The sequence below is a fragment of the Schistocerca piceifrons genome, chromosome 4, assembly GCF_021461385.2.
Source record: "Schistocerca piceifrons isolate TAMUIC-IGC-003096 chromosome 4, iqSchPice1.1, whole genome shotgun sequence".
Lineage (NCBI taxonomy): Eukaryota > Metazoa > Arthropoda > Insecta > Orthoptera > Acrididae > Schistocerca > Schistocerca piceifrons.
Genome location: NC_060141.1, coordinates 811207238 through 811351416, shown reverse-complemented (window position 1 = coordinate 811351416; position 144179 = coordinate 811207238). Strand labels below are relative to the sequence as shown.

At 42.1% G+C, this 144179-nt stretch overlaps 1 protein-coding gene across 1 annotated transcript; it reads right to left on the bottom strand.

Annotated features, from left to right (window-relative positions):
* Nucleotides 1-84283: 84283 nt before the first annotated feature.
* Nucleotides 84284-136581, bottom strand: LOC124796216 (hyphally regulated cell wall protein 3-like). The gene is made up of 4 exons (XM_047260306.1): nt 136450-136581; nt 123002-123157; nt 92332-92907; nt 84284-84358 (listed from the first exon to the last, which is right to left on the bottom strand). The coding sequence occupies exons 1-4, from the start codon at nt 136579-136581 to the stop codon at nt 84284-84286; spliced, it is 939 nt and encodes a 312-aa protein (XP_047116262.1).
* Between the last annotated feature and the right edge of the window lie 7598 nt (nt 136582-144179).

Here is a 144179-nt window from a genome sequence, read left to right as displayed (position 1 = left end):
GAGCCCGTTATTCATGGAGTGCTGCACTGAGGAGAGGCATCGATGTCGATCGGTGAGGCCTGGCACGAAGTCGGCGTTCCAAAATATCCCAAAGGTTTCTATAGGATTCAGGTCAGGACTCTCGGCAGAACAGTCCATTACAGGGACGTTGTTGTCGTGTAACCACTGTGCCACAGGCCGTGGCTTATGAACAAGTGCTAGATCAAGTTGAAATACGCACTCACCATCCCCAAACTGCTCTTCAACAGTGGGAAGCAACAAGGTGCTTGAAACATCAATGTAGGCCTGTCCAGTGATAGTGGTACGCGAAACAAGGCGTGCACGCCCTCTCCATGAAATACACGACCACACCATAACAACACAGCCTCCGAATTTTACAGTTGGCATTAAACACGCTGGAAGATGATGTTCACTGGGCATTCGCCATACCAGCACCCTGCCATCGGATCGCCACATTGTGTACCGTGACTCATCACTCATCACATCGTTTTCCCACTGTTCAATCGTCCAATTTTTACTCCCTTTACACCAAGTGAGGTGTCGTTTGGCATTTACCGGCGTGATGTGTGGCTTTTGAGCAGCTGTTAAACCATGAAATCCAAGTTTTCTCAACTCCTGTCTGTCATAGTACTTGCATTGGATCCTGACGCATTTTGGAATTCTAGTGCGATGGTCTGGATAGATGTCTGCCTGTTACACATTACGACCCACTTCAATTGTTGGTGGTGTCTGTCAGTCAGGCGAGGTCGGCCTGTGCGCTTTTGTGCTGTACGTGTCCCTTCCCATTTCTACTTTACTGTTACATCGTAAACAGTGGACCTAGGGATGTGTATGAGTCTGGAAATCTCGTGTACACACGTGGCACCCAATCGCCTGACCATGTTCGAAGTCCGTGAGTTCCGTGGAGCGCCCCATTCTGCTCTCTCACTATGTCTAATGGCTACTGAGATAGGTGATATGGCGTACCTGGCAGTAGGTTGCAGCACAACGCACCTAATATGAAAAAATACGTTTCTGGGGTTGGCCGGATGCTTTTGATCACATGGTGTAGTAAATAGACGCATTGTGTGTACATCAAATACATACCATTGTAAATAAAAATGAAAAATATTAATAAGCAAAAGACAGTAAAAATGTATTATAAAAACAAAATTGTTTATAATCTGTTGGTTAGTTTGTTGTAGGGACTATAATAGTTACATCCAAACCCTGCCGCTAGATAATTATTAGTTGCAGCAAACATGAGTTTCTTCCCAGTAATGCTCAGACTTCGAATGGAAAAGCCTACACAGTCGACTTAGTTATTAAGGGTTATAATGAGGGGGAGGGTGGGAGGGGGACGAATGTGAGCTCGGATCTTATTGGTCCAGCTTGGTTTCCTACTATTTTATTGTGCTCCAATTGGCTGAGAGACGTGGAGTAGTTACGTGCGAGTTTTAAGAATATATCAAATAACCTTCATCGAGTTACGTCATGATCTTGAATATAACTCGTACAATTGCCTAAGGAGTGCGGTTAGTTCCCCTGGATGACCTTGATAAAATGCCAGTGGTTTCCTGTGAGAAGGGGAGTTATCTTGAATATAAATTGGCGAAGTGGGTAATCTGACGCTGGATGTTCAATAAGTGGTAAGATTATCTTCCCTGAAACATGCATTGCTATACTGTTGCCCTTTAAATCGCGTCCCCTTAGATCCTGTTCTCTGTAGATGCCTGTCCCATTAAATCTGGAACATACGCTGCTATCCTGTCCCCAGACAAAGCTTATTTCACTCACATGTGACACTTTTTGGGGATAGAATTTTCAGTATCATTAGTGCATAACATTTTTGTAATTAAATGATGACTCAAGGAACCAGATTCCTGTGTACTGTAGCATAATTTTTACACGTCAGTAAATAGTTCATTAATTGTAACAAAAGTTCCACCTCATTTTGCACTGAAGTTATATTTTATGGTGGTTTTCGTTTTGAAATGAGTTTTCCTCCGGTATTAAGATGAGCAATAAAAGGAAATGCATATTAACATTTTGAGGACTGAGCAGCTAGGGTTTAGTTCAAACGACGGATCCTGTGATATTTCAGTTTCTTGACTTTGTAAGAGGGCGCTTTGCCTGTGAAATCCTGCAAATTTCAGATATTTTAGAAATGAAGTCCTGTTTTATTAGCACCAGGGATATTCTTAGTGTTGTGGTTAATTATGTTTCTGACATTACTAGTAAATTACATTATTACGTTGTACAATGTGTGCTTATTCATTTCTTACAGTTCCATACACATAAAAGGTCGAGAAGACAAACGATGTTACCCTTGGAGTTAGCAGAGGAGGTAAGTGTTTTTGTAGATTATTCAGTCACTCTCGGGGGGGGGGGGGGGATATTTAACAACTAAAATATGCAGCATTGATATTGCTCAATGAAACTAACTGAAAATGTAATTTTACATTGAAGATTGGTTACATTTACCTCATTGTGTAGAATTTCCAAAGGTTTTGGAAAATGAATCTGTATATCACAATCTTCAAAATAGTGCATGGCATCTTCTCTCGCCTTTGTGGAACATCATTACTTTGTATTTAAGTTTTTAGTGAGTGTATTTCTTTTACATGGTTAATTTCTTGGAAAATGTACTTCTGTATTTTCTTCATAATTGCTAGGAAATCGTATCATATTGCTCAAAAGTGTAAGTTGTCTCACATTTTTTCACTTGACCTTCTTTGTCAATGAGTTACGTTGAAAAATGAAAAACATAGTGGTAGGACACACAGATGTTAAAGGTATTTTCGGTGTCTTTTATGTATGCTCTGTTATCTACAATACTTATAAAAGCAATAATACTTGACAGTATTTATAGGTTGCTAATATTTTATCTTATTGTCGATGTACACACATAAAAAAGTTCTGCATCACCGCAGTTCCCAGAACTCCTGGAATTAGACGTTGACTGTGGATGTTGTATTACAGACAGTCTGACTGTTCAGGGATATCACTAAAGCCACCCAAAGATGTAAAGAACCATGCATGAGCAACACCTGTTACACAGAGGGGGCCCGACAACCGATCAATTCTTGTCATTCCACCAGGAAGGAGGTACATGTTGTGTGTAGGTCAGCCATGTCCAGACAGTCAATACCGCGCTTTGGTCACTTCCACATTGTTACTTTGTGCCAGGAAGGGCTCTCAACAAGGGAAGTGTCCAGGCGTCTCAGAATGAACCAAAGCAATGTTGTTTGGGCATGGACGAGATCAAGAGAGAGAGAGAGAGAGAGAGAGAGAGAGAGAGAGACAAGAACTGTCGATGACATGCCTCGATCAGGCCGCCCAAGGGCAGAGGATGACCGCTACCTACGGATTATGGCTCGGAGGAACCCTGAGAGCAACGCCATGTTCAGTAATGCTTTTTGTGCAGCCACAGGACATCGTGTTAAGACTCAAACTGTGTCCAGTAGGCTGCATGATGCGCAACTTCACTCCCAAAGTCCATGGCTAGGTCCATCTATGCAACCACACCATGCAGTGCGGTACAGATGGGCCCAACAACATGCAGAATGGACTGCTCAGGATTGGCATCACGTTCTCTTCACTCATAAGTGTCCCATATGCCTTAGAGACAATCGTTGGAGACCTGTTTGTAGGCAACCCGGTCAGGCTGAACGCCTTAGACTCACTGCCAAGGCAGTGCAGCAAGGTGGCGGCTCCCTGCTGTTTTGGGGTGGCGTTATGTGGGGCCAACGTACGCCGCTGGTGGTCATGGAAGGCACTGCAATGACTGTACAATACGTGAATGCCATCCTCCGACCGACAGTGCAACCATATCTGCAGCATATTGCCAAGGCGGTCGTCTTCATGGACGACAATGCGCGCCCCCATCGTGCACGTCTTGTGAATGACTTCCTTCAGGATAACGACATCGCTCGACTAGAGTGGCAGCATATTTTCCAGAAATGAACCCTATCCAACATGACTGGGATAGATTCAAAAGGGCTGTTTATGGACGACGTGACCCACCAACCACTCTGAGGGATCTACGCCAAATCGCCATTGAGGAATGGGACGATCTGGACCAACAGTGCTGTGATAAAGTTGTGGATAGTATGACACGACGAATGCAGGCATGAATCAGTGCAAGAGGACGTGCTATTAGGTATTCGAGGTACCAGTGTGCACAGCAATCTGAACTACCACCTCTGAAGGTCTCGCTGTATGGCGGTACAACATGCTATGTGTAGTTTTCATGAGCAATAAAATGGGGGAATGATGTTTATGTTGATCTCTCTTCCAATTTTTTGTACATGTTCTGGAACTCTAGGAACCAAGGTGGTGCAAATCTATTTTGATGTGTGTACTTAGTTCTTGTTCATTAAACACGTTTTCCATATTTGGTCTCCCCCCCCCCCCTCCCTGAGGCTTGGGGTTCTACCATAAGTTCATGCATGGCTTACACAGGACCCATAGTTATACCAGCCCTATCTTCCTTACCGCTCTGCATTTATCCTCGTTTCCTCCCTGTCGTAACTCCTCCCACTCTGGCCCCTCTGGCCCCCCCTTAGTTTTCATACCTACAGTATGTTGACCTGGCCAGCCATCTGGTTTTCTGTGTTCCTTCCAGTTTTGTTGCCATTGCTTTTTCTTTTTGATCCTTCCTTGTTTAGTGTTTCTGGTCCCTCTTTGGAGTTTGACCTCCACTTATAAATTTTCTCTCTGTAGCGTGAGATAAACCATTTGGGGAATAACTCCCTACTAGTACCTATGGCGTCGATACCTCTCCCCCTTCCTTCCCTGGGGATGGCATTCGCTCGTTCAACTCTCCCATTGGGCGTCTTCCACCCTCTGCCATTTCGTATTGGCCATACTAGGTTGACCAGTAGTTTTTTACCCAGCAGTGAGCCCAACTCCCAGTCCTCCTAACCTTGTAGTTGCGGACCCCCCCCCCACCACCGTGATCCATATTTTGCTGGATTGCCCCTGCGTTTCGGCCCTTCTTACTACATATCCCCTCCAACCTTCCTTGTCCTGCGTGTTAGCAGATGATCCTCATATGGTAACATCTGTCCTCGGTTTTCTTCGCGAAAATGGTCTCTTCCGGTGTTCAAATCATCGAATATTCGTCTGGAACTGGAGGCCATTAGTTAGCGTTCATATTGCTTATGGAGCCGTTGGCCTTGTCTCCACAGTGGTCGGGTTCTTCTCCCCTTTTTCCCCTGCATTTTGCCTGGTTTCTCTGCCATTTTGATTCCCCTTTTTTGATCTTCTCGTGGTGTTACCCACATTGTCACGATCATGGTATTGCACATGCTACGGTATTCTGTATGGTATGGTGTGGTGTATGATATGGTATGAATGGTGGAGCTGATGCCCCAAAGCGCATTGCGTATCTGTGACGGTCCTGCTCTCTCTGTTTGCGCCCACCCCATCCTGATCTTTCCTCTCCCTGCTGCCCTTTCATACCTTTAACCTCTTTCTTTGCCCATTTCACCTTCCCCTTGACTGACTGACTGTCCTTTGTGTTGTCTCTCTCTGTTTCTGCCACCTTAGATCTCAGGACTGATGACGTTGCTTTTTGGTCCCCTCCTGCCACCCCAGCCCATTCCCAATCAACCAACGAAACAACCAACATTCTTGATCTGCCCTTTACACTCCTTGATGTCGCAGTTTCGCTGTTTTGAACAAATATCTTCCGGTACTGTTTCCTTAAAATTGAGTAATTTACTGTTACTAACTTTATGGTTAAGGCTGTGAGATCTACGTTTTGTGAAAACTGCCTGCATGTTAATTCCACTACATAGGCTGACTAACAGCTACAGAATATGGAAGTGGAAAACCGATCTACTGTAGAAATACAGTAGATTCTGTACTACCGCATAGCAGTGTTACTTCCTATACCAGAAATGTGTCTGTATAAATGGCGCAAGTTGAATACTTATTTAGTTTTTCTTTCCTTTTCCATATTGATTTTATTACGTTTTTGTACTAGGAAAAAGCTTCAGCGTATCCCATAAATACTTGTCTCTGAACGTACAATAGCAAAAAATGTACGCTAGACTTTTATACTGTCAAACCCTATCTTGGAACCTTTCTCCTAGATAAGTCAGTACTTATCATTAAGTTCCTTCTTTTGAAGAATTTACGTAGCAACATTATAACAGAACTCGCTCTGTCCATTCTTCATTGAATTTTGATTCTGTTGCTTACTTTTCTAAAATCTTGTCTTGGCTGCAAACAAACACCTACACTAGTCACACACGTCAGTAAATATTGTATTTATATTACATGTGCCCAGTACTTTGCAACCTCCAAGGTGCTTGGAGTGGCTTGCAGGAGATCAATCTTCGTGCAGGATGTAGGGCACAAAAGGCACTGGAGCATGTGGCTTGTGGTTTGTTCTTGTCCACAATCACAGGACGTATCTTCTGTTATGAAGCCCCATCTCTTCAGGTTGTCTCTGGATCGTCTGATTCCTGACTGTAAACTTTTTAAAGATTTCCATACCAGCCAGCTCTTGTTGCGTCCAGGTGGTAGTTCTTCAGCTTCTGGCGTCTGCAGGTGAGGCGTCGACTTCTTCCATAACACCAGCCTTGCCTTCTCTGGTGAAATGGTTAGCTTCTCGGATGTTCTCTGGAAGCTCTTTCCTCTGGAAGCTCTTTCTCGATCTCAGCCGTTGCTGTGGTGGATTATGTCCGTGCAGTGGATGGGCACTGTCCTGTTCCACTTCCAGTCTCTCCTTGTTAGCAACCACTGTTCTGTGTACCCATGGTGGCGCTATTCCAGCCAGGCAGTAGAGCATATCAGTTTAGGCAGGTCTTAAGCAACCTGTGATCAACCTGCAGGTTTCGTTGAGAGCAATGTCTACTTGTCTGGCATGAGATGACCTGTACCAGACTGGAGAAGCATATTCAGCAGTAGAACAGCACAGTGCCATTGCAGAACAGCGAATAGTTTGTGGATGTGATTCCCACTGTGTCCCCGCTAGTTTGCGAATTAGGTTGTTTCGAGCGGAGATTTTAATTTTAGTGTTCTTGCAGTGAGTTTTGAATGTCAGAGATCTATCGAGAGTGACTCCCAAGTATTTAGGTACATGATGATGATGATGATGATGATGATGATGTAGTTGGATGCCTGACCATGCAATATGTAGCTCACGATTAGCTTCTCTGTTTTTTAAATGAAAGGCACACACTTGTGTCTTCGAAGGGTTTGGTCTGAGTTGGTTTCGTTTGTAATAGTTTCACAATGTTCTAAGTGCTGTTGTCAGGTTTCTTTCCACTCTTCCAAAGCATGAGCTCTGTGTAGCAAGGACTAGGTCATCTGCATATAAGAATCTCTTTGTGCCTGGGGTCAATGGCTGGTCGTTGGTATAAATGTTGAAGAGAAGTAGAGCCAAGACGCTTCCCTGAGGTAGGCCATTTTTCTGCGCTCTCCAGCGACTGTGTTGTCCTTGAAATTCAACAAAAAAACCTGCGATTTTGGAGGAGGGTGCTGAGTAGTCTAACGAGGTGGGCGCTCTTGATCATATTGTATAATTTTGCATGGAGTAACCGATGATGGACAGTATCATACGCTGCTGTGAGATCCACGAAGACCACATCAGTTACTTGACGGGTTTCAAAGCCATTCCCTATAAACTGAGTCAGATTCAAAAGTTGCCCTGTGCAGCTTCTGTTTGGTCGAAATTCTCCTTGTTCAGGTATGAGAATAGGGTCTATTACTGGTAGGATTCTATTCAGAATCATACGTTTGAACAGTTTATAAGGGTGACACAAAAGGCTAACTGTTCTGAAATTCTTGGGATGATTTGCTTCCTTTCCACGTTTCAGAAGAGCTATCACCCTGCTCTTTCGCCAGATCTTTGGTATATGGCACTGGTTCATGCAGTTGTTGAAAAGCTGCAGGATTCACGTTCTTGTTTCTGGACCGAAAATCTTGAGTTGCTCCATACGGAAGTCATCTAGACAGGATGCTTTACCAATTTTGCTCTCCTTAATAGCCTTGTTTAATTCAGATATCTGGAATGGGAGAGTCAGATTCCTCGTTTGTTCTTGGACCTCTTGCTGTACTTTCGGAACTTTGATTCTATGGCTTCCTTTCCCATTCATGAGCAGTTGGTTTGCTATCTGATCTGCAGTAATGCTGCAGTGTGATGTGGATCTGGTTGGGCCATTATTGAGGCGTCTCAATAATCTCCACGCTTTATGACTGTTTCTGATGAGATCAAGTTCTTCCGTCGTTTTAACCCAAGAATCCCTTTTGGATTCTTTCAGAGATGCAATAAGTTTCTTCCCAGCCAGTAGCATTGTCTCGTCGAATGGATCTTCTTAGAATAGCACCTTATACTCTGTAAATTGGGCAGTGAGTTCTGAAGTTAGACCAGGAATGTATGATGTTCGACAACCCCAAGGAATTGCAATTCTGGAGCACCTCCTTACAGCCCTCACAAAAGTGTCATATGAGTCAGGTGAAGGTTCAGTATTGGGAATTGCAGCGTCCAGCGTTTCTGTAAACTTCGGCCAGTTGGCTTTCCTGAAGTTTAACCTCCTTCTGAACGGAACTGTCTGTGGTCTAACTACTGCGTAGATTTCGCACATGATCGGTCTGTGCTGTGTATTTGGAGTAGGATTGCAGACAGGTTTATGCACTGTTGTGAGATGTTCTCGCTGCAAAATATCAGATTGGGGTTGTATCTGCTTTTCCATCTGCCACTTATGAAAGATGCAGGTTGCTTAGGGTCATGTATAAGGCTCAGATGGTTGCCTTCCGCCCATTATTGTAATACCATTCTCATCATCATGCTCATAGCCCCCACGTGGTGCTGTGACAGTTGAAGTCACCAGTCACTATTTGCGTGTGTTGACTATAAAAGTTATCTGCTAGATTGATTTTGAGATCAACGTCCGGTGGTTTGTATGAGGATGTGACTGTACAGCCTTTGATTTCCAAAGTTTCGACTACTTCTCATAGTGCCTGAAAATGTGAAATATTTCCCACGTCTTCAACAGCAGCATTCCAATTCACACCCGACCTAAGCAGTATCGGCATCCTTCCCTATTTGAACACAACACCCTACTCCTTGCTACACATCACGTATCAATAGAACATACATAGATGTGAGACCTGTCCCGTGTATCCTACCACTGTCACCTATTTTTGTCTCATCGTGGGTATCTCCTACAGTGTCAGAGGCAGGGCCACCCTTGAACGTGGCCACACAGTTTACTGACTCGGCTCCAACCATTGTGCCGCACCCCCCAGTGGGGCTTGCCACTTTTTGGCGGGTTCGTGCTCGGCTACCATGGGGCCCCAGCCTTTGCAGCATTTTCTCCCTTCTGTGCTGCATGTATGTCTTCTCGCTATTCTTTTTCCCCTCCCTTGCGGAACATGTCTGGGGTATTACTGGGAATGTTCCACATTATCTGTTCGTTCCCTTTTCCTTTCTTTGTTTACCTTCTCCTCTCGTTCCTCCGCTTGGGTGTTCGAGGGTCCTCGTTTTCTTCTTCCTCCCTGTGCACTCCCGAAGGCTGGCTCACGCGTCTGATATGTAACAGATGAGTGGGTAACGCGTAATTTTCAGCCCCGTGTCGGCAGGTAGAGTTGGCACGTACCCCATGGTACAGGCCAGGCCCAGAGAGGGATGATTGCCTGAGCTGCAACCTTCCCAAATTGCCGTATGATTCCTCCATCAGGTGTTGGGGAGGTGCGAACAGTCACCTAGGGCAGGTGCCCCGATTTGTGAAGGAGCGTGCCACCGGAGATGCTGGCAATCTTGGGGGATTTTCTCGCTGTGGACAAATCATCTTCACAGTCGACGTCTATGAAACGTAAACGGTATGAGGCTAACGATTCAAAATCCCTTCCAGCTGCACCACGGTTCCTCATGGTCTCTTATACTGAAGACAGTCAGTCCTTCGCCGTGGTAAATCCGTTTATTGTTCAGAAAGGTGTTGATGCAATTTTGAGCCCTGCTGCTTCTGATTCTCAATCGCAACAACCGCTTACCACCTCACTTCTCCACAGCAACCCTGTTTGTGTCGAGGCCCTTGGACCTCTGAATTCTTCCTGTGGCTTTAATTACACTAGGCTGCATGACTGTTTAACTGAGGCTGAAATCCAATCTTATCTCTCTGATCAGCGTGTCATTTCCATCCATCGAGTTATAAAAATGGTAGACTCCTCTCTAATGCCCAACTGCACTATTTTTATCACTTTTGATATAGTGGTACTTCTGTCCAAGATCAAAGCAGGCTATGAAATTATAACAATTAGACAGTACATTTCGAACCTGATGTGCTGCTACCAGTGTCTTCGTTTTAACCACACTAGAACCTAATGTCGACACCCAGCCAAGTGTGTAATCTGTTGTAGGGATGTGCATGAGGGCAATCGTCTGCCTCCTCCTCCCCGCTGTATCAAGTGCAATGGCGGCCGTGCCGCCGCCTCTCTGTATTTTCCTGTGTTCCTTGATGCGTGGGCTGCCCAAGAGATCTGTGTAAGGGAAAAAGTACCTTACCCAGTCACTCGCAAGTTATTGGTTAGTCGCAAATACTGTGCTCTCCCGTCTGGTACCTATAGTTCTGTTCTTAGTACGTCTAGATTCATGAAGGACATGCCCACACAGACATGCGACCTCAAATTCAGCTCTGAGGTTGTGAAATAGCCCAGCGTCACGGTAGCATCGCCATCCCCCCGTTCAGATGTGCAACAAGACATCAAACTTTCAGCTCAAGGGGCGAAGCCACCAGTTACACAACTGGTAGGCCAGAAAGGGCAGGAGTAGTACTCCCATGGAGACTTCCTACATCCATCCAGCCAAACAACACCCAACTGTCCCTTTGCTAACCAGAAAGGCTTGAAGTAGTCCACCAAAGGCAAACGATCTTCCACTCCGCCAACTCTGCGATCCTCTTCGACAGTATTGCTATGTGACACCTTAGCCTGGCTGGCCTGAGTGTTGCCTGTGCGCACCACCAACCGTTTTTCTGCGTTGGACTCCATAGACCGACAGCACAAGCAAGCCAATGCTTCTGTGCACCCCATGGAGCGGGATCCTCCTGCATTTGTGCCCTGAAACAGTGACTCTTCGCAGGCTGACACTCGGCAGCCACCGAGGTGACACTCCATCTCGTCCACATCGTGACTCTCCTCCACTCGAACGTTCGTGGCCTTCGGTCCCAAAAAGAGGATTTACGGCAGCTTTTAGCATCGCAGCATCCCCTTGTACGCTTTGTACGCTGCCTTCAGCACACGAAATCGCACTCTCTCGACCACTTGAAGCTTTGATATTCCTTCCTGGGTCGTTTTGACCTTCCCCCTGGGGTCGGCAATCCATCTCATTGGGCTGTCATGCTGCTCGTAGGGGATGACGTTCGTAGTCTACCCATCTTCAAGCTGTTGCAATTCCCCTTTATCTTCCTCACCTGACTTTTTCCCCCTGTAACGTTTACATCCCTTAGTCGTTTGATGTCACCAGGGCAAACTTCCTTCAGCTTATTGGGCAACTACCTCCTACATTTCTGCTACTCGGCGACTTTAATGAACACCATCCCCTTTGTGGTTCTCCCAGAACGTGTCGGAGAGGTTCCCTCTTGACTGACCTTCTTAACCAACTCTACCTCTTCTGCCTTAACAGTGGAGCACCCACATTCCTTTCTGGCTCCTCCCACACATATTCTCATATGGACCTATACTTCTGCACTTTCCAGCTCTCCCATCGTCTTGTGTGGTCCACTCTTTGTAACACCTACTAGAGCATCCATTTCCCATGTGCTATCAGTCTGCTGACTCCTACCTGACCTGTGTGCACACCGAAATGACATCTTACTAGGCCTGACTGGCGGCTTTACTCCTCCCTGGCGACCTCCAAAGAACAGTATTTCCCCAGCTGTGATGACGAGGTGGAATATCTCACAAATGTTATCCTTACTGCTGCAGAACATTCCATTCCTCGCAATTACTCTTCACCACGTCGTGTCCCAGTCCCTTAGTGGACTGAGGCATGCCGCGGCGCAATTCGCGCACGGAGATGTTCTCTCCACGCTTTTACTGCCATCCTATGATGACAAACTGCATTCATTAAAATCAGATGCGTGCAAAGTGTCGTCGCGTGTTTCGGGAAAGCAAAAAAGCTAGCTGGATTGCATTCATTAGTTCTTTTAACGGTCCCACCTCTTCTTCTGTCATGTGGACCAACTTCAAACGACTGTCTGGGACCAAGATCCATTTGCCAATTTCTAGCTTGAAAGTAGCAGACGATATCATCGTGGACCCTACTGCTATCTCAAATACTTTGGGTCGCCATTTTGCCGACCTTTTGAGCTCTTACCACTATCACTTTGCCTTCCTCCACCAGAAATGAGCGAAGGAGGCTCTGGCGATACCTTTCCCTTCTCAGAATAGTGAGTGCTACAATGCCGCCTTTACTATAAGGGAGCAAGATCGTGCTCTCAGCTCATCCCGATCCTCCGCCCCAGGGCCAGTGTTGTGCAAATTCAGATCTTGCAGCACCTCTCTCTTGTAGGCAGGCGTTTCCTACTTAACATGTACAACCGCATCTGAGCAGAGGGCACATTTCCTAGCCATTGCCATTAAGCCACTGTCACCCTCATACCTAAGACCAGTAAGGATAAAAACCTTCCCTCTAGCTTACGCCCCATTTCTCCCACTGACAATATTTGCAAGGTGACGTATGAATCACGCCTGGCTCGAGTGTCATTATTTACTAACGACTGCACAGTGTGGATTTAGAGTGTGGCGTTCTGCAGTTGACCATCTCGTTAGTTTGTCCGCCCGTGTCATGAATGGTTTTCTGCGGAAATCCCAGACTTTGGCCGTGTTTTTCGATTTGGAGAAGGCCTACGACACCTGCTGGAGAACTCTTTACATGTGGGGCTTCCGTGGCTGCCTGCCCCGTTTCCGGCGGGAATTTTTAGAAGGCAGAGTTTTCAAGGTGCATGTGGGTTCTGCCTTGTAGGACACCTTTATCCAGGAAGACGGTGTGCCTCAGGGTTCTCTCCTGAGCATCATCCTATTAGCTATCGCCATTTACCCTATAATGGCCTGTGGCCCACCAGACATCTTCGGCTCCCTCTTTGCCTTCTATTCCAGTTCTCACGGACCTGTCACTGAGCGGCGTCATCGACGACGTCTCGATCGTCTGTACTCCTGGAGCACTTACAATAGTTTTAGTTTTTCCACTGACAAACCCGTCGGTATGAATTTCTGGCGGCGCAAATGGTTTCTCCTACCATCTTTACATTTTGGGCATGTTGCCCTTCCGTTAGTTGAAACTACGAAATTCATGATGCTCATGCTCGCTAGGAAACTCTTGGTCCTCTCATGTGTCTTACTTGGCAGCCAGTCTTACGCGGTTCCTCAATGTCCTACGTGTCCTCAAAGGTACCTCTCCTGGCATGCTGATCGAACCTCCGTTTGTAGCGATCCATTTTCCATCCGAAACTCGACTGTGGGTGCTTTGTTTTTGCATCTGCACGTCCAGCCGCTTACGCCATCTCAACACATCCGCCATCATGTTATCCATTTGCCCACTGGCGCCTTTTACACTACCCCAAGTGAGAGCCTGTATGCTGAAGCTGCTGAACTACCACTGTCCTACCGTCATGACTTTCTCCTCAGGCATGCTGTTTGTCTGCCATGCGTGGCCACCAATGCTATTCTACTTCGATCGCCAGTACGGGGCACATCCCTCTTCCCTGTTACCTCCTGGAGTCCGTTTCCGGCGCTTGCTTCGGCAGCTTAATTTCAAACTACCTGCAACTTCCCCAGTGGGTGTGAATGCTTCGCCAATTTCGCTTCGTGAAGTGGCCCTTGTTAACCTCGGCCTTCATTGACTTCGTAAGGACACTACTCCAGCCTTACTCTGTCGCCTTCAGTTTCGTTAGTTTCGCACGGAATTTCGCGGTAGTACATTTGTGTACACTGATGGCTCTGACTGACTGTAGGGTCAGATGTGCCTTCGTCATTGGCACTCACGTCTTTAGTTGTCGGTTTCCGACACACTGCTCAGTATTTACAGGCGAGCTCTTCGCCTTGTATCAGGCCACAGAGCACATCTGGCGTCACAGACTATTAAATTGTCGTGCTCACACACACTAGGCGCCCTTCAAAGTCTCTGTGCGTTTTACACCGCCCATCCCTTAGTGCAACTTTATCACTCGTGTTGGAGCCACTGTGAATTTTGTGGATTCCTGGTCATGTCGGTCTGCCAGGAAACGAGGCTGCTGACGCTGCTGCAAAAGCTGCAGTCCTCTTACCTCAGCCCACTAGTTTCTATAATCCCTCCAGTGATCACAGTGTTGCTGTCCATCAGGAGGTAGCGTCCCTTCGGCATCGCCATTGGTCATTCCTTAAAGGAATAAGCTCAAGATTATTAAGCTTCTCCCAGTGGCATGGGCGACCTCCTCTCGGCTCTGCCGCCTGGAGGAAGTCATTTTAACTCGGTTGCGTATTGGGCACTGTCTTTTTAGCCATCGTCATTTTATAAGTGGCGCTCCCCCACTACTTGTTACACCGCGCCCAAATTTTAACTGTTCGCTTCCTCCATGCTGAAAGTCCATTTCTTAACCGTTTATGTTCCCACTTGCCGTCTGATTTATCGACCGTTTTAGCAATTGACGCGTGGGCTGTGGACCGCGATTTACTTTCTGTCCGTGAAAGCGATATGACGAAAGGCATTTAATTTTTAGTTTTGGACCTCCGTTTTGTATGGTGACTTTAGTAGCTCCTTCTCCACGTCCCTGTTTTTCACTGTCTTCTATTATGTCAATTGGGATTGACATTTAGTCATTTTTAACACCTCTGTCTTCGTGTTCTATAGTTTTGACGTGTGCGTATATGACCCCGGTTGTTTTTGCGCCCAAAAACTAGACACTGTACCGCATTCTACGTGAGCATCTCCTCTGACGAGCAGTTTGTCACTGTGAATGGCCACTGCTAGACTGTGGCTGAGAGGCAGCTGGACCGTCCAGTTTGAGATGGCTGCCTGACCTGATGTGCTAGTCTTCGACAGTCACTGCGCTGTCACTGTTAGGGCCTCATCTACACCTGCTTCTGTCCCAACGCCTGCTCCCATTCCAGCTCTACACACGCCTACTGTCGCCCCCCCCCCCCCCCGTGCACATGTACAGTTTTTTCTCCTTTTCTGCTACTCTCCCCAACCCTTCCCCCTTTCCCCATCCAACCGTCCTGTCACAACACTATATGTGCTTCCTCCCATAGGCAGCACTGCAGCATCTTACACCACCCTTTCCTCATACTGCCCTCCATCCCCATGACACATTTCGTGTGTACAGCCACATCAGCTGAGATAGCTGTTCTCCGCGTTTAGGCCTTACTACCCTCCCGTGTGTGTGCATGGTTTTTCTTTTTCATCATTTTATGGAGGATTAAGTTCTGTGTTCTTACAATGCCCTTGGTTGATGCTCAACATCTCTTCCATGTGGTGAGTTGTAATCTATCCTATCTCATATTGTTGCCCCATCCGGGATTTTCTAAGGTGTAAATTACACATTTTGACATTCTCAGCATCCTTGCAGCAACACACCCTAACAGAATCTCAAAATATGTATCAAAGTAAATAATATTGTTTGATTGGAGAGTAATTCTGCTTCACCTACACTGGCCACATATTCTCGTAACTGTTGTTGCATGCACTATTTGACTAGTGCTGCTCGATTATTTTCATCTCACAGCACGATGGTGGAATGTGGTGTATCACAGGTAATGGGATCTTGGCTTGACCACACACGTTATGAGGATGGTGAAAACCTCTATAAATAGCGCCTCAGTCTTGAGGTGGGCTGTGCGCCAAAGAGATGTGCAGCTGTGGAGATGGAATAGTTGTTAGCGGGCAACCTCTGAGGGACCTGCTCTGCCTCAGTTGTATAAAGTCTACCTAGGCACACAGGGCTCTATCTAGAGACTTTTATTTAACTAGTTCTTCCTGGGACCGAGATGGAGCCTTCCAATTTTTATCTTCCCCCTCCAGTGGAATCGATGGGCCATTGGTAGGTACCAACACCCAGTCTAATAACAGGGTTCATCCAGCCAGTCCAACAGGCTCTGTTAACAGTAACAGAATGCATGCTGGTTGTCTGAATGTGTTTGCAATAGTTAAATGCAAAGAGTAGCTTTGATAAAGTTCCACTATTCTGCGTATAAAGATGTTTGGAGGGTTTTGCTGGAACTTAAAATCTGTCAAACGCTAACCAAATGGGATGCTGTTGGTAGAAACGTCTAGTTCCCAACAAGTGAACGACATCCAGCACAATGCCCTGTAGAGTATGCAATAGAAAATGAACTGGAGAGTGGGTGAGGCCAGGAAGGTATTGTTGGTGTGATAAACCTAATTGAATGGGTGTGTGGTGATACAGTGCAATCACTCTTTTACACTATCAACAGCACGAAACTTCCAGAGTATGTTAAGGCAGTATTCCTTAGTCTAGATGTGTGGATTTTTTTTACCTTGAACACAATGCGCCGTTTTAAATACCAGCACTTCGGACTAACTACTGTTCCTGAAAGAGAGACGCCACTTGGGGCAAATGCTGTAAGACTGCCCTTAAAGGAGTCTTTTGTTCATCTCTTTGGTGGTGGTGGTGGTGGTGGTTAGTGTTTAACGTCCCGTCGACAACGAGGTCATTAGAGACGGAGCGCAAGCTCGGGTTAGGGAAGGATTGGGAAGGAAATCGGCCGTGCCCTTTCAAAGGAACCATCCCGGCATTTGCCTGAAACGATTTAGGGAAATCACGGAAAACCTAAATCAGGATGGCCGGAGACGGGATTGAACGTCGTCATCCTCCCGAATGCGAGTCCAGTGTGCTAACCACTGCGCCACCTCGCTCGGTCGTTCATCTCTTTGGAAGTTTGTAAATTTCTCCAGGGATCTCCCGGTCTGGAGTATGGATTGCAGTGTCTCCCTTGAAGAAAGGAAGATGCAGAAGATAAAAACATCAAAGTGCCTCCCATATGGTGAAGCCAAAAAGATCTATAAGCGTATGCAGCTGCCTCCTTTACTTCAGTTCTCAACATCCAAACCAGAAAACCGATGCTGCTACATGAATGAAGATCCCTATTGCTAATACTACTACTACCAGCTGTGTTCTTCAATGCACTTGGGTGCTGGAGTTACTTCGTAGCCCATACCTCCTCCCAGAACGCCAGACAAGGCAGCAGTTACCAATGTTGCAGAACTCCCTGAACCTCTAAAGGTTTGAACTGGCCCACCATCCAGCACTGCCTCTACCACCTTGGTGGTTGTGGCTCCGAAACCCTACCAAGATAAACAAAAATAAGACTGTCAAGACTGGCTAATGGAGACAGGAAGGAAATAGTCTGACTTTCATGTCGTCTAGACTAAGGAGGAGCAAGAAGAGGTTGTTTGGCGGCTGGTATACTCTTCCAATAACACAAACTGCGCACACACACACACACACACACACACACAAACACACAAACACACACACACACACACACACACACACACACACACACACATTAAGTGGGTTTTTCATTCATAAGAATGGAAAGTTTATACTCAATAGGTATTCGTTGTGGTACATGATGATCTTGAGTGTAGTCCTCAGCCTCACTGCTGAAGAAGTACAGTGTCTCCTATGTTCACAATTAGGGTTGCTATGTGCTGCCTGGGTCTGTGATAGTGGCGGAGCTAACAGCTACTGTGACTCCTGCAGGGCTGTGACATCATCTGGAGACATTTTTTCAGACAATGGCAGAGCAATTTGCGCTGACTAGTGCCACTGTCAGCCGGGATACAACGTTCTGTCGTTACCGCTACACCATGGAAAACGCTGAGTTGGACACAAGGTCTGGCAATTAAGAGGTCTAAAATTGCCTACTTTGCGTGAGAGAGTTGGACACTGCACTGTTCGCAGCTTGTGATACCGTGCCCACTCACGACGAAACCCGTACAGCATGCCGCAAAACTTGCAACCAGCGTCAAAGGAAGTCCTCCGAAGTGGTCTAATTTGATAAGGCAGACAAGCAACTTTCCCAGCAAATGGAAGGAGGGAATTTTGGTGCCTCTTCTCAAACTGGGAAAGTACCAAACGTTTCCCAGTGGTTACTGGGAGCGTCGACTTAACGAGCTGTATAGGCAAGACCTTGGAGCGAATGGTTAACGGTGGTCTGGTCTGGGTGTTAGATACAAGGCAGCTCGTAAGTCGCTCTCAGTGTCGATTCAGGAGATAGCTATCCATTGTCGGCAACGAGACCCTGTAAGAGACCGCTATACAGCAGGGTTTCCTGTGCAAATAGCCTCATTCTTTATCAGTAAAATATACGACACGTCTTGGAGACACCATGTTGTAAGGCAGCCCCACTAATAGGGCTTCTGTGGTGGTCTCCCTTTCTTTATGCGGTCGTTTTTATTGAAGCACTTTTTTTTCAGTTCCAAGTCGTTGACATGTTGTCGAATAGTTTCGAGCAGGAGGATGTCGCTCAAGGCAGTGTTGTAATTGCTACCATCTTCGCCATATCCATAAACAGTATCATATGTATGGTAAGGAGTGCCATACAATGTTCGTTATTTGTGAATGATTTTGCAGTGTTCTGTTCCTCCTTCGGTATTGCAACAGCAAATCGTCAGTTGCAAGTGAAAGTAGAAAGGATTGATTGATTAGGAGCGGGCTGCAAACACCGCCTTTACATTTTCTGCAGAGAATAGTGTGTGTGTGTGTGTGTGTGTGTGTGTGTGTGTGTGTGTGTGTTTCCATGTCGTATTTTTAATTTACTTGAACTGCATATGTGGAACACCATTCTCTCTTTTAAAGCCTGTGCAGTTTCTATGCCTCATTTTTGACTCCACACTATTGTGGTTACCACACCTGAAGGCAAGTTCCCAGAAGACACTAAACATTTTAAAGGAAGACACTCTGCTGGACGCCAGGGCACACGGGTATTGTGGGGAACGAAAGAGCGGCTGTAGCAGCCGAGGAGTCGTCGTGTTGTAGTCCTTGGTTAGTTTCGTATGTCATTCCCCTTGCATGCTATTGTCTCACTGCTGAGGTGAAGAGTCGTGCATCGACGGAAAGAGGAGTGGTAGGAACTGATAGCTGACAAGCTGCTCATAGTGAAGACCACTATGTGGCCACAGTGTACCACCTTCCATCCACATAGGCGGGACGAGGTTCTCCTTACTTGTCTACACACAGGCCACACCTCTGTCGCATGAATTCTTGCTCAGGCGAGAGGACCCTCCGACATGAGCTGCTTGTGGCGTACAGATCACCGTCCACCACATTTTATTAGACTGTGTTTTACTTTCAGAGGAGAGGGCAGCAGCGGATTTCCTGACAGACGTGCCCTCTATTTCAAGCAACATGCAAACGAATGTGGCAAGAGTTTTAAGGTTCAGAGATCTGCTCGACTTCTCTCCAAAAAATTTAGGGAGTTGTTCTTAACGTGTTATCTGGGCGATTGCCTCACCCACGATTTTTGTAACTGGTCAGCCAGAGTCATTCCTCGTACCTTTCTTTCAGCTTCTGTAGTTTTACTTCTGTTCCCAGGTGTAGCACCTTTCACCTGCTCTGTTGTATGAAAGGCCTGTGAGATCGAGTGGTTGTGTGTGTCAACGTGAGGTTGGAGTGAGCGAATGGGTGTCATTTGAGATTTCCTCCTCACTGTGTGACTCGTCCCCCCCCCCCTCCCCACCCCCAACGAACACACACAGTGAAAGAGAAACAGGACTATGGATCCCCATAAGGGTTTGGATAAAGTCTATTACCACAGACACATGCGTGGTGGTCCAAATCCACCAAAACACCTCGATTTTTTGTCACTTTGATACGAGAACTGTCATCCTAAAGGAAGAACCAATGTGTTGTTTTCTTCATCAGAATGGCTTGGAAATAACTTCGTTGCTCATCGGTTGGTTGCACCTCTTAAGCCTCGAAATACCTTTTATTATAAATGAAGTATCCGTTTAATCAAAGCGTCGGTGTAACATCACAGAGCCATTCCTAGCGTACGCTGCCCCTCATAAGCGATCTCCCTGAGGGCCTCTCGAGGTTTGTCGTGTTGAGGACCTGCACGCCGTTTACATACAGACAGTTAACGATATGCTTCTGTGTGCTCCGCCAATCCGTTTTGTGTAAGATATTTTGACGACCGACCAGATCATTTTCATAGGGTTGTGTCGGGGTGGCGAGGACGTGAGACGACTAAACTCGTGGCACTGGGAGGGGACGATCATGTCGGTCGTCGAAATATTGTGCACGAATTGGAAATGACTCATCTGAACACGCGGAAGTGAACTGTCGATGGCTTGTGTGGAGGAAACCTGACAAATCGAGCAGTAGATTAATTCACATAAATGGATGGCACTGTGGAAGGCTCGAAACATGCTGTTTACATCTTTGTTTACTGCAAAGCGGCGATTTTGTGGGCTGGAGTAAGCAAGACTCGTTAGTGTGTAAGCAAGCTGCAAACGTCTGCGAAATCCAAAAATACATTTATGGTGTTTATTCAGAGACTTGACAAGAGAACAAGAGGATGAAAATTTAGGTGCTTGGTTACTTATAGTGAGGCAGTTCTGGTCGAGAACGCGAGACAGCCATAGTTCCCTTCCGTCATGTTCGCCATCTGTCTTAGATTTAGATGGGAACCTCCCCTTGTAAGCTTGTCCGCTCGTGTGTTGTGATATACATTTGTAAGATTTGCTAATTCATTCAGAGGAGGACTTTTCGTATGTCTGACGTCAATTAAGTTTTCACACGCAACCTCAGTTTTGTACAGAATCTCACGTTTGGTGAAAGGAACGAGTACAGGATTCTACAAACATTACTAATAGACTGTTAACGGTCAGAGCATGTGCAATAGGTTCCTAGGTATGCGAGTGGCACGAAGACTTCGTAAGTAAAAGAGCCCAGTACATTGTTCTCGACGGCGAGTGTTCATCAGAGACAAGGTTAGCGTCAGCAGTGCTCCAGGAAAGCAAGATAGGGCCGCTGTTGTTGTCTATACACACAAATGATATGGCGGACAGGGAGCAGCAATATACTGTTTGCTGCTGATGCTTTGGAGTATGGGAGGGTGTTGAGGATGACTGTATGATGATAGATGATGACGTGGCCAAAATTTCTAGTTGGTATGGCGTATGGCAGCTCGTTCTAAAGTAGAAAAGTGTACGTTAATGCAGATGAGAATGAAAAAAAAACTCATAATGTTAAGATATAGTGTGAGTAGTGCTCTGCTTCACACAGTCACGTCATTTAAATATCTCTGCATAACGTTGCACGTGAGGATTGTGGCAGGAAAAGCGAATGGTCAACTTCGGTTTATTGAGAAAATTATTGGGAAAGTAAAGGAGACGACATACAGGGCACTGATGCAGCCTGCTCTTGAATACTGTTGGTGTCTGTGATCTGCACCAGGTCAGATTAAAGGAAGATATCAAAGCAATTCAGAAGCGGTTTGCTCATTCGTTGCGGGTAGGTTTGAACAACACAAGAATATTAGAGATTCTTTGGGAACTCAAACAGAAATCACTGGAGAGAAGGTGACGTTCTTTTCGAGAAACTTACGAGGAAATGTAGGGAACTGGAATTTGAAACTGACTGCAGAACGATTCTAGTCGTGCCAAATATACATGTTGCCCAAGAATCATGTAGTTAAGACAGGTGAAATTCGGGCTCATATGCAAGCAAATTGTCGTTTTCAGCTCCCTCTGTTTGCAAGTGAAACAGCCCGGAAATGACAAGAAGTGATACTGGGTACCCACCGCCACGCACTGTACAGTGGCTTGCGGTGTATGTACGTGTGTGTAGGTAGTTTGTCGGTACGGAGACGATTTCTTGCCTTCACAGAAGAAGGGTATTTTTGATATAAATGCACCAATTGTACGTCACTATCCGTTTTATGTCCGTATACTTTGTGCATTTTTCCAGTGAGGAGATTCCATTCCCCAAGTGTGGCTGTAAGATTTCCGAACCTATCCTTGGCGGGAATAACAACGTTGTTCATCTAGAGGACAACAGCCAGGGGATGCAACTGTCTCGAGCTAGCCTGGTGGTGGTGGTGGTGGTGGTGGTGGTGGTGGTGGTGGTCGGGACTCGGCTCCTTAGATGTTGGAATAGGTGGTTATCATTGGGTGCCAAATCTGTTTCCAACTGCCACAACAGCTTCGTGTGCAGGTACATTTACCTGATATGACGACTTCTTTCCGTTTGTAATCCAATCTTCTTCTCTCATGTTTGTCGCCACTCAGTTGGCAACCAAAACTTGCATAGTATTTTTTCCCCATTGCAAGTTGAACTGTAAATAAAAATCATAATTTTTTTTCTTGCAGAGAAAAGAAATCACAATGCTTTCGACATAAACCTTTCAATCTCTTGTGCATGCCACCTGTGTACCAATTACTATGATGATACTGATTTCCTCGCACGAGGCAATGTACCCTGTCATTGCAGCAAATTATCAAACAAAAACTCGGTTGAATTTTTTGATATGCTCCAAAATTTAGTGAACTACTTTTTGCACTTCATTTGAATACTAAACGAACATGATGTTCACCTTGCATAAGACTTACTCTTCATGGCCAAAGTACGACGCCTCGTCATGATCAATGAACGACGTCTCTTGATAAAATTTCGGAACTTTTTCCACAAAAGTTTCTGCGCTTACCTTATACTAATTGTGCTTGGTCTCCTTCTAAATACTCTCTTGCACAATTGATACACCGCTCCAAATGCTGTTTCTACTTCCAGAAGCAGTCTTGGTATGCATTTTGCTGGTTCGCGTGAAGTGTCGTCTTCGAATTTTCTTGCCTTGCCTATCATTGCAAATCTTCGTTGTTTTAACGTCTCAATATCATAAACGTAGATCCACGTCTCATCATCAGTTAAGATTATCTCAATGAACATCTGGTTCCCATTTGCGCCATACAAAAGCTCTTCACAGATTCAGAGGTGAAGGTCTTTCTGGTCTTGACTCCATAGCCGTGTGACCAACCTGGCGGCAACACGATGCAGTGTCGGAGTTTTGTGACATGATCCAACTGAAATATTACATTCTTCTGCAGTCTCTCGGACATTCTGTCTTAGACTGCCACGCACAGTTTCGTTGACGTTCCTGACATGAGCGTCATCGGTAGACGTCGAAGGGCATCCTGAACGGGCGTCATCATAAACTTCCGTCTTCGCATATTTAAACCGCGTGATAAACAGAATACGGCTTAAGCGCTCAACAACGTAGAATTTCTGCATCATCTTGTGCGTGTCTATAAATGTTTTCTAGAGTTTCACGCAAAATGTAACTCAACGTGTTGCTCCTCTAACTCTGCCATCTCGAAATTCACAAACTGTGCGACAAAACATTATACTCGGTGAAGCTCTGAGCAATAACTTACGGGCCTACAGCAATGAAACTTTAGACAGTTACACATTAAATACAGGTGTGTACAATGATGACACCACTTCGTTCCAACACACCACTAGCGCAATTACGAATGTTTACGAAATTTTGAAAAGACAATATTCATTCTTATGATATTTCTATGCCATCTCCTATTTTCAACACCTTGAATTGTTAATTGTGTAGTAGATAACTCTGCACTTTGTCGATATGTTAATGAATGACTGCAACTTCGGAATCCCCTTCAATTGACCATTTCTCAACTGCTGTTAGTGTGGCAGTGGACATTTCGTAATCTTGCACCAGTTTCGTACGTGTTTTCGTCAGTGTTAAACTGTTTTAAACTTTCTGGTGGTGTGTCATTCAGAGTTATTGTTTGAGTGGAATGTATACGACATGCCTGAGTAAAAAGAAGTGGTTAGATCTAATGTGTGGAATTATTGAAACCTATTTCACTGTGGAGCGTTACAACACTACCTCCATTCAGATCATTCATTATCAGTTCTCTGCAAGTCCAGGAAATTTTCTTCCTGTAACCATAATGGGATCATTCGCCAGTCACAGTTTTTATTTAGAGAGGACTATTCTTGGTTTTCATTCAGATGGCTTGCTGGTTCATTTAACGCAATGGGTAGCTAAATTGTTGTCTGATGACTTAGTTATGTAACAGTTTGTTCCACAAAAATCAGTTAAATACAGCAGCATACTCGGTTGGCAAGGTATTGTGAAGGACTGGTTATCTGACCCTCCAGGGGGTTCACAGAACTAGTGAATAAGTGCACGGCTGTCATGGGTCCCCAGCCTTTGCAGCATTACTTCCTTTCCATGCTACAAGCTTGTACTTCCACTACCCCCCCCCCCCCCCCCTGTCTACCTATCAGATGGTTTTCTTGGTGCACACTTTGCTGGGATCTGTTTTATGGTAGGGAATCGAGTTTTCACTTCAGACATTTTCTGTAACTTCTCATTAAATAAAAACATAGTCCCTATTCTTGGGTTTGACTAGCCACCTATTTCCAAAGTTCTCCGGAAGTGCATATCGTGCAGAGGAGGTCACCCAATGCAGTGGATGCTCCAAATTTTGTGCCTTTCCATCATTGCACCCTTCGCAATGCATTACTGGCCAGGTAGCCATTGGTGAGGCTGGGTGGCGTGTATGGGAAGAGTTCCAATTCAGAGTGGTGTCACAACAGCAGACGAGCTGCAAATGTAGTAGATGAAGTTATCTTCCACTGGCAGTCATACAGCCCAGCAGTCTCTATGGAAGACCTCTCTTAATCCAGAGAGGTACAACCTTAAAATGTTCCCTTCCTTGGCTATACCATGGGAGAACCATAGGGTTAAGTGGCAAGCAGAGAAAGATGCTCTCCACAACATGGTTTGCATAAGGACTGATGGGGATTCCTTGTTGGCCGCAAAAAGAACTTACAAGACAAGTTTGTGGAAGTGGCAGTCATCTGTATAACGAAAAGTGGGTCAGTTTTGATCAAAACAGCATACCCTGCCCAGTCACAGGTGTTGCTTGCTTACAACACGCTGGGTGACATACAGGTGACTGTCACTCCTCCATAACATTCTAAATATAATTCAGGGCATCATTTGCCGCCAAGTTCTGCTCTTGCAGTCTGATGAGCTGTGCACCAGTTTGGAGTGAGGGGTGTACACTGCGTTCATCATGAACATGGGGGACCAACGGACAATGGGTTGCTATAGGTGCCTTCATCTTGGCCTGTGAGGGCAATTAATTGCCTGAAAAGGTCAAGGTGATTATATACTGATATGTGATGTGAAACTGTATGCCCCCCCCCCCCTTCCACGATAAAGTGCTTAAAATGTCAACTGTGGAATGCACCATTCCCCCCTGCTCACCAGGATGCACCATTTTCCAGAGTGAAGATAAGAATACGATACCCTGGATGATCTAACTTGTCAAGAGCCAAACAAGTATGAGTGGTTGCACCCAGCACGTATAAATGTCATATGCTGCAGCTGTCATGACCTTGCCTGCTTTGGCAACAGTACTCTCACCAGCTTCATCTCAGACAGTGGGGCTTCAGGGCTGCTTGACCAAGCCTCCCCCCCCCCCCCCTTCCCCATAGTTGGCAACTCTCCTCCTGCTACTTCCACCTCACCTACTTGAAAATCATGGACTTCCCACCCATCAGGGACATTGGTCCCCCACCTCCCAGCCAGACAAGTCATGTTCCTCTGGCTTGCCTAGCCAGAAAGAGGTCCCTTGGGACATGGGACAGTTGCTTCCAGGGTTTCCACTGGTCTGAAAACACTCTAAGAAGAAGAAGTATCGAAAGTCCTCAAACAAGAAAATTCTGGTAGCCCCCACACCACCAAATCGCGCCTGTTCCATTCCTGTGACCAAGGAAGAGATTCTGATGTCCCATGAGGCCCGGTTGGTACCACGTAGTGGAACCCAGAACCTGTATATATTGATGCTATAGCCCCTCAAGCTATGGCAGCACGTGACCCTAAGGCATAGCCACCTCCTTGGTCGCTTTACGGCCCCACAGTACTTCAACATTATTATTCTCCAGTGGATCTATAGCAGTTTCTTCCACCTCCAGGCTGAGCTATGACATCTTTCAAACACTTCCCCTGCCTTCCATATTGCCCTTCAGAAGGCTCGTTATCCACCAATGCAGACCCTGGCCCTTCATTGATAGGGTGGGTATTATAAGACACGTGCTACCTACGACAGGGTGTCAGGCAGAGTTTGCACATATATTCAGGACACTCTTTGTAGTGAACTTGTGCCTCTTAATACACCTTTAGAGGTTGTGGCTATTTGAGTAAGGGCATTTCAGAATATCACCTACTGCAGTGTTAACCTCCCCCACCCCCAACGGTAAAGTGTGTCAGAATATACTGTAATCATTGGTTTCTCAGCTTCCCCCACCTTTTTGGGGATTTCAATGCCCATAACTTTTTTTGGGGTGGCACTACAATCATTGGCCATGGCAAAGACCATGAAAGTGTACAGCCACAACCTGACACTTGCCTACTGATTTCTGGTACCCCACAGACTTCAGCTTGGTGCATGCAACTTTCTTGGTTATTGACCTTCGTATCTGCATTCCTTGTCTTCTCCCATCCATCCATCCATCCATCCATCCATCCCCAAGAGAGTCCACGATGACATGTGGTGACCACTTCCTGATGTCTTCTCTGCCGAGATGGGCTCTCAAACAGTGTTGACCAGGGTACTTTCACATCTCCTGTCACCCTTGGCTTCCTGCTGCATGGAAATATTGATGAGGCAGCTGAGAATATGACTGCACTCAATCTTTGGCAGCTGAATTGGAGATCCCCTGTCTGTGGACCTGCCCCAAAAGTAGACAGTACCTTGGTGGTCATAAAATGCTACAGAGGCCATTAGAGATTGTATGTTGGCTCTCCAATGCTCTAAGCAGCACTCACAAAGCACCTTATCACCTGTAAGCAGCTTCATGTTCGGGCCTGCCACCTAACAAAACAACGGAAATAAGTTTGCTGGAAATCGAATCATTAAACCATAAGACTATGTACCTCTCCTGTCAGGTTTGGGCTAAGATCAGAGATCTCTATGGATACCAGACACCTACAGATGTGCCTCGTATTACCTTGAATGGCACTGTCTGCACCGACCCAGGTGCCATTACTGAACATTCTGCTCTTCTTTATGCCCGGGCATCTGCATCTGAGCATTATTAACCTGCCATTTGTCTCCTGAAAGAGTGGATGGAGAAAAAGCAATTATCTTTCACTACACACCACTGGAGCCATGTAATGCTCCATTGAGCAAGTGGGAATTTGTCGGTGTCTTAGTCCACTGCCCCGATACAGCCGTAACACGAGACTACATCCGCATCCAAGTGATTAAACATCTATCAGGGTACTGTTGGTGTCATAGCTTTACCATCTTTAACAGCATCAGGAGTGAGGGCCAGTTCATATCACAATGGCAAGAAAGTATATTTGTCCCAGTACTTAAACCACGTAAGCACCTTCTAGAGATGGGCGATTATAGCCCAATTAGTATCACCAATGCTCTCTGTAATTTTCATGAATGCAAGGTGAGCCAGCAGTTGTGTTGGCTCTTTGGGTCTCGGGATTTTCTTGCTTCGTCCCAGAGTGGAAGCAAATTTTGTGTAGAGGTTTACGAATTCTTATGCCAGATAGGTACCACTGCAGCAAAGTGAGGGAGATCTAGCAATGAAGTGGATCAAAAATCCAAGCAAAGAACAGTAGAGTACCAACAGCCCATGTGCCACCAAAGGATATGAGACTGGACCATGTCTGTCACTTGGAAGTAAGGCAGAGATGCAAATTTCCTGAATATAATGAATCTATGTGGGTTTATTGTGAAAAGTATGTAGTCCCATTGTGCAGTAACAAAAATGAAGTGCTTTAACACTAGAACCGCTGATACTTGGACGTACCTTGAACCACAGCTGGGTCACTAATGACCCACGATTTTTTCCTTTATTTCCCCTATGTCAATGGGTTATTGTTACTGCTAATCAATCTATTGTTAGAAGCACTATGATATTTAGAATGAAATTAACAAAAATAAACCATGTTTACACAAATTATAACTTAATATTTTAAAACTTACATGTATATGCTGAGTGTTTTTACTGGCTACCGTTACATAATGAACACAAATAATAGTCTTTTGATGTACATTTGTTGCACACAGTTTTCTTGCAGATGTGACACTTTACAAATGATTTGTTTCCTTCACAGTTAGACTTTACAAGACAACATTCACTTTTTTTGTCTGTCAGGAATATCTTCAGGTCTGAGAGGGACGCTAGTCTTTCTAGTCGCTGCGTACTTCTCAGCAAGCTCCTCCACCAGCTGCAGGATGAAATCCCTGCGTTTCAATTTTTTATCATTTAGAGAATTGAACAATACCCACGCATTTATCCCAGCCAAATCCAGCAAGTTGTAAAATGTGTGAACAGGCCAACGTCTCGATGGTGCTTTGACAGACTATTTGCGAGCCATTTGGTTGACCATGTCCACTCCATATTTAGAGCAGTTATAAAATGTAACAGTATCTGGCTTCTTTTTATACCATCCTCAGTCGTCACATAAGGATGCATAGTGCTCAGAATCAAGACATTCTTGTTGCTCTTACAATGATAAACAGTCAAGTGTGGTATCATCTTTTTTCAACAATACTGTGCTTTATAACTGTTCTCTTGCCTTCTTGATACAGACTGGCATTTCCGTGCGAGATCAATTTATTGTGCCCACAAGACTCGTAGAATTAGCTTTCAGTGTGTCAGAGAGTGCTAAGGAGGTGAAAAAATTGTCACATGTGACATTTATTTCTTTTTTGAGGTAAGGTTGCATAAATTTTTTTTACAACAAAGCCACCAAGACGCTCATCACTCCACCTAGTATCATCCTTTCCTATATAAGGGATAGCATTCACAATATATTTTAAGTCTTTATCTACCGCCATCCAATACTTTTGCCCGTATTTGTCCGGATTTGAGGCCATAAACTGCGTGAATCTGCAACGGCACTTTGAAGGAAAAAGCTGTTCGTTGATTGTTATATATGGACCCGGTATGTAGCTAGACTGCGCATTCGCAATGACCTCACTCCAGATTTCTGATACCAAAGCAAACTTGTCTTCTCTTAGTCGTTGTGATCTTGTGGATCTATTGTCAAATCTGAGATAACGCATTGTATCTCTGAATCCGTCACGAGCCGTTGTTGATTTCACAAAATTATTTCCCCACTTCACTGACCACTTGTGTCCAGTTCTAAGCTCTTAGCTCCAATAGCAGGATGGACGTACAATATAGCTATAAAAGCTTCCAGTTCTTTAATTTTTATAGTCCATTCATCTGATCTCAGTACACGAGGTGCTTCAGTTTCTGTACATTTTAGAATATGTTTCAAAACTTTGTCCATTATCATTAGATGCTGTGCACTCTAACAGGTCTCACTCACATTTTGTTTTGCATGTGGATATGATCCTGTCCTATCTTTGAAAACTTTCTGTTGTGAATATCTTCCAGCTGAACAGTCACCTAATACTCCAACTTTCCAGGTTGTTCCATCAGGTGCTACAATATCTCTACCTGAAGGAAACTGAAGTAGTCCAGAACCCTGGGCAGTTTGTTGTCCACACTGACCTTCAGGACATCCACTTCCTTGAGTTGACTTAGTCTCTGTGGCAGCTGTTCCTGTAATAGTAGTTTCACATATTAGAACGTGATTTAATATTGAATATATTGTGTAATATTAGAACAAAAAAACACCTTCATAAATGTAACATATAACTTGTAAAATTTCAGCAGTAAACAATGTATAAACATAAGTGTTGCAATTCAAATTACTGTCTATGCAACATATACATAAACAAAAATCATTATAAAACACACACATAAAAAAGCATACCTTTCTCATCAGCATACATACCTTCTCAGGAGTTAGATCGTCTTCTGATGTAGAATCCGGAACTATTGGCGATGGAAATTCTTCCTCAGATGGAGACTCCAGTGGTTCACCCTCAGATTCATTATCTAAAATCTCATTTAGAGCATTTATAATGTCCGTTATGTGCATAGAAATGTGGCCATGACATATTCATAAGGTCAGACTTGTTTGAACCTGTCTTTCTCATCCCCTGCTGAAAACTGGAATGTCAGCCAGAAGTGAAGTAAAAATGAGTTTCGCGATTATTGACCGAACACACTCTAACGATAGGCATGAAACTACATGAAAAATGCGATTGTTATAGCGACTGCACTGGGCGGGTCAGAACTGACCCATCCGCAGTTCTAGGTGAATCTTCATATTTCTCTTTCATGTTATCACCATAAAATGTGAAATGAAGTATAATCACTAATTACATTATTTCATAAAAGTCACAGAAATGTAACACTCTAGGCAATAATACAAAAGAGTGACAAACAAAAAAATTAAGTGGGTCACGAGTGACCCAGCCATGGTTCTAGTGTTACGGCATTTCATATGCAATAGGACAAAATGGTTAGTACTGAAATAAGCTGAAAAATTTAGGATTAATTCTGTCTTGTATTTAAATAATTTTTCTTCATATAATCTCCTGAGACTTAAGTACTTTCTTTTATTTTTCCTCTCTTCTAATATCAGTTAAGAAGTGTGTGTGTGTGCATAAATATTTTTGTTTGCTTAAACTACTCTGAAGTGTGTTTCAGAGGGTATTTTGGAAGGCACCATGCGTTAGGATTTCTCCTCATTGCAATTGCATATTGACTGAGTGAATAACGGATGATTAACTGCCTTTATGTATACAGTAAATAGCCTAATTTGGTCTTCAGGGTTTCTAAGGGAGCTAAATGCATGAGGCTGAAGAATATCTCTAGATTCTTCACTAATACTGGTTCTTGTATTCTCATAAGGTGACTTTCGTGGGATAATTTGTATCTGTTTTCTCAGGATTATTGCTCCCATCAGTCAAGCAAACCTGTAACCATCCATGACATCCTTCTTCGTATACATTCAGTCAGTTGAACAAATGGTCTGATCCCTCACACTTTTAGCAATTATCTAAATTTGGCCACACAGATGAATTGGAGTCATCCACCTGTTATGGACCTCGTAAAACTGTTCCATTTTGAATTCCTGAAAATTATTATTGTCTTAGTTTACTGTACAATTATTTTGAATCATTGATAATATAGTAAAAGTATGACTTTTTTTCATTTAGTGAAATCCAGAGTTTTACCTTTCTATGCATCAAATCAAGTTACCAATCTTTGCCCCACTTTGAATTTTTTTCATATCTGATTGTTTTTTCTGCAAATCTTTCCTGACAATAATTCATTATTGGTAAGTATCATTTGTGAAAAGTCTGAGGTTGCTATTAGTACTGTTGGTCAGCACATTAACATAAAATAAGAATGAGTAGAGTTCCAGCACTGTCCTCTGGTCCAAGTCAGAAGCTATTCTTACTTGGGTTGATGAGTCTCCATCCAAAATTTCATACTTCATTTATCTAGTGCGTCACTTTATCAAATGATTTAATGTTCATACAGTTTTTTTCTTTTTTTAAACTCATGGTCCTGAGTTCAGCAGACATTATTGTGGAAGCGCCTCCCTTCCAACAGGCAGGTAATAAATTTCTTGGTTTCCCTTGTAGTGCTTGACCCAAGTTTGCTTGAACCAACAGTGCTGACCTATGGAATGCGGTGACACACACTTCCTATTTCCACATCTGTCAAAGGGTGTTAACTATCTCTCCCAACCAGTGTGAATGGTGTTGACAAAATGGAAATGGGGCAAGAAGATAGAGGCAAGTGAAAGAAGAGACTTTGTATACTGTCCAAACACTGTCTTTAGTTGCTCCAGCACTAGTAAAGGATGTAGTTTTTGCACATCTGCCTATTGTTTGACACTTTATTTCCATGGTAAAACGTCTTCTCCCATAACCCTACCAAATAGTATAGTGAGAGGAGCCCTCCTCTATTCTTATTACAGTGGTTTGCAGAGTATATATGTAGACATATTGCAGTCTTTGTGATACTGATTTACACTCAAATTTTGTTGATTTAAATTTATTTAAGTGCTGAACTTTATTTTCTTTCAGGAAAGAAAATCTGATGGTGATAGCGATTCATCAGTCTCTTGTAGAAAGCGAAGACGAAGTGATAATGCAGGTAAGCTGTTTACATGCTACTGCAATGTCTCTGTTATGAGAATTTTGTGAAATGTGATCTTCCATACTCAGCAAATGGGAGGTGATTCTCCATTACATAAGTGGCACTTGTCACCCACTTGATAATTCATATTCCTATCCCAGGAAAAAGCAAACAAAAATGTTGTTCATGGTTCATGTTGGGAATTTCTCTTAGAGCTGTCTGCATTCCTGAAATCAGAGGTCATTAGAAGTGAAAATAAATATCCGTATTTTCTAGAATGTAAAAATTCTCTTTCATGTTTGGCATTTATTCATTACTTCATTCACCTCAAGCCACCTGTGTTAGACTATATATTTGCTGGTGGTTACTTGACACCATGCTGTTTGTGGATCTGCCCATCTGATAACATTATCTACACTCCACGTCTACACTCTGCAAACAACTATACAGTTCATGACGGGGGTAAACCTCACTGCCCGTTATTAGGGTTTCTTCCCCTGTTCCATTCGTGTATGGGGTGCAAGAAGAATGATTGTTTTAATGGCTCCACGCAAGCTGTAATTAATCTAACCACCTCCTCAGAATTCCTGTGGAATTGGTATATACGGGGTTGTAATATGTTCTGAGTGGCATAATTTGAATCCAGTTCCTAATACTTAGTAAGCAGGCTTTCTTGGAATAATTCATGTCCACCTTAAAGAGTGTGCTAGCTCATTTTATTAGCAGTTCTGTGACACTCTCCCATGGATCAAACAAACCTGTGACCATTAGTGCCACCCATCTCTGTACGTGTTTAGTATCACCTGTTGGGTCCTATTTGATATGGGTCCCATACACTTCAGCAGTATTTTAGGATGGGTGATTTACAAGCAATCTTCTTTGTAGACTGACTGGATTTCCCTAGTATACTACCAATAAATTGAAGTCTGCTGCGAGCTTTACCCATGACAGAACTTCAACATATTTTTATGATAATATTGTATTACTAAGTTTTTCATTTCGTGAAGTGCACAGTTTTTAATTTCTCAACATTTAAAACAAGGTGCCATTCTTTGCACCAGTTTTAAATCTCATCAGGCTGTAACTAAACATTGAAGTCACTTGTGTCACACTGTACTTCTTTACTCTGAGGTGACGAAAGTTGTGGGGTAGCGATAAGCACATATAAAAATGGCATTAGTATTGCATATGCAAGGCATAAAAGGCCAGTACATTGGTGGAGCTGTCATTTGTACGAAGGTCATTCATGTGAAATGGTATCAAGCATGGTTCTGGCAACATGATGGGAATTAAGACTTTGAACACGGGAGGGTAGTTAGAATTAGATGTATAGAGCACCCATTTCTGAAATTGTTAAGGAATTAAATAGCCAGCAAACTCGCACCAGGGAAGAACAGCATTCTTTTATTTGTTTTTTGTGAAGATGTGAAACCTATTGAAATTCATCAATGAATGAAGGTCCAGTAAGGGGCTGCATGTTTGTCACAGCAGCAAGTCTTCGAATGTAGTAGGAAGTTCACAAATGGTGTGACTTCAGTGGAAGATGCTCCTCGTCTAGGTCAGGCAGGTACAACGATTTGTGACTCCGCCGAACATTGCAGCAGTTGAAGCCATAGTGAAGTGACACTAAATGACAATGCAGCATGTTTACAGATTAATGGGTCAGCACACCACATTATGCATGATGTTCTCCAGTTTCACAAAGTGTCTGCAAGATGGGTCCCACGGCAGCTGACTCCTGAAATGAGGGAATGACATGTTGATACTTGTGAAGATCTTCTTGAGCCCTTTGAATGAGAAGGTGATGGCTTCCTTGCAAGAATCGTTAATGGGGGCAAAACCTGGGTTCACTTCCACCAATGGGAAACGAAGAAAGCCAGCAAGGAATGGTGCCATTCCTCATCACCAAGTGATTTCCATATGTTCGGACCACTCAAAGGCGCAATGGGAGGAAAGAAGTTCTGTTCTGATGAAGTGGTGCACCACGCAGCGCATGAATGGGTTGCGTGGACTACCAAAGAATTTTTTTCTAAATGAATTTATACACTTTGTAAGTGCTGGAGGACTTGCGATGAATGTGGGTGAGATTATATTGAAAAGTGATACAGCTTTCTACCATTTCTGCACAGTAAAAAATATTAAAAAAATATTTAAGGTTTTCATTTGACTCACCCTCGTACTTATTTTATTCATCTTTTCAGTGGTAAGCAGACAGTGATTCTTTCCAGATGAAAGGCAAGGCCTTTCATAAAAATCAGTCATGTTGTACACCAGCTGTGCTGTAATTTCCATGTCATGTTTAACCTGAACTTGATCACCAAACAGCTGTTCAGAGACCATCTCAAATTGCCGCAAAGAGCAAAATTGACTACGCAGTTGCAGAATATGCTGCTAAGAAAGTGATACTCAGCTATTACCTCACTTCATAATCCTTGGCATCTGAGTTCCCAAGCATTCTCGCCTCATCACTGCCCTCAGCTACTATATCAGATTCCCTGACATAAGTAGAGGGTTTTGCCTTGTCATTGCTTTCAGTCTCAGAATCCTCCATGTGTCAGTCTTCACTAGCTCCTGTCCCAGTCACATGTCCACCTCTGCCCCTTGTCCTGTGCCTTGTCTTTCTCTCTCTTCACTTTCAATTCCTTTCCAACACAATACTTTTCTGTCCCGCACTTACTCCCATCACAATAAATTGCACATTACATGCAACATCTTCTTCTCTGCCAATGGCTGGGCCATGTACAGGCTGTTACATTTGAATTCAGACTGCAGGAAGCATTGTTCTTTCTGTGGGAGTTAATTTTTATGTTGCCTAATGTGGACATGCATTAATATCTCCCACAAATGCACAACTGTGATAAGAAAGGACTTCCAGTCTCTTTAAGAGTCACAGTTGCTATAATTAAAAAATTGCCTGATTCTAAGACTTATCTTGGAATCCATTCAAAGTAAAATTCTCAAACACAGTTCAAAATGAAGGTAATGTCATATAGTTTTTTGTGGTAGTTTTGTGCTATTTTAAGGACTTACATATATCATAATTTTCATCATGATTAACATTTGTTCCAAAAACACAATTTTAAATGGAATAAAAAGTGTTCTATATAATTCAGCATTGATTTAAAAACAATGTTAGTAAACTTTCTATGGTACCTTCAATGAAGGGTTATAGAGAAAATAAAAAGGAATCGAAATAGTGGCAAATGCTGTTGAGTGCACTATAGTGTATTACACAACCTCCATGAATCATGATGACACCATCATTGATAGACTGCTGTTCGTTTCACTGTGGGAGGATGCTGAGAAGTGGCACTTGAAGAAACGACCTTCTTTTTGTTCCCATGATCAATGACCAGATGGCATGAGAAGGAAAGAGGCTTTCCTTCTCATTCTGTCTGGTAAGCCTCCCATGACCTGGGGTTCAGGCTGACTTTTCTGAACTCTGCGTCTTTTCCTAAATCTCTCTCTAGTCCTTATCCTTCACAACACATCCTTCCCCTTGAACACTTCTGCCAGGAGGAGGAGCCACTGGATCCAAAAACTAGCAAAAATAATACCTTTATTGAAACTTCCTGGCAGATTAAAACTGTGCGCTGGATCAAGACTCGAACTCGGGACCTTTGGCTTTCACTGAAAAGTGTTCTACCATCTGAGCTATGCAAGCATGACTGACACCCCGTTCTCACAGCTTTACTTCTGCCAGTATCACGTCTCCAGTAAAGCTGTGAGGATGGGCTGGATTCCTGCCCTCCTCCCTCCCCTTTCCCCTACATGTTGCCTGGTTCTTTGTGCCATTTTGTTTCACCTTTCCATGTGTCTTCTTCCACTGGTGTTGTCACAGTCATACTGCGGTGTGGGGACTGGGATGGGTTGGCACCAGGGCTGGGGCATCATCATGTCTAGCACCTTAGAGATTCCACCTGCTGTCACCTTCTACAACATCCCTCATGTTCTTCAATTTCCCTACCATCTCAGCATTTGTTTCATCTCTTTCTTTGCGTGTTTTCCTTTAGCATTTATTGCCCTGTGTCATTAGTGTTGTTTTTTGTAACCCAAACAGACCTTCCCTGAGGTTGGATTCTAACAGCTTTTCCATTCTTCTGCTAAGAATTAGTGTTAGTATTTTGCAGCCATGAAATACTCTCACCTGTCAGTACCTGCTTTCTTTGAAAATGGAATCATTACACTACTCTTGTAGTCTCAGGGTATTTCACCTGTCTTGTACACCTTGCTCATCAGATGGAATAGTTCTATTTTGTCAAGGCTGCTCTCCCAAGGCTATCAGTAATTCTGATTGGATGTTGTGTACTCCAGGGACCTTGGTTTGACCCGGGTCCTTCATTGCTCTGTCAAATTCCTCCTGCTGTATCATATCTCCCATCCCATCTTCTGTCTTCTGTTTCCATAAAGTTGCTTACAGCTTCACCTCCTATGTATAGACCCTCTATTATACTCCTTGCAGTATTACCTTCTTTATTTAGTAGTTTCTGTCTATCTCAGTTCTTGATATTCATACAGCTGCTAATGTTACCTCCAAAGACCTCTTAAATTTTCCTGTTGGCAGTGCTGATCTCTCACCTTGTGACATATGCTTCTAAGTCCTTAAATTTGAACTCTAGCCTTTCCTGCTTAGCAATTTTATACTGCCTCTCACTCCTTTGTAGATGTTTGTGTTCACTTTTATATGCTTCATTTGCTGCATTTTTATATTTCCTTTCTTTTATCAATTAAATTCTGTTCTCTTCTGTTGTCAAAAGATTTCTACTAAGCCTTGTCTTGTTACATAACTGATCTTCTGCTGCCTTCACCATTTCATAACCCATACTCATTTGGTCTGCTGCTGCAGGGATGGGCAATAACTTTGGCTTGGAGCCATTCTTATGTAGGCAGAGGTTAGCAGAGGGTCACACCTTTTAAAATGATGGCATGCAGTAGTCCACTTTGCAGTTCAGGAAAGTTATAAATTGTTGCAAAAAATTCTGTCTTGGGAGGCCAGACAAAAACCACTAGTGGGCCACTGTTTGTCCACACCTGTTCTGTGTTCCTTTCCTCTGTCCTAGTGATGATTAAATTGCCTAATGCTCCGTCCATAACTTACAATGACCTCTGGCTCTTTCAGCTTATTCACATACCATCTCCATAATTTCCTACCTTTTTGCCATTTCTTCAGTTACAATCTACGGTATATAATCAGTATATTCTGGTCAATCTGCATGTGCACCTTGATATATCTTAAAATCTGGACCCATAATTCAGGTAACCTTCTTTCATGATTCTTAAACCAAGTTTTAGTGATGATTAAATTGTGGTCTGTGCAACAATGAACCAGGCAGCTTCCTCTTTCATTTCTTTCCCTAGTTCACATTTTCCTTCTATTTTTCCTCCTCTTTCTTTTCTTACTATTGTATTCCCATCCACCATCACAATTAAATTTCTGTATCACTTAACTGTCCTAATAAGTTCTTTTGTTTCACCACACATTTCTTCAATTGCTCCATCTGCAGAGCTAGTGGGATTGTAAGCTTCGGATACAGCAATGGGTTTTGGCTTCATGTATCTTGTCTACAATAATCTGTTAACAATGTTGTTCACAGTGGCTTGCTTGAATTGTTGTTCGTTGTTTTCTTATTCATTATTACATCTACTCCTACATTACTTTATTTGATTTATATTTCCAGCCCTGTATTCATCTGGCCAGAAGTCCTGTTCCTCTCGCCACTGAACTTCAATAATTCCCATTATATTCTAACTTTAAGCTATACATTTACTTTCTTAAATTTTCAGGCATCCCTCCCAGCTTAAGGACACAATTTACCATCCTCCAACATGTAGAATATCAGTTGTGTTTCTCCTGACAACATTTTCCAGAGCAGTCCCTACTTAGAAATCCACATGGGGATCATTTACAAGTGTGGGATGTTTTACTCAAGAAGATGCCATCGTTTAACTGTAGAGTAAAGTTGCATGGCCTAAGGACAAATTACGGCTGTAGTTTTCCCCTTGCATGAAGCTGTTCACTGTACCAGCACTGCAAGGCCATGTAAGTTGGTGTCACAAGGCCAGAACAGTCACTTGCCCAGACTGTTGCACCTTCAAATATCAAAAAGGGTGCTGCACTCCCCTTCAGCAACCACACTTTTGTCTAATCTCTGAGCAAATACTCCTTCGTGGTTGCATCTATGGTACGGCTGTCTGACACCACTGAGGCATGCAAAATCCCAAAGAAAATGTACTGGGCGACTCTTAGAATGGATCATGTTTGTCACACACACACACACACACACACACACACACACACACACACACACACACACACACACACACACAAACACACACTTATGTTCATTCAGGTGGACACAAGAAAGTCTTTTCATTGTGCCTGTCTGCAGCTCAACAAGTCATCTTTATGGTGGATAGCAATCCATCTTCTTCAGAATGTTGTTAATATTCCAACTTGGGTTTTCTGCTGTTCAATTAGTGCTATTTTATTCCATGATGAGACATACTTGGTTTGTCTTTTATTTGTCATATATTTGTGCCTAAATTTTGACAGTATCTCAAAACTGATCAGTTTTTTTCCCTGACGATCAGGAGCCCAACAACCAGCCAGAGAGGAGACTGGTGGTGAGAGAGGAGAGGAAGAAGAAAAAGAAGAATTAGGAGAAAAAGAAGCAGTAATGGTGAGTTTTGTCAGTAGCATATGGTTACCCCCACAATCCTTCCTGTTTTCCTTTCAGGGCACTCAGTTTTCATGTGCATGGAGCTCCAAGCGATGACAATAGACCTTCCTTTTGTGTGCTGATATCCATTTCTCTAACTATTTTTTTCATCTGAGACTAAATATCCCCCTGCAGAAGTGCATTATTTCTGGTAAGTCACAATTTGTGTCATCAATTAATTTCCTTTCTACATACACCACCCACCTTCTGAACTAATAGTGGTGTTCAATATGTGTTTTTGTACACTGGTAACTACAAACTACAGTCCCCGCCAAATGTATGCAGCACATTTACTGTGGAGCCAACGGAACCAATGACAATTAAAAGTTGCTGTCTTGGTGTGGCTCATTGTGCTACCTCCAAGTTATTAGCCAGCACTACCCCATTGTGACGTTTGCCTGCTTTATTTCTTCTTTGATAGTTCTTGGAGTCAAAGTATTGCATTGTTATACTGGCTGAGAAATTGGGGATGGAAGTTCAACACTGAGTACTGTAAATGATGTAGCCTACAGTTGCACAGTTGCGTTTCACACTGCACTGTTCACAACCCCCTAATATTACACAGTTAATATGTCCAGTTTGCTATTGGTTAACTTTTGATAAGCTTCATTAATAGTTTGCAGGCAGACATCAGCATACTGCTACAATAGTTCACCACTGAACATCTATGAGCAGTAAAAACCCAACCACACAGTTCATGCAGAATAATATGGTATGTGTGACACTATTGAACAGACACTGTCATTATTTTAACACATGCCTATTTGTGTTGCACTAATTTCATGGTTAAGATGAAGCATTGTTGTTGATCTAACCAATATAAGTGTATCGTTTAAAAATCGGCCATGGTCTGATTGTCTCGGGACTAAAAATCGGGTCTTTATATATCCTCACAATAATAGATACTATAAGTATACTTAGTTTGATGTTTGTTACAGAAATGACAATTAAAACCTAACTCATTCAATTAACTGAATCTGTTCAAAAATTCCACCTTTTTTTAACAATTTCTTCTACCAGAAAGGTCAGGCCAAATTATTTTTTAAATAATGAAATTAACAGAAATAATTATAGAAACAATACTTTTGGCAAACCTGGTAATTGCTTGGGAAACAATTAAGGGCTGGCTTTGCTAATATGTTATCGAATGATGACTGAGACACATCAGTATACCAGGAATGAGTTCACTGACCAACTTACTGAGGAATTGGGTAAGAGTGAATTAATAGATGTCAGAATAGTTGGTACTGACTTAAGAAACAAGGAAGCTTGTAATTCTGAAGGCTTGGGATAGGGATTGCTAAGCTTCTACTGCCCTTAATAGTTTGAGAATGGATGCAAAAACCACTACCAACCTTTGTGGAAAATATGTTATCACTTTATGCAGATTGGAATGTCCACACTGGGTTCGCTCTTGATTTTATCTTACAGTGAGAGAACACTCCTCACACTAGCTCATACATTCACAAGTTATTCTATTGTGTCTGACCCAAGGAGAGACACCACAATAGGTCCTTGTGGGTTCTCTGTCTGGAACTTCCCTACACAGCAGACACTCACAAACAGTATCCCAGTTTCATAAAAAATTAACTTTTGTTTAAGGAAAAATAAATCAAGAGAGCATGTTAAATATCAGGATATTTGTACCTACCTGATATTAGTCAATTAATGAATTACAGTAATTTTATTGTGCATGTTGTTACCTGAAGCAAATCTGAACAAGTCTCATGTAGGGATTTTGTACTGTTTGATGTTCAGTGGTAGACTTGACCACTGTTTTCTTCCAAGATCTCAATTCCAGCTGTCCTCAGGCAGAGTGTCAGTCAACCTGTTGCCCACTCTCTATGGACCATGATTTCTCAGTCAGCATGTGAGCCCCATAGCCTTTGATTTGGGCACCACCTGAAACAGTATCCTCAACAAGAGAGTTCTTCAAATAATCATTATTTCTTCTGTTGTAAGAAGGAAGTAACCCTGGCAAAGTTTTCCAGTTTTGTGGTAATTCTTCTTGTCTATTCTTCATTAATATAGAATGCCAAAGGAAAATGTTGCACCTCAGAAGAATGTTGTTATTGCCAAGTTACTACTGTTTGTAATATTCCACAGATGCTGCCAATGCTCAGTTGTTTTAAATTGCATTTTCACTGTATTTACTTGTACTTCCATCAGTGAAATCTGTGTATACACACTCAGCAATACTTCCATGAATGGCACTATCTACTAAAAGAAGTCCTTTGGTCAATATTTATCACATTAGAAACTTTTATCTCAGATGGACATTATCTTTTACACTTGAAAATACTGGAAAATTACTTTTTAACAAATTAACCATGTACTGGTAACTAAGTTTTCACTCAACTACAGTTATCATTGTCCAGTCCCCAAAACTGTTTCAGCTTAACTTCAGTTATTCTTTCATATTAAATGTTTTTTGAACACCAAAATTCTGGTACTAATACTGCTGATTTTGAGGTGACAGGTAATGTACAGTAAGAGAGAAAAAATGCAACAGTAATGGCAGGTTGCCCAGTTATGTTCAGAGATTTCTTTTAAATCACTGATTTTGTTTGTTGTGACCCATGAAGCAGTGTGTAAAACAGTCAAGAAGGCCAGTGGAGAAATGGCAGGTAAGCAGCTGTTAGTATATCACTTGGCAATGAATTGACATTGCTTATTTCCCTTATGATGGTTGTAGAGGTATTACAGGCAAAGTTTAAACAGATTGCTAGGTGTGCTCTGGAGAAATAGGTGCCTATAAAGTGAATTAAGGTTGGGAAAGACCTACTGGGCTTTAATACCGAAATCAGGAAAATACTGAAGCAAAGATTAGTCGAAAGATTCATGCGTCTATGAAAAGATGTGTGTGTGAAGTGTGCAACTACTACCACAGTCACATTGTAGCAAAAAAGATGTCAGGGGATCTAAGAATATACTGGTTCTATGTAAAATCAGTGTCTAGGGTTAAAGCTTCTGTGCAGTCATTCATTGACTAGTTCGGTGTGGCAGTTTAAGATAGCAAAATAAAAGCTGAAATTTTGAATTTTGTGTTGAAGAAAGCATTCATGCGGGAGAATTGTACAAACACACCATTGCTTGATCATCACACAATGTCCCATATGGATAACATAGTGGTAAGCATCCCAAGTGTAGAGAAACAACTGAAAGGGTTGAAAACAGAGAAGTCATCAGGTCGAGGTTGAATCCCAATTTGGTTTTACAAAGAGTATATTATGGAATTGGCACTTTGCTTAGCTTAGCTTAGCTTTGATTTGTCATGAATTTTTCGCTTAGTTCAAAGTCCCAAGTGACTGGCAAACAGCACAGGTGACTCTTGTATGTATACAGGGTGAAAGAATGGATCCACGAAATCACAGACCAATATCCTTATCAGTTTGATGCAGAATTCATGAACACATTCTCAATTCAAATATCATGAACTTTCTTGAGACTGAGAAGCTTATGTCCACAAATCAGCATGATATTTAGAAAGCATTGCTCCTTTTAAATGTCACAGTATATTGTGTGAGAAAAGGGAACATGAACTATGGATGATGAAGGCCAGCAAACAGTTGACAAATTAATATTGTTCTTCTTAAAAATTTATGCTTTTAATTTCAACTCTCATTATTTACAGATGTAGCTCATGGAAGATACTTAATATAACAATGAACACAATTCATTTGTAAGGTTTGACACAAAAATGCTTTGTGTGTTAACAGTGGAAACATTTTGACTCTGTAATTCAGTGTTGTAACATTATGACTGATCTTGATATCCACTCAAAATTCACATTGTGGCACTGCACTACTGACAGTGCCAGTATCATCAAACTCGTTTTATCTTCAAAGAATTAATATCATCTTCAATGATACTAAGCTCAAGTACCACTGATCCAGTCATAAGTGTTTCCTCCCTCACTGCACAAATTTATCTCTGATGATGCTAGAAAGTCAAAGTGTGTAACATCACAACTGTTGGATGATGTGGTTGTTTGTTGTTGTGGTCTTCAGTCATGAGACTGGTTTGATGCAGCTCTCCATGCTACTCTGTCCTGTGCAAGCTGCTTCATCTCCCAGTACATACTCCAGCAGTTTACATCCTTCTGAATCTGCTTAGTGTATTCATCTCTTGGTCTCCCTCTATGATTTTTACCCTCCATGCTGCCCTCCAATACTAAATTTGTGATGCCTTGATGCCTCAGAACATGTCCTACCAACCGATCCCTTCTCCTAGTAAAGTTGTGCCACAAGCTCCTCTTCTCCCCAATTCTATTCAATACCTCCTCATTAGTTATGTGATCTATCCATCTAATCTTCAGCATTCTTCTGTAGCACCACATTTCGAAAGCTTCTATTCTCTTCTTGTCCAAACTATTTACCGTCCATGTTTCACTTCCATACATGGCTACACTCCACATAAATACTTTCACAAACGACTTGCTGACACTTAAATCTATACCCGATGTTAACAAATTTCTCTTCTTCAGAAACACTTTTCTTGCCATTGCCAGTCTACATTTTATATCCTCTCTAGTTCGACCATCATCAGTTATTTTGCTCCCCAAATAGCAAAACTCCTTTACTACTTTAAGTGTCTCATTTCCTAATCTAATTCCCTCAGCATCACCCGATTTAATTCGACTACATTCCATTATCCTCGATTTGCTTTTCTTGATGTTCATCTTATACCCTCCTTTCATGACACTGTCCATTCCGTTCAACTGCTCTTCCAAGTCCTTTGCTGTCTCTGACAGAATTACAATGTCATCATCGAACCTCATAGTTTTTATTTCTTCTCCACAGATTTTAATACCTACTTTTTTTTTTTTTACTGCTTGATCAATACATAGATTTAATAACATTGGGGAGAGGCTACAACCCTGTCTCACTCCCTTCCCAACCACTGCTTCCAGTACGTGCATCTCAACTCTCATAACTGCCACGTGGTTTCTGTACAAATTGTAAATAGCCTTTTGCTCCCTGTACTTTACCCGTGCCACCTTTAGAATCTAATAACACATATCTAATAACAATATTGTTACCAATAGAGAGGGGCTAAGTAATATTTTTAATGATTACTTCATACACATTGCAGAATCTGACTTCTGTACTACAGATAAAGTAAATGTTGGAAATCACACTGAGGTGAGGCCCACAAGAAAGAGACCATGGCACGTACATCCCGAAGGTAGGCCGAGCTCGCTCAACTTGGCACACAAACTGCATTTATATACCTATTAACTAGTAACTAGACGTGTATGTACAAACAAGAATTGCATCTTCTACTGGAAGTAACTACTATGAAGTCTTACTGTTACTAGTCCTACAATGATAGTAAGTCCACAAGGTTACTGATAATTTGTTATGGCTGTAATGTGATATAATAAAATTAAAATCATGCCTAAATTATTATCTGTTGCATAAGGCTCTACATCTTGCATGAAATGAGGACTGTTAATCAGATGAGACTAAATGCTATAAATGCTGTTTATGATGAGAATTGATCTTCAATTTCACTGTATGACGAGTAATAAGTGAGACCTCATAATAGCAGATTCCAGTAGAAGATGCAATTCTCGTTAGTACACATACACCCAGTTGAGAGCTAACAGGTCTAAAAATACAGTTTGTCTGCTGAGTTAAGTGAGTGAGGGCACTCAGGCCTACATTAGTGATTTCTGTGCCGCGGCCTGTCTTTCTCATGGGCCTCGACTGAGGTCAACTCAAACTTAGTTCTCTTTGCTGATGATACAAGTATAGTAATCACACTTGACAAACAAGAATTGACTGATGAAATTGTCAATAATGTCTTTCAGAAAATTACTAAGTGTTTCCTTGTAAACGGACTCTCACTGAATTTTGATAAGACACAGTACATACAGTTCCGTACAGTAAATGGTATGATGCCATTAATAAATATAGACCTTAATCAGAAGCATATAGCTAAGGTAGACAATTCAAAATTTTTAGGTGTGTCCATTTATGAGAGATTAAATTGGAAGAAACACATTGATGATCTGCTGAAACGTTTGAGTTCAGCTACTTGTGCAATAAGGGTCATTTCAAATTTTGGTGATAAACATCTTAGTAAATTAGCTTACTGCAGCTATTTTCACTTATTGCTTGCATATGGCATCATATTTTGGGGTCATTCATCACTGAGGAATAAGGTATTTATTGCACAAAAGCATGTAATCAGAATAATAGCTGGAGTCCACCCAAGATCATCCTGCAGACGTTATTTAAGGATCTAGGGATATTCACAGTAGCTTCTCAGTATATATACTCTTATGAAATTTGTTATTAACAACCAAACACAATTCAAAAGTAATAGCAGTGTGCATAACTACAATACTAGGAGAAAGGATGATCTTCACTATTCGAGATTAAATCTAACTTTGGCACAGAAAGGGGTGAATTATACTGCCACTAAAGTCTTTGGTCACTTATCAAATAGTATCAAAAGTATGACAGATGACCAACAAGTATTTAAGAAGAAATTAAAAGAATTTCTGAAACACAACTCCTTCTACTTCATAGAGGAATTTTTAGATATAAATTAAGAAAAAAGAAAAAAAACAAATTAAAAAATTAAAAAAATATATAAGTTGTTATATTAACTTAATTATTTCATGTATTGGAAAATCATTACGAAATATTGTATTCATGATTCATGGAACTAGTATTAATCTAATCTAAACCTGATCAACTCCCTGAACTTTAATTCAAGCACACTTTGCAGCTCATCAGAGAATGTAAAAACATAAAATCTGCTGGCTTGGATGAAATTTCTCCATTTTTACTTATGCAGTGCCAATATAATCTAGCATATCATTTGATGGCTCTAGTTGTGAGGAGTGGTCTGTGATAGACTAAAATCACCCACCATTAAACCTCCCTACAGAAAAGGTGATAAACAGTTAGTGGAAAATTAGACCACTCACTTCAACTTCTGTTTTTAGCAAGTCAATCAACAAAATCAGTCTGAAATGTGTTAGAGTAGTATAATATGCACAAACTCCTGAGAGATTTTCAGCAGGGCTTTGCAAATGGTCGCAGGACCATGACAGCAGCACTAAAATTTATGCTGAAATTTCTTGAGAAAATCAATGAAGGCATGCAAGGAGCTTGGGTTTCCTTAGATCTATCACAGACTTTTGATAGGGTTGATAAAGAGGTACTCTGGTCAAAACTGGCCAGAGATGGCATCAGTGGAAAAATTTTGCACCTAAATACGTCATATTAGAAAACAGAAGACAGTGTACCAAAATCCCACACTATAATGGAGAAACATTAAAAAGCTACACATCAAGGGCCAGGAATATTAAATTCTGTGATCATGAGGGATTGATAATTGATGCCCTCCTTTGTGTAAGATATGCCAGTGAGTTCCCAAATAAATTCAAAACTGGTATCTTCATTACAATGTATGCAGATGACGGTTCAGAATTTATTGGGGAAATTGTGTGTTTAATCTTGTCATGAAGGTAAAAAATTTTATAGATATGGCAAAGTCAGAGTTAGGAAATAAAATTATAAGTCAATTTACAAAAAAGAAGTATAATTTCCTTCAATGTTGGGTACTTGCAAAATTGTACCAATTGTCAAGATATAATGTGTTAGGGAAAATCTGCAGTGAGTGTAAGTTTGTAGGTATATGTGTAGACAGAAAACGGTTATGGACACAAGAAGTTGGCAATGTGTGTTTGTTAGACTAATATCCAGCTTACATGTTTCAAGAAGAATAACTCCATATGTCAACACCCAACAATGAGGGTAGGCCTAATGCATTTCAGTTTAATGCAGCCCTTTCTTCCAAATGCTTCAGTATTATTGGTTGGGGCTTCAATACCTCATTTGGGCAGAGTTTTTAAGCTGCAGAAATGAGCTTTGAGAATATTAGGTAAGAAAGATGAAAGAACATCTTTCAGGGAATTAATAGATTTTAAAATAATGACTGTCTGTTCTATGTATGTATATGAAGCAATAGTACTGGCTGTAGAAGACAAGAAATATACATGTCATAAAACAGAAATTCATGAACAACACTCTGTACGAGTAGAATATTACCATGTGGCAGACAAAGACTGAAAAAGAATTGCAAATGGTCCATACACTAAAGGAGCAAAATATTTCAATGCCCAGCTGTTAACTACTCAAAAATTCTAAATGCATTGAAAATCATAGCTCACTGAGCAATGCTACTAGAGCCTACCATAGAGACTAAAATTTAATATATTATTATGTAAAATAATTTAGTGTATACTTCAGTACCTTTTATAACATAGATTGTATTCTGCTGTGTTTGTTGTACTACCAAATGCAATGCATGTGATCATATGTTTCACACAAATAAATTACAAATTTTCCAGCAATGGAACATCAGCTGTATTAAAATGTACTACATTTTTTCCCAAGCATATCAGTTTTATCTTCAACATCCACTGGTGCATCATCAAAGTTTTCAAAACCACATCTCTTATCTTGCTACTGTGTCATCATTGAAATTATTTTCTACTGAGACATGATGATGAACTGATATACCTCATCTTACTTCATTTGAGAAAGTCAGAAGGATATTCGATGTCCCTTGCCCAACACTAACTCTGCCATCCATAAATGATACTTTTATCTTTAGTTTCACTTACTGTGACACACAACAGTTCCCACATTATATACATTATGAATCACTTTGTCCCAAGAGGATTTAAACTTCTCCAAAGTTACAGTTTTCATTGTGTTGACATTGTCTGTGGTATGTAATTCTTCACTGTGTCCACATAATATTTGACTTTGTATGAAGATTGAACTTTAGATGTTTCAGTATGGTGAATGATTTTGTGTTTCTTAGTAATTTCTCCAAATTGCACGCAGAAACTCAATACCCTCAGATTTTTCAGCAGCACTATCTGGAGCCCCAACTGCACAGCTCTCCTACAATTTTGCAGAGCTTTGGTTTTATCCCACCTGATCTATGGATGTGTTGCTTGTGAGTCAATACCACATCAATACTGAGTTTGTTAGACCCTATCCACTTCAATGGTGTGCAGTTGGCAGCTGGTGCTTTCTGTGAAGAGTCCCACACACAAAATACTGCTGGAAGTTGGAATCCCACTATTGAGGGTCAAGTGCCAGCAACTCTTGGTGAAGAATTCAATCTAAATTTGCCACATGCCTAAACATCTATGTTAGTCAACTCTGTTTCACAACTACCTGTTCATACTCATTCTGAACCCTCCAAAAATGGTTAGACTAGTTTAGATACGATTGGAAACAGTATGTGCGGACCGGGCCCCACTTGTCTGTGTACATAATTCCTTCTCAGCATCTCCTGCGATATGCCTCCAGCCTTATGATTCAAGTGGATCTCTTCTGTGGCCATAAGAAAAATGCAGATCCACCACCCTCAGGTAACTAGTGTTCAGTTCCCCACAACTATCCTAATTTGACGAGCATGTACATGGACAGACTGAAAGTTAATGGCAGGTTTGGTTGTGCTTTTTCATATGCAGAATGTATTTTCTGCCTCACGCATACAGTGTACACACTGGAGAGTTGGTCATGGCCAGGCTCTGCAGTTTATTGAAAAAATCACCACAAAGGACAACTGGTTTGTAGGGACTACGTGAACTGCTTACAAAGGACATATCACCCCGTGTACATTTCAGAAGTGAACATCCAAGGCTTAGTAGATGACCTACACAGCTACAGAGTACTAACATTCATCTGGAGACAGGGCAATGTGAGTTTTCTGTGAAATGAACTGACAAATCAGCTAAAGAGGCAACCGCAAGAGGCAAGCTTGAATATGTGTGCTGGAGAGAGAGACCTAAGATCTCAGCTGCAACATAACATTTTGAAAGCCTAGGATATGAATGGCAGGCTACAACAACCCTCAGCAAGCTGAGAATAACTGAAGGGACCACTGTGGTAGGGGATATGTCACTCCTGGCCACTCAGAAAGGTGCAATTTTACTGTTGACTGCATAGTGACCTCTACACAGTTTCCCACAGGTTCCTTATTAATAGAGGACACCCCTTGATGCAGCTGTGCTGATCATCTTATTCCAACTCATATTTCTGTAGAATCTGCCCTGCTAGTTGATGTGAGATGAGCCATCAACTTGTCTACCACACTACCCCAAATACGTGGGATGATGAGATAGTAGCTAAGCCAGCCATACATTTTCTGAAGAAAGGTGGATTTTACAGTACACACTTTACATATGATGTATATTGTAGACACATTTTGAATTTTCGTTATTTAATTATTTCCTTGTTGTGGGTGCCAGTGTACCCCCTAGTTCTCTGGTTGCCTCAGTCCAGTTATGCCCTGCTCACCATAGTGATTTGCCTGGACAAAATGTGAAGAAGCCTTAAAATTGTACAGAGAAACTGCTCTAGCAGCTTCCGTATTACATGCTTGAATGTGCCAACAATAGAGAATTCATCCATTGATGGTAGCTCTGTTGAGCTTCACTCTTACACATTAACTTTAAGCCCTCAGTTTTGATGTCATGTTTCCCTTTCTATATTCTGCAAACCACTATGAGGTGCATGGCAGAGGGTACACCCCATTTTACCCATTATTAAGGTATCTTCCTGTTCCATCCATGTATGGAATGTGAGAAGAAAGATTGTGTGAGTGCCTCTGAGCATGTGATAATTATTGTCATCTTATCCTCACAATCCCTGTTTGAACAGTACATAGATGTTAGTAGTATATTCCTAGAGTAACCATTTAAAGCTGGTTCTCGCAACTTTGTTAATAGTCTATCTCAGGGTAGTTTGTCTGTCTTAAAAAGTTTGCCATTTCAGTTCCTTCAGCATCTCTGACACTCCCTCATGAATTAAACAAACCTGTGACCATTTGTGCTGCCATTCTCTGTATACTTTCAATATCCCCTGTTAGTCCCATCTGGTATAAGTCACACACACTTGAACAGTATTCTTGAATTGATTGCACGAGTGATTTGTAAGCAGTATGTTTTGTAGAGTGATTGCACATCTCCAGTATTCTACCAATAAACTGAAGTCTACCACCTACTTCACCCTCTGATCATTCCATTTCATACCCCAACAAAGTGTTACATGCAGGTATTTGTGTAAGTTGGCTGATTCTAGTTGTGACTCATTGATATTGTCATCCAAGAATACCATGTTTTCTCGTTTTGTAAAGTGCAAAATTGTACATTTGTGAACATTTAGAGCAAGTTGTCAATCTCTGCATCATGTTGAAAACTTGTCAGGATCTGACTGAATATTTCTGCAGCTTCTCTCAGATAGTGCTTCATTATAGATAACTGCATCTTATGGAAAAAGCCGGGTTTTACTATTAATGTTGTCTGTGAGGTCATTAATTTACAGCAAGAACAGCCAGGGTCCCAACACACTACCCTGGGGCACACACCAAGTTACTTCTACATCTGATGATGAGTCTCCACCCAAGGTAACATGCCGTGCCATTCCTACCAAAAAGTCCTCAATACAGTCACAAATTTCACTTTGTACCCCATATGATCATACTTTTGACAATAAACATAGGTGAATCAAATGCTTCTTGAAAATCAAGAAACATGGCATCTAAATGATTGACTTGATCCAAAGCTTTCAGTACGGCACGTGAGCAAAGTGTGAGTTGGTTTACACATGATCAGTGTTTTCAAAAACCGAGCTGGTTGGCATCGAGGAGGTCTTTCTGTTCAAGGTACATTATCATGTTTGAGGTCAGAGTATGTTCTAAGAGTCTACATCAAATTAACATCAAGGATGTTGGATGGTAGTTCTGTGGGTCACGTCTACTACCCTTCTCATAGACAGGTGTGACCTGTGCCATTCTCCAATTAGTGGGCATGGTTTTTTGCTCGGGGCCGATATGGTAGTGTAGTGAGAATAGGGGCTAACTCAGCTGCAAATTCAGTATAGAATATGATGGGGATTCTGTGCTGTCACCACCAGACACCACACTTGCTAGGTGGTAGCCTTTAAATCGGCCGCGGTCCGTTAGTATACGTTGGACCCGTGTGTCGCCACTGTCAGTGATTGCAGACCAAGCGCCGCCACACGGCAGGTCTAGAGACTTCTGAGCACTCGACCCAGTTGTACAGATGACTTTGCTAGTGATGCTATACTGACAAACTATGCTCTCATTTGCCGAGACGATAGTTAGCATAGCCTTCAGCTACGTCATTTGCTACGACCTAGCAAGGCGCCTTTACCAGTTTATATTGAGATTGTAATTAATGTATCAACAAGAGTGATGTCATCCAATTATGGATTGAAGTTAAGTATTCCCACAACTACATTCTTTTCTTACTAGACTCAACTACTTTACCTTGTTCCAGACCTCACGCCAGTCTGCGTGAGCTTAAACGCGTGCATTTCGGCCTCCTCTAGCAACACGGTGTTGGCTCTTCTGCCAACACATCAGATTCCATCAGGCTTGAAGTACTGTTCATTTAATTCACCTTTTCAATGGTACAAGGACTAAATTGGGGCAATTCTCCTGGGTTTTGAAAATGGAGTTAAGCATTTCAGCTTTTGCTTTGCTACCATGAGTTTCAGATCCCGTCTCATTCTCTAGGGAATGGACCTGAACTTCAGTGCCACTTACAGCCTTTACATATGAGCAGAATTACTTCGGATTTTTTAAATGTCATTTGACAATATGGTGCTATGGTGGTCATTGAAGGTAATATGCATTGCTCTCTTGACAGCCAAACATGTTCATTCAGCATATCTCTGTCTATACTCCAGTGTTTTGTTTTACACCTATTCTGCAGCAGTCTGTTTCTTTAGAAGTTTCTTTACAGTGGCTGCATACCATGGAGAGTCCTCCCACTATGAACTGTTCTACTATGTAAATATCTATACAGTGCATGGTCAACTATTCTTTTGAACTTGTGCCATAGTTCCTCTAGATGCTCCTGACCTGTGCTGAAAGCTTAAAGTTCCTCCTGAGATATGACACTACTGATGTTTTTTATCTAATTTACTCAACATACCTTTCTGCTCGTTGTAGTTGTCCTTTGTACTTTGGAAATCATTGTTGATACAACCACATCAGTTCACTGACACAACTTTCTTTGTCAACATCCTCGAAGAGATCAGGTCTGTCTGTTGTCAGCAGATGCAATGTATTTCCATCATGAGTAGGGTTCTGAACTATCTGTTCTAGGTAGTTTTCAGAGAAGGCATTTAGTGAAGTTTTGCAGTATGTCTTATCATGCCCACCATTAACGAAATTGTAATTTTTCCAGATAATAATTGGACCATTAAAGTCTCCACCAATGATTACAGTGTGATTAGGGAACTTGCATACAAGTGAATTGAGGTATTCTGTGGAGTTTTCAGTTGCACCAGCAGATAAGTCTGGTGGGTGATAGAAGGATCCAATTATCATTTTATGCCCATCGCTGATACTGAGCGTTGCCCAAACAATCCCACATGCAGCTTCAGTGTTTGTCTTGGTGGATTTGATTTTTTTTGTCTGTTGTGACATATACAACTCCTCCTCCTCCTCCTCCTGGGGCTCAACATTTGGTTGTTGGGAACAAACTTGACAGTCCTGAGTTCCTGAGCTGGGGACTGGTGAGTGCCATCAGTCCTCTGCTACTGTAAGTTCTAGGCATGTTTCAGTGACAACCCTGCGTTGCAGCTCTGGAATGTTGTGTGTTTTGGAGAATGGGGGCCTTGGCTTCACCACCTGGACTGCCAGCAAGGTACACACCTGTATAAAAAAAAAACCCTTAACCTCATGGTGTGCTATGTGCTGGTGAGGTGAATGACTGTTGAGGAACACAGTATCAAATGGGCAACCTATGGGGCACCTGGTGCCCTGTAGTTGTATAAGGCTTTCTCAGGCATGCAGGGCTCTGCCTGGGTTGATGGTTGTTTCTCTAGCATCTGCTGGGATCCCTATGGAACAGGTGTACCATCAGATAGTACCTACGCCCAATCATCAAAGAGAGCTTGGTTGGGCAGTCCTCCCAAAAAGAAGTCTCAGAATCATAGTAACAGGGATTTAGTGTGCGCTAACACTTTCATTGTTATCAGGAGAACAGGAGGAACCTTTGAGAAGGCCTTCCCTTTCTATATTCTCAAGGCATGGAAAGGTATTGCTTGGTCCCAAAAAAGAGTCAAATAACTATGTAATGGAACACTTCTAGTTGAAACTGCTAATTCAACCCAGGTATCTAAGCTTCTGGGATCTAAGGCCTTGGATGAATACACACTAGAGGCCTTAACTTCAGTGAGGGTGTTGTTACTAGCTCAAATATGCTATATCTGTCTCGAGGTTAGGGAGTCACACCTAGTGATACGTGGCTGGACCACGGGGCCCCAAGCTGAGTCCTGGCATTGCTTCCACTTACTTATGCCAGGCTCCTCACTTTTATCTTTCCTATCTGGCCACCCTTGGCCATCTCTTGTTCTTTTCCGACCCTGATGCTATTAGGTTTCAAGGGCTAGGGGTCTTTCATTTTCCAACCTGTACTTCTCATGCAGCGTCTGACCCGGAGCGGGCAGCTGCAAAAGGCGTCTGTATCCCATGTTAGGGGCAGCCTCCAGAACTGCGGAAGGCAACGTAATACCACCGCAGATTATCTTCCCTGCGTAATGCAGTTTCCATTTTATGCACAAAAAATGGCTTCCTCTCATGTTAAATCAGTGTCCGGAGGTAAAATAGTCCCCCATTCGGATCTCCGGGAGGGACAACTTGAAAGGATGCAAAAAATCAAAACGAGAATTGGTACCTGGAATGTCAGAACTCTGCTACAAGCAGGAAAACTAGAAAACCTTAAAAGAGAGATGGAAAAGAATCATATGGACCTCGTAGGAGTTGCTGAGGTAATATGGAATGGACATGGAGAGTTGCAGTCAGATGAATATGTATTCTACTACTCAGGAGGAGAAGTAAAAGGAATTAATGGAGTAGGAATGATTATGACAAAGGAATTGGCTAAATGTGTGGAATATGTAGACTATGCAAATGACCGGGTTATTGGTGTAAGGCTGAAAGGAGCACAAAAAGATTTACTGATTGTCCAGGTGAATATGCCAACTTCAGAACATGATGACCAAATTGTAGAGGAAACGTACAATGTAATAGAGAGAATAATGGACGAAAATAAAAAAAGGCTGCAAAATAGTATTGGGAGACTGGAACGCCATTGTGGGAGAAGGGAAAGAGGGAAACATAGTAGGCAGTCATGGTTTTGCAAAGAGAAATGACAGAGGTGAATGGTTAATTGACTTCTGCAGGGAAAGGCAGCCGATAGTGACAAACACGTGGTTCAAGAACCATAAGAGGAGGTTCTACACTTGGAAATCACCAGGGGATAAATATAGAAGCCAAATCGATTTTATACTGGTAGAAGAAAGATACAGGAATGGAATCAACAAGGTGCACACATTACCAGGTGCAGATATTAATAGTGACCACAACTTACTTATGGCAGAAATAGAAATAAGAATGAAAAAACTGAAAAAGGTGACAATGGTGAAGAAGTGGGATTTAGAGAAGATAAGGTCCAACAAAGAACAAATTACAGAAATGCTGTCTCGGGACTTTCTAAACACATTATGAGACAAAGAAGCACCTGATAATGCCAATGAGTACTGGAATATGCTGAAAGAAGGAATCATTAAAGCAGGGCAGCAAAATATAGGATATGTAAAAGGGAAAAGGTAAAAAAAAAAAAACATGGGTCACACAAGAAATGATTTCCAAGATGGAGGAGAGAAGAAAATTGAAAAACAAGAACACTGAAGATGCAGGAAAGATATACCGGAGGTTAAATAATGAACTGCGAAGAGAAACAGAGCAGGCTAGGAAAAAATGGCTAAAAGAGGAATGTGATGAAATTGAAGAAGTAGACAGGAAGGGAAGATATGACTTACTATAAAACAGAGTAAAGACTATGACATGGGAACAAAACAGAGCAGGAAGTGCTACTATGGAAATTTTGAGTAAAGACGAAGAGGTAGTGTACAAAGATCATGACGATGTCCTCCAGAGATGGGAAGAATATATAAAAGAGCTATATGACACAAATAGCAAACCAGAAACTCTGGAACTGGAATCACACAACAGTGTAAGTGATGAAGAGAAAGGACTGACCATCATAATGGAAGAAGTAAAGTCTGCCATTGCTGCAATGAAAAATGGGAAAGCAGTAGGTACAGATACAATACTGGGAGAAATACTAAAATGTTTGAACCACAATGGAATAAGAGAAATATTGAGGTTATGTAATAAAATATGACAGTGGTGAATGGCCTGAGGACTTTTTGACAACAGTAATGATTCCATTACTGAAAAAACAAGGAACCAAGAAATGCAGTGAGCACAGGCCAATCAGCCTCATTTCACATGCAGTCAAAGTGATGTTAAGAATAATTAATAAAAGACTTGAAAAAGTAATAGAGGAGAATCTCGGCGAGGAGCAGTTTGGCTTTAGATGGAATACGGGCACCAGAGATGCAATAGGGCTCCTACGAAATTTGGGAGAAAGGTTTATTGAAAAAGGAAGAGACCTATATATGTGTTTCATCGATTTAGAAAAGGCATTTGACAATGTGGTTTGGGACAAGCTGGCGACTATTATGAGGGAAAAGAGAGTGGACTGGAAAACCAGAAGACTTATAAACTCATTGTACCTTAATCAAAAAGTTTCAGTTAAAGTGAGAGGAGAAAGTACAAACTGGATCAGACTAGGGAAAGGAGTAAGACAAGTATGCTGTTTATCACCTACTCTTTTCAACCTGTACTTGGAAAATATGATTGACCAATGCTCATTAGATGACAAAGGAGTAGAAATTGGAGGAAGAAGAGTAGGGTGCTTGAGATTTGCTGATGACATGGTCCTTCTAGACACAGGGGAAAAAGAATTACAGGATTTGGTGGACACCATTGCAACTAACGGAAAAAAATATGGAATGAAAATTAACACAAATAAAACAAAAGTATTGGCAATAGGAGGAAATAAAGAAATAATAATTGTGCTGAATTGAGAAACACTAGAACAGGTGCAAAATTTTAAGTATCTTGGAAGCAGGATAGACACCGACTGGAAGTGCACCACAGAAATTAAAACAAGGATAGCAATGGCAAAACAGGCGTTTTATAAGAAAAGGAGAATCTTCTGCAGCGGTCTGGACAGAGAACTCAGAAAGAGACTCATAAAATGTCTCGTGTGGAGTGTTCTTCTATATGGCGCTGAAACATGGACTATGAGGAAAAAAGACAGAGAAAGTCTGGAGGCTTTTGAGATCTGGACATGGCAGAAGATGGAAAGAATAAGTTGGATGGACAGAGTAGAAAATGAAGAGGTACTGAGAAGAGTGGGAGAGAAAAGACAGTTACTAGATGTAATAAAGAGAAGAAAAAGAAATTGGATTGGGCATATATTAAGAAAGAATGACGGACTGATAAAAACAGTTTTAGAAGGTTATGTAGAAGGGAAAAGGAAGCGAGGGAGGAAGAGATTCCAGATACTGGATGACATGATGGATGGTACAACATACAGCAGCCTTAAGAAGGAAGCATTGGATCACAGAAAATGGAGAGGCAAAGGACCTGCTAATATAGCAGATAACATGATGATGATGATGATGATGATGATGATGATGAACACTTTCATTGTAATCAGGAGAACAGGAGGAACCCTTGAGAAGGCCTTCCCTTTCAATATTCTCAAGGCATGGAAAGCTATTGCTTGGTCCCAAAAAAAGAGTCAAATAACTATGTAATGGAACACTTCTAGTTGAAACTGCTAATTCAACCCAGGTATCTAAGCTTCCGGGATCTAAGGCCTTAGATGAATACCCAGTAGAGGCCTTAACTTTAGTGAGGGTGTTGTTACTAGCTCCAATATGCTATATCTGTCTCGAGGTTTGTCCATTTGTTCCTAACCCAGAGTGATGGTAAAAATGGGAAGAATTTGGCTGTACCTCTATGGGATGTAATGGGAGTGCTACATGTGGCCATTGCTGAGGCTCAGCTCACAAAACAGGCAATTATTGTATACTTCTTGCAACATATGTGAACTGCTCCAAGGATCACCCAGTGTGGAACAAGAAGTGCGAGGTTTTACAACAAGGAATGGAAAATTCAGGAGTTGAAAGTCAAGCTATGGTGAAGCTATAAAAGCTTTCGAAGCTACGCAATCTCATGTTCTTGCTACTTCTTTCACATGAGCCCTTAAGATTCCAATTGCTGAGCTTGATGCCTCTGCACAATCTCAGACCACAGATTAAAGTATGAGCTCATGCACTTGTTGGAGAACCTGTGGGGGAAATGCTCCGGTTGAAACTGAAGTCTTCGAAAGCCATCAGCAGTGGGCGTCACCACCTAAGGCACATACCACTACCCACCATCAGAAACAAACTAAGCCATACCTCTAACCCATCTGTAAAGAAAAACGTCATTCAAAAAGTAATTCAAAGTCCAAGAAAGTGGTAGCTAAACCTTCAGATTGGTGAGCTTTCTCCCTCTCTGGTGGGAACTAAGCTTTGGAAGATACGGCCTTCCAGTCACAGGATCTGGAGAGCTGAGAACTGGCTAACATTCCCCCTGATCTCACTGGCAAATCACCTCTCAAGGAGAAAGAAAAGACCAACCATCACTAAACAATGGTTGCCACATGGACTTCTGCATTGCAGTTGTATTTAAATTGATACCGCTCACATTTGGAAGAATGACAGCTCCTGGTCCAGGAGAAACACTTCTGCATTTGCTGACAAGATACTCATTTTAAAGTCACACACATCAGCATTATGAGGTTACCACCCCTATAGGAAAGATGATGATACTGGAGGCAGGGCTAAAGGTGGAGTGACTGTTTTCATTGATGACAGTTACCCCTCCTCACCTATCCCTCTTACCACGACCATGGCAGTAATTGCTGAGAAAGTTCTCACACTCTTTAATATCACAGCATGTTCTTTGTGCCTTCCACCTAATGATGATTTGGTTGTAAACATACTGACAGAACTCTTCAGGCACTCCCACACCCATTCCTCATGGGGGACTTAAGTGCACACATTGTGTTGTAGGGCTCACCTACCACTTGCTGCAGGGGTCAGATGCTCTAGCGATTCATCCGTTCTGAGAGTATCTGCTTTCTGAACTTGGGTCAGATGACGCACTTTTCCACAGCTCCAATGTCTTTTTTCAGCCATTTACCTTTGTTATTGTTCCCCAGCTGTTGCAGACTGAGTTCAGTGGGAAGTGGCTACAGATTCACATTCCAGTGACCTCTTCCCAGTGTGGATCATTCTGCCAACAGGGGATGACAGGAGACCATGCAGATGGATGACAGAAAGGGCAAATGGGTTGCAGTATAGTTGATAGGCTATTTTTGAACAAAAGGATTGTGCACAGGACACAGTGACCCATATCAGTTGTGAGATCCATTCAGCTGCTGCAGAGTCCATCCCCCAGTCTAGTAGCCACCTCAGATGATGGCCTGAGCCTTGGTGGAATTAAGACTAGATTGGCAATCAGGGCCAAATGAACAGTCCTGCAGAACTTCAAACACCATCCAAGTACAGGAAACCTTCATGCCTACAGATCTGTGAGAGCACATGCAAGGTGAGTGATAAAAGAACAGGTCTTCCTGGAAGGAATTCTCGACTTATATTAATTGGTCCACTTCTGCTGCGCAAGTTTGGGACTCAGTAAAGTGGATTTCAGGCAAGCGCAGTATACTTTCTCTTACAGGCTTGTCAAGGAATTTGGTGTTGATAGACATGACAAGCCATGGCTCAGGTTTTAGGTGAAAACATTTTTACTGTCACCAAATCATCCAGACAAGCTCCTGCTTTTCAGGTGTTCCATAGGATTGCAGAGTTGAGGAAATTCAATTTCTTGTCACGTAATGAGGAAGTCCACAACCTTCTGTTCTCCATTTGACAACTGGAATTAGCTTTGTCTGTAGCCAGAGACACAGCTCCAGGACGTGATAAGATCCACTATGTCAGGCTTTGTCATCTGTGCTCTGAACTGAAGGGATGGCTCCTTTGTTGTTTTAGTCAGATCTGGTTTCGTGGACACTACCCCATGAATTTGAAGGAGGCAATATTAATTCCATTCTGGAAACCAGGCAAAGACCTTAGTGCCCCTAACAGTTACTGGGGTGTAGCCCTTACAAGTGGTATGGGTAAGACTTGTCAACGCATGGTCAACTGCCACCTCCTCTGGTTGCTTGTGTCGTGAGGTCACATGATCCCCTAGCGGTGTGATTTCAGCCCCTACTCTACAATTCCACTCTTGACAATCAAAATTTACTGGAGACAGCGATACAGGAATCCTTCTTATGCTGAAACCATTTGGTTTGGGACTTTTTAGACATCCAGAAAGTATGAAACGTTTTGCAGGCACAACATCCTTTGCCAACTTCATGAATGGGGACTACATAGACATCTGCCACTTCTTATCCAGTTCTTTCTTGTGGACCGGCATTTTTGATACCACATGGGAAATTCCTCAGGTGACTGATATGTTAAAGAGAATTGTCATGCTAGACAGTGTACTCAGTGAAATTTCCTGGCAGATTAAAACTGTGTGTTGGACCGAGACTTGAACTCGAGACCTTCGCCTTTCGCATGCAAGTGCTCTACCATCTGTGGTACCCAACCATGACTTAAGCACACTCCACTGCAGAGTGAAAATCTCATCCAGTGTACTCAGTGTCACACTGTTCACCATCACTGTCAGTGGCATTTCCTCCACAGTCAGGAGAACTGTCAAATTCTCTTTGTTTGTGGATGACTTTGCAATCTTCTACTCTTCCTCTGATCTTACAACAGTGACAATGTAGCTGAAAACCTGGACCAGGACTACTGCTTTTTGGTTATCACCAGAGAAGACTACACATGCCAATTTTAACTGTCCTTGTCAAAATTTTAACCAACCAGTATTCACAATGAGGGACAATATTTTACGTTTTCGAGAAACTGAGCACTTTTTAGGTTTATTATTTGACTCAAAATTAACTTGAAAGACATATGAACAAAGGGCTTCCAGTCATTGAATACTTTGAAATGCCTTAGCGTACAAATAAGGGATGCTTGACAGGTCCTCCCTCTTGCAGTTTTATACGGCATTTGTTCAATCACTTTTAGTTTACGGCAGTGTGGTCTATAGATCAGTCCTTATTTCCTATCTCAAGGTGTTGGGTGCTGTCCACCATGAGGACATTCTGATATTCACTGGAGCCTTTTGGACCAGTCCATTTCAGTCTGTTTCTGGATTTGGCTGGACAGGTGCTGAAAATCTCTGTGTCCCAACTTTGGTTTTGTCCATTTTAAGCACCTACCACAGTTTTATTGTCATTTATACAGATGGCTCACAGGAAAAGAATGTCTTCAGTTTTGCTGTTTTCCCTCAATGGGTTTTCAAAGTGTGTCTTCCAGAATAATTCACAAATTATGATGCAGAGTTAAATGACATTCTAATGGCACTGAAGGGGATACAGACATCACCGTACAAGGTTTCTTGTCTGTTTCGACTTACTTAGTTTACTACAAGAACTTCACCAATTGTATCCGGAAATCTGGAAGACCAGTTGATTCAACACATCCATGACTCACTATAGTGATGCCAACACTGTGGCAAGGAAGTGATAATTTGCTGGGTACCTGGCCACGTCATGATACAAGGAAACTATATGGCCAACAAAGCCACTGAGGATTCATGTTAGAATGGTGCTGTTCATCAGTGTCCCATATTGTTGCATGCCATCATCTCATTTTATGACAAATGCATCATGTCAGTAGCAGACTAAATGGTTGCATGTGACACAAAATGAACTTAATTTTTGTTGCCATCTGTCTTCTGACTGGTTTTATGTGGCCTATCGGAAATTCCTCCTTGGTGCCTACCCCTTCATCTCAAAGTAGTACTTGCAAGCCATGTCCTCAATTATTTGTTGGATGTATTCCAATCTCTGTCTTCCTCTTCAGGTTAGCCCTCTACAGCTTCCTCTAGTACCATGGAAGCCATTCCCTGATGTCTTAACATCTTATTATCCTGTACCTTCTCCTTTTAGTGTTTCCCATGTATTCCTTTCCTCTCCGATTCTGCGTAGAACCTCCTCATTCCTTACCTTATCACTCCACATAATTTTCAACATTTGCCTGCAGCACCATGCCTCACATGCTTTGATTCCCTTCTGTTCTGGTTTTCCCACAGTCCGTGTTTCACTGACATACAACACTGCTCCAGACGTACATTCTGAAAAATTTCCTCCTCATATTAAGGCCTGTGTGTGACACTAGTAGACTTCTGTTAGCCAGAAATGCCCTTTCTGACAGGGCTAGTCTGCTTTTGATTTCCTCCTTGCTCCACTGGTCATTGGTTACTTTGCTGTCTAGGTAGCAGAATTCCTTAACTTCATCTACTTCGTGCCCATCAGTCTTGATGTTAAGTTTCTCACTCTTCTCATTTCTGCTACTTTTCATTACTTTCATCTTTCTTTGATTTACACTCAGTCCATATTATGTACTCATTACATTGTTCATTCCATTCAGCTTATCATGTAATTTATCTTCACTTTCACTCAGGATAGTAATGGCATCAGTGAATCCTATCATTAATATCCCTTCGCCTTTTACTTTAATTCCAGTCCTGAAGCATTCTTTTATTTCTATCATTGCTTCTTTGATGCACAGATTGAACAGTAGGGAGGAAAGACTACATCCTGTCTTTCACACTTTTTAATCTGAGAAGTTCATTTTTGGTCGTCCTCTCTTATTATTCCTTCTTGGCTCTTGTATATATTGTATATTAGTGTCCGTCCCTATAACTTACCCCTATTTTTCTCAGAATTTTGAACATCTTGACCAGTTTACATTGGCGAATGCTTTTTCCAGGTCAACAAATCCTATGAATGTGTCTTGATTTTTCTTCGGTGTTCCTTCCATTATCAACTGCAATGCCAAGATTGCCTGTCTGCTCCTTTTGTAAAGCCAAACTGATCGTCATCTAGCACATCCCCAATTTTCTTTTCCACTCTTCTGTGTATAATTATTGTCAGAAACTTGGGTACCTGAGCTGCTAAGCTGATTGTGTGATAATTCTTGCACTTGTCAGCTCTTGCAGTCTTCGGAATTGAGTGGATGATATTTTCCTGAAAGTCAGATGATACGTCCCCAGACTCATACATTCTAGACACCAATGTGAACAGTCAAATGGTTCAAATGGCTCTGAGCACTATGGGACTCAACTGCTGAGGTCATTAGTCCCCTAGAACTTAGAACTAGTTAAACTTAACTAACCTAAGGACATCACAAACATCCATGCCCGAGGCAGGATTCGAACCTGCGACCGTAGCGGTCTTGCGGTTCCAGACTGCAGCGCCTTTAACCGCACGGCCACTTCGGCCGGCCTGTGAACAGTCAATTTGTTGCCACTTCTCCCAATGATTTTAGAAATTCTGATGGAATGTTATCTGTCCCTTATGCCTTACTTAATTTTAAGTCTTCCGAAGCCGTCTTAAATTGATTCTATTAATGGATACCCTATCTCTTCTAAATTGACTTGTGGTTCACCTAAGGCCTTCAATGTACCCTTTACACCTATCTGCTCTCACCTCTGCATTTAACAGTGGAATTCCCATTGCATTCTTCATATTACTACCCTTGTTTTTTGTGTCACCAAAGGTTGTTTTGACTTTCCTGTATGCTGAACTTCTTTGATTTATTCAGAATTTCCATGCAGCCTTTATGTCTTAGCTCCCTGTGGTTCCTATTTATTTCCTTCCTCAATGACTTGTATCTCTATGTTCCTGAGTTTCCCTGAAAATTTTTGTACTTCTTTCATTCATTGATCAACTAAAGTATTTCTTCCGTACTCATGGTTTCTTCGCAGTTACCTTCTTAGTACCTTTGTTGTTCTTTCCAACTTCTGTGATTGCCCTTTTAAGAGATGTCCATTCCTCTTCAGCTGTATTGCCTACTGAGCTATTCCTCAGTGTGCTATCTATAGCCTTATAGAACTTAAAAGTGCATCTCATCATCCCTTAGTATATCTGTATCCCACTTCTTTGAGTATTGATTCTTCCTGATTATTCTCTTGAACTTCAGACTACTCTTCATCACTGTTTCAATAGAGTCTGTATCTGCTCCTGGGTATGCCTTACAGTCCAGTATCTGATTTCCAAATCTCTGTATTGCCATGATGTAATCTACCTGAGATCTTTCCTTATCTGCATGCCTTTTCCAAGTATACCACCACCTCTTGTGATTCTTGAACAGAGTATTTGCTATTACTAGCTGAAATTTATTTGCCCGCATCTCGTGGTCCTGCGGTAGCATTCTCGCTTCCCACGCCCGGGTTCCCGGATTCGATTCCCGGCGGGGTCAGGGATTTTCTCTGCCTCGTGATGGCTGGGTGTTGTGTGCTGTCCTTAGGTTAGTTTGGTTTAAGTAGTTCTAAGTTCTAGGGGACTTATGACCACAGCAGTTGAGTCCCATAGTGCTCAGAGCCATTTGAACCATTTTTTTGAAATTTATTACAGAACTCAATTAGTCTTTCTCCTCTAACTCTCCTTGTCCCAGGCCCATATTCTCCTGTATCCTTTTCTTCTACTCCATCCCCTAAAACTTCATTCCAGTCCCCCATGACTATTTTATTTTCATCTCCCTTAATGTACTGTATTGCCCTTTCAACATCCTCATGTACTTTCTCTGTATTTTCATCTTCAGCTTGTGGCATCAGCACGTATACCAGAACTATTGTTGCTGGTGTCAATTTGCTGTCGATTCTGACAAGAACAAACCTATCACTGAACTGTTCACTATTCCACACTCTCTGCCATACCATTCTATTCATAATGAATGCTACACCTGTTATACGATTTTCTACCACTGTTTATATTACCTTATACTCATCTGACCAGAAATCCTTGTCTTTCCATTTAACTTTGCTGACCACTAATATATCTAGATTGAGCCTTTGCATTTCCCTTTTCAGATTTTCTAGCTTCCCTACCACATTCAAGCTTCTTACATTCCATGCCGTGGGATGCAGGATATTTTCCTTTAATTGATCATTCAATCTTTTTCTCATGGTCACCTCCCCCTTCACAGTCCCATCCTGGAGATCTGAATGGAGGACTAGTCCAGAATATTTTGTCATTGGAAAGATCATGACACTATCTCAGTTACAGGCCACATGTTCTGTGAATTCACACTACAGGTATTTAATGCAGAGGTTTCCATTGTCTTCTGCATCCTCATGACATTGATCATTGCTGATTCTTTCACCTTTAGGAGCAGCTTCGTACTCAAGGACAAGAGAGTGCTCTGAAAATCTGTCGACTCCTCTGCCCACTTCGACAAGGCTGAGACAGCATCTATGACGACAGGTCATACAACGAATGTCAAGAAAGGTAGGAAGATATATTTCCTCAGCAAGGCAGACAGGATACAAATTTCAAGATACTCAGCAGTCTGCAACAAATATTCAGTGATGAGGATGAAGAGGTGTAGAACAAATGGAAAAAAATTCAAAGGCATCATTCAATATGCCCTAGACAAGTATGTTCTGAGTAAGGTTTTAAGGGATGGGAAAGATCCACCATTGTTTAATAGCCATGTTAGAAAAGTGCTATGTAAACAAACAGCACTTCATCTCAGATTCAAGAGAAGTAAAAACCTAGCTGACAAACAAAAGCTGAATGAAGCAAAAATGAGCGTAAGGAGAGCAATGAGAGAAGTGTTCAATGATTTCAAAAGTAAGATGTTGTCAACCAACCTGAGTAAAAACCATGAGAGATTTTGGTCGTATGTAAAATCAGTAAGTGGGTCAAAATCATCTACTAGCCTCTCAGTGACCACACTGGCACCAAAACGCAAGATAACAAAGAGAAGGCCAAAATACTGAATTCAGTCTTCCAAAGTTGTTTCACCATGGAAGATCATAACACTGTCCCTCCTTTCAATCATTGTGCGAACATTGAAATGAAATGGGAGATATTGAGATAATCGATAGCGGTACTGAAAAGCGGCTACAATTGCTTAGTAGTGGAAAGGCTGCAGGACCAGATGAGATACCTGTGAGATTCTTACTACCTTCCTAGCAGTAATTCATCATAGATTGTTTGAACAATGAAAGGTACCTAGCAACTGGAAAAAAGTGCAGCTCATTCCCGTTTAATAAGAAAGGCTGTAAGACAGATCCACATAATTATAGACCTATATCATTGATGTCAATCTGTTGTAGAATTATGGAACATGTTTTACGCTAAAAAATTGACTTCTTGGAAGAAAATCAACATGGATTCCACACAGATCATGCAAAACTCAGCTGGCTCTGTTTCTCCACGAGATCCACAGCGCAGTGGACAATGGTGCTCATGCTAATGTTATGTTCCTTGACTTCAGTAAGGCATTTGATAGCTTTCCGCATTGCCGTTTAATGAAAAGGAGGGGGGGGGGGGGGGGGGGGGCCAGGGGAAATTCGAGCTTACGGAGTATCAGAACAGACCTGGCCCCTCTGTGGGTCTGGGGACAGAATAGGCCCGAGATATTCCTGCCTGTCATACGAGGTGACTAAAAGGAGTTTCACACATTTCAGCCTCTATGTGATGGTCCCCTGTAGGGTTTGACCTCCATTCTTCAAAATTTTTTCGAAGAGCAAACCAATTGGGGAAGGGCACCTTGCAAGGTGTATCGTGTCCATCATGCATTGACATCTTTAGCACACTTTCTCGTCGTCGCATTGCAGTCCTGCCCATTCTCCATCTCGTGGGTGAGGACACCTTCCTGTGTGCGTTTTCCACAATTCACTATGCAGCATCGATTTCTGCATCGACGATGAACATGGACTTCTTTGCACCTGATAGCCAGCATGGTAGCCACTCCGTAGTGGTGGGGCCACCATGTACCCTGTTGGTTGTAGTCCCCTGACCGCACAGGGATTGCTCTGCTGATGATGCCTGCGCCGTTAACTCCCCATGTATGCCAAGGGGTAGACGCCCAGCCCCCTGGGGCACCAGGACTCCCGATAATGGCCATCCTGCCAGGTGACCTTTGCTGCAGCTAGGCGGTGCCCATGGGGAGGCCCCAGGTCGGAGTGGGTGGCATCAGGGCAGATCACACGTGATGAAGTGTAGTCCATCATCTCTTGCTGGTGGTGAAACACCAGCAGTCTCTAAGCGATGACAAACCTGATTAAATGCACAGAAGTATGACCCCAAATCATTCCCCTCCCTGGCCACACCATGGGAGGAACATCAGGCTAAGGATGGCAGCGGATCTTATTCGCCCCGGTACCTTGTATGTTCAAGAGCTGATGAGGAAACTTTCATGACGATGAAGCCTCAGTTTTTTGTTGAGCATTTAGAGGACAAGTTCAGGGAGGTGGAGGGCTTAAATGAGATCTGTGTCAGTCTTGATCAAAACAGAGTCCTCTGCCATGTCACGGGAGTTACTCACTTCTGACATGCAGGGGAATGTTTCTGTAGCCATCGCGCCCCATAAGAGCTTAAATATGGTCCAGGGTATCACAGATACCTTCTTTTGCAGTCCGACAATGAGCTGCATGCCAGTTTAGAGCAGCGAGGTGTATATTTCATCCGGTGTGTCCACTGGGGTTGGAAGGATAATCAGGTAGCCACCAGTTCCTTCAACTTGGCCTTTGAGGGTGATATGTTGCCCGAGAAGGTCAAGGTGATGGTGTACCGGTGTGATGTAAAGCCCTATATCCCTCACCCAATGCGGTGCTTTAAGTGCTGTAAGTTTGGTCATGTGTCTTCCTGCTGTACTTCCAGAATCACATGCCAAGATTGCGGACGCCCATCACATCCCAATATTCCATGTGCCCCGCCTCCCATCTGTGTCAGCTGCGGAGAGCACCATTCGCCTCGCTCCCCTGACTGCAGGATTCTCCAGAAAGAAAGGAAAATCATGGAGTACAAGACCCTGGACCAACTGACCTATACTGAGGCTAAGAGAAAATTTCAACATCTGCTGCCTGTGCGTATGACATCGTCTTATGCTGCCGCTACAACAGTTTTGGCACCATCAGCTCCGCCAACCCAGGTCACCTCTCAGAGCCAGAAGAGTACACCTGCCCCCTTGACAGTGGGGGTCATTTCTGTCCCTGTTGCTCCTGCACCACCTACTTCAGGAGCAACACCCCCTCAACCATCAGGGACATCCGTCCCCATTTCTAAGCTGGAGGACCGTAAGTCCTCTTCGGGTTCTCTCACTAGGAAGGGTCCCTTGGGACACTCCATTCCCAGGTTTCTTCTAGTGGGAAAGATGACACCCGCCAGTGTCTGAAGAGCCCAAAAGCAGCTGGTTGTAGGGCTTCATGTTCATACCCAGTCCCGGAGAATGAGCCAGTGAAGTCCTCCCAGCCAGGGAAACCCAAGGAGCAGCAAGAGAAATCCAAAATGAAAACTCCCAAGACCAAGGAAACTGCGGTGGCACCCAAACCACTGCTACCTACAAGCTCTGTGGCTGAGGATGGGGTGGAGGTTTTGGTCTGCTGAGGACCTAGATCTTGCCAGAACCTCAGACACAATGGATATAGACTGCTCAGGCAATAAATCAGAGGCAGTGTGTGACTCTGAGGCGTAAACTGCCTCATTGAATGTTCCATGCCTTCCCAGTCTCACAATGTCATCCTCCAGTGGTGGCAGAGCTACGGCAACTGTTGCACTTTACACCTGCTACCTGCATTGCTCTCCAGGAAACATGGTTCCCAGAAATGCGGATTCCTGCCTTCCACAGCTATAAGGGATATTACATGAACCATAGCGAATACAATAGAGTGTCAGGTGGAATTGGCATTTATGTCCTAAACTCGGTCTGTAACTGAAGCTCTGGCTGTCAGAATAAGGACGATGTGGGAAATAACTGTCTGCAATGTATACCTTCCTCCAGATGGTGCAGTACCCCTGAATGTATTAGTTGCACTGATTGATCAACTTTCTAAACTTCTCCTACTTCTGGGAGATTTTAATGCCCATAACCCCTTGTGGGTTGGTACTACACTCACTGGCCGAGTCAGAGATGTCAAAACTTTACTGTGGCAATTCAACCTCCTCCTCTTAAATACTGGGGCCACCACACATTTCAGTGTGGCTCATGGTAGTTACTCGGCCATTGATTTATCAATTTGCAGCCCAGGACTTCTCCCAGCTATCCACTGGAGAGCACATGATGACCTGTGTGGTAGTAGTTGTTAGTTGGTCTATGGAGGAATGTGTCAGTGGAGTGGTGATAAGAAAAAATTGCTCCTAGCAATTAATTTCAGTTTGAAAAAGGTTTTTTGTCCCTATCAGGTGGACTTTTTATGTGCAATTTTAAACCCTGGACATTAGTTTTATTTGTAAATTTATTTCCTACGGAGATTGTATAATTTTACAGGATGTAAAATTCAGTACTCTAACAGTCTGTGTACTATTTAAATGAACCACACAAAATTATGTGCTTTTGTGTGATGAATAGTCAAATGCTGCAGGCTTTGTTTAGTGCAGTAAAATAAACTAGAAGCATTTAGACAACACTTATTTAATTGTGAAAATAAATGTTATATAGCATAAATTAAAAATTTCAAATCATTTTTGCCTTGATCCCAGTTTAAACATTGGGCTCCCAGAGACCCCTCCTTGTGGTATGAAATGGAAAAAAATTCCCACGCTTCATGACAGAGCATATGGGAACAATGCAGGAGTCCTGCACTGCCATACTAGGCAAGGTCCTAATGGAGGTGGTTTGCCATTGCCTTCCTCCAACTGTAATGGGGACGATGATGATGATGATGATGATGATGATGATGATGATGATGATGATGATGATGATGGGGACACAACAACACCCAGGCATCTCGGGGCAGGTGAAAAATCCCTGACCCCGCTGGGAATCAAACCTGGGACCCAATGCTCGGGAAGCGAGAACGCTACAGTGAGACCATGAGCTGTGGAGCTCGTGGCATACGTTACAGAAAAGTCACCTCTTGAGTTATGGATTAAATGACTTCCATCTGTTGATACACTACCAAAAACAGCAGCGGCCTCGGTTGTACTGTGCGTACAGTTACAATGCAGTGACGCCAGTACACTGATGCTAGCAGTCAAATATGTGTTGTTATGGGTGAATACTATCGATAGCCACTTGGAGGGGTATGTCACCATGTTTTAAGTATGTTTGTAATTGGTTGTAGGCGTATGAACTTGCAATAGTTCCCATGTCAGTAGTGAGATGTTGGCTGTCATCAGTATGCTCTGATGATGACTGTTTGTGCCTTCTGGGAAGCTCTTCATAAATGTATTACGCTGTAAAAAATCATTTATACACATATTTGTCAAATTACTTTGAAAAAATTACTTCACTACAGTCTTGACACTATCGTATAACATTTCATTGTAGTTTCTTTGGAAAGGATGTTGAATAATTAACTGTCTACTCAGCAGAATTTAATGTAATGCTGGTGGTGAGCATTGCTTGAAAACTGAGAAACCAAAATGAAGGAGAGTTAAGGCCTAGATAGCAACAAGCTCAGTGTGCCAACCAGAATTTGCTTAGTGAGCTACAGTGCGAGAACAGAAAGATTAGGGAATGGTTCAAGAATGGACAAACCAACATTTCAATTTGTCTTTGTGACAGTAATCTCACATTTTTGCTGGTAAGTAGTGTGGGATAGGGTAAGGATGACCTGCTAACATGGAAAACACCAAGGAATGCACAGCCACATAGATTGTCGATTGCAAACATAACTTGATATCTAGTGGGGCTATACAACATGATGTCCAGTCAGAGCTGGGTGCCTGGTGTGGCGGCTAGAGTCTCGCAATCTACTAACCACTGCACAATGTGAATTTCCAACACACCATTCTACAGTTGACCATCTCATAACCTTGTCAACCCGTCTCATTTCTGCGGAAATAACACTGTACCTGAATTGTGAATGCTAAAATGACACTTTTACTATGTGGGAGCTAGATAATGCTCTTAATTCCTCCTGATAGCTGCCTCAAGACTGGACAATGTTAGTGTTCTGATGGTGCAGCACTCTTCTCTTGCGGGCAAGCACTTTCTCCGTCATGTATACAGACGCATCTGGACAGATGGCACGTTTCCCAGACATTGGTGTAAAGCCACTGTCATACCCACACCTAAGCCCTTGTAAGGACAAGCACCTTCCTTCTAGTTCTAGCCCCATTTCTCACCATCCATGTTTGCAAGGTGTTGGGACATGTGATTCAGGTCTGACTGGTGTGGCGGCTAGAGTCTCGCAATCTACTAACCACTGCACAATATGAATTTCCAACACACCATCCTACAGTTGACCATCTCATAACCTTGTCAACCCGTGTCATTTCTGCGGAAATAACACTGTACCTGCATTTTTTGACCCGGAGAAAATGTAAAATACATGCTGGAGGACTGGTATACTCCATACTCTCTACACATGGGGCTTCTGAGGCTGCCTGCACCATTCCCTTCAGGAATTTTTAAAAGACAACTTTCAAGGTACATAAGGGTTTTGCTTGTCAAACCCATTTATCCAGGAAAATGCTGTGCCTCAGGGATCCGTCCTGAGTGTTGTCCTCCTTGCTGTCACCTTTGATACTGTTATGGCCTGTATCTCGCAGGGCATATCCGGCTCCCTTTTCATTGATGATTTTTCGATCTATTGCACTCTCCCACAGACTGGTCTCATTGAGCAGCGTCTTCAGTGATTGTCTTTACTCATGGAGCATTGACAAATGCTTTCGCTTTTCCACTGACAAAACGGTTTGTAGGAACTTCTGGCAGTGCAATGGGTTTCTTCCACTGTATTTACATCTTGAGCCTGTTGCTCTTCTGTCTGCTGAAACTGTGAAATTCCTGGGGCTCATGCTTGATAGGAAATTTTCTTAGTCCTCCCACGTCTTACTTGGCTGCCTGCTATACCCTGTCCCTCAATGTCCCATCAACAGCACTCCCTGGGGAGTGGATTCGACCTTCCTCCTCCAGTCCAACAGATCCCTTGTCCATTCAAAACTAGACTATCGGTGTTCTCTTTATGCATCCATCTTGCACCATCATGGCATCTGTTTGGCTACTGAAGCATTTTACGCTAGCCCAATTGAGAGTATGAATGCAGAAGCTGCTGAATTACCACAGTCATACTGGTGTGATGTTCTCCTCAACAGGCGCACATGGTGTTTGTCTGCCATGCCTGGCTACCCATCCTCTGCCCTCTTTTTTCATGATTCTTTTCACCACCAGTGTTAGGTGCATCCTTCTTCTGTTACTTCCCTTTTGGCTGCTGCTCCAGCTGCTTAAATACATGCTACCTGACACTTTCCCAACCTTGGCTTCTTGCGGCAGCCTGTGTTCACTCCAGACTTCATAAGAACACTAATCCAGATTTGATCTATTGCATAAGTTTCTCAACCTTCGCACAGAACGTAGCAATAGTACATTTGTGTACACTGATGGCAGTCAGACTGATTGTGGTATCACGTGTGCCTTTGTCATTTGCATTGACAAATTTTGGTACCAGCTTCCAGAACACAGCTAAGTATTTACAGCAGAGCTCTTTGTTCTGTATCAAGCCATGCATTACATTTGGCAACACAGGCTTTTCAATTGTTATCTGCTCCAGTTCTCTCATATCCCTTCAGATCCTCTGTGTGCTGCACAAGGTCCATCCCTTAGTGCAACTGGTTCAAGAAAGCTTCCACTTGCTCACTCTTTATGGAGCTATTGTGATGTTTATGTGGGTACCTGGTCATGTCGGTCTGATCAGAAATGCAGCTTCTCTTGTTGCTGCCAAGGCAACAGACTACCTCAGCCTGTTAGTTCTTCCATACCGTCTGATAATCTCTGTGTTGCCATCAGTCCGTAGGTGGTACCCTTGGGCATCACCATTGGTCCCCCCTTCATGGGAACAAGCTCCAGGAAAGTCCATCTGCTTGTCATCAGCCTTTGACAGTTTGGCATTTCCTGTCAGAATTCCCTTTTTTCAACCACTTATCTTCTCATTTATGTTTGCTGCCTGAGTTATTACCCATTTTAGCGAAAGCTTCAAAGGCGGTTGACCCTGTCTTACCTTTAATCTATCGTAGCAATACAGCAAATGACATTTAATATTTAGTTCAGGACCTCTGTTGTCTCCATGGAAAATTTTATGCAACTTTCTCCACAAGGAATTTTTCAGTTTTAACTGTCTCTCTTCTGTAGATTCGACTTAACGTGCACTTACTTTTAACTTCTTTTTTGTCTTAGTTTTCAGATGCTCTGACATGGGTACATATGACCTTAGTTGTTCTTGTGCCCTAGAATAAAACAAATAAAACAATCAAAGTGTTAAGAACATACTTGATGGGGTTTCTAAAAACAAATTCAAATTCAAATTGAATTTAATGAAGATTTCAGATGTGGAACCCTTTTGCAGCTTTGACTGGGCTCCCTTTATGAGTGCTGACAGGAAATGCACAATTGGGTTCTTTAGAAGTGAAGCAGTGTTTCTTCATGTATAAGGAACTATTGAACTCAGTGTCCATGACTTGGTGTGAAAGCTGAAGTGATTTGTGTAATCTGATATAACAGAACCCTGGACATGGGACAAAAATAGTTAATGTAGCTGATGTAAATCAAAGTAATCCCATTGGCAACTTTTGATCTGTATTTTCAGAACCTTCTTGCCCCTTTGTGGCCATAACTTATGGCTTAAAATCCTTTTACTATAACCATTTTTTAGGGGAAGAATAAAGGAAAAATATGTGAAAGATGTACTTGGCTAAATGACATACTTAGATAATTTAAAGGTAAAATAGTTCATAAACTGCAATAAGATATTTGTTCTATTACATTGTAGTGGTAAAATTGAGCAAATTGGAATATATTTTGCAATAAATATTTAATTATCAGTCCTTTGCCTTTTAACAATGACAGTATTGCTGAACAGCCTTGAATTCTCTGCATAACAGTTACTCTTGACATATGCACTGACGACTAAGTTTATTATAAATCAGCATTGTACTGTAAGTGACAGTTGCATGGCATTAGATTGTTCGCCATCGGCCTCCGGGCCACCCCTCTTACAGACTTTCAGGAAAACCAAGCAGATCTATGCTGATCTATCGTACTTCATCACAGTTGGACTTGTAGCAATATAACTGATTTTTAATTCTGAATATTGTCTTTTTAATGAATAATATAAGATGATTTGAATTACTAGCACATTAGTAAATCCACAAACCATTAATTCTTACTGCAAAAATGCTTGTAGATTGTATAAATTGTTAAGCTTGGATATATTCATTCAATGGTGTCATGTTTCTCTAACTAAGACTCAAGAAATTGAAATTCCTTTTCAAACTTAGTGAAGAGGCAGGACATTGAAAGACAGCAAGTACCATCATATAAAATCAGTGTCACTGACAGGGTTTGGATCTTGTTTTCCTGTCAGACCTCTCACACTACCAGTTTGTTGTTTTACTCCTCCATTTGGCCTCCTGTCTCTCTTCTGCATTCTGATTCTCATCTGAGATCATGAAAACATCGTACTGTCTGTCCCAATTTGTCATTGACATTGACTGAATTTTTAAAGATGATTTCAATATTTCATTTATATTTACTGATTTAGCCTATATGACGACTGCAGGGTTGTCTTACTGACCTCCAAAGTGGGAGACAGTGCCACTTTCTTCCAAGGTTGTCTTCAGTGTGGCTATTGTGTGAGGATGAACACTGTGAGCAGTAACATACCTTCCAGCAGCAGGTCGAACATGTTCTTTTATGCAGTTCATATCGATGCTCAAACTAACTGACTATGTGCTAGATTGCTATGTGAAATGTATATTTAAGTGATGATCCTCATATGGTTGAATTTTGTTGCAAGAAGAATGAAAGTCACCTACTGCTCCAGTGTAAACTTAGGGGTGGACTGTGTTGTGTCTTCCAAAATGTGGAGTTTCTATGGAGTAATTAAAACACAGTAGGATAGAAGAGCTCATGTCAAAGAATTGGATAAGTTGTTCACTGTGACTTTTCATATTAGAGCACAGCATTACACATACACCTAAAATTAAGTAGCTTGTCCCCAAGTTGCCCTGGAAAGGAAAGTTGCTACGCACCATCTAACAGAGATGCTGAGTTGCAGGTAGGAACAACTAAACAACTGTCACAAATATAACTGGTTATAGTAGTTACAGGTACTCCTTTTAGGGTATGCAGTACTGTAGTCCAGTGTAACACAAATGAATATTGACAAATACTTAACACAGGTTTGTGTTTGCTTTTACTTCCAGTTCCAAGAACATCTACCAGCCAGGGAAAGTAGCTGTTTTTTATGCCGTGAACCGGTGGGAATTACAGGGACTCCCATGACTGCGCTAACCAGCACCAGCAGAATCAGCCTCAGCCAGAGGCTCGGTGAAATTATACACATGTGCAATGTAGAAATTGACATAAAAGGAATGCTCTGTGAAACATGTTGCTCACAAATTAATGAGGTAGATGAGAAGGAAATGCGAGTAAAGCAGTTGAAGGAATTAATTATTCTCCGTGTGCTCCCCAGGGACCCTGGTTATGGTAAGCACTGCAGATGTTCCACAAATTAGTCACATTATCTGGTTTTTTAGTGTTTATGATAATTTTGTCGTGAAACAAATTATTGTGATTTCAGCACAAGGGAAAGGGTGGGTAGGGGAGTGGTGTGATCATTATAGTTGAGAGTGGTTTATGGCTGTTATGGAACACTGAGAACCCTGCTATTTTGGTGGATCACCTTGCTTATTTTGAAGGTTAATAAATGTGAAAGACTGAGAATCCTGTTTATTCAGCGATTACTTTAATTTTAAAATATAACGAACAACATAGAGATCAGAACAAAGCTAAAAATCCTTTTGTGGTTTTCCAAAAAGTTTTATTGTTCTGGTACCCTGGTTGGAGACAGTAAGAAAATTATGAAACATGTCCAGTGAAATGTTCTAAACAGCATTACTCTCCTTTGATTTTCATAACATTTACTTGTATGCTCATAAATCCAGAAATTATGGTGTAAAGAAAACCAAGTTTACAAGAGATGGCATGCAGTATGGCATCTGAACTACAGAATTCTTCATACTGTGCACCTAAATGTGTTAATCATTGGCCTAGTTATTTTCAACCTTCATCAGAAACAGCTTTATGAGGACTCGTGTCTTTGGCACACATTTCAACACACTTCAGTGTTATACTATTGTTTATTACTTCCAGTATCTCTGAAGGAGCTGTGTCAGTGTGGGTTTTATCACAAATGTGCTGCTTTAAACGAGTGGTTCCTGACTGGAAACACAATAATGCAAGTTGTATATGTGGAATATGTACCTACTAGACTTGATGATTCCATCCATAACCAATCAAAATGTACTCTATACTTCACTGATTAGATCCCCCCTATTTACTTCCTCAATGTGTATGCATTGATTCCAGATTTACTGCTCACTGCATTGCCTGTCTCATGTTGCAGGATTATTTACACATACATGAGAAGACATTGCTGGATGTAGCAAAGCATTATAGACATATTGAATGTCTTCGGAGTGAAACATTATCGAGGCCTGATGAAAGAAATTTGACTTCTACTGCAATAGCACATTGAAAGAACTGAATAGTGACAGATGAAAATTTCTTTTGCGCTCTGGGTATCAGTCTGTTTCCTTCCTAACCCAAGTCTCCACAGTAGTGTACCCTGTATATTAGCCTTCTTTGCTTGCAGGTCTACTGTATTTCTGTGGGATATCTGACATTGCAGTGCATTTGGACTGAAAGGCCCATATTACATCAGGCATGAATATTTAGAAAAGTGTGGTGTCTGTTCCTTTGGATGTCTATTTATTTATATATTTAGCATCCAATAGATCACACATGTGATATAGGATTTGTCATTTGATTACACGTAACTCATAACAACACATACACAAAATAAATGGGCGAACATATACAAACGGCAAAACAAATTACATACACATAGTACATAAGTAGTGTACAAGAACTTATTACACAAAAACAAAAGAACGTGCTCATGATAAACAATTACAGATCATGAACTACGCCTTGTACACAAAACGTATTACAGATATTTAACAGATTTTTCATAAGTACCATAATTATGAAGTTGAAAACACAATTAAATTAGTTTAAATTTTTTTAAAAATAAGTACAGGTTTCAATCCACAGTCTGAGACGGGTATTTGCTTACTCTAGTAGCATTTTTCCATCAAGTATTTTTTTTACTTAATGCTTGAAATTATTTTTGCCTTTCAATTCTTTAATTGCCTAACATGTTTCTGACTTCTAGTTTTTGCTACATAGGGAATGTGGAAGTCTTTACAATGCCTTGTATTGCGATCGTGGTAGCTTGAGTTGATTTGGAGATCGCAGTTATTTTTACTGATCATTTCCAGGCATTTAAAGATATATATCAATGGTATTGTCAGTATCTTTAGTTGTCTGAATAAGGGTCTACAGTGAGTTTGTGGTGGGCTGTGTGTCATGATACGAATAGCTCTTTTTCACATAATAAAAATGTCATTTAGTCTTGACCTGGTTTTCGCCCCAAAAGCTTATGCCACAGCTAGCAACTGATAGGAAATAACTAAAGTACACCGCTATAATACATTCCTTGCTACATACCTTGGATATTATTCTTAAGGCAAAACATGCTAACTTCCTGAGTAAGATATACACTGTATTCATTCCGGTTAAAATCTTGGTCAATTCGCATTCCCAAAAACTTCGTGGTGCACATTTTTTCTATTTCTTTGCTATCCAGCATAAGGCACATATTTTCGCCTTGTCACTTGCTCCCTTACTGTACAAAGTTAGTTCTCTTTCTATTTCATGTCAGCTTATTTTAATAAAACCATGACTGTATGTATGAGCATTTTTTCTGCTGTATTACACAGTGATTCTTTTTTATCACTAATTATGATACTCGTGTCATCTGCAAATAGTAGAATTTTGGCTGAACTGTCTGGAGCCTGTATGTCATTGATATAAACAAGAAATAACAATGGGCCCAGAATGCTGCCCTGAGAAACAACTATTTAAATTTGTTTTGGTTCAGATATGGGTTTAAAATTGTGAAGATTCTTGGATGACCTCAGCTCAACAACTTGTGACCTGTTTTGCAGATAGGATTCAAACCAATTTTTAACGGTACCCCTGATGCATATTGCTTCAAGTTTCCCTAGTAATATTACATTGTTCACAGTATTGAAGGCTTTGGCTAAATCTAGATTAATTCCAACAACCTGTTTATTTGACTCAAAATTTCTTACTATTTCTGTGCAATATGGCTGTTTCTGTACTGTGCCATGTTGACTGTTATTTATTAGTTTATGTTTTTCTATATATTTTGTAACCCTGATTTTCCTTAATTCCTCAAGTATTTTGGAGAAGGATGGGAGGAGAGATATAGGTTGGTAATTTTCTATTTTATGTCTGTCACCATTTTTGTATAGAGGTATCACTTTAGAGATTTTTAGTTTATCCGGAAATATCTCTTCACTAAGGGACAAGTTTGCTATGTGTACTATAGGTTTGACAACACATGGAGCAATTTTCTTAATTATTGATACAGGTACATCATCCATACCAGAGGACAATTTGGATTTCAAGCATTTAATGACTTTTAGAACTTAATGCTCGTCTGGTGGGATTGCCATCATGCTGGTATTTACCATTGGAGACATCACTGTTAATTGTTGCTTAAATTTACTGCTTAAAGTCAGGGGAATATTAACAAAATAATTGTTTACATGGTTTGCCATGGCATTTTTTCTATGGGGATATTCTCATTATTTTTAAGATGGATTTCCTGTTCTTTAGTTTGACCTTCTTCTTCTTCTTTTTTTTTTTTTTTTTTTTTTTTTTTTTTTTTTTTTTTTTTTTTTTTTTTTTTTTTTTTTTTTTTACTAGCCTGCCTTATTAATCTATCATTACTTAATAATTTTGCTTTTGATATTACTTTGCAGTAAGTCTGTTTGTATGTTCTCACATACTCAACAAACTGCTGATCATGACATGTTTTTAACTTTAAACTTAGTAATTTCATGGTTTCACTTGACGTTTTAATTCCGGGTGTACTCCAGGTCCCTTTGGATCCAGATGATCTGTAACCCAAAAGCTTTTTTGGGAAGCACATTTCAAAGTATGCCATAAAAGTGGAAGCAAATGTATTGTAAGCATCATTTGTGTTTGTTTGTGCCAAGACCTCTGGCCAAACTGCATTTTTAACATTATTTTAGAACTGATTACAATTTTCAGTAGAGAAACATCGTTTGTGCTCCTTTTATGTTCCCCTCCTTGGGAGTTGCAGTGAGATTAAAGGTTAGTGCATTATGATCTGATAATCCTATATTCACATTTGTAACTGCAACTTCATGTGTGACCACATTTGAGAAGATGTTATTTATTAGGCTTTCACTGGAATCTGTTGTTCTAGTGGCAACTGATACGTGGGGAAACAAGTTGAAGCTTTTAGTATGTCTAAAAACTTGTATTTTACTGACCTCTGGACCAATAGATTAATATTAAAGTCACCACAAAGAATTATGGTAGAGTTCTCATTTGAGAAAAATGTCGAGCATTTCTTCCAAATTCTTAAGAGAGACTTCAGTATCTCCAGATGGTGATCTGTAAATTGCTGCAACAATTACTTTCTTTTCTATGATTAATGGTTTAGCCTCATATCTTACCTTAAATTTAAGCTTGGGATTTAGATAAAAGCATACACCACCACCTTTGACATTTTGCCTATAGTACTGACTGGCAAGTTTATAATATGTGTGACCAAAAAGACTTAAACTATATGAGTTAATTGTATAAGGCTCAGTCACAACTTCTGTGCATGGCTATGACAGGTGGTGTGAGCAGCCTATCAAGTTAGGCTGTGGTCTCCTGATCTCACATTTTGTGCTCGCTTACTCAGTTGTGCAGGACTCTGACACTTGTCTCACTCCTCTGTCAACACAGCTTCCCTTTCATGTCGTTTGTCCCCTAACACTGCAGTCAGGTGTCATGTGGTGTAACTATTTAATACAATGATGTATTATATTCTGTACCTTATCTTCTATACTTCTTCTCAAACTCTGTTATAATTACTTTAAAATTCAAAATTGATGCCTTTGACGCATCACATTTTTATAAATAACTTACTATGTCACTTTTGACTTAACAAATTATTTATTCCCTTCATCATCACACTCGTGAACTACACTAAAAGATCACCTTCATTCAGTATAAAAGAGACACTCACAATAATTTTGAAGGTTTCTTTTCTGTGTCTCACAACATACATCAGTTGTTGAAATAACTCCTTTGGCAGCCTATTGCTTTACAGGACAGTGTGGTGACCCCACAGAATACTTATTTTCACACATGTAGTTTGGCACCCAAAGCTGCTGCGATATCTGTACATTTATGTTTGACATGTTGTTTTCTATTGCTCTTTTCATAATGTGTACACAACACTTCTTTCAAAATGGCATTCATTGATAAGAAGTCATTGATATGTGCATCTCTCCTCTGGAGTGGTACGTACAAGCACAGTCTGTGAACATGGTGCCCAGTGAACACAGTCAAAAGTTTTTTAAATTTTTTTCCCTATATGCCATGAATGTGGATTTCTTTTCGTAACTATGGCTTCTGAGATTGATTATAGCCTCAGTACATCATTGTCCATGATAAAATACGCAAATTTACCCTCAATTGCAGCCACAATTTAAGACCATGTCACTAAAGTGAACATAAAGTACTTGAAAGATGTTTTCCTCTCTGTGTGTACAATAGTATCCAGTGCAGAACCACAGCGGCTGCGGACACCCGAGGCTGGACCCAGTACTGCAGCTGCAGCGAAGTCACCTGGTGAGTAAGAGCCCACTGTGGGAGGCTTACATTCCTGCTCTGTACAGTAGAGACTCAAATGTATCTGGACACCTATTAGTGGACATTAAGATTTTGTGTTCTCCTTTATGAGGACCTGAACTCTTCTGGGGACACTTTGACCTTTTTGAAATCTCTGTGGGTGGATGCCAGCCCATTCTTCCTTACTGGCTGATACCAGACAAGGTAGAAATATTGGACACAAGGTATAGAGTGAAAATGCCATTTATAACTAATCCCTAAGACGATCCATTGCTTTCAGGTTGGAACATCGGCAGGCAAACCTTCTTCAGGAATGCCACTGGTTATAAGCCTTTGCCTAACAATGCTGATCCATGAGAGGTACAAGTGTTGAGCTGATCAAATCGGTCGTTATCTGTGAACTGTTCCCCTGCTGTGTATAGTACACAATAATGTCAAATATGTAATTACCCTTCTGCATTTATCATATCCTGAAGTACAATAAGGGGAGAACAAGTTAAAGAGGAGAAATTGCATATTGTTACACTGCCTGCTCTGCACTGCATTGTTGGCAGTAGAGGTAATGGCGGATAATGTTCGCTTAGTAGTCACCACATCCAAATTCTTCCGTCAGATACCCACGGAGTATAGCACTGTTTGTCACTCCAAATCTCGTTTCCACTCATCCACTCACCAGCAGTCATAGGTTTTTATGCTACAGTCAGTGTGACTTTATGTTGAACAGAAATGTTGTTTCCAGAAGCTGCTCAGCCATTGTAACCAGTTTTTCTAACTCCCTGTACACAGCCATTTCCTTAGTGGGCTCCTAGCTGCACTTCAAAACTGAAGAGTGACTGCAGCTGCTAACTGCAAGCTGGTTTTTACTATTTCCTACCACAATGACAGAAGCACTTGTCCATCAGCATACTGTGTGTGCCTGGACTTCATGTAGCATTGGTTGTTCCTTCACATTTTCACTTAACTGTCAAATCACTGACAGCTGACTTGGGCAAGTTTGGAAGGGCTGAAATGCATCCCTGTGTTAATTATTCAGGTGTAATGCAAAGAAAAGTCCATGTTCAGTGTACTCAGATCCCTGACTGATGAATTCTGCTTACAAAACAGTATTACCTGCCACTTCCTATAATATATATGACGGCAGTATCTGTTCCCAAAAGAACAATTACCATGGATGACCATGCAGCTTTGCTAGAAATGAAATAATTAAATGGACACCCTAGCTGCAAACAGGTGGTGATGTACTTCATTGGGGACATGTTGAAAATGTGTGGCCCAACCGGGACTCGTTCCCGGGATCGTCTGTTTACATGGCAGACGCTCTATCCATCTGAGCCACCGCGGGCACAGAGGATAGTGCGTCTGCAGGGACTTACCCTTGCACACTCCCTGTGAGATCCACATTCCCAACATGTCCACCCCACTACATTCGTAGTGTGCCTAACAGATGTTTGCCGATCGTACTCATTACTCGTGGCAGATTAATCTACCAAGTCCCGTACGAGTTTGGGCATAGCGTGTGCATTCGCACAAGAAGGTCAATGGCCGGGAAGCCGTATTTTAACTATATATGACGGTAGTATCTGTTCCCGAAAGAACAATTACTGTGGATCACCCTGCAGCTTTGCTAGAAATGAAATGATAATTAAATGGATGGAGCGTCTGCCATGTAAGCAGGAGATCCCGGGTTCGAGTCCCGGTCGGGGCACACATTTTCACCATTTCCCCAATGAAATACATCACCGCCTGTTTGCACCTAGGGTGTCCATTTAATTATCATTTCACTTCCTATAATAGTAGCTCCACCTCTCATTGAATTAAAGTGCTCAGTTGCCCGTTACATAAGGGTGCCCAGGTATTTTGATTGGATAGTGGGTTTATAGTTCTTATCTATGTGATTTCTGCAACCCCTTAGTCAGTCCACCATACACAATTGAATTAGATTCCAGAAATCATAATATATTTTATTATATTTATGTTTTTGAATATTGAGGACTTTGATTTGGGGCGAGTATTTACTGACTTACAGAAATACAAAGTTTGCCTCTATAGCTGTGGAAATATGTGTGCTGAGAATTACTGGGAGGGAAAAGGAAACAGAAAAATGGACAGGGAACAGGCAGGATTAGGAGACGTAGTGCGGAGGTAGTGGAGATGAGTGATACATGTAGTGATGGAGTGAGTGACAGATAGGATAAGACAATTACATGCTCGTATCCTAGGGAGGTGAGTGGGGGGAACATTGAGGTGACAGTCTGGTGAGAGGCATTGAGTGGATATCAGGCTACATGGACTTCAAGCTGCAATGCCTGTAGCTTGAGACCAGAATACCAGGAGAAGCCAGGGAAGAGGCTTAATCAAACAGTGGGACTCCAATGAATGAATGATGTGAGTAGAAGAAACTGAGGATGATTTGTATTTCAAAACTGAACATTTTTGTACAACCTATTAGGGTAGTAACTTAAATGGAAATATTGGGGTGTGAATGTAGTTTATAAATGGTCATAGCTGATGCGTTCAGCACTACCATAAGTTATTTGATACTAACATTTTCAGGGGCTCCCTTAACCTTTCTGTGGTCAATCAGACATAAAGGTCCTGCCAAAATGTTTGTTTCAGAATCTGCACAACCATAGGAATGTCCCATTTCATTGTGTACTGTGATCTTTTGTTCAGTTTATGTACAATTAGAACCCAGAAGCTGACAGGTGATGCTAGAATGTGTTTTTTCTTTGTTGGTACAGAAGTGAGTACAGTATGTTTTGTAGAAGGAGCTTCCTATCTTTGGCTTAATTGTGGATGGCAAAGACAGTGTAGATATTATTTATCTTTGTTACATTATTTGCTAGGTATATATTATTTGACATCTATTTTAACTGATAACTCATTCTTGAAGAAAACTGATGTCTGTGTCTTGTAACTAAAATTAATGCATGTCTTTATTAATGAAAATCATATCAAAATCATGACTGTAGTTGGAAATCTACCACCCCAAATGTACAGATACTGTTCTTTTGATGTACTGTTTTTCTTCTTTCTCATGAGATAGTGTACTGGAGACATTTGTTTTCTTTTCCTTATTTTGTCTTGAATGTCTCAGTAGTTTCTTGGAATTAATTGTTTACAATTATTTATGGAGCTGTCTTTTGAATAATGGGTAGGGTGGTTATGAAGAATACAGTCAGCAGAAATAAGGTTTCTATGGTCTACTTTATAACATATGAAAGCTGATCACCTCTAAAATGAAGGTGCTGGGAGTGTATAGTAGAGTGGAAACAACTGAAGCATGTGGGATGAATGTGTCAATGCTTTTGGAGAGAATGGCTGATAATACAGTATCACTTCCTGTTCACTAGATTTGTCTCTGGTGCCAGTACCTTTGTTCATAAAATATTTCCCATCAAGACTTTCACTATAGTTTGATCTCAGACCAATCTGTTTGTCTTTCTGCCTCACCTCTCTACAGGGAGTCCAGCAGGGAGCTGCCTTGCCCTATCTGCCACCCACACTCATGGTCATATGTCCCACCTAATGTGGATGATCCATGCACAAGGAGAGAGATGTGCTCAGGTAGCCATGAACAATAGAACTTCATTGCAACACAGAAGGCACATGATAATGTTGGGCAAGTGAAACAGCTTCCTAGTGCAAGCAACATAAAAATACTCCTGATATGCTGTAAGGTTGTCACTAATATGAGCTAAGCTGAGCACTGCAAGCTGCACTGATGATGTCCTAGATTCCAATGTTGCTGTGCTCAGAGGAAAAGTTTTGACTGTAACAGCAGCCAAAAGTATGAACTGTCATCCCCATGGAGGAGATGGCAGTGGCATCCATGAGGCACACACCTGGAAGAAAAATACAGAAATTGGGCCAAGACATCAGTAAGGAGGGATGATGATGTGGAATGGTGCAGGCAGAAAGATACCAGGATGAAAGAAAGAAGTGGCACAAGGCATTTGAACACGGAGCAAAACCATTCAAACACTATGCAGAAGCACTTGAACACAGAGATGAAGGCTACCTAATGGATCACAAGACACTGGTAAAAAGCTTCCAGAGACAAAAAAGGAATTATAAAAGCACAAGAAGAGAGATGTTCCTGAGTGGACAAGAGGAGGAGCGTTTCATTGCGGCACAGATGGTGCATGCCAACATGAAGCAAATGAAACAACTTTGTGATGAAGGCAAGGTAGTGAATGCCCTGATGCATGAAAAGATTGCCACTAATATGAAAACTATTCTTGAAGCTTCCAGTTGAGCACCCTGTAACAACTGACAAACACTGCTGTAGGTTGCACTGGCAATGCCAATATTGTGGGCTGCATTCTTATTAATATAGTCATGCATTCCAAAGTAGATAGTTGATGTCGAGTCTGGAACTTGGGTTGGCTGGTGAGCCTCTGTACATTCTCCTACAAAGGCTATGTAGTGGAGAAATACTGTTAAGTTGTCCAGTGTCGCATGGCTCCAGGGTGGAAACCGTGCAGTGGCTGTCATTGGCAAGATCCGCTGCACTGAGGGTGAGTTTCAGTTTCAAGCCTGTTAAGATGCCAGCAACTGACATACCTCTGTTGTGTGGCATAAGGCAGGATTGTAAAGCACCAGCCAGATGCTACACCACCCACTTCCACCTCATTCCTACTATGTCTCCTAATCCATCCTGTTCCCATATGCATCAGATTTTCTTTCTGTCTCACCTCCACAAAAAATCCACCTGAGAAATAATCTGCCCCACCTGCCACTCATTCTCCTCACTACTTGTACCCATCTGTAAGTAAAGAAAGGAGTGTTACATTGAATGTGTTTGATGTGGCATTATTACTGCACAAACAGCAAAAATGTGGTAAGTGATAAATATTTTTGCTATTACTTTCTGTGGGGTATCTGTGAGAGAAATTCATGATAATTTAAAATTATTGGTGAAGTTTTCTGCAAAACACTAAGTGCTCTCATTGCCAAATACTGGATGAATATAATGTCAGTACATGAATGCAATTAGTGAAGGTGCATAAACAAGCTTACACACAGTTCCTAAATGTTAAACATGAAACAGTGTGTTAACTGTGTAACATAAGATTGTATGTTTTATAAAGCAGATAAGTACAGGATTTTAAATTTAAAAATTTGAGCAATTTTTATGTGAAATGATGACAGTAAATATTTATTTGTCCCTGCCAGTCTTCAGATAGCAAGCGTGCAACTGGAATAAAGTTCTGGCTTTCTGGAACTCGGTAATATTGATGGTTGTGTATAATTGAGTAGATTAGATGCTCAATTATACACTGATCCGTAGGTTTTCTAAAAGATAGAAACAATTGATTCTGTTCTTTATCAGGTCATGCTGAAACACACTTAGTTTATCACTAGTTTGCTTTACTTGTGCAGATAAGGTATTTTTTATGTTAACACGCAAATTCTTTTTTTGTCAATCAGGCCCTGCTGAGGAGGAAGGCACACGTCCCATCGCTCAGGTGAGTGAAAGTAGTGGATGCACGTATGAGACTGGCAGAGCAAGTGTGATTTTCACCAGTAGCATATAAAGTTTGGTTCTGTGGCATGTAATGAACCCCACACTGCTTCCTGTCCTCCTCCCAGGGTGAGGACATGTTTCATCAGCTCAGGGCTTGGAACCGTTAAAATACTTCCTCCTATTCTGAGCTACTCTGCACACTACCCACTTGCTTAATCAAATAAACTCCTTTATTAATATCCTATTCATCTCCATTACAGTCTCATTGCGTCTCCCATGGCAGTCTGTTTCCTGACATCACGAACTTTGCAACTTCTTTAGCACTGTTAACTGAAATGCTATCTCATGTCTAAATTACCTGCTAAATGACCCAAAAAAAAATCTCAAAGACCACTCATATACTGGCTCTTAATTTAAAACAAGTAACTCTCTCTAATTATTAATGTCAAGTCATGTGTCATTGGTCAGTGTACAGAATCTTACTGACAGCTCAACTTCATCTTCGTTCTCCTGATGTAATGGCAGTTGTCATGATGCTGACAGTTCTAGGGGGAAGGCACATTGCTGAACAAGATTGAGACAGCAAGGAATAAACCCATGGACTGGTTGTTTGTGTTGCCATCATCATTTGTGAAAGTGGCATGGCTGGACCATGTAAAAGTTGGGAATTCGTGTGGATGCTGATAACCACGCCGTTGAGTGCACCCCTAACCAGGTATCATCATCATCATGATAGAATAAAACACTGAATTCATAATGAACTGTGAAGAACGATAAACTAATTATCGTTATCCCACCCTGCAGATATGCTGCATCAATCTCCACTAGATTTTGTGTGTTTTGGTTGGCGGGTGTTACTAGAGGAGGCCAAAATGCATGCGTTTTAACTCACACAGGCTGGCGTGAGGTCTGGAACAGGACAAGGAAATTAGAATTTAGAAAAACGGACTTAGCTGGTGGAATACTTAACTTTAATCCATTAATGATGAACGTCTGTCTTGATGGTACATGATTCACAATATCAATAGTAACTGATATGGGCACCTTGCTAGGTCGTAGCAAATGAAGTAGCTGAAGGCTATGCTAAACTATCGTCTCGGCAAATAAGAGCGTATTTTGTCAGTGAACCATCACTACAAAGACCGTTGTACAGCTGGGGCGAGTGCTAGGATGTCTCTCTAGACCTGGCGTGTGGTGGCGCTCGGTCTGCAATCACTGATAGTGGCGACGTGCGGGTTCGACGTATACTACCGGACCGCGGCCGATTTAAATGCTACCACCTAGCAAGTGTGGTGTCTGGCGGTGACACCACATTATGGACAACAGAAAAGGGTATAAAAGTTTAAAGCCACCATTTGAATTAAAATAAAAAAAAAACACTTTGTGGTGGTGACCATTGTTCATCGGTACTATAGACATTGTGAGATGTACACCTTCACCAAAGCGATGTGTTACACCATAGTTGATACTCATTAAACATGACAATAAATATTCCTTAAAATCGACACTTACCACTTACTGTTGTCTAAAATGCTTGCTGATTGCAGTTGGGAACTGAGATTTCCCCATTTTTGAGCAAATATCACAAACACAAATGACAGGTAGTCGCAATCGTAAACACGTTTCAAAGTATCTTTGTAGAATGATATCAGACTCATCCTCCTCCATACATTCATGGCCTGTCAAACTTCTTAAACTCTTCTGAAAATACTTTCCTGCTTGTGAAATAAGTACCAAGTGAACTACTTTGAGAGGTATACTTGTCATAGTGTTTGTTATGTTTGACAAATGTTGATTAGTAATTCAATAAAACTACCTTAGTGTACTTAAGCACGTGCATCACAAATTGTGCAGTGTGATTTCAAAGTAACTGTTTAGTTACTTTCGTTGTTAGGGATTTGCTTTCAGTAATATTAATACAGGTCTCTGGTACATTAAACAGAATCGAATGATCATTCTTGTGATCTTTCAGATCTTGCATTGACTTACTTGCCAGCTCCCATGACTATGGCAAACAGTCCTTTATCCAGTAAGTGGTTTCTTTTTCATACATCTTGTTGTTTAGGACCAATATGTGGCACAAATCTTAAAGGTCATGGAATGTGTCAGATAAAATAAAATGTTTAAGAAACCAAAAAAGAGGAGCCATAAGTTTATGTAAATGCAATCAAGAATGTAACACAGGAATGGCCGCTGAGGTGCCACCTCTCCATTTCTTCCCTCCTCCTCTTTCCTAATCATGACATTATTCCAATGGAATACTGGTGGCCTTCAATCCAAAAAGATGACTTGCGGCTGCTCTTGGAATTGCATCCTCTGTTAGTTCTGTGCCTGCAGGAAACAAAATTGCATCCTCAAGACTGATTTGAGCTTTTGTATTTCTTCCCAGTCTGCTTTGACTCCCTCTCTCCAAAGATGGCATTTCATATCGTAGGAGGAGAGAGGGGAGTCTTGTGGCTCATATGGAAGGACGTTCAAAGTCAACCCTGCAACCTGACTACCCAGCTTGAAGCTATTCCTGTCCGCATTTTACTTCCTCTCCTGAACTTTTCCATATGTACTGTTTGCATCCCTCTGTCATTCGGTGTCATGGACACTCTACATCCAGCTTACTGGCCAACTCCCTCACCCCTTTCTGCTGCTCGTTGACTGTAATGCACACCATTCCCTTTGGAAATCTCACAGAACCTGACAGAGAGGTGCCCTCTAGGCTGAACTTCTCAGTCACCTTAACCTCATTTGCCTTATCGTGGGAGTACCCATCTTCCTTTTATACTACATGCACTCCTACCCATATCTGGAAATCTCCTGCACTGCCCAATTTGCCCATCATTTCATCACTGTCTCTAGTACGTACTCGAGCAACCATTTACCATTTGCTATCCATTTTCTGACTCCTACCCCACATATATGCACACCGAAATGGCAACTTTCTAGGGATGACTGGAGATTCACTGTTCCCTGGCACCCTTTGAGTGACATAATTTCTCCAGTTGTGATGGCCAGGTAGAATATGTTACAAATGCCATCATTACCACCACACAATATTCCATTCTCGCACTTCATCTTTACTGTGCCATGTCCCAGTGCCTTGATTGACTGAGCTGTGTTGTGACTCAACTCACATGCAGAGATGAGTTCTCCATGTTTTTAACCATCATTCTATGATGGCAAACTGCATTCATTATGAACAGTTGCATGCACAGTGTCGTTGCACCCTTCAGGATAGCAAAAATCTAGCTAGATTTCCTTAACTAGTTCTTCTAACAGTTCCACTACCTCAATTGTTGTATGGGACCTGCGGGACCAAGATCCATTGGGCTGCTATTCTGCGGAGATTTCAAGCTCCACCCACTATCATTCTGCCTTCCTCCACCAGAAACAAGTGGAGGAGGCTTGGGTAGTACCCTTATTTTGGCAGATTAGCGAGTGCTACAAGCTGCCTTTAGTATGATTGGGCGAGAACTTGCTCTCACTTCATATCGATCCTCCAACACAGTGCTGGACGATGTTTGCATTCAGATGTTGCTAAACCTTTCTTTTGTGGGCAAGCACTTGCTCTTTCTTATGTACAACTGCATCTGGGCAGAGGGCACCGTTTGCCAGATGCCAGCATAGAGACACTGTCATTCCCATACCCATACCCAAGCCCAGTAAAGAAAAATACCTTCCTTCTAGTTACTGCCCCGTTTCTCCCACAAGCTGTGTTTGCAAACTGATGAAACATGTAATTCATGCCTGGCTGGTATAGTGACTAGAGTGTGGCAATTCACTGACCACTGTACCGTGCGGATTTTGAGCAGGCCGCCCTGCAGCTGACCATCTCATCACTTTGTCAACGTGTGTCGCGAATGGTTTTCTGTGGATATATCGGACACTGGCAGTGTTTTTAAATTTGCAGAAAGCCTAAAACACCTTCTGAAGGATGGGTATTCTTGATCTCTCTACATGTGGCACTTCTGAGGCCACATGCCCCATGTCCTTCAGGTATTTTTAAAGTATTGATTTTTCAAGGAATGTTGGTACTGCCTTGTCAGACACCTCCACCAGGAAGTTGGTGTGCCTCAGGGTACTGTTTTGAGTGTGACCCTCTTTGCTATTGCCTTTAACTTTATTATGTCCTGTCTCCTGCAGGTCATCTCCAGCAGTCTACTGTTGCCCACCCCTACCCTGTTACCCTCCCACACCCTGTCCCAGCATCCTCCTTACCCCCACATGATTGCCTGTTTCGTCATGTGCAACTGCTCGCAGCCTGGCTTCAGCTGCCAGAGAGTGTGATCACGTGTGTGAGAGTTGCATTTGCGTGAGTATGTGAGTGTATGTTATCTATATATAACAGAGGCCTTGTTCACTGAGAACTCACTTTCTTACAGTTTTTTTTTTTGTCGTGCCTGTGTGCCTTCCATGGTATTGTTAAATTCATTTCTGAAGAATTGTGATGGCTCGAGGCATTGAGGTGCTTGGGTAGGGGTCAGTGTACACTTATCAGCAAACAAACAATTGTGCCTTATTAGACAAAAGCCAGGAAAGATCAGACCATTTGGCAATAGTGCCGTAAAAACCAGACCAGGGATTGATCTCGGGGAGATGAGTGTCATTGGTGTGGTAAATGTGAGGTGTCTGATACTGACTCAGTATTCGTGTATGCCCCATATGCTAGTGATCGCTTACTTAACTGCATAGGTTATGGACCTGACTCTCGGAAGGTTCAAATCACTGACATATGCACTCTCTTAGCCTTAGTATATTAATTGGCATTCAGGTTCTAAGTGCTCACTGTCTACCATTCAAGCAACTAAGAATGGAAGACCAGTTTTACCAACAAGTTTTTTGTATTCCACTGCCACTCATATTCTTCATTTTGCAGCTTGAAAATATATCTCTGCATGTTTTGGAATGAAGGTTAAGGCCTCAAAATTACCTGCTCTTCCCAAATCCATTCTCCATGGTGAAATGATAGAAGCATTGCACAGTAACCTGAAGGTGCAGAGTTCAAAGCTACACATTTCCATTTTTTAATTGTTTTTGCAAATTCAGTAGAAAGAGAGAGACAGATTTTTTGGACATTTATGCAAATAATGGAATTGTGTGTCTGAGTAATTAAATAGCTGCTCTTGTTGCGTATGGGCTTCACTCTCTTTCAGATACATTTATTAAAGTACCGGTAGCTAAAGTCATGAAAGTTATAATGTTTTATGATAGAGAAAATAACCAACAACAAAAGCAACTTTTGAAGAGCTCTTCTTAAAAGACAGAATGAAACATGAAACCTTTAACAGTTCATGTTAAGAAATGTTACACACTACTACAACCACACTTAATACTTACCATCCTTAAATGTTTAAAGCAGTGGTTAAAATTTCCCAGAGTACTTTGACAAAGTGTGAACAAATAATGATGTTCTTGTGCACCTACATACAGCCATTAAAGCTCTAATGAATGGGCAGGCAGCATTATTAAATTAGTTATCAACATTACTGGGTCAGCTATTTGTCAGAGAATATTAACTATAATCTATTACATATATTATGAACTACCAGAAAAAAGAATGCCAACAATTAAAAGCTTCCAGATGCATTTGAACTCAGATGCTGGCATCTTAAGTACTCACTTATGTGCCTTTACTGGTGTAGATGTAGAATGGGTGCCAAATTTAATATAGCTATTTGAACACAAACCAGACCTCATGGTAAAGAATAGAAACAGTAAAACTAATGATTCACAGTATCATCCAATTGCAGGCCTAGGTAAGCCAAGTGTTGCAACAAAACATTTGATCATATTCCATCAGATCTCATCTGTCACATGTGCCAAAGTATAACTTCACTTTCCATTACAATGCTTGTGTATATTCCAGCACAATATCAACATTGTGAAGTGCACTTCCACAAACATTTCTACTGCAAAAAGAGATAAAATTTCTTCCCTGGGTCTACAATACTATTCAGGTTTTCATCACACGATGTTTGTCTTGTATGGGAGTCCTAGTGTACTGCATATCGTGCTCGAAAAAGGGAACAGGGAGAAGGGGTAGATGATGGCGAGGTGAGTTGCAGTCTTGTGTTAAACCATCATAGCAGCAATAGTTGTGGGCACAGATCAGCGTGATTTCCCTAAATTGCTCCAGGCAAATGCCGAGATGGTTCCTTTGAAAGGGCACGGCCGACTTCCTTTCCCATCCTTCCCTAAACCGATGAGACCGATGACCTCGCAGTTTGGTCTCTTCCCTCAAAACAGCCCAGCCAGCACAGATCAGTGGAAGATGTCATGGAAGGTCTTAGAACATCACTGAGACCCTAATTACAAGTAACAGACATAAGAAATAAATGAATACACCTTTGGTTGTTGTTACCCATGCCCTGGCTCCAACTCAAACCATTAATGTTTGCTTGACTGTGATATTCCTGTGGTGCTGCTTGTGAGTGGATGACTGTAACTGAGGTATTGTCAGAGGTGTTAGTCATCAGAAATGGCATATTATTCCAATGCTGATTTCTCTCTTGTCATGCTGATAAATGGCAAAAATGTTTAAGGAACTTTTGTTCAAATATGTGGCCTGTCCCCAGTGTAAGCTGTGCAGGGTTCAGCAAACGTCTGCAGTATGCAGATGATTTGGCTTTCCATCCATGCTTGTCACATATCTGGCAGAGTCGTGAATTTCTATGTATCCTGTGTTGACATGACAAATATTAAGGGGTAGTAATGTGCATTTTTAAAGCTATACAAATTCACCCCAAGGGTGACTATGGGAATGGAAGTTGCCTGAGTATTGGGAACTTTGGATAAAATATCAACCTGTGTGATTGATGAATCTTTGGAATGGCAGAAGTCTACCCCTACTGTAAACAGAATTTTAAAGAATTTTGTTGAAGGAGGCACTATCAGCAGAATGCCTGGCTCAAGATAATGAGCACACAGCAGGAAAACACATAGCTTGCCTATAAGAGCCAACTAATCCCTCCCCTAGATACGAAGCAGTTGTAGTGAGTGACCAACTTCCCAGTTCCAATGATGCAGTTCTCTGAGGGCCAAGGAAAGCTGTACTGCACGCACAATGATCCACTATAAAACAGGAACTCAGTGAGGAAATGTGTTACACTGGCTGGCAGCCACAGAGCTCCATCTGAATGCAATGTGGAAAAATGTACTTTTCACAGATAAGTTGTCTTACCAAGGCCAAACAGTAGTTTAGCAGCCGCGAGGGTCCAGACATAATGGGGAATAAGTGGTGACAACAGGTAGTACTAGCCGATTGTCAGTTTCCTGGGGGCGTTGGTTTCCCCGTTGGGGGCGTTGGTTTCCCCGTTGGGGGCGTTGGTTTCCCCGTTGGGGGCGTTGGTTTCCCCGTTGGGGGCGTTGGTTTCCCCGTTGGGGGCGTTGGTTTCCCCGTTGGGGGCGTTGGTTTCCCCGTTGGGGGCGTTGGTTTCCCCGTTGGGGGCGTTGGTTTCCCCGTTGGGGGCGTTGGTTTCCCCGTTGGGGGCGTTGGTTTCCCCGTTGGGGGCGTTGGTTTCCCCGTTGGGGGCGTTGGTTTCCCCGTTGGGGGCGTTGGTTTCCCCGTTGGGGGCGTTGGTTTCCCCGTTGGGGGCGTTGGTTTCCCCGTTGGGGGCGTTGGTTTCCCCGTTGGGGGCGTTGGTTTCCCCGTTGGGGGCGTTGGTTTCCCCGTTGGGGGCGTTGGTTTCCCCGTTGGGGGCGTTGGTTTCCCCGTTGGGGGCGTTGGTTTCCCCGTTGGGGGCGTTGGTTTCCCCATTGGGGGCGTTGGTTTCCCCGTTGGGGGCGTTGGTTTCCCCGTTGGGGGCGTTGGTTTCCCCGTTGGGGGCGTTGGTTTCCCCGTTGGGGGCGTTGGATTTCTGTGAGAGGAGCAGGAATGCTTCCTCAGTAGCAGGCCGTATGCCCACATTTTGAAGAAAGTGGTGCTGCATTTAGTGTGAATGCTATATTGTGGAGGGGATCTCATGCTACAGGAAGAATATTCACTTGTGTATAGGTCTGCTCATTCAACTGCAGCTGTCCAACATTGACATTAATGTAATGGACTTGCTGTGAGAGACTGCTCACATGAACACAATGGAAATTATGTGTGTGTAAGTAGCACGAACACACAGAGAACTGGCTGTGAAACACACCATTTATAGCTGATGCTCTTTTGGACTGCTTTTTTTGAAGCCTCGGTGGGGTTGCCTCTTCTGACAAATGGGTCCAATGCCTCACAGATTCAGTGCCAGGGTGCATGACTGAAGTCAGAAATAATGGGGCATTCTGGATAAAATGTTATGGACTGAGAACATTTTACTGTCTTTCCTTGTTCTGCTGTGCAGTGTTCTGTCAGTGAGAGCCAGCACAAAATCTCTTGGTGACGGAAAAATATCAAAGATGAGAGAAGGAAATTTGATCTAGTTCTAGTTGGCATTATCCTTGTACCTGAAATAAATTTATTTTAATTTAATATTTTGAGTATTACATTCTCTTTACTTGCTCTCTGCCTACATACATGAAATGAATAAATCAAGAGTGCCCCTTTTTAGGGCTATTTTTTGTTATGTCAAATTCATCTCTCACCCACTCTATTGCCACCCGTCGGACTCGGCCAAAAATGTGCAAAATATATCTTCTCTCTCTCTCTCTCTCTCTCTCTCTCTCTCACTCACTCACACACAAACACACACACACACACACACACACACACACACACACACACACACACACACACACACACACACACACACATACATGCACAGGCAAATTAGAAATTGGAAAGTCTCTCATGACCAAATAAGAAAACAGGGCTGTAGGATAATTTGTAGTTTCTAAATGGTGTATATATATAGAAATTGGTCTGTATGTTGCATTTATTTGATGGAGTACATGTGTTTCTACATGCTGTATGTAGAATAAGAAACAATATGCCATTTAATTTCTGTTGGACAAAACGTGTTTATTTCTTGTCTGAATCCTGAGCTACAGCAATGAACTTTGTCCAGAGATTGTTCTTCCTTCATGTAATTGAGGAAAAATGCAACTGTGGACACTGCATCATGTAATTTCCCCATGCATCCTCCACAGCCTGACTAAACACAGCTTTGTTAGAGGCCATCTGATCTCGACTGTCGGTCATTTGTCCTAATCAGTGCTACCTAACAATAGCAAGACCGTGCACTCAATTTGCTTACTAAATCACAATCTGTCTTACATCACTGCACCCTTCAGTAAGAGTGATAGATTTGGTGAGTGGGAAGTAACTATACTGCCACTCATCTCAGACACTTCATACTTGCAGAACTGCAGTGCAAAAGGAGGGAGGTAGGGTGGGTGGGTGGAGGGAGGTAGGAGGGAAGTCAGTATGGAACTGATGTAGCAGAAAATCAGTTTGTAAAGTAAGCACCACTTGGTATTAGGCTCATACTCATGCAGTTTATGGACTGCAGTTGTTCTTGTTGTTGTTATTGTTATTGTCAGTCCAAATGGGGTTTGATGCAGTTCTCCACTCTGGTATACATTGTGCAAGCATCCTTGGCTCTCGGTAACCATTATTAAATTCATTATCATGTGTTTAAATCTGGTAGGAGGCATACAGTAATGATTGTAACACAGTACCACATGGAATGACTTCAGTGCAGTCACTGCCACCAACTTCTGTACAAATAACTGGTCAGAGAATTCTGCACTGCCTTCACAGAGTGAATAAATGTACTTGTTTCTCATGAGGTACTGCAGTGCTGGAAGTTAAGCCGCATCCTGTTAGCAACTGACACAAGCTGAGTGGACCAAAATCCATTTAGTTCACTTTCAGAGGACTAATTCCAGACCACTACTGTAGCTCCTCAATGAGCTATGGACATTTGTGGACGTGTTTAGTCAGATGTTTTTACCTATTTTTCCACTTTTTGTTTCCATTTTAATTTCTTGTATTTCCTTTGTTTTGACTGCCATTGGGACCCTAGTTGTTGGGCTGCCCCAGTCCAATTATGCTCCTGCTCAAGTCACTACTGGACAAAAAATTCTTATTTGCAGTTTCCTCTCTATTGGATGTGTTCACATTAGTCACATTATGTTGCTGCTGTCATAATATCAGCTTCCATCCCTGTTAGCCATGACCACAGAGATATGCATGGCCAAAATACAAAGTTGCCTTCAAAATTGTCCACAGCAACTGCTCTAACAGCTTCCCAATTAAATGCTCGAATATACCAAAATGGGATAATGATGCATTGCCTGTAGTTCTGTCAAACTGTGCTCTTACAGATTACTTTAAAGACTTCAGTTTTGAAATTTCCTTTCCCCTCCAAGTGATGTAGGACTTGCCTTATGCATGTCAAGGAATCCAAATTTACATTGCAGTTGGATTTTGTGTAAATGTTACATTAGTTTCTTGTAAAAGTTGTAACAGCAGTCCCTGACAGGAATGCCTCATGTTAAGTCACCAGTACTGAGTACCACACTTGTTGATGATAGTTTTGTTGTTTAAGCTGTGTATCCAAATTGGCATATAGTTCCTTTAGTTGCTGGATATAAAATTTTCCAATTGTTTAAACTCCCACACCTTTATGCTGGTTCTTCATGCAGTCATTGTTGCTCTCTGCAGTGTTACTATGAATATGTGCTAGGCTGTTACAGTATTTGTGATTTATGATGCCGTATATCATTGCTACCAATGTCACATAGTACACTTCAAGACACCTACACTATCTTCTTTGTAAATTAGATATACTTTTCTGCATATCACCTTAACACTGTCCACAGTATGAAGTGGCTTCCACCTAGTCATTCACTATGAAACACACAAGTCTCACTTGTTCTGTGTGTGCAGGTACAAATCAGTGAGGCTGATACACTGATACCAGTTGCCACTGATGCATTTTTATGGTAGAATGCCATCAATAGCGATTTGGATGCCTACAGTGATATATTTCAATCACATTGCAGTCTGCTGTAGCAGTGTGAACAACAAGAGCTATTCAGTGTAGTTTGGGGGCTAACTGAGCATGTGCTAATCAACACAAAATACATAATTCACATAGAAAATAACTATCCAAACCCTAACCAACAATGTGCCTTCAACAAACTGCTTGCATCTGTAAGAAGCTCCCTAACAGGGTAGTGTGACTCAATTGAAATGAAAACTTATGTGCTGGCCACGCATGTTAAGTATCTGTGGGCATACCCTCAACACATTAAACTTCCTTACCTCTGGGGCAGCTATTAGCATGTTGGAATCCAAAATATGAACTTTGATGAAGAATTACTCTAACACAACACCACCCTGGAACAGGTTAGTACACCCCTAAATAGACAAAGCTCATAAAATCATAATGTATTGTTGAGGCCAGTGTCCTCCATTTTTGTAGGTATGCAGTCATTACAGTACTTGCAGATAGTTTAAAGTGTTTCGATCAGGATTCTGGGTATTCATGTGGCCTTTATGGCTTCCAATCAACATCACACTACTAATACAAAAGAAAGTGAGTCACATAGTTGTAAGCTGCCACAACTCTGCTACACTACATGGCATGTCATTTGCAACGTGTGCCACGTGAACTGCTGTGGCTCAACACTTTGGGATCTGCTGGTTCTCAGTAACTTGAAATCCAATGGAGACACTATCAGAATTGTACATGACATAATTTCTCTATCTCCTAACTGTGACAGTCTGTAATTTTATAATGGTCTGTTATTCCTTTCCCCTTTCATGAGGGGTGTTCATTCCAGCAAACTAAGCTGTACCATTATTTCGGTGACTGGCAGTGTCTTTACACCAGCCTCCAAACACCAATGTTGCCTTGCTTTTTGCGGGCACCTTTGTCCTTCTCTGTGACGGTGGCTGTATATGGCTGCTGTAATGAATTCAGACAATTAAAATTAAAATATTTTGTGGTTCTTCACTTGGATCATTATGCAGTTTTCATCAATCTCACTTTTATAAAATTTCTCATGTATGTACTTGCCACAGCACCTGATTCCTAATCTCCATCACTATTTTAGTGTAGCAACTTCTTGACATTAAAATGAGCATGTGCAGTGAGAAGACAACCACTGCCACATATCAAGATGTTTGATTTACACTCAAATTCTGTTGATGTAAAGTTATTCAGCTTCTTAATATTTTTGCAGATGCCGCAGAAGTTGAGGATGGAGGAACTGTTAGCAGGTGAGATATTTGCTTCCTTCAGTAGCTTAATTACACATTAAAGTTATGACTTTAATATTTTATTATGTGGTACTTAACTTTCATCTTTTTCTTTGACATTAATATTCCATTGGTGGTGTGCTAAATAATTTTTGTGAAACAGTTTTTCAAAATTCTATACTATAACCTAACACTGGATGTTAATTATGTCATACATAATTCATACTGAAAATTGGCGGTGTTATTGTAACTACGAAAGATTGGTTATAAATGTGCAGTAGCAATGAAAATGTGTACTGTAGTAGATTGTGAGGGAAATGTGGTCAAAGAGAAAAAAGACAAATTTTTAAGTACCAAATTGACATTTAGAAATTTGACATTGTAATGTTAAGCAAACATTACAAATAGGCACACTACGATAAGTAGTAATGAATTTTGCCACCTGACTGATGTGTGAAATAGCCTGACCCATCTGGGTGCCACAGTTACTCTCAATCCCTCACCTGCCAAGAGTGTTATTGACTACCTGGTGACAACATGCTACTGAGTACAAGGTGGCTGACTTGTTGGTGGCTTCACAACTTGTGTACTGCATTCTTGAGACCCATCTCATACTCCTCTCACTCCCTCTACTCCCATACCAGCTTCTCTAATTTGAAAATTTTGGAGTTCCCCTTAACTTAAGTTTCACAATCCTTCCCTCAGTACTAGCCACCCCTACACTGCCCTTTCCCATGCCTAACTCTGTACCTGTACCTGTACCTCCTATGTTACACCCTCTGCCACCCCATCCCCACTATGACATTTGCATTAAATCTGTCCACCACAACTCCTCACGCAGTTGGCCTGCAGGTTTATGACAATTTATCTGATTGGCAGAGGGACAGAACACAACAAATGTTATTCCAGGCTTAGCCTTTTACTGCTTATTTCCAGATTAACCCTTTCATGGCCAATCGAACATCTTAGGCTGATGCATAACACTGTAGTGTTTCCTACAAGTTAAAAAACTCAGACTATACATACTGGAGACTTAAATCATCATAAATAATATAATTTGTTTCGCTGTTCACTTCAGTCTGTTGGGATAACTTTCTGAATCCACAACTGTAGAAATCATGTGATTTTGTAGCAAAGAGCCATGTTCAAAGTGTATTTTCACCCCAAAGGAAGTATGTCAAGATCATTGAACAGAGAGCAGAGAAGGTGAAATCTGAGGTTGCAAGATCAAATGAAAAAGGTGGGTGCAAAATGACTTCTCAACCCAGTTGTTCTATAGTGTTTGTTGCCAGTCTAGCAGAATGCTGGTGACTGTTACTGTGGAATAGCACCACTTCACACAGTCTTCCTGGATGTTTTTCTGGGACTATATCTGCAAGATGTCTGTTGTTGACAATAAATACCAACAGGGAAGTTACACCTCATGCAAGCAACTCGTAGTACACCACATGGTCACCTACATCTACATCTACATGATTACTCTGCAATTCACATTTAAGTGCTTGGCAGAGGGTTAATCCAACCACAATCATACTATCTCTCTACCATTCCACTCCCGAAGAGCGCATGGGAAAAACGAACACCTAAACCTTTCTGTTGGAGCTCTGATTTCTCTTATTTTATTTTGATGATCATTCCTACCTATGTAGATTGGTCTCAACAAAATATTTTCGCATTCAGAAGGGAAAGTTGGTGATTGAAATTTCGTAAATAGATCTCGCCGCAATGAAAAACGTCTTTGTTTTAATGACTTCCATCCCAACTCGCATATCATATCTGCTACACTCTCTCCCCTATTACGTGATAATACAAAACGAGCTGCCGTTTTTTGCACCCTTTCGATGTCCTCCGTCAATCCCACCTGGTAAGGCTCCCACACCCCGCAGCAATATTCTAACACTGGACCTCCCCACAATATCCATAACATTATCTTGTGTGGATGCTCAAAAGTCTATGTGGCACTGCTGCTTTGTTTGGATTAAAGCATTCCTTTCCGTTCTTTCTCTTACATTAGCATAAAAACAAAATTTCTAGTCATCAGTAACAATACAGGTTAGAAATGGTCAGTGGTATTCACCCACTAATCAAGAAGAAGCAAGAGGGTAATGTACATACAGCCAACCACTGATTTATATGGTTTGGCATGTGGTACCCACATGCTTTATTGTTGAACCTTCTCCTTTGTATTCAAATGCTGCACAGTGACGGAATGGTCATACTTCATCACATTTTCTGGTTCTTGAGTGCAATGATGTGCATCATCGTGGATTAATGCATTCAGATGATCTTCATCAAATGCTGTAGGTCTTTCTGAAAATGGAGGGTCAATAATGTCAAAACAATCATCCTTTAAATTAGAAAATCTTTCCTTGCCATGCTCTGTCCCATGGCATTATACCCATACATGGTGAAAACGTTACCATTGAAACCACATATTCATAAACACCACTGTTCTCATTTTGCCCACTTAGCCATTTTAAATTAAAATGTAGCAGTGCTTTGTGTCAACATAATATTCATAGAATGACAATTTACCTAAAAGAATGTGTCCACATTAAGTGAGAACAAGGCAATGTACTTCATAAAAATGGTGGAAAAGACAACTGTATCCTTTGATCCCTAGGCATATGAACTTGTCTTAGATCACATGTAATGCCCCCAACAACACAAAACACAATGATGGGAAAGGCTGACTTAAAGCATACATTGTGTGCTCACTCTTACATTATTGGTATCGGCTGCATAAGTAACAATAACACAGTGCACAGTGTTCACTTAAGACGTCTCTCTGTTTTTGCTCCCAACATTTAATGTTCTAATGATGTACCAACATCATAATGCATTGATGATGGGTGGTTTAAATAAAAAAATATGTACAAATGAAAAGAGCTTCGTGACAAGGCTGAAGATATATCGGTACATAGGACACTGCATAGAACTATATGGAACATTGTAGATGTAACTGTAGATGTGCTCCAAGGAAGTGTGTGGGGCCCTTGATATTGATGTTTTATATTAATGACATCACAGACATTCTTCTTCTTTTTGTTTTTCTGTTTGGGGTATCTAATGACCACATACTAATTTCAATGCTTCCTCCTTTGTTCTTCTTCCAGGTTTCCTTCGTCTTCACTATCTATCCTTTTTTCTTCCTCAGACCATTCTGACCCTGTCTTCCTCTTCTTCTTCCTGCCTTGGAATGCTTCCATTTGCAACACTTTCTTCTTGAAATCCTATCATTCTGCTGGGTCTTTTTCTTGTATTTCTTTCCAAATCTTTCCTAACTACTTGAATCTGTCCTGTTGTTGACATCTTGTCCCAAAGATGCTTAACAATATGTTTGGTTAACCTGTTGCTGTTCACTCTGTATAAATGTCCAAAAAATAATAGTCAGCTCTTCTGCAGCATTTCAGTTGTTTTTCCTATGCTGCAATATACTTTATTACTTCTTAATATTCATACTTATGGATTTCCTAGCAGTCTGAGTATTTTTCAAATGATTCTTAATTCTAGGACTTGAAGTTTGTATAATTCATAATTCAACATTAAACATTCACTTGCATAGAGACATTCTGGTTTTACTACTGTGCTGTAGTGCTGTATTTTCAAATTTTTAGACACACACATCTTGTTGTAAATGTTCATGTTTATATCATATGCTTTCTCCATTTTACATACTCTTTTGTCAGTTCATTATCTGTTACTAGGATTTCTGGGTCATTTTTTTATGTTTGTCCTAAAAAAATTTTTCTACAGAAACTTTTAAAGCTGCTTTGTTAGGTATTCCTTCTAAGAGGTTGATTTGTATTTCTGAATTTGTTATATTTTTATAAAGAATGGCATAATCATTTGCAAATACTAGACACTGAATTTCAGTATCTCTTTTTCCTGAAGTCTCCAGTCTCATTGTGACAGCTTATGTTCTTTGCCTTTTGTTTCAATTATCTTACTATTTCCTCTAAGATGCAGTTTAGGTTGCGTGGAAACATGTTGTCACCCTGCATTTCACCTGTTATTTTGAGTGCCTTAGGTGTTTCACACCAAAACTTTATTTATGCTTCAGTGTGTGGGTGTTTCACGAATAAGGTTTGCTAGTTTAGTGTAATGCCAAGTTCTCGAGTCACTTTACCCACTGTTTACCTGTCAATCAAATGCTTTTCTAAAACCTGTAAATGTTAAAACAATGTCTTAAAATTCGTATGGACTAAAAGTTGAAATTCTGTTCTGAGCCACATTCGATCTTTCTAAATCCACTCTGATATTCTCCCAAATGACTGTCAAGTGTTACTTCTACCTTGTTTAGTAATATTGTTAAAAATATAATACAGCCCACTGGCAACAGATATATACCTGTGCAATTATTTAGGTAATGCCTATGACTTTTTTGTGCACAGGATGGATAGGAGCCACTTTCCAGTCTCTGGAATCTTTTCAGTTTCCCATATTTCTTCAGGCATAATCTGAAGGTTAGTTGTCATTTCTGCTTGACACCAGTTATGGTTGAGATGATTTTATTTCTTCTCCACTGGCTTTGTTGTTTTTCAGGGTTTTTGTTTGTTTGTTTGTTTGTTTGCTTGCTGTAGGTGGTAGATCTGCTTCCATGTTTTCAACAAATATCTGGAAATTCTAGCTAACAATTCAGTTATCTACAGTTCAAGAGTTGATCAAAGTACTTTCTTAGTAATTTACATGTGTGGTTATTGCTCAGACCTACTTTACCATTTTCGTCTCTGATGGAAATACATTGGAGCATGATAGCCCTTTTTGAATAAAACCATGACTGTATGTATGAGAGCATTTTTTCTGCTGTAGTACACAGTGATTCTTTTTTATCACTATTTATGATACTCGTGTCATCTGCAAATAGTAGAATTTTGGCTGAGCTGTCTGGAGCCTGTATGTCATTGATATAAACAAGAAATAACAATGGGCCCAGAATGCTACCCTGAGAAACAACTATTTAAATTTGTTTTAGTTCAGATATGGGTTTAAAATTGTGAAGATTCTTGGAGGACCTCAGCTCAACAACTTGTGACCTGTTTTGCAGATAGGATTCAAACCAATTTTTAACGGTACCCCTGATGCATATTGCTTCAAGTTTCCCTGGTAATATTACATTGTTCACAGTGTTGAAGGCTTTGGCTAAATCTAAATTAATTCCAACAACCTGTTTATTTGACTCAAAATTTCTTACTATTTCTGTGCAATATGGCTGTTTCTGTACTGTGCCATGTTGACTGTTATTTATTAGTTTATGTTTTTCTAGATATTTTGTAACCCTGATTTTCATTAATTCCTCAAGTATTTTGGAGAAGTATGGGAGGAGAGATATAGGTTGGTAATTTTCTATTTTATGTCTCACCATTTTTGTATAGAGGTATCACTTTAGAGATTTTTAGTTTATCCGGAAATATCTCTTCACTAAGGGACAAGTTTGCTATGTGTACTATAGGTTTGACAACACTGGAGCAATTTTCTTAATTATTGATACAGGTACATCATCCATACCAAAGGACAATTTGGATTTCAAGCAGTTAATGACTTTCAGAACTTAATGCTCGTCTGATGGGATTGCCATCATGCTGGTGTTTACCATTGGAGACATCACTGTTAATTGTTGCTTAATTTTTTTTTTTTTTTTTTTTTTTTTTACCACATCATTCTGGACTTGTTACTAGCCTGCCTTATTAATCTATCATTACTTAATAATTTTGCTTTTGATATTACTTTGCAGTAAGTCTGTTTGTATGTTCTCACATACTCAACAAGCTGCTGATTATGACATGTTTTTAACTTTAAACTTAGTAATTTCATGGTTTCACTTGACGTTTTAATTCCGGGTGTACTCCAGGTCCCTTTGGATCCAGATGATCTGTAACCCAAAAGCTTTTTTGGGAAGCACATTTCAAAGTATGCCATAAAAGTGGAAGCAAATGTATTGTAAGCATCATTTGTGTTTGTTTGTGCCAAGATCTCTGGCCAAACTGCATTTTTAACATTATTTTAGAACTGATTACAATTTTCAGTAGAGAAACATCGTTTGTGCTCCTTTTATGTTCCCCTCCTTGGGAGTTGCAGTGAGATTAAAGGTTAGTGCATTATGATCTGATAATCCTATATTCACATTTGTAACTGCAACTTCATGTGTGACCACATTTGAGAAGATGTTATTTATTAGGCTTTCACTGGAATCTGTTGTTCTAGTGGCAGCTGATACGTGGGGAAACAAGCTGAAGCTTTTAGTATGTCTAAAAACTTGTATTTTACTGACCTCTGGACCAATAGATTAATATTAAAGTCACCACAAAGAATTATGGTAGAGTTCTCATTTGAGAAAAATGTCGAGCATTTCTTCCAAATTCTTAAGAGAGACTTCAGTATCTCCAGATGGTGATCTGTAAATTGCTGCAACAATTACTTTCTTTTCTATGATTAATGGTTTAGCCTCATATCTTACCTTAAATTTAAGCTTGGGATTTAGATAAAAGCATACACCACCACCTTTGACATTTTGCCTATAGTACTGACTGGCAAGTTTATAATATGTGTGACCAAAAAGACTTAAACTATATGAGTTAATTGTATAAGGCTCAGTCACAACTTCTGTGCATGGCTATGACAGGTGGTGTGGGCAGCCTATCAAGTTAGGCTGTGGTCTCCTGATCTCACATTTTGTGCTCGCTTACTCAGTTGTGCAGGACTCTGACACTTGTCTCACTCCTCTGTCAACACAGCTTCCCTTTCATGTCGTTTGTCCCCTAACACTGCAGTCAGGTGTCATGTGGTGTAACTATTTAATACAATGATGTATTATATTCTGTACCTTATCTTCTATACTTCTTCTCAAACTCTGTTATAATTACTTTAAAATTCAAAATTGATGCCTTTGACGCATCACATTTTTATAAATAACTTACTATGTCACTTTTGACTTAACAAATTATTTATTCCCTTCATCATCACACTCGTGAACTACACTAAAAGATCACCTTCATTCAGTGTAAAAGAGACACTCACAATAATTTTGAAGGCTCCTCTTCTGTGTCTCACAACATACATCAGTTGTTGAAATAACTCCTTTGGCAGCCTATTGCTTTAAAGGACAGTGTGGTGACCCCACAGAATACTTATTTTCACACATGTAGTTTGGCACCCAAAGCTGCTGCGATAGCTGTACAGTGCTGAAGGTGCATATTGTCCCCTGATGTAAGTCACCACACACAAAATAGAAATAACACTAATGAACAATATCTGTACATTTATGTTTGACATGTTGTTTTCTATTGCTCTTTTCATAATGTGTACACAACGCTTCTTTCAAAATGGCATTCATTGATAAGAAGTCATTGATATGTGCATCTCTCCTCTGGAGTGGTACGTACAAGCACAGTCTGTGAACATGGTGCCCAGTGAACACAGTCAAAAGTTTTTTAAATTTTTTTCCCTATATGCCATGAATGTGGATTTCTTTTCGTAACTATGGCTTCTGAGATTGGTTATAGCCTCAGTACATCATTGTCCATGATGAAATACGCAAATTTACCCTCAATTGCAGCCACAATTTAAGACCATGTCACTAAAGTGAACATAAAGTACTTGAAAGATGTTTTCCTCTCTGTGTGTACAATAGTATCCAGTGCAGAACCACAGCGGCTGCGGACACCCGAGGCTGGAACCAGTACTGGGGCTGAGGACATACGTGCAGTGAAGTCACATGGTGAGTAAGAGTAACTTTACACGTAATTGCAGCCTTAACTAAAGCAGTACATAAAGTACTTAAAAGACGTTTTACTCTCTGTGTGTACAATAGTAGGCAGTGCAGAACAACAGCGGCTACGGTCACCAGAGGCTGGACCCAGTACTGCAGCTGCAGCGAAGTCACCTGGTGAGTAAGAGCCCACTGTGGGAGGCTTACATTCCTGCTCTGTACAGTAGAGACTCAAATGTATCTGGACACCTATTAGTGGACATTAAGATTTTGTGTTCTCCTTTATGAGGACCTGAACTCTTCTGGGGACACTTTGACCTTTTTGAAATCTCTGTGGGTGGATGCCAGCCCATTCTTCCTTACTGGCTGATACCAGACAAGGTAGAAATATTGGACACAAGGTATAGAGTGAAAATGCCATTTATAACTAATCCCTAAGACGATCCATTGCTTTCAGGTTGGAACATCGGCAGGCAAACCTTCTTCAGGAATGCCACTGGTTATAAGCCTTTGCCTAACAATGCTGATCCATGAGAGGTACAAGTGTTGAGCTGATCAAATCGGTCGTTATCTGTGAACTGTTCCCCTGCTGTGTATAGTACACAATAATGTCAAATATGTAATTACCCTTCTGCATTTATCATATCCTGAAGTACAATAAGGGGAGAACAAGTTAAAGAGGAGAAATTGCATATTGTTACACTGCCTGCTCTGCACTGCATTGTTGGCAGTAGAGGTAATGGCGGATAATGTTCGCTTAGTAGTCACCACATCCAAATTCTTCCGTCAGATACCCACGGAGTATAGCACTGTTTGTCACTCCAAATCTCGTTTCCACTCATCCACTCACCAGCAGTCATAGGTTTTTATGCTACAGTCAGTGTGACTTTATGTTGAACAGAAATGTTGTTTCCAGAAGCTGCTCAGCCATTGTAACCAGTTTTTCTAACTCCCTGTACACAGCCATTTCCTTAGTGGGCTCCTAGCTGCACTTCAAAACTGAAGAGTGACTGCAGCTGCTAACTGCAAGCTGGTTTTTACTATTTCCTACCACAATGACAGAAGCACTTGTCCATCAGCATACTGTGTGTGCCTGGACTTCATGTAGCATTGGTTGTTCCTTCACATTTTCACTTAACTGTCAAATCACTGACAGCTGACTTGGGCAAGTTTGGAAGGGCTGAAATGCATCCCTGTGTTAATTATTCAGGTGTAATGCAAAGAAAAGTCCATGTTCAGTGTACTCAGATCCCTGACTGATGAATTCTGCTTACAAAACAGTATTACCTGCCACTTCCTATAATATATATGACGGCAGTATCTGTTCCCAAAAGAACAATTACCATGGATGACCATGCAGCTTTGCTAGAAATGAAATAATTAAATGGACACCCTAGCTGCAAACAGGTGGTGATGTACTTCATTGGGGACATGTTGAAAATGTGTGGCCCAACCGGGACTCGTTCCCGGGATCGTCTGTTTACATGGCAGACGCTCTATCCATCTGAGCCACCGCGGGCACAGAGGATAGTGCGTCTGCAGGGACTTACCCTTGCACACTCCCTGTGAGATCCACATTCCCAACATGTCCACCCCACTACATTCGTAGTGTGCTTAACAGATGTTTGCCGATCGTACTCATTACTCGTGGCAGATTAATCTACCAAGTCCCGTACGAGTTTGGGCATAGCGTGTGCATTCGCACAAGAAGGTCAATGGCCGGGAAGCCGTATTTTAACTATATATGACGGTAGTATCTGTTCCCGAAAGAACAATTACTGTGGATCACCCTGCAGCTTTGCTAGAAATGAAATGATAATTAAATGGATGGAGCGTCTGCCATGTAAGCAGGAGATCCCGGGTTCGAGTCCCGGTCGGGGCACACATTTTCACCATTTCCCCAATGAAATACATCACCGCCTGTTTGCACCTAGGGTGTCCATTTAATTATCATTTCACTTCCTATAATAGTAGCTCCACCTCTCATTGAATTAAAGTGCTCAGTTGCCCGTTACATAAGGGTGCCCAGGTATTTTGATTGGATAGTGGGTTTATAGTTCTTATCTATGTGATTTCTGCAACCCCTTAGTCAGTCCACCATACACAATTGAATTAGATTCCAGAAATCATAATATATTTTATTATATTTATGTTTTTGAATATTGAGGACTTTGATTTGGGGCGAGTATTTACTGACTTACAGAAATACAAAGTTTGCCTCTATAGCTGTGGAAATATGTGTGCTGAGAATTACTGGGAGGGAAAAGGAAACAGAAAAATGGACAGGGAACAGGCAGGATTAGGAGACGTAGTGCGGAGGTAGTGGAGATGAGTGATACATGTAGTGATGGAGTGAGTGACAGATAGGATAAGACAATTACATGCTCGTATCCTAGGGAGGTGAGTGGGGGGAACATTGAGGTGACAGTCTGGTGAGAGGCATTGAGTGGATATCAGGCTACATGGACTTCAAGCTGCAATGCCTGTAGCTTGAGACCAGAATACCAGGAGAAGCCAGGGAAGAGGCTTAATCAAACAGTGGGACTCCAATGAATGAATGATGTGAGTAGAAGAAACTGAGGATGATTTGTATTTCAAAACTGAACATTTTTGTACAACCTATTAGGGTAGTAACTTAAATGGAAATATTGGGGTGTGAATGTAGTTTATAAATGGTCATAGCTGATGCGTTCAGCACTACCATAAGTTATTTGATACTAACATTTTCAGGGGCTCCCTTAACCTTTCTGTGGTCAATCAGACATAAAGGTCCTGCCAAAATGTTTGTTTCAGGATCTGCACAACCATAGGAATGTCCCATTTCATTGTGTACTGTGATCTTTTGTTCAGTTTATGTACAATTAGAACCCAGAAGCTGACAGGTGATGCTAGAATGTGTTTTTTCTTTGTTGGTACAGAAGTGAGTACAGTATGTTTTGTAGAAGGAGCTTCCTATCTTTGGCTTAATTGTGGATGGCAAAGACAGTGTAGATATTATTTATCTTTGTTACATTATTTGCTAGGTATATATTATTTGACATCTATTTTCACTGATAACTCATTCTTGAAGAAAACTGATGTCTGTGTCTTGTAACTAAAATTAATGCATGTCTTTATTAATGAAAATCATATCAAAATCATGACTGTAGTTGGAAATCTACCACCCCAAATGTACAGATACTGTTCTTTTGATGTACTGTTTTTCTTCTTTCTCATGAGATAGTGTACTGGAGACATTTGTTTTCTTTTCCTTATTTTGTCTTGAATGTCTCAGTAGTTTCTTGGAATTAATTGTTTACAATTATTTATGGGGCTGTCTTTTGAATAATGGGTAGGGTGGTTATGAAGAATACAGTCAGCAGAAATAAGGTTTCTATGGTCTACTTTATAACATATGAAAGCTGATCACCTCTAAAATGAAGGTGCTGGGAGTGTATAGTAGAGTGGAAACAACTGAAGCATGTGGGATGAATGTGTCAGTGCTTTTGGAGAGAATGGCTGATAATACAGTATCACTTCCTGTTCACTAGATTTGTCTCTGGTGCCAGTACCTTTGTTCATAAAATATTTCCCATCAAGACTTTCACTATAGTTTGATCCCAGACCAATCTGTTCGTCTTTCTGCCTCACCTCTCTACAGGGAGTCCAGCAGGGAGCTGCCTTGCCCCATCTGCCACCCACACTCATGGTCATATGTCCCACCTAATGTGGATGATTCATGCACAAGGAGAGAGATGTGCTCAGGTAGCCATGAACAATAGAACTTCATTGCAACACAGAAGGCACATGATAATGTTGGGCAAGTGAAACAGCTTCCTAGTGCAAGCAACATAAAAATACTCCTGATATGCTGTAAGGTTGTCACTAATATGAGCTAAGCTGAGCACTGCAAGCTGCACTGATGATGTCCTAGATTCCAATGTTGCTGTGCTCAGAGGAAAAGTTTTGACTGTAACAGCAGCCAAAAGTATGAATTGTCATCCCCATGGAGGAGGTGGCAATGCCATCCATGAGGCACACACCTGGAAGAAAAATACAGAAATTGGGCCAAGACATCAGTAAGGAGGGATGATGATGTGGAATGGTGCAGGCAGAAAGATACCAGGATGAAAGAAAGAAGTGGCACAAGGCATTTGAACACGGAGCAAAACCATTCAAACACTATGCAGAAGCACTTGAACACAGAGATGAAGGCTACCTAATGGAGCACAAGACACTGGTAAAAAGCTTCCAGAGACAAAAAAGGAATTATAAAAGCACAAGAAGAGAGATGTTCCTGAGTGGACAAGAGGAAGAGTGTTTCATTGCGGGACAGATGGTACATGCCAACATGAAGCAAATGAAACAACTTTGTGATGAAGGCAAGGTAGAGAATGCCCTGATGCATGAAAAGATTGCCACTAATATGAAAACTATTCTTGAAGCTTCCAGTTGAGCACTCTGTAACAACTGACGAACACTGCTGTAGGTTGCACTGGCAATGCCAATATTGTGGGATGCATTCTTATTAATATAGTCATGCATTCCAAAGTAGATAGTTGATGTCGAGTCTGGAACTTGGGTTGGCTGGTGAGCCACTGTACATTCTCCTACAAAGGCTATGTAGTGGAGAAATACTGTTAAGTTGTCCAGTGTCACATGGCTCCAGGGTGGAAACCATGCAGTGGCTGTCATTGGCAAGATCTGCTGTACTGTGGGTGAGTTTCAGTTTCAAGCCTGTTAAGATGCCAGCAACTGACATACCTCTGTTGTGTGGCATAAGGCAGGATTGTAAAGCACCAGCCAGATGCTACACCACCCACTTCCACCTCATTCCTATTATGTCTCCTAATCCATCCTGTTCCCATACGCATCAGATTCTCTTTCTGTCTCACCTCCACAAAAAATCCACCTGAGAAATAATCTGCCTCACCTGCCACTCATTCTCCTCACTACTTGTACCCATCTGTAAGTAAAGAAAGGAGTGTTACATTGAATGTGTTTGATGTGGCATTATTACTGCACAAACAGCAAAAATGTGGTAAGTGATAAACATTTTTGCTATTACTTTCTGTGGGGTATCTGTGAGAGAAATTCATGATAATTTAAAATTACTGGGGAAGTTTTCTGCAAAACACTAAGTGCTCTGATTGCCAAATACTGGATGAATATAATGTCAGTACATGAATGCAATTAGTGAAGGTGCATAAACAAGCTTACACACAGTTCCTAAATGTTAAACATGAAACAGTGTGTTAACTGTGTAACATAAGATTGTATGTTTTATAAAGCAGATAAGTACAGGATCTTAAATTTTAAAATTTGAGCAATTTTTATGTGAAATGATGACAATAAACATTTATTTGTCCCTGCCAGTCTTCAGATAGCAAGCATGCAACTGGAATAAAGTTCTGGCTTTCTGGAACTCGGTAATATTGATGGTTGTTTATAATTGAGTAGATTAGATGCTCAATTATACACTGATCCGTAGGTTTTCTAAAAGATAGAAACAATTGATTCTGTTCTTTATCAGGTCATGTTGAAACACACTTAGTTTATCACTAGTTTGCTTTACTTGTGCAGATAAGGTATTTTTTATGTTAACACGCAAATTCTTTTTTTGTCAATCAGGCCCTGCTGAGGAGAAAGGCACGCGTCCCATCGCTCAGGTGAGTGAAAGTAGTGGATGCACGTATGAGACTGGCAGAGCAAGTGTGATTTTCACCAGTAGCATATAAAGTTTGGTTCTGTGGCATGTAATAAACCCCACACTGCTTCCTGTCCTCCTCCCTGGGTGAGGACATATTTCATCGGCTCAGGGCTTGGAACCGTTAAAATACTTCCTCCTATTCTGAGCTACTCTGCACACTACCCACTTGCTTAATCAAATAAGCACCTTTATTAATATCCTATTCATCTCCATTTCAGTCTCATTGCGTCTCCCATGGCAGTCTGTTTCCTGACATCACAAACTTTGCAACTTCTTTAGCACTGTTAACTGAAATGCTATCTCAAGTCTAAATTACCTGCTAAATGACCCAAAAAAAATATCTCAAAGACCACTCATATACTGGCTCTTAATTTAAAACAAGTAACTCTCTTTAATTATTAATGTCAAGTCATGCGTCATTGGTCAGTGTACAGAATCTTACTGACAGCTCAACTTCATCTTCATTCTCCTGATGTAATGGCAGTTGTCATGATGCTGACAGTTCTAGGGGGAAGGCACATTGCTGAACAAGAATGAGACAGCAAGATATTAACCCATGGACTGGTTGTTTGTGTTGCCATCATCATTTGTGAAAGTGGCATGGCTGGACCATGTAAAAGTTGGGAATTCCTGTGGATGCTGATAACCATGGTTGATAGAGCATCGTCTCTGGTGATACTATTCGCGAGGTTTGGTGTTCTCGTAAAGATAAGTTATTTTAGATTATAAAACACATAGATTAGTACTGATTACGTGGTAAATAAGTGTATTAGTGTGCCGTTTAAGTGTACCATTAAAGGTTTCATTTCTCATTACGTAATATAGCAGAAAACGCGAAAAGACCGTACAGTCGTATTTTCTGTTTACGTTCTGCTGCAGCAAATCTATAGAATTTCGTTTAGTTGTTCCTTGCTCTCTCCAGCAATTTAACTTAGCGTACCTCTTCATTATTTAACTAGCATTTCCGGAAAGTAGCGTAAAGTTTAACTTGTTGTTTCAGAAACTTTGCACTTTTGTTTTTGTTTACACACAGTTGCGTATAGGCCAAATTTGTGTAACCATATTTTCGTGTTTATCTGTAATTTAACTGACTTATTCTTAATAAATTATTACGTTTATCATGAGTGAAAAGTGCTTGACTTGCCGTAGAATTGTTAGGTCGGGGCTTTGGTGTGATGGGTGCTGTAGTTTTTTCCATGTGGGTGACTGTAGTGGCGTGGGAATAGGGGAAGTAAATGAGACTCATCAGTGGTTTTGTAGGATTTGTAGTAGAGATAGGAAGATACTGGAACAGGAGGGGAAAATTGCTGCCCTTCAGGCTGAGTTAGACAAGGCCAGGGGAGATCTTGACAGGTTAAGGAGGGAGAAGGGTAAAGAGAGGTGGGAAGTGGCAACAGGCAACAGGAGGAACAGGCCTAGAACTTTGTCTGACAGCTTTATGGTGAATGTGGAAAATAGATTTGACCTGTTGCTTCAGTTAGAAGCTGGTGAGCCTCAAGCAGTTACAGGTGTAGACAGGGCACAACAAACTTTCAGCAGCAAATTGAAAAGTAAGAATGTAGGGAAATCAGTAAAGAGAAAGAAAGTGTTGTTGTTAGGTAGTTCCCATGGAAGAGGTGTTGGCCAACTCTTGCAGGATGAACTAGGATCAGAATACCAGGTCACCAATTTTTTTAAACCTAGTGCTGGTCTGGAGCAGGTGACAGAGGATTTAGGATCACTTTGCAAAGATTTCACTAAGGAAGACACCGTGGTTATAGTGGGTGGGGCAGGTAACAGTATTGACAGAGATCCTGGGTACAGCATAGAGTGTGACCTGGCGAAGATTTGCATCAGCATCGAGGCATACCAGTGTTGAGTTTGTATCTGTTCTTGGGCGCCATGACCGACCTCATTTGAACTCTTCTGTCAAGAGAGTTAATTTGGAGCTGGAACGGCTGCTCATGTCGGGTGCGGGGTCACACATTGGTGTGGTTCATGTTGATTCTGTCAGTAGGTGGGATTATACTAGGCATGGCCTTCACCTCAACAGGAAGGGGAAGGGTAAATTGGCTGGGGAAATAGCAGGAAAGTTAAAGGGGGGAGGCACTGTCATGAGTGGTAAAATACCAGTGGTTATAGGATTCAGAAAAGACCCTTTTTTAGGGTAGGGAGGACAGAAAGAAAACAAATTTTAAGAGAGGTTAGAACTGAGACAAACCTTCAGTTTGAGAAAGAAATCAAAAAACATAATTCCAGCTTATTACATCAACATAAACAGCCATTGGTTAAGAATTTTCAAGTGTCAGCAGATATTTTAACTCCATCCAATTTTAAGTCAGTCAATGTGAAATGTCAGCTATCTTTATTGCATCAAAATATTCGAGGACTGAGAAATAAAATTAATGAATTAACTATCTGCATAGATGAATTAGAGTCTTCAAACCCAGCTGACATAATCTGCCTCTCTGAACATCATGTGACCACTGGTATAGAACTTTTAAGTGTTACAGGGTTTAGGTTAGCATCTCACTATTGTAGATCAGAAATGGAGAAAGGAGGAGTTGCCACATTCATCAGGAACTGTCATAAATTTAAGAACATAGACATTCATAAATTTTGCCTAGAACAGCATATGGAAGCATGTGCAACAGAATTAGATTTTCACAAAAAATCTTTCATAATATTAAGTGTATATCGAGCACCTGCAGGTAACTTTAATCTGTTTGTAAACCACCTTGAAGCTGTACTGGCCCATTTAACAACCAAAAACAAAGAAATAGTGGTTGCTGGTGATTTCAATGTAGATTTCCTTAAAGACTCTCCCAATAAGAACCTATTTGAGTTAGTAACACTATCATTCAACTTAATTCCCACAGTAAAGTTCCCCACTAGGATAACCACTTGCTCACAAACAGCCATTGATAATATCTTTATAGAAAAGTCAAATGAACAAAATTATATTACAAAACCAATAGTCAATGGCCTCTCAGACCATGACATGCAGTTCCTTCTGTTAAATGTTAATACTGAACAGGATATAAAATCTGTTAAATCTGAGCTCAAGAGGGTAATCAGTAAGCCAAAAATTGATTATTTTAGGACACTCCTCAGAGACATTCACTGGACTGATGTTTACAGTGCTCATGGCATGAATGAAAAATATAACATTTTTGCTAATAAAGTGCTTACCTTATTTGAACACTGCTTTCCCCCAAAACTTACCAAGGCTAGAGCAAAGTCTACAAAGAAGCCATGGATTACTCGAGGAATAGGGGTATCTTGTAAAACAAAAAGAAAACTGTATCTGTCAATCCGAAACATTTCCAATGTTGATGCTATAGCACATTATAAGAAATACTGCAAAATATTAAAGACTGTAATACGGATGTCAAAGCAAATATATTACAAGGAAAAGATAGTCATATCAGATAACAAAATAAAGACAATATGGGATATAGTGAAGGAGGAGACCGGTAGAACCAGACATGAAGAGGAACAAATAGCATTAAGAGTAAATGATGCATTGGTGACAGATGTGTATAGTGTTGCAGAACTTTTTAACAAACATTTTATAACTGTTACTGAAAAGATGGGGTTGTCAGGTTCGGTAGATGCTGCTATGGATTACCTTAGACCAGACATTTCAAGTAACTTCCATAATATGAATTTGACCCTCACTACCCCAACAGAAATAATGTCCATCATAAAATCTTTAAAATCAAAAACATCTAGTGGGTATGATGAAATATCAACAAAGTTAATTAAAGAATGTGATTCTGAGCTAAGTAACATATTAAGCTATCTGTGTAACCAGTCGTTTATCAGTGGAATATTTCCCGAATGGCTGAAATATGCTGAAGTTAAGCCACTGTTTAAGAAGGGAGATAAAGAAATAGCATCAAATTTCCGTCCAATTTCACTGTTGCCAGCATTCTCAAAAATTTTCGAAAAAGTAATGTACAGTCGTCTTTATAACCATCTTATCTCAAATAACATACTGTCAAAGTCACAGTTTGGATTTCTAAAAGGTTCTGATATTGAGAAGGCTATCTACACTTACAGTGAAAATGTACTTAATTCATTAGACAAAAAATTGCAGGCAACTGGTATATTTTGTGATCTGTCAAAGGCATTTGACTGTATAAATCACAATATCCTTTTAAGTAAACTAGAATATTATAGTGTAACAGGAAATGCTGCAAAATGGTTCAAATCTTATATCTCTGGCAGGAAACAAAGGGTGTTATTAGGAAAGAGACATGTATCAAGCTATCAGGCATCATCCAACTGGGAACTAATTACATGTGGGGTCCCACAAGGTTCCATTTTGGGGCCCTTACTTTTTCTTGTGTATATCAATGACCTTTCATCAGTAACATTACCAGATGCCAAGTTTGTTTTGTTTGCTGATGATACAAACATTGCAATAAATAGCAAATCAAGTGTAGTCTTAGAAAGATCAGCCAATAAAATATTTGTAGACATTAATCACTGGTTCCTAGCCAATTCTTTGTCACTAAACTTTGAAAAAACACACTACATGCAGTTCAGAACTTGTAAGGGGTGTCCCAAGAGTATATGTCTAACATATGATGACAAGAAGATAGAAGAAGTGGACGGTGTTAAATTCTTGGGATTACAGCTTGATAATAAATTCAACTGGGAGGAGCACACCACAGAACTGCTGAAGCGTCTTAACAAATCTCTGTTTGCAATGCGAATTTTGTCAGACATAGGGGATATAAAAATGAAAAAGCTGGCATACTATGCTTACTTTCATTCCATAATGTCATATGGGATTATTTTCTGGGGTAATTCATCAAGCCAAGCTAAAGTTTTCCGGGCACAAAAACGTGCAGTAAGAATTATATGTGGTGTGAACTCAAGAACATCCTGCAGAAGCCTGTTTAGGGAACTAGGGATACTAACTACAGCTTCCCAATATATTTATTCCTTAATGAAATTTGTCATTAAAAATATATCACTTTTTCAAACCAACAGCTCAATTCATGGAATCAATACTAGAAATAAGAATAATCTTCACAAGGATTTAAAGTCACTTAGTCTTGTACAAAAAGGTGTGCATTATTCAGGAACACACATTTTCAATAACTTGCCAGCAGCCATAAAAAGCTTAACAACCAATGAAATTCAGTTTAAGAGAAGCCTAAAGGATTTATTGGTGGCCAACTCCTTCTACTCCATTGATGAATTTCTGAGGAAAACCAACTGATTTGTATATAAGTACAACATAACTTCTGCACAATTTCAGTGCAGTAATGTGTTCACTGAAAATTTGTGTGTGTGTGTGTGTGTGTGTGTGTGTGTGTGTGTGTGTGTGTGTGTGTAAGTATAATCTAACTTCTGCACCATTTCAGTGCAGTAATGTGTTCATTGTAAATAAGTATTACAGTAGTTGTATTACATGTTTCTTACCTTATAAATAAATATAAAACTTTTTTATTTTAAATTCAGTGCAATAGTATTTGTAAAATGACTCTTAGTGTTCATTAAAAAATGACGATCATTCCACTTGGGACCTGTGGAATGGTACATTAGCTTATTTGTTTTAGTTTAAATATTTGTCATGTATTGTTGTTTTTCTGACATGTTCCACATCCTGGAGGACCTCCTCACTATGGATCAATTGGAATGAAAGTAAATCTAATCTAAAAAAAAAAATGCCATTGAGTGCCCCGTAACCAGGTATCATCATCATCATGATAGAATAAAACACTGAAATCATAATGAACTGTGAACAACAATAAACTAATTATCGTTATCTCACCCTGCAGATATGCTGCATCAGTCTCCACTAGATTTTGTGTGTTTTGGTTGGAGGGTGTTACTAGAGGAGGACAAAATGCATGCGTTTTAAATCACACAGGCTGGCGTGAGGACTGGAACAGGACAAGGAAATTAGAATTTAGAAAAACGGACATAGCTGGTGGAATACTTAACTTTAATCCATTAATGATGAACGTCTGTCTTGATGGTACATGATTCACAATATCAATAGTAACTGATATGGGCACCTTGCTAGGTCGTAGCAAATGAAGTAGCTGAAGGCTATGCTAAAATATCGTCTCGGCAAATGAGAGCGTATTTTGTCAGTGAACCATCACTACAAAGACGGTTGTCCAGCTGGGGCGAGTGCTAGGAAGTCTCTCTAGACCTGCCATGTGGTGGCGCTTGGTCTGCAATCACTGAAAGTGGCGACACGCGGGTTCGACGTATACTACCGGACCGTGGCTGATTTAAAGGCTACCACCTAGCAAGTGTGGTGTCTGACGGTGACACCACATTATGCACAACAGAGAAGGGTATAAAAGTTTAAAGACACCATTTGAATTAAAAAAAAAAAAAAAGAAAACCACTTTGTGGTGGTGACCATTGTTCATCGGTACTATAGACATTGTGAGATGTACGCCTTTACCAAAGCGATGTGTTACACCATAGTTGATACTCTTTAAACATGACAATAAATATTCCTCAAAATCGACACTTACCACTTACTGTTGTCTAAAATGCTTGCTGATAGCAGTTGGGAACTGAGATTTCCCCATTTTTGAGCAAATATCACAAACACAAATGACAGGTACTCGCAATCGCAAACACGTTTCAAAGTACCTTTCTAGAATGATATCAGACTCATTCTCCTCCATACATTCATGGCCTGTCAAACTTCTTAAACTCTTCTGAAAATACTTTCCTGCTTGTGAAATAACTACCAAGTGAACTACTTTGAGAGGTATACTTGTCATAGTGTTTGTTATGTTTGACAAATGTTGATTAGTAACTCAATAAAACTACCTTAGTGTACTTAAGCACGTGCATCACAAATTGTGCAGTGTGATTTCAAAGTAACTGTTTAGTTACTTTTGTTGTTAGGGATTTGCTTTCAGTAATATTAATATAGGTCTCTGGTACATTAAACAGAATCGAATGATCATTCTTGTGATCTTTCAGATCTTGCATTGACTTACTTGCCAGCTCCCATGACCATGGCAAACAGTCCTTTATCCAGTAAGTGGTTTCTTTTTCATTCATCTTCTTGTTTAGGACCAATATGTGGCACAAATCTTAAAGGTCATGGAATGTGTCAGATAAAATAAAATGTTTAAGAAACCAAAAAAGAGGAGCCATAAGTTTATGTAAATGCAATCAAGAATGTAACACAGGAATGGCCGCTGAGGTGCCACCTCTCCATTTCTTCCCTCCTCCTCTTTCCTAATCATGACATTATTCCAATGGAATACTGGTGGCCTTCAATCCAAAAAGATGACTTGCGGCTGCTCTTGGAATCGCATCCTCTGCTAGTTCTGTGCCTGCAGGAAACAAAATTGCATCCTCAAGACTGATTTGAGCTTTTGTATTTCTTCCCAGTCTGCTTTGACTCCCTCTCTCCAAAGATGGCATTCCATATCGTAGGAGGAGAGAGGGGAGTCATGCTGCTCATATGCAAGGACGTTCAAAGTCAACCCTTCTACCTGACTACCCAGCTTGAAGCTATTCCTGTCTGCATTTTACTTCCTCTCCTGAACTTTTGCATATGTACTGTTTACATCCCTCAGTCATTTGGTGTCATGGACACTCTACATCCAGCTTACTGGCCAACTCCCTCACCCCTTTCTGCTGCTCGTTGACTGTAATGCACACCATTCCCTTTGGAAATCTCCCAGAACCTGACAGAGAGGTGCCGTCTAGGCTGAACTTCTCAGTCACCTTAACCTCATTTGCCTTATCGTGGGAGTACACATCTTCCTTTTATACTACATGCACTCCTACCCATATCTGGAAATCTCCTGCACTGCCCAATTTGCCCATCATCTCATCACTGTCTCTAGTACGTACTCGAGCAACCATTTACCATTTGCTATCCATTTTCTGACTCCTACCCCACATATATGCACACCGAAATGGCAACTTTCTAGGGATGACTGGAGATTCACTGTTCCCTGGCACCCTTTGAGTGACATAATTTCTCCAGTTGTGATGGCCAGGTAGAATATGTTACAAATGCCATCATTACCACCACACAATATTCCATTCTCGCACTTCATCTTTACTGTGCCATGTCCCAGTGCCTTGATTGACTGAGCTGTGTTGTGACTCAACTCACATGCAGAGATGTGTTCTCCATGTTTTTAACCATCATTCTATGATGGCAAACTGCATTCATTATGAACAGTTGCATGCACAGTGTCGTTGCACCCTTCAGGATAGCAAAAATCTAGCTAGATTTCCTTAACTAGTTCTTCTAACAGTTCCACTACCTCAATTGTTCTATGGGCCCTGCAGGACCAAGATCCATTGGGCTGCTATTCTGCGGAGATTTCAAGCTCCACCCACTATCATTCTGCCTTCCTCCACCAGAAACAAGTAGAGGCGGCTTGGGTAGTACCCTTATTTTGGCAGATTAGCGAGTGCTACAAGCTGCCTTTAGTATGATTGGGCGAGAACTTGCTCTCACTTCATATCGATCCTCCAACACAGTGCTGGACGATGTTTGCATTCAGATGCATTCAAATTAGAGAGATTAGAGCGCGCACGGAGGCTTTCAGACAGTCGTTCTTCCCGCGAACCATACGCGACTGGAACAGGAAAGGGAGGTAATGACAGTGGCACGTAAAGTGCCCTCCGGCACACACCGTTGGGTGGCTTGCGGAGTATCAATGTAGATGTAGATGTAGATGTTGCTAAACCTTTCTTTTGTGGGCAAGCACTTGCTCTTTCTTATGTACAACTGCATCTGGGCAGAGGGCACCGTTTGCCAGATGCCAGCATAGAGACACTGTCATTCCCATGCCCATACCCAAGCCCAGTAAAGAAAAATACCTTCCTTCTAGTTACTGCCCCGTTTCTCCCACAAGCTGTGTTTGCAAACTGATGAAACATGTAATTCATGCCTGGCTGGTATAGTGACTAGAGTGTGGCAATTCACTGACCACTGTACCGTGCAGATTTTGAGCAGGCCGTCCTGCAGCTGACCATCTCATCACTTTGTCAACGTGTGTCGCGAATGGTTTTCTGTGGATATATCGGACACTGGCGGTGTTTTTAAATTTGCAGAAACCCTAAAACACCTTCTGAAGGATGGGTATTCTTGATCTCTCTACATGTGGCACTTCTGAGGCCGCATGCCCCATGTCCTTCAGGTATTTTTAAAGTATTGATTTTTCAAGGAATGTTGGTACTGCCTTGTCAGACACCTCCACCAGGAAGTTGGTGTGCCTCAGGGTACTGTTTTGAGTGTGACCCTCTTTGCTATTGCCTTTAACTTTATTATGTCCTGTCTCCTGCAGGTCATCTCCAGCAGTCTACTGTTGCCCACCCCTACCCTGTTACCCTCCCACACCCTGTCCCAACATCCTCCTTACCCCCACATGATTGCCTGTTTCGTCATGTGCAACTGCTCGCAGCCTGGCTTCAGCTGCCAGAGAGTGTGATCACGTGTGTGAGAGTTGCATTTGCGTGAGTATGTGAGTGTATGTTATCTATATATAACAGAGGCCTTGTTCACTGAGAACTCACTTTCTTACAGTTTTTTTAGTGTGCCTTCCATGGTATTGTTAAATTCATTTCTGAAGAATTGTGATGGCTCGAGGCATTGAGGTGCTGGGGTAGGGGTCAGTGTACACTCATCAGCAAACAAACAATTGTGCCTTATTAGACAAAAGCCAGGAAAGATCAGACCATTTGGCAATAGTGCCGTAAAAACCAGACCAGGGATTGATCTCGGGGAGATGAGTGTCATTGGTGTGGTAAATGTGAGGTGTCTGATACTGACTCAGTATTCGTGTATGCCCCATATGCTAGTGATCGCTTACTTAACTGCATAGGTTATGGACCTGACTCTCAGAAGGTTCAAATCACTGACATATGCACTCTCTTAGCCTTAGTATATTAATTGGCATTCAGGTTCTAAGTGCTCACTGTCTACCATTCAAGCAACTAAGAATGGAAGACCAGTTTTACCAACAAGTTTTTTGTATTCCACTGCCACTCATATTCTTCATTTTGCAGCTTGAAAATATATCTCTGCATGTTTTAGAATGAAGGTTAAGGCCTCAAAATTACCTGCTCTTCCCAAATCCATTCTCCATGGTGAAATGATAGAAGCATTGCACGGTAACCTGACGGTGCAGAGTTCAAAGCTACACATTTCCATTTTTTAATTGTTTTTGCAAATTCACTAGAGAGAGAGACAGATTTTTTGGTCATTTATGCAAATAATGGAATTGTGTGTCTGAGTAATTAAATAGCTGCTCTTGTTGCATATGGGCTTCACTCTGTTTCAGATACATTTATTAAAATACCTGTAGCTAAAGTCATGAAAGTTATAATGTTTTATGATAGAGAAAATAACCAACAACAAAAGCAACATATGAAGAGCTCTTCTTAAAAGACAGAATGAAACATGAAACCTTTAACAGTTCATGATAAGAAATGTTACACACTACTACAACCACACTTAATACTTACCATCCTTAAATGTTTAAAGCAGTGGTTAAAATTTCCCAGAGTACTTTGACAAAGTGTGAACAAATAATGATGTTCTTGTGCACCTACATACAGCCATTAAAGCTCTAATGAATGGGCATGCAGCATTATCAAATTAGTTATCAACATTACTGGGTCAGCTATTTGTCAGAGAATATTAACTATAATCTATTACATATATTATGAACTACCAGAAAAAAGAATGCCAACAATTAAAAGCTTCCAGATGCATTTGAACTCGGATGCTGGCATCTTAAGTACTCACTTATGTGCCTTTACTGGTGTAGATGTAGAATGGGTGCCAAATTTAATATAGCTATTTGAACACAAACCAGACCTCATGGCAAAGAATAGAAACAGTGAAACTAATGATTCACAGTATCATCCTGTTGCAGGCCTAGGTAAGCCAAGTGTTGCAACAAAACATTTGATCATATTCCATCAAATCTCATCTGTCACATGTGCCAAAGAATAACTTCACTTTCCATTACAGTGCTTGTGTATAGTCCAGCACAATATCAACATTGTGAAGTGCACTTCCACAAACATTTCTACAGCAAAAAGAGATAAAATTTCTTCATGTGGTTTACAATACTATTCAGGTTTTCATCACACGATGTTTGTCTTGTATGGGAGTCCTAGTGTACTGCATATCGTGCTCGACAAAGGGAACAGGGAGAAGGGGACGATAAGGAAGATGATGGCGAGGTGAGTTGCAGTCTTGTGTTAGACCATCATAGCAGCAATAGTTGCGGGCACAGATCAGCGTGATTTCCCTAAATTGCTCCAGGCAAATGCCGAGATGGTTCCTTTGAAAGGGCACGGCCGACTTCCTTTCCCATCCTTCCCTAAACCGATGAGACCGATGACCTCGCAGTTTGGTCTCTTCCCTCAAAACAGCCCAGCCAGCACAGATCAGTGGAAGATGTCATGGAAGGTCTTAGAACATCACTGAGACCCTAATTACAAGTAACAGACATAAGAAATAAATGAATACACCTTTGGTTGTTGTTACCCATGCCCTGGCTCCAACTCAAACCATTAATGTTTGCTTGACTGTGATATTCCTGTGGTGCTGCTTGTGAGTGGATGACTGTAACTGAGGTATTGTCAGAGGTGTTAGTCATCAGAAATGGCATATTATTCCAATGCTGATTTCTCTCTTGTCATGCTGATAAATGGCAAAAATGTTTAAGGAACTTTTGTTCAAATATGTGGCCTGTCCCCAGTGTAAGCTGTGCAGGGTTCAGCAAACGTCTGCAGTATGCAGATGATTTGGCTTTCCATCCATGCTTGTCACATATCTGGCAGAGTCGTGAATTTCTATGTATCCTATGTTGACATGACAAATATTAAGGGGTAGTAACGTGCATTTTTAAAGCTATACAAATTCACCCCAAGGGTGACTATGGGAATGGAAGTTGCCTGAGTATTGGGAACTTTGGATGAAATATCAACCTGTGTGATTGATGAATCTTTGGAATGGCAGAAGCCTACCCCTACTGTAAACAGAATTTTAAAGAATTTTGTTGAAGGAGGCACTATCAGCAGAATGCCTGGCTCAAGATAATGAGCACACAGCAGGAAAACACATAGCTTGCCTGTAAGAGCCAACTAATCCCTCCCCTAGATACGAAGCAGTTGTAGTGAGTGACCAACTTCCCAGTTCCAATGATGCAGTTCACTGAGGGCCAAGGAAAGCTGTACTGCACGCACAATGATCCACTATAAAACAGGAACTCAGTGAGGAAATGTGTTACACTGGCTGGCAGCCGCAGAGCTCCATCTGAATGCAATGTGGAAAAATGTACTTTTCACAGATAAGTTGTCTTACCAAGACCAAACAGTAGTTTAGCAGCCGCGATGGTCCAGACATAATGGGGAATAGGTGGTGACAACAGGTAGTACTAGCCGATTGTCAGTTTCCCCGTTGGGGGCGTTGGTTTCCCCGTTGGGGGCGTTGGTTTCCCCGTTGGGGGCGTTGGTTTCCCCGTTGGGGGCGTTGGTTTCCCCGTTGGGGGCGTTGGTTTCCCCGTTGGGGGCGTTGGTTTCCCCGTTGGGGGCGTTGGTTTCCCCGTTGGGGGCGTCGGATTTCTGTGAGAGGAGCAGGAATGCTTCCTCAGTAGCAGGCCGTATGCCCACATTTTGAAGAAAGTGGTGCTGCATTTAGTGTGAATGCTATATTGTGGAGGGGATCTCATGCTACAGGACGAATATTCACTTGTGTATAGGTCTGCTCATTCAACTGCAGCTGTCCAACATAGACATTAATGTAATGGACTTGCTGTGAGAGACTGCTCACATGAACACAATGGAAATTATGTGCGTGTAAGTAGCACGAACACACAGAGAACTGACTGTGAAACACACCATTTATAGCTGATGCTCTTTTGGACTGCTTTTTTTGAAGCCTCGGTGGGGTTGCCTCTTCTGACAAATGGGTCCAATGCCTCACATCTTCTGGGTTGTTTCCTTCTTGGCTTGAGCGCACTCTTCTTCTTCACGCCCACAACAACTGTGGACCCTTTCAACACCTAAAATCCAGCACGGTAGCCAGTCCGTTGTGGTGGGGTCGTCATGTACCCTCTTGGTGGTAGCCCCCTGACCACGCAGGGATCGCACTACAGATGCCAGAGCTGTTTCCTCCCCATGCATGCCAAGGAGTATGTGCCCTCTTGTCTGGGGCACGGGGACTCCGGGCAACGGGATATCGGCCAGGTACCCGTTGGTTTGGCTGGGTGGCGCCCTTGGGGAGAGCCCTCGTTCGGAGTAGGTGGCATCTGGGCGGATCTGGCGCAATGAAGCGCAATAAATCACACCAAACTGGTGGTCGCACGGCCACCAGCGTCTCTAAGCAAGGTAGAGTAGACTTTGATGCTGTGCAATATGACCCTCAGTTGTTCCCCTCGTTGGCTGCGCCATGGGAGGGACGCCGATCTAGTGCCAAGCGGGAGCCTTACGTACCGCAATACCTTGTCTGCAGCAGGACTGATGGTGACTCCTTTCTTACGACGAAGCCTCTGTTTTTTGTGGAACACCTGGAGGATACGTTTGGGGAAGTGGCGGGGTTGTCTAAAATGAGGAATGGGTCCATCCTCCTCAAGACGTCCTCCCCAGCCCAGTCACGAGCTTTGCTCTTGTGTGATAAGCTGGGGGACGTCCCTGTTACCGTCACTCCCCACAGTAGCTTAAATATGGTCCAGGGGATTATTTACCATCGTGACCTCTTGTTGCAATCCGATGACGAGCTGAGAGCCGACTTGGAACGACGTGGTGTGCATTTTGTCCGTCGTGTCCATCGAGGACCCAAGACAAACAGGGTGGCCACCGGTGCCTTTATCTTGGCCTTTGAGGGTGATGTCTTGCCCGAGAAGGTCAAGGTGATGGTTTACCATTGCGACGTCAAGCCATACGTCCCTCCCCCGATGCGGTGCTTCCAGTGCTGGAAGTTTGGGCATATGTCCTCCTGTTGCCCATCCAGCGCTACATGTCGAGATTGCGGACAGCCCTCTCATCCCGATTCTCCATGTGCGCCCCCGCCTGTATGTGTCAACTGTGGGGAACACCACTCTCCATGCTCGCCGGATTGCCCCGTTCTTCATAAGGAGCGAAAGATCATGGAATTTGAGACTCTGGACCGGCTTACTTATCGAGAGGCAAAACTGAAATATGAAAGGTTGTATCCTGCTTCCATTCGAACATCTTATGCTGCAGCCACGTTATCGTCGCCCACGCGAGCGACGGTTGTCGCCTCATCTGTGCCGCCTTCAGTGGCCCTCTGGGCCGTGTATCTCTGTCTGCCCCCTCGTGTTTGGGGGCAAGCCTTCCTCTGTTGCCCCTTTAGCAGTTGGGGGCAAACCCTCTTCTGTCGCTCCCCCTACGCTTACTTTGGGAGTGACATCTGCTCCACAACCGGGAGGCTCGATCCCTCCCCCTCCTTCTCCGCTGGCGTTGCCTCTGCCGGTTCCTCTCTCGCGGAAGGGGTCCCTCGGGGCTCTCCCTTCCTCCGTTTCTTCTCCTACCCAGCCGGATGTCAGCCAGTGGCTGAAGGTTCCGCCACCTGCTGGTTGTAGGGCTTCTGCGTCATCGTCAGCCTCCGACGCTCCTTCAGAGAAGCTCTCCCAGCCCTCTCACCCTAAGGGCCGACGTGAGAAGAAGGAACGGCATGTGTCCAAGAAGAAGGACGTTCCGGTAGTTTCAGCACCGCCTGCTGTACATGGTCCTGGCTCCGGGGATGAGGTGGAGATCCTCGCCTCTGCCGCGGATCTCACCCTCACGGAACCCTTGGGGGCCTCTCCTATGGACTCAGCTGACTCTCCCCCAGTGGCAGCAGTTGGCTCTGAGGCGCTGTCTGCCTCTTAGTCGCATTCACGCCCTCCCAGTCCCTTCCTGCTTCCATTCTCCAATGGAACTGCGGCGGTTATTTCCGCCACCTGCCTGAGCTCCGGATGCTTCTGAGTGTTTCCCCTGTTCTCTGCATTGCTCTGCAGGAAACTTGGTTTCCTGCAATGCGGACCCCCGCCCTTCATGGTTATCGGGGATACTATAAGAACCGTGCTGCCTGTCAACGAACGTCAGGTGGCGTTTGCCTCTTTGTTCACCACTCTGTCTGTAGCTCGTCAGTACCCCTTCAGACGCCTTTAGCGGCAGTTGCTGCCAGGGTTGAGCTCTCGCCGGCTATTACTGTTTGCTCTGTTTACATTCCTCCGGATGGGGAGCTCCCCCGACATGTCTTGGCTGCGCTGCTGGCTCAACTCCCGCCACCATTGCTGCTTCTGGGCGATTTCAATGCCCACAACCCTCTATGGGGTGGGACTGTCTCTGATGACCGCGGTCGAGCCGTGGAGCATTTGTTGGCTCAGCTCGACCTTAGCCTCTTGAACACCGGTGCTCCCACGCATTCCAGTGTGGCCCATGGCTCGTTCTCGGCCATCGATCTCTCTCTTTGCAGCCCCGGACTTGTCCCATCCCTCCACTGGAGGGTGCACCCTGACCTGTCGGGTAGTGACCATTTTCCCATCTATTTGTCACTGCCCCAGTGTCATTCTTCTGGGCGCGTGCCCCGCTGGGCTCTCCATAGGGCTGACTGGGCGGCTTTTACTTCCGCTGCAATCATTGAGTCTCCCCCACAGGGTGACATTGATGAGGTGGTCCGCGTCTTTACCACGTCAACGATTTCGGCCGCCAAGGCTGCCATCACCCGCTCTTCTGGTCTCCCTCGGAGGAAGGCTGTACCCTGGTGGTTGCTGGAGATTGCTGAGGCTATTCGCGACCATCGGCGGGCTCTCCAGCGTCATAGGCGGCACCCGTCTCTTGAGACCCTCATCGCCTTTAAGAGGCTCCGTGCCTTTGCCCGTCGTCTTATTACACGGCGTAAGCAGGAGTGCTGGGAGTGGTATGTCTCCTCCTTGGGCTCCCGTGTCTCCCCCTCACTCGTGTGGTCCCGGATACGGCGGATTTATTGACACCAGACCCCTACGGGTGTCCCTGGGATCTCTTTGGACGGCGCTGTCTGCGCGGACGCTGCCGCCATTGCTGAACACCTTGCTGCGCACTTCGCTAAGAGCTCTGCGACTGCAACTTATCCCCCCGCCTTTCGCTCTCTCAAGGAGCGTGCCGAGCAGACGCCGTTATCGTTCCACACACGTCGTTCTGAAAAATACAATGCTCCTTTCAGCGAGAGGGAATTCCTCGCTGCCCTCGCCGATTGCCCTGATACAGCACCAGGACCGGACTGCATCCACGCACAGATGCTGAAGCATCTCTCCAGGGACTGCCAGAGACACATCCTCACCATCTTTAACCGCATCTGGAGCGAGGGCGTGTTCCCATCGCAATGGCAAGAGGGTCTTATTGTCCCCATCTTGAAGCCCGGTGCGGACCCACTGGCGGTGGACAGCTATCGTCCCATTACCCTCACCAACGTTTTGTGCAAATTGCTCGAATGTATGGTGGGGCGGCGTTTGTGTTGGGTCCTTGAGTCGCGCGGTCTCCTCGCTCCATCCCAGGGTGGCTTCTGTCGGGGCCGGTCTGCCACGGACAATTTGGTGCGGCTGGAATCTGCTATTTGTACGGCCTTTGCCCGACGTCAGCATCTCGTTGCTGTATTTTTCGATCTGTGGAAGGTGTATGACACCACATGGAGGCATAACATTCTCGCCACGTTGCATGAGTGGGGTCTTCGTGGTCGGCTCCCGGCTTTTCTTCAAAGCTTTTTATTGCGCCGCTCTTTCCGGGTGCAAGTCGGTGCCACCTCTGGTTCATCTTATATACAGGAAAATGGAGTCCCGCAGGGCTCGGTGTTGAGCGTCTCCTTATTTTTAGTGGCCATTAATGGTCTGGCTGCAGCAGTGGGGTCGTCGGTGTCTCCTTCTCTGTATGCCGACGACTTCTGCATCTCATTTAGCTCCACGACTACGGGAGTCGCCGAACGCAGGCTGCAAGTCGCCGTTTGCAAGGCAGCATCATGGGCTCTGACTCGTGGTTTTCAGTTCTCTGCTGCCAAGACTCGAGTTACGCACTTCTGCAGGCGTCGGACGGTCCACCCTCATCCTGAACTTTACCTCAACGGCCACCTGCTTGAAGTGAAGTGGTGGACACTTGCCGCTTCTTGGGACTTGTGTTTGATGCCCGGCTCACATGGGTTCCTCATGTTACTCAGCTGAAGCAAAAATGCTGGCGACACCTCAACGCTCTCCGCTGCCTTAGCCACACGTCTTGGGGTGCAGATCGCTGCACGCTGCTGCGGTTGTACAGAGCCCTTGTGCAGTCCCGGCTTGATTATTGGAGCCTGGCCTATGGGTCTGCATCACCCTCAGTGTTGACGTTGTTAGACCCCATACACCACTGTGGGGTTCGGCTTGCAACTGGCGCTTTCCGTACGAGCCCCGTGGATAGTCTACTGTTGGAGGCCAGGGTTCCTCCACTGCGGATTCGCCGCCATCGACTGCTCGCCGACTATGCTGTCTACGTGCATTGCTCACCTGGCCATCCCAATCGTCGCCTGCTTTTCCCTGCCATGGTCCTCCATCTGCCCGAACGGCGACCTAGGTCTGGGCTTTCCGTAGCTGTCCGTGTCCAGTCCCTGCTGTCGGAACTGGGGTCATTCCCTCTTCTGCCTCCCTTCCGGGTCCGTGCACCTACACTTCCCTGGTGTTTGTCCCGGCCGTCTGTCCGTCTGGACTTGGCACAGGGACCCAAGGACTCGGTTCTGCCTGTGGCCCTCCGTCGCCGTTTTCTTGCGCTCCTCGCCTCATTTTCGGACTGTGAGCCCGTCTACACTGATGGTTCCCTGGTTGATGGTCACACTGCCTACGCTTTTGCTCACGCTGCCCATGTTGAGCAGCGCTCCCTGCCGGCTGGCTGCAGTATTTTTACTGCAGAGCTGGTGGCCATATTGCGCGCTCTTGAGCATATGCGTTCCTGCTCAGGTACGCCCATCGTCATCTGCAGTGACTCCCTGAGCAGCCTCCAGGCCATCGACTGCTGCTATCACTCTTCTCCTGTGGTATCCTCTATTCGGGAGTCTGTTTCCGCCATTACCCGCTCTGGTCATTCGGTGGTCTTTGTTTGGACGCCAGGTCACTTTGGCATCCCGGGGAATGAACGTGTCGACAGGCTGGCCAAAGGGGCGATCGACGACCCAGCTTTGGAGATCGGCCTCCCAGCTCGAGATCAGCAGTTGGTGTTGCGCCGTAAGGTGTGGGCTGCTGAGTGGCGTGGCCTGACATCCCCGAATAAACTGCGGGCTGTCAAGGAGACGACCAATGTGTGGCACTCCTCCTTGCGGTCTTCTCGCAGGGACTCTGTTATCCTGTGTCGGCTCCGCATCGGCCATACATACCTGATGCACGGCCATCTTTTGCGTCAGGAGGATCCCCCCCTGTGTCGGTGTGGGTCCCGGCTGATGGTCGCCCACATATTATTGGAGTGTCCCCGACTGCGCACCCTCCGGCAGTCTTTTAATCTCTCGGGCACTTTACCTTTGATTTAATGTGACGATGCCTCTATGGCTGACAGTGTTTTACATTTTATCCATGGTAGTCCTTTTTGTGGTTCCATTTAGGGAAGTCCTGCTCCTTTCCCTTTGTGTGTCTCTTGTCCTCGAGTCTCTTATGTTTGGTTGCAGATTTTAGTGTGTAGTCGGTTGGTTGACTCTTTCCCTTTTTTGTTGTCATGGTCAGTCAACCAGTCTCCGGTCATCTTCTTTTGTTCTGTTTCTTTTTGTCTGGTGTCTTCGTGTCTGTAGTGTTCGTCACCGCATTTGTGTTCTTTTAGGGCCTGGGGGGGAGTCTCCTTCCCCTTGGGGTTTTACCTGCTTCGTGCATTTCAGTCTCGCCTGATTTTTGGAATGGGGGACTGATGACCTTAGCTGTTTAGTCCCCCTTAAACATACCAACAACCCCCCCCCCCCCCCAAAATCACAATCTGTCTTACATCACTGCACCCTTCAGTGAGAGTGATAGATTTGGTGAGTGGGAAGTAACTATACTGCCACTCATCTCAGACACTTCATACTTGCAGAACTGCAGTGCAAAAGGAGGGAGGTAGGGTGGGTGGGAGGGAGGTAGGAGGGAAGTCAGTTTGGGACTGATTTAGCAGAAAATCAGTTTGTAAAGTAAGCACCACTTGGTATTAGGCTCATACTCATGCAGTTTATGGACTGCAGTTGTTCTTGTTGTTGTTATTGTTATTGTCAGTCCGAATGGGGTTTGATGCAGTTCTCCACTCTGGTATACCTTGTGCAAGCATCCTTGGCTCTCGGTAACCATTATTAAATTCATTATCATGTGTTTAAATCTGGTAGGAGGCATACAGTAATGATTGTAACACAGTACCACATGGAATGACTTCAGTGCAGTCACTGCCACCAACTTCTGTACAAATAACTGGTCAGAGAATTCTGTACTGCCTTCACAGAGTGAATAAAAGTACTTGTTTCTCATGAGGTACTGCAGTGCTGGAAGTTAAGCCGCATCCTGTTAGCAACTGACACAAGCTGAGTGGACCAAAATCCATTTAGTTCACTTTGATGACTAATTCCAGACCATTGCTGTAACTCCTCAATGAGCTATGGACATTTGTGGACGTGTTTAGTCAGATGTTTTTACCTATTTTTCCACTTTTTGTTTCCATTTTAATTTCTTGTATTTCCTTTGTTTTGACTGCCATTGGGGCCCTAGTTGTTGGGCTGCCCCAGTCCAATTATGCTCCTGCTCAAGTCACTACTGGACAAAAAGTTCTTATTTGCAGTTTCCTCTCTATTGGATGTGTTCACATTAGTCACATTATGTTGCTGCTGTCATAATATCAGCTTCCATCCCTGTTAGCCATGACCACAGAGATATGCATGGCCAAAATACAAAGTTGCCTTCAAAATTGTCCACAGCAACTGCTCTAACAGCTTCCCAATTAAATGCTCGAATATACCAAAATGGGATAATGATGCATTGCCTGTAGTTCTGTCAAACTGTGCTCTTACAGATTACTTTAAAGACTTCAGTTTTGAAATTTCCTTTCCCCTCCAAGTGATGTAGGACTTGCCTTATGCGTGTCAAGGAGTCCAAATTTACATTGCAGTTGGATTTTGTGTAAATGTTACATTAGTTTCTTGAAAAAGTTGTAACAGCAGTCCCTGACAGGAATGCCTCATGTTAAGTCACCAGTACTGAGTACCACACTTGATGATAGTTTTGTTGTTTAAGCTGTGTATCCAAATTGGCATATAGTTCCTTTAGTTGCTGGATATAAAATTTTCCAATTGTTGAAACTCCCACACCTTTATGCTGGTTCTTCATGCAGTCATTGTTGCTCTCTGCAGTGTTACTATGAATATGTGCTAGGCTGTTACAGTATTTGTGATTAATGATGCCGTATATCATTGCTACCAATGTCACATAGTACACTTCAAGACACCTACACTATCATCTTTGTAAATTAGATATACTTTTCTGCATATCACCTTAACACTGTCCACAGTATGAAGTGGCTTCCACCTAGTCATTCACTATGAAACACACAAGTCTCACTTGTTCTGTGTGTGCAGGTACAAATCAGTGAGGCTGATACACTGATACCAGTTGCCACTGATGCATTTTTATGGTAGAATGCCATCAATAGCGATTTGGATGCCTACAGTGATATATTTCAATCACATTGCAGTCTGCTGTAGCAGTGTGAACAACAAGAGCTATTCAGTGTAGTTTGGGGGCTAACTGAGCATGTGCTAATCAACACAAAATACATAATTCACATAGAAAATAACTATGCAAACCCTAACCAACAATGTGCCTTCAACAAACTGCTTGCATCTGTAAGAAGCTCCCTAACGGGGTAGTGTGACTCAATTGAAATGAAAACTTATGTGCTGGCCACGCATGTTAAGTATCTGTGGGCATACCCTCAACACATTAAACTTCCTTACCTCTGGGGCAGCTATTAGCATGTTGGAATCCAAAATATGAACTTTGATGAAGAATTACTCTAACACAACAACACTCTGGAACAGATTAGTACACCCCTAAATAGACAAAGCTCATAAAATCATAATGTATTGTTGAGGCCAGTGTCCTCCATTTTTGTAGGTATGCAGTCATTACAGTACTTGCAGATAGTTTAAAGTGTTTCGATCAGGATTCTGCGTATTCATGTGGCCTTTATGGCTTCCAATCAACATCACACTACTAATACAAAAGAAAGTGAGTCACATAGTTGTAAGCTGCCACAACTCTGCTACACTACATGGCATGTCATTTGCAACGTGTGCCACGTGAACTGCTGTGGCTCAACACTTTGGGATCTGCTGGTTCTCAGTAACTTGAAATCCAATGGAGACACTATCGGAATTGTACATGACATAATTTCTCTATCTCCTAACTGTGACAGTCTGTAATTTTATAATGGTCTGTTATTCCTTTCCCCTTTCATGAGGGGTGTTCATTCCAGCAAACTAAGCTGTACCATTATTTCGGTGACTGGCAGTGTCCTTACACCAGCCTCCAAACACCAATGTTGCCTTGCTTTTTGTGGGCACCTTTGTCCTTCTCTGTGACAATGGCTGTATATGGCAGCTGTAATGAATTCAGACAATTAAAATTAAAATATTTTGTGGTTCTTCACTTGGATCATTATGCAGTTTTCATCAATCTCACTTTTATAAAATTTCTCATGTATGTACTTGCCACAGCACCTGATTCCTAACCTCCATCACTATTTTAGTGTAGCAACTTCTTGACATTAAAATGAGCATGTGCAGTGAGAAGACAACCACTGCCACATATCAAGATGTTTGATTTACACTCAAATTCTGTTGATGTAAAGTTATTCAGTTTCTTAATATTTTTGCAGATGCCGCAGAAGTTGAGGATGGAGGAACTGTTAGCAGGTGAGATATTTGCTTCCTTCAGTAGCTTAATTACACATTAAAGTTATGACTTTAATATTTTATGATGTGGTACTTTATTTTTCATCTTTTTCTTTGACATTAATATTCCATTGGTGGTGTGCTAAATAATTTTTGTGAAACAGTTTCTCAAAATTCTATACTATAACTTAACACTGGGTGTTAATTATGTCATACATAATTCGTACTGAAAATTGGCGGTGTTATTGTAACTACGAAAGATTGGTTACAAATGTGCAGTTGCAATGAAAATGTGTACTGTAGTAGATTGTGAGGGAAATGTGGTCAAAGAGAAAAAAGACAACTTTTTAAGTACCAAATTGACATTTAGAAATTTGTCATTGTAATGTTAAGCAAACATTACAAATAGGCACACTACGATAAGTAGTAATGAATTTTGCCACCTGACTGATGTGTGAAATAGCCTGACCCATCTGGGTGCCACAGTTACTCTCAATCCCTCACCTGCCAAGAGTGTTATTGACTACCCGGTGACAACATGCTACTGAGTACAAGGTGGCTGACTTGTTGGTGGCTTCACAACTTGTGTACTGCATTCTTGAGACCCATCTCATACTCCTCTCACCCCCTCTACTCCCATACCAGCTTCCCTAATTTGAAAATTTTGGAGTTCCCCTTAACTTAAGTTTCACAATCCTTCCCTCAGTACTAGCACCCCTACACTGCCCTTTCCCATGCCTAGCTCTGTACCTGTACCTGTACCTCCTATGTTACACCCTCTGCCACCCCATCCCCTCTATGACATTTGCATTAAATCTGTCCACCACAACTCCTCACGCAGTTGGCCTGCAGGTTTATGACAATTTATCTGATTGGCAGAGGGACAGAACACAACAAATGTTATTCCAGGCTTAGCCTTTTACTGCTTATTTCCAGATTAACCCTTTCATGGCCAATCGAACATCTTAGGCTGATGCATAACACTGTAGTGTTTCCTACAAGTTAAAAAACTCAGACTATACATACTGGAGACTTAAATCATCATAAATAATATAATTTGTTTCGCTGTTCACTTCAGTCTGTTGGGATAACTTTCTGAATCCACAACTGTAGAAATCATGTGATTTTGTAGCAAAGAGCCATGTTCAAAGTGTATTTTCACCCGAAAGGAAGTATGTCAAGATCATTGAACAGAGAGCAGAGAAGATGAAATCTGAGGGTGCAAGATCAAATGAAAAAGGTGGGTACAAAATGACTTCTCAACCCAGTTGTTCTATAGTGTTTGTTGCCAGTCTAGCAGAATGCTGGTGACTGTTACTGTGGAATAGCACCACTTCACACAGTCTTCCTGGATGTTTTTCTGGGACTATATCTGCAAGATGTCTGTTGTTGACAATAAATACCAACAGGGAAGTTACACCTCATGCAAGCAACTCATAGTACACCACATGGTCACCTACATCTACATCTACATGATTACTCTGCAATTCACATTTAAGTGCTTGGCAGAGGGTTAATCCAACCACAATCATACTATCTCTCTACCATTCCACTTCCGAACAGCGCATGGGAAAAACGAACACCTAAACCTTTCTGTTGGAGCTCTGATTTCTCTTATTTTATTTTGATGATCATTCCTACCTATGTAGATTGGTCTCAACAAAATATTTTCGCATTCAGAAGGGAAAGTTGGTGATTGAAATTTCGTAAATAGATCTCGCCGCAATGAAAAACGTCTTTGTTTTAATGACTTCCATCCCAACTCGCATATCATATCTGCTACACTCTCTCCCCTATTACGTGATAATACAAAACGAGCTGCCCTTTTTTGCACTCTTTCGATGTCCTCCGTCAATCCCACCTGGTAAGGCTCCCACACCCCGCAGCAATATTCTAACACCGGACCTCTCCACAATATCGATAACATTATCTTGTGTGGATGCTCAACAGTCTATGTGGCACTGCTGCTTTGTTTGGATTAAAGCATTCCTTTCCGTTCTTTCTCTTACATTAGCATAAAAACAAAATTTCTAGTCATCAGTAACAATACAGGTTAGAAATGGTCAGTGGTATTCACCCACTAATCAAGAACAAGCAAGAGGGTAATGTACATACAGCCAACCACTGATTTATATGGTTTGGCATGTGGTACCCACATGCTTTATTGTTGAACCTTCTCCTTTGTATTCAAATGCTGCACAGTGACGGAATGGTCATACTTCATCACATTTTCTGGTTCTTGAGTGCAATGATGTGCATCATCGTGGATTAATGCATTCAGATGATCTTCATCAAATGCTGTAGGTCTTTCTGAAAATGGAGGGTCAATAATGTCAAAACAATCATCCTTTAAATTAGAAAATCTTTCCTTGCCATGCTCTGTCCCATGGCATTATACCCATACATGGTGAAAACGTTACCATTGAAACCACATATTCATAAACACCACTGTTCTCATTTTGCCCACTTAGCCATTTTAAATTAAAATGTAGCAGTGCTTTGTGTCAACATAATATTCATAGAATGACAATTTACCTAAAAGAATGTGTCCACATTAAGTGAGAACAAGGCAATGTACTTCGTAAAAATGGTGGAAAAGACAACTGTATCCTTTGATCCCTAGGCATATGAACTTGTCTTAGATCACATGTAATGCCCCCAGCAACACAAAACACAATGATGGGAAAGGCTGACTTAAAGCATACATTGTGTGCTCACTCTTACATTATTGGTATCAGCTGCATAAATAACAATAACACAGTGCACAGTGTTCACTTAAGACGTCTCTCTGTTTTTGCTCCCAACATTTAATGTTCTAATGATGTACCAACATCATAATGCATTGATGATGGGTGGTTTAAATAAAAAAATATGTACAAATGAAAAGAGCTTCGTGACAAGGCTGAAGATATATCGGTACATAGGACACTGCATAGAACTATATGGAACATTGTAGATGTAACTGTAGATGTGCTCCAAGGAAGTGTGTGGGGCCCTTGATATTGATGTTTTATATTAATGACATCACAGACATTCTTCTTCTTTTTGTTTTTCTGTTTGGGGTATCTAATGACCACATACTAATTTCAATGCTTCCTCCTTTGTTCTTCTTCCAGGTTTCCTTCGTCTTCACTATCTATCCTTTTTTCTTCCTCAGACCATTCTGACCCTGTCTTCCTCTTCTTCTTCCTGCCTTGGAATGCTTCCATTTGCAACACTTTCTTCTTGAAATCCTATCATTCTGCTGGGTCTTTTTCTTGTATTTCTTTCCAAATCTTTCCTAACTACTTGAATCTGTCCTGTTGTTGACATCTTGTCCCAAAGATGCTTAACAATATGTTTGGTTAACCTGTTGCTGTTCACTCTGTATAAATGTCCAAAAAATAATAGTCAGCTCTTCTGCAGCATTTCAGTTGTTTTTCCTATGCTGCAATATACTTTATTACTTCTTAATATTCATACTTATGGATTTCCTAGCAGTCTGAGTATTTTTCAAATGATTCTTAATTCTAGGACCTGAAGTTTGTATAATTCATAATTCAACATTAAACATTCACTTGCATAGAGACATTCTGGTTTTACTACTGTGCTGTAGTGCTGTATTTTCAAATTTTTAGACACACACATCTTGTTGTAAATGTTCATGTTTATATCATATGCTTTCTCCATTTTACATACTCTTTTGTCTACAGCAAATATTTTTGAAGCCATTGCCTTGAATCTTTCCTCACAAATATTTAAATTTATAAACCGTCTTTATCAGTTCATTATCTGTTACTAGGATTTCTGGGTCATTTTTTTATGTTTGTCCTAAAAAAAATTTTCTACAGAAACTTTTAAAGCTGCTTTGTTAGGTATTCCTTCTAAGAGGTTGATTTGTATTTCTGAATTTGTTATATTTTTATAAAGAATGGCATAATCATTTGCAAATACTAGACACTGAATTTCAGTATCTCTTTTTCCTGAAGTCTCCAGTCTCATTGTGACAGCTTATGTTCTTTGCCTTTTGTTTCAATTATCTTACTATTTCCTCTAAGATGCAGTTGAGGTGGTGTGGAAACATGTTGTCACCCTGCATAGGAGCCACTTTCCAGTCTTCTGGAATCTTTTCAGTTTCCCGTATTTCTTCAGACAGAATCTGAAGGGTAGTTGTCATTTCTGCTCGACACCAGTTATGGTTGAGATGATTTTATTTCTTCTCCACTGGCTTTGTTGTTTTTCAGGGTTTTTTGTTTGTTTGTTTGTTTGCTGTAGGTGGTAGATCAGCTTCCATGTTTTCATCAAATATCTGGAAATTCTAGCTAACAATTCAGTTATCTACAGTTCAAGAGTTGATCAAAGTACTTTCTTAGTAACTTACATGTATGGTTATTGCTTAGGCCTATTTTACCATTTTCGCCTGTGATACATTGGAGCATGGTAACCCTTTTTGAATAAAACCATGACTGTATGTATGAGAGCTTTTTTTCTGCTCTAGTACACAGTGATTGTTTTTTGTCACTAATTATGATACTCGTGTCATCTGCAAATAGTAGAATTTTGGCTGAACTGTCTGGAGCCTGTGTATCATTGATATAAATTAGAAACAACAACGGGCCCAGAATGCTGCCCTGAGGAACACCTATTTAAATTTGTTTTGGTTCAGATATGGGTTTAAAATTGTGAAGATTGTTGGATGACCGCAGCTCAACAATTCTTCTTGCGATGTTTCAGAGAAATGGCTATTTGTAACAGCAGATTAAGAAAGCCCTGCAAATAAAAACTGCAGAAAAATCAAAGGAAAAGAATGAGGAAGTGGAAAGTGAAGTGAAATCTACAGCCTTTCTCCCATACGTGGATGATATTTCTTCTAAAATTGCTGGAATCTTGAAGAAACATAAAGTGGATGTGATATTCCGCCCACCCGCTAAGACTGCATCCTTGTTGGGATCTGTTATGGATGATCTGCTCTTGCAAAAGGTGGGAGTTTATGAAATCCCTTGTGAGTGTGGAAAATGTTACGTAGGGCTACCATGTGCACTGTACAGGAACGATGCGTCGAACACCAGCGGTACACATGTCTTCTTCAGTCCAACAAATCAGCAGTTGCTGAACGTTGCATTTCTACTGGCCATGCCATGGATTATGTAGATGTTAAGATTTTAACTACTGCTTCATCTTTCTGGGACTCAGTTGTTAAGGAAGCTGTAGAAATACAACTAGCCGACAACCTGCTAATCCATGACGAAGGATTTCATCTTGACAATGCTTGGAAACCACTTATTTCACACCTTCGTTCAGAAAGAATTTCTGCATCTTCACTTCTGACAGATGTTACCTCTTTTAAAGATTAATTATTTATTTACAAGCACGGTGGATTCGCAGCAGCACTATTTTGTTTGCACTCTGCGCTTATATGCTTATCTTTGCTATATAAATCTTAACTATGACTAGACTTTGATATCTTTGACGCATGCGCTTTTAATCCTCAGCAGCTTTGTATCACATGACTCTCCATATAAATAGGCATGCGCAAATGCTATGAACTCAGTCTCCGACTTGCCTTGAAGTCTGCTGGGAGGTTTCTAGCTGAAATATTACAAGAAGAATTGTCGCTGCCCCAAGTGCACGCGCGAAAGATGATGGAACAATTTAGTTGTTTACAGTTCAAGAGTTGATCAAAGTACTTATTAGTAATTTACAGGTGTGGTTATTGCTTGGACCTATTTTACCATTTTCATCTGTGATGTAAATACATTGGAGCATGGCAGCCCTTTATATGATTTTTAAATGTCTGACACAGAGTTTGGAAGGATAACAAAGATTCTCCAACTCATCCTTCCTGCAGACATTATTGGTATTGTAGTAGTAGTAGTAGTAGTAGTAGTAGTAGTAGTAGTAGTAGTAGTTGTTGTTGTTGTTGTTGTTGTTGTTGTTGTTGTTGTTTTTTAACAGTCATAGAAAACACACACACACACACCTAAAAGACCACTTTCATTCATTCAGTATAAAAGAGAGAATTGTTATAATTCCAGCATTCCTCTTCTGTGTCTCACTGCATGTATAATTTATTGAAATAACTGCCCTTTGGAAGCCTATGCATCAGCAGGACAGTGTGGTGACCCACGGAGTACCTATTACCACAGCCAAGCACATAGTTTCTCACTGGAAGCTGCTGTTAAAACTCCCCAGTGCTGAAGGTGCATATTGTTCGATGTCGAAAATTCACCATATAAAAAATGAAAATAAATCTAATGAACAATATGACAGGTTGTTTTATGTTATTATTTTCATACTGTATTAATGACATTTTTAAAAATGTCATTCATTAAGAAGGCATCACTCCTTTGAAGTGGTATGTACAAGCATATTGCATGAAAGTAGTGTGCTAATTGACACTGTCTAAAAGTTTCCTTTTTACACAGATTATGAATGTGGCTTTCTGTTTATTCGTAATGTCTTCTTAGATTGATTAGAGGCTCAGTATGGCAACAGTGTGTGTTAAAATTAATATATGTTCCAGTCATTGCAGCCATAATGTGGGAATAGTAGAAGGAGCACATCACTAAAGCAGTAAATAAAGTTATTAAGAGATGCTTTCCTCTCTGTGTGTACAGTTGCAGCTGCTGGAAGACGGCGGCAACTTGAGGAAGATGCCGTACCCAGTAAAGAAGCAAGAGCTGGAGGTGCCAGGCACTCAGTGGGTGAGTAGTAGTGAGAGCCCACAGTGGGAGGCTTGTGAATCAAATGTATCAGGACAACTATTAGTGGACATTAAGAGAGAGTGTGTCCACCCTTCTCCTTTATGGTGGCTTGAACTCTTCTGTTTGTACTTTCATCGAGACGTCTGAACCTCTGTGAAGGAATGGCAGCCCATTCTTCCTCGAGAGCTAAACCCAAAGAAGGTAGAGATGTTGGACATCAGGTTTGGAATGATGTCACCATTATGACTCGACCCGAATATGATCCACTGCTTTCAGGTTGGAACATTGGCACGCAAGTTCACTTCAGGAATGTCATTGTCCATAAACCTTCGCCTCACAATGCTGCTCAGTGACAGGTGGCATTGTTGAGCTGATTGTCAGTCTTTGTGTCTGAACACTTCCTCTGCTGTAGACAGTACACTACCGTCAAATACATAATTATCCTTCTGAATTTAGCATTTTCTAAAGTGCAATAAGAGGACAACAAGTTAACGATGAGGAATTGCATACTGTAACACTGCCTCCTCTTCACATGATTGTTGGTACTAAAGATGATGGCAGGTAAAGTTCAGCCAGCATTCAGCTAACCCAAATCCTTCAGTCACATTGCCATGGAATATAGAATGATTTGTCACTTCACTCCTAGTCCCCTGCTTCCAGTTGTCCACTGTCCAGTGGACATTGCTCATTACGTGACCTTCAGTATTGTTTAGTGTTGACAACAGAAGTGTGCGGTTTTGAGAAACTGCTCAGCCATTGCAACCAGGACTGTGGAGAGTGAGGGGTGGCCATGGGGCAAGACACATGAGCCCCACCTAAAAATATAGCAAACCAATTTTATTAGCAATGTAATGTAAGTGGAGTGGCTCCAAATGTTTGTATAAGTTAAACGTGTGTGTGTGTGTGTGTGTGTGTGTGTGTGTGTGTGTGTGTGTGTGTGTGTGTGTGTGTGTGTGTGTGTGTGTTTCTCATGCCACCACTTGGTAGCTTGGTAACACTGCCTCCCCCCCCCCCCCCACCCCTCCGGGGGCACGCCATTCCTTGGTGGGTTCATTCTTGGCTACCATGGGGCCCCAGGCTTTGCTGCACCTTTTCCCTTTTGTGTTGTATGTCATTCATCTTGCTGTTCTTTTTCCCCTTGGGGAACATGTCTGGGGTATTCTTGGGAATGTCCAGCATTCTGTCACTGATGTACAAACAATCTCACCTTTGTCTTCCGCTCCATTTTCCTTTCTCTGTTCCCCTTCTCTTGTTCCTCCGCTTCTGCGTTCGAGGGTCCTCTTTTTCTCTTCTTGCTCCCTGTGTGCTCCTAAAGGCTGGCCCATGCATCTGTGCATAACAGGCAACTGGGTGACTCATAATTCCCAGCCCCATGTTGACAGGTCGGATTCTCTCGTTCCTCCTGCTGTAGGCCAGTCTCAGGGTGGGGTGTGTGCGTGAGCAGTAAACTTTCCAAATTGCCATACATTCCAAACCCAATGTGCTGCTACCAATGTCATCATTTTAACCACTCTATAACATCTTGTCAACACCCAGCCACATGTCACCTGTGGTAGGGATGCGCACGAGGGCGATCGTCCACCTCTATCTCCCTGCTGTATCAACTGCAAATGCGGCCATGCGAATTCACCAGTGTATCTTGGTGTGCACGTTGTTCAAGAGATCCAGTTGAGGGAAAAGGTGCCTTATCCAGTTACTGAGTAGTCACAAACCCTGTGTTCTCCTGTCTGGCATCTATTTCTGTTTTTGTTACCCCTTACTCCATGAAAGACGTGGCCAGGCAGACATACAACCTCCAATTCAACTCTGAGGACATGAAATTGCCCAGTGTCAAGGTAGCATCGCCATCCCTCTGTCCTGCTTTGCAAGAAACCGTCGAACTCTTGCCTCAAGGGCCCAAGCAACCAGCTACACAACCGGTAGGCCGGAAAGGCCAGAAGGAGTACTCCCATGAAGACTTACTCTGTCCCTCCAGCCAAACAACACTTGAGTCATCAACTGGGAGGGCTCGAAGAAGTCCTCCAAAGGCAAACAGTCCTCCTTTTGCCACCCTGAAGATCCTCTTCGATGGTGTCGGCACGTAATACCTTACCCCGGCCAGCCTCCATGATGCCAATGTTAACTAAAAACTGTTTTTCGGCACTGGACTCCACAGACAGCCCGCACAAGCGATCTGATGTTTCTGTCTGACTCCATCGAGCAGGATCCTCCTGTGTCTGCACTCTGTAGTAGCACCTCTTCCTAGGCTGTCACTCAGCATCTGCCGAGGTGACACCCCAACGTCTGTTCATCATGACTGTTCTCCAATGAAACATTCACCACCTTCGGTCCCACAATGAGGATTTGCGACTGCTTTTAGTGTTGAAGCACCCCCTAGTACTCTGCTTTCAGGAAACGAAATTGTGCTCTCATGACCGCTTTGTGCTTTCAAATTTCTTACCGATTTGCTTTGATCTTCCCTGTTGTAACCATGACCGGAATGGCTGCAGGTATGCTGTCAATGAAAGTGCAGTGGTACCGAATGGGAGCAGTCCACAAACAAACAAGACAGATGAACAGGGAAGGAAAAACAGATGCAACGACAGATGAGTGAGCAAGATACTGAGACACAAAGACCAACAACACGCAATAAGCAACGGGGTCACAAGTGAAAACCTCATAAATCGACAAAGGCCACTCGTACATGGAAAGGACGTCTGAGGTGTTCATGATGGCCAACCCAGAGGCCATGGCAGCTGAGGGAGCTGCCGATCCATCTGGGGGCGGGGAGGGCTGGTGTCAGGCTGGCAGGGAGGCAACAATTGGGGCAGTGGTGGTGACTCAAGGACCACATGTGTACCTGAAGGAGGTAGTGGTTGAGGAGTTGGTGCGGGAGTCCCGCAGGGGAACGTGGGCGGAGCTGGTTATGATGGCGGCACTCCAACCCTTTCAGCGTGTGCACTGATGTCACATGCCACCCATGGGTTGCGATGACTGGCAGGTGTCCAACCCGCCTTGCTCCTGTAAACGTGGGCCCACACTACTGTGCTGGGGCCGTAATGCTGAGAGGGCCAAGAGCGGGGGCAGGAAGAGGATGGCATCAGCAAATGCAGCAGGGTCTGTGGCTGTCACCCATGGAGGATTTCCTCTGAACTACGTCCGTCAATTGGCGTGGTGTGATAGGTGCTCAAGAACAGGGTGAGGGCCGATGTGGTTGGAGATGTTCAGACTGCCTTTGTCAGCTGTATAAACGTGTGGCCAAGCCTCTCTGCTGCGCCATTGGAGGATATGTTTGATACCATTGGCCAGACAGAAGTCATGGAAGGAGGACACCATGAACTGGTGGGCCATTATGGTAGACCAATGTGTGAGGCAGGCCCTCAGAGGTGAGAACCTGGGCCAGGGCCACGAGTGTGGCCTCCTTGGCGGTGGCCGAAACACGGTCAACATATGGGTATTTGGAGTAGGTGTCAATGATAAGTAACCACACAGACCCCAAAAACAGGCACTCAGAATCAAGATGGGTGCGATGCCATGGCTGGTAAGGTACAAGCCAGGGTGCAAATGACTGAGGAGGGGCTTGCCTGGTGACGTGCACACAAAGTGCACCCACGGATGAGCCGGTCAACATCATCATTGATGTCTGGCCAATGCATGTGCGAATGAGCCAAAAATTTCATGTGGGACATACCCCAGTGCCCACAGTGTAACAAACTGAGCACTTGATGCCACAAATCTGGAGGGATGTCCACCTGATGGGATCAGACTCCATGGCTAACAGGAGGACATCATCGACCATGGAGAGACTGTGGTACAGTGGGTGCCAGGGGCTGAAGTTGGTCCACATCCAATGAGTAATATAGATGGGCTACCAGTGGACCACATAGCGGAGGACCTGCCACAAGACAGGGTCTCGGCATGTAGCCGTGGCAATGTGGCAGCCATAAGAAGCAGAGCATTCAGCGTGTCCTGGTGGGTGGAATCAATGTGGAAACAGAGGACCATCTGTTCGTCAAACACAATGTCAGGACCTGCTGGGAGATGTGACAAAGCGTCAGCATTAGCATCATAGGCGGTTGGCTTATACTGGATGGTGTAAGTGTAATTCCATAAAAATAATGCCCAGTGCTGGATACAATGAGCCGTCCACTCTGGAATGTGGGAGTGGAGCCCAAAAAGCATAACTAAGGGTTTATGGTCTGTCAGGAAAGTGAACTTTGCTCCAAGGAGATAGTTGTGAAACTTTTGGACACCGAACACTATTGCCAGGGCCTCCTTCCAATCTGGGAGTAGTTCTGTTGTGCTGGGGTAAACATCTTAGAATCATAAGTGATGGGCTGTTCAGAGCCATTGACATTCTCATGCATGAGGAGGGCCCCAATGCCGTATGCTGATGCATCAGCTGCCACAACCAAGGGGTGGTCCGTAAAGAAGGAAGTAAGGCAAGGGGCAGAGTTAAGCATCACCTTTAAACAGAGAAAAGCCTGGTCACAATCAAACTGTACCCCTTTGTGACACAAGTGAATTAGGGGTTGAGCTACAGAGGCAGTCTGGGGTAAGAGCTTCAAGTGATAAGTAACCTTGCCCAAAAACACCTGGAGTTCAGATAAGTCCTTGGGATGAGGTGGGCCTTCAATGGCCACAACATTATGACCTGAAGGGCAAATGCCATCTTTGCTAAGCCAGTGGCCTAAGTATTCCACTTCTGGTTGAAAGAAAAACATCACATGTCTAGCTGACAGCGTAAACCTGCAGACTGCTGAGTGTGAAGTAAGGCACTGAGGTTTTGCAAGTGTTCCTGGCGGGAATGACCTGTACCCAAGACGTCATTCAGACAATTCCTGCAGGGCTGCCTAAGCTGCGCCAGGAATTGCTGGAAAATGGCTGGCACTGAATAGTCAATAAATGGTAGGTGCTTGTACTTGTACAATCAGAAAGGCATGTTGATAATCATGATGTTCCAGGAATTGGCATCTGAGGGTAACTGGTGGTATGCCTCAGCCAGGTCGATCTTTGAAAAGTTCTCTCCCTCGGCTAGCTTGGTGAGAAGGTCTTCCTGTCAGGGAATGGGGTAAGTGTCTATGAGGGGCTG

What these genes read in the sequence shown, in the direction of transcription:
- LOC124796216 (XM_047260306.1), bottom strand. Translation starts at nt 136,581, where the DNA reads ATGACAACTACCCTTCAGATTCTGTCTGAAGAAATACGGGAAACTGAA. An exon ending in CCCCCAACGGGGAAACCAAC is followed by an intron (nt 92,908 to 123,001) that starts GCCCCCAACGGG and finishes CTCCTCTCACAG; the next exon opens with AAATCCAACGCCCCCAACGG. An exon ending in CCCCCAACGGGGAAACCAAC is followed by an intron (nt 84,359 to 92,331) that starts GCCCCCAGGAAA and finishes CTTTACTTACAG; the next exon opens with ATGGGTACAAGTAGTGAGGA.